Source organism: Hirundo rustica, chromosome 4 (assembly GCF_015227805.2).
Source record: "Hirundo rustica isolate bHirRus1 chromosome 4, bHirRus1.pri.v3, whole genome shotgun sequence".
NCBI lineage: Eukaryota > Metazoa > Chordata > Aves > Passeriformes > Hirundinidae > Hirundo > Hirundo rustica.
This window is the reverse complement of record NC_053453.1, coordinates 15,902,088-16,046,266: the sequence shown is the minus strand read 5'-3', so window position 1 is coordinate 16,046,266 and position 144,179 is coordinate 15,902,088.

Here is a 144,179-nt window from a genome sequence, read left to right as displayed (position 1 = left end):
AAAGTCCCAGTAGTACATGTAAGGTTTGTTAGGGAAGACAGTTTGGATCAATTCTGCTTCAAGTACAGAGGATCCCATCTGTGGGATTGTCTTTGCTCAAGGACCAGGCTGCACATGGTGGGTAATGCAGAAAGATGGAACCACACGATGTGTACCGCAGAGAGATCTGATTGTTGGGTGAGAACCGTGTGTAATTATCGCTGTGTGCTGAATGGTACTGCCACTGTATGTAGCTGTATATTGCATATTGTTTTTTATAGACATGTATGTGTGTGTAGAGCTGGAGTATATATTAGTTTTAGTAAACTGACGATATGGGGATAAGGGGTGGAATGTCCTAGGGTAACTTAATGATGCTTGTATCCCCAATCGTCTGTTCTGTTTGTGCTGTATATTGAGTCCTGTGCCTTTAAGACTGGTTCTAAGAGCAAGGAGAAGCGCGGAGTTTGTTTTGAGAAAACTGCCTGACTCCTCCACATTCTTCTGCGGACAGGTGTTCGGCGGAGGCTTGGAGAGACTGCAGGACAGAGATCTTTTTTTTTCTTTCAGTTAGTTTCAGCTAGCTAGGGCAGAGAAGTTCCCTGGACTGTTTTTTTTTCCTTTTTCTTGGAACTGTTTAAACCTGCTCTGGACTGAAAACCCAGGGAAGCACTGGGGGCTGCACCTGCGGCCCACCGGGGCCTGGACCTCGGCATTTTCCAGCAGCGCCGGAGGGACTGGGACTGAGGAGAGACTGAGAGAGAGCCGAGCTCCACCCACGGCAAGGACTTTCTCAATTTGCCATCTCACTTCAGAAGGAGAGGTTTTATTGTTTCATATTATTCATTCTTTATACTTGTATGAACTTCATTTGTTTAGTAAAATAGTTTTTTCCACTTTTCTCCAAAGAGGTGTTTTTTTCTTACCAGACCGGTTGGAGGGAGGGGCCACTTGGGCTTGCTTCCTTAGAGGGATCCTCTACAGGGGTCTTCTCCCAAATTTGTCCCAAACCAGGACAAGCGTGCACCATCTAAAACTATTTCAATCTATATCTTTTCTTCTCCTTACAAGAATGTTTTTTAGGTAGAAAAGAAGATTGACGGTATGAAAAATGCTTTCTTCTATACCATGTGGTAAACATATATCTTTTCAAATTATCTCCTTCCAAGAAATTTACCATCCAAGAATTATCAAAATATATTTATTGAGTAATAATTTCAAATGCTGAATAAATTAGAGAAAAATCATAGCCTGCTCACTGAAAATTCATACACTGAAGAGAATAAAATTAATCAAATATGTTACTAGCTGTGAATTAACTGCTTACATTAGCTCAAACCCTAAGTAATATCTAAGGTCTGTAAGCAGAGTACTGAACAGTGAAGCTGAAAAAAAATAAAATTTGCATCAAATAAATACTCAAACTCTTTCTCACTTGAAGCTGGAAATAAGTTCATCTTCCTGAGAGTTTCAAAGCAAATACTTTTGGGGGAGCCTAATCTTAGATTACTGAGCTCATCCTAACTCTATTCTATTTCAATATTATGCTCCCTCAAGATGCTATCCATTTGTTCTTGAATTAATCTTGTTTGGGACAGGTGGATCTGTTCCTCAATATACATCTTCCCTAGTTTAATTTCTGTCCCATTATCTTGAATTGTATGTAGTCAGTGGAAAAGAAAATCTGAACCTGCAATTATTAGCAGAGTTAAAGATTTAATGCACCTGAAATAAATCTAAACATCTCATTTTGCAGGCAGTACTAGTCCAGTTTGCTAGTCTGATTTTGAAACTTATTCTATCATTCTGTTAAATCTATTTTTTGTCTGGTTTGTAAAAATTATTTATTTTCTTTCTGAGCCAGACTAAATGCAGTTTTCTGAATCAGTATAATTCAAGTGTAGGAAGTCATAAGAGTTGAGAGGCAAAGTCCTAAGTCTCCTCTGGTACCAACTAATTGTCTAGGATATTTGTGACTGTAGTGATCCAAACCCAAAATGAACAGCTGATGAAATGTTCAATCAAGTCAAATAATTATTTTCATTTCTCAGGAATAATAAAATATTTTGTTATGTGCTTTTGTGATTCTGCCCCAAATTCAGTCTTGATTACTTTGTTTCCAATCAAAAGCAAACAAACAAACAAACCAACCCCACCAAACCACAATAACAAAAAAAAAAAAAAAAAAAAAAAAAAAAAAAAAAAAAAAACACGGAAAGAGACCTGTATTTCTGACTAGTGAAATTCAAACACAAACCCATGTCTTAAACTCACCCTAAACTCATGTTTCCTCTGTGCTGGGTCACATAAGATATATTAGTCCCATCTTCCTGAAGGTCTGGAACTGCCCAAGTTGTCATTAGTCTAAAGAGCAATGCCGATTCAGAAAAACATTGGCATGAAAAGGCATTGAACACTCACTGGTCGGAGTCCAGGAAAGGAATGGAAAAGGAGGAGATAGCACAGATTCTGATGCTTGAAGAGGCAACATTGAACTGAAGGCACAAAATTCTGCCAGGTTTTAAAAAGGAAGTTTGGTTATACAGAAGGTGTAAACTGAAAGTGTGAAATAGGATAAAGAAAGACTAAAAACTTGGATCTATTCTTGTATAGATTCTTACTCAGATCTAGTCTTTGGATAAGGCATACATGTATATATAGTTTTGGTCAAACACAGCCTTCAATAATGAAACTATTTCATCTGCTCATTTTACTCTGGCACTTTTTACCTCATGTCACAGTGTACTTACAACATTTCTAGCATATATTAAAATGCTATGTGCTATATGCTTCTTCCCTTACTTCCCAAAGAACAGCAAACCAACTCAAATATGGTCAATCAGCAATATACCAACATCATGGGGTATTTTTTGTAGTTCTTTATATTTTTTAATACAAGGTTTAAGATCATAATTTCAAATTAAATAAATGAAATAGTGTTCAAACCTCATTCAATTTCTATTCCTTTAAATATTATATGAGGACGTATTAGATTTTCCATTATCTAGAAGTGTTTTAAAGCAAACTAAATATCTGTAACAAAATTGATAGTAAGTTACAGTGGATAATTTCTAAATTAAAAAAAAATCTATTTTAAACTTTCATTTTAGGTCAAGTATGACATCCTTACTCTAATTTTCACTATGTCTTACCATATGCAAATTTTTTCACTATGTCTTACCATATGCAAATTTCTTTTGAAACCATTTGCGATTTCTGTTGGGAATACAGAAAGGAAATTACTTCAAGAACTCCTCTTCTTGCCAGATTTGTCTTTATTGCAAAAGAAAAGGGGGATTTCTCTTCATTGCCTGCAGTGTGATGTTGATTCCATTTGAACTGTGTGATTGAGCAGCTCCTTTGTAGTAAAGGGAAGTATTTCAGATAAGTAAGCAGTCTGCACACTCACTGCATTCTTGTCTTCAGGCAAATCCAACTTTTACTTCTAATGTAGAAACTCTCAACTTCAGTTGTCCCTGAGAGCAGGTATGTTCAAGTCTAGAATCACATTCAGACCACATTCCGAGATCTCCACTTTTGTCCTCTCAAGGCTGAGAGGTTTGTGTTTCCTAGATTTTACTTTTTTTCTCTGCAGAACATCTTGGAAATGTTTTGTATTTGCAGATCACAAAACTTTTTATCAGTTCTCTTGTTGATGCTATGTGCATTAACTTAGATGTTTTTCTAAGACAAAGAGTAATTCTTGTACTGGAGTACAGTCATTATTTGACTTGCAGAGGATATTTTGATATTCTTTTTATGCCAAACCCAAGAAGAAAACATAGCCCTAAGGCCAGCTGGTCCAGAAAACTTGGGTTGCAAGAGCAGAATATAAAATATTTTCTTCTCTCTACTCATCTCACTAAAATTTTGGTTTCTGATAGATAAAATATGTTTTGAAGGGGGGGAAAATGTTTATGCCAAATAAGGAGAAACAAAATATAGAGTGCTGTAGATGTGAGGAGAAAGCCAATTATTTAAGCTTTCATTGGTTGTAGAGTTTTTGGTGTGTGGGGTTTTTTTTTGGTTTTTTTTTTTTTTTTTTGTTTGTTTGGTTGGTTGGTTGGTTTTTTTTTTTAATCTGCTTGATTATTAGTCTGACAAAAATCCTAATGTTGTCACACTCACAGAAGTTCATGACTAGTCGAATCAACTGCCTTCTGGAGAAGTGAGATGTTGCTATGTTGTCTTTCAGATTGCTCATATCCTTACTATTTTGATACAAAAATCTAGCAATTCCTTGTCTGTGGTGGTGTGAGAATTGTTTTTATTAATTTATTAAGTTATTTTTGTAAGATTTTAAAGTTATTTTTATAATGGTTTAGTTCACTGTATACCCCTGTGTTCTGCATTGGTTTTCCCTTCTGCATCGGTTGTTTTGTCTATTGTAAAACCCGATGTTTTCTGTCATTCATCCCTTCCCTGCACCTGTCGCTGTCAATCCCCCCCCCTCCTCGTGGTCGCCTGCCTGCCACTCAGAGACCCTTCCCTGGCTTCTAGAATCCTCCGGGAAGGGTGCCAAGTGATAGGCTGGGGCCTGGGAGACCCCCTCCCCTCATTTTGTGATTGGTCCCCAGTTCCATGGTTCACACCCCCGGTTAACCCCCCCGATCCCTGTGACTGGCTGACCGGTTGTCGCCACCCCTGTTTCCACCCCACTTTAAAAGCTCATGCACGCCTGCCCCCGGGGTCTCTTCTGGGCGGTGGGTCAGAGAGTGCTGAGCCCCGTGCTGCCTCTCCCCCTGAATAAAATCCTGTTTAACTGAGCCCAGAGGAGTCCGCCTTTTGATTAGCTGCCGTGGGTTGCATTTGCCATCTGCTGGCCGTCGCTGAGAGGGGAACCAAGACCCCACGGGGAGGAGGTGGCTCGCCCGGCTTGCCACCCCGACCTCACACGTTGCCACGGTGCACGAGACTGAGCTAGCCCATTGTCGCGCTCATCAGCGCGAGGAACAGCACCGCGACAGCGGTTTGGCGCCCAGCTCGTGGGGCCCCCACCCTCAGGACACGAGGCGGACCCCGCGGCACGGACTGAGGCTGCAAGAGCCTGAAGAAAAGTCCCTGGATGCCCCGCTACCCTTGGTCGAGCGGCTTCGTAGATCACGCTCCCAAGGGACGAAGAGGACAGCCTGAAGCGCCCAGCAGGTCCTCTTCAGGCAGCTGATCTCGAGACCCCAGGCTTCATCGCATCCCAGGAGGGGGTAAGCCTTCTTCGTGAGGGGGCTTACTTTCGGAGGGTGCTCCCGGTGTGGAGACCCTAATTTCGGGAGGGATCCTCCAGGAGTGGGGGGGATCCCAGGCTGCGCAGCTCGGGGGGGTGGTGGTTAGCCTCATCCCCTGCGGATTACTCTCCTCGGGGTGCTCTTTTGTTCTTTTTCATTTTGTAAACTTTAAGTTTCGGGCAGTTGTCTTTTGGGTGGAAGTGTCCACAGGGGTTTTAGACACTGCGATTTTATTTTTCGGTGCGGACCCCCCGGGTTTGGGTTTCAGGTTTTGCCCGGTTTTAGGGGAGTGACCTCCGCGTTCGTTTTCTGTTAAGTTTGCTTTTGTCTGGGTGTCATCGGGTGGGCAGCAGGCAAGGGGGATTTGTTCGGGTTGAGGTGTCCCCGAGCCCCTGATTTTGGTTTCGGTTTTGGAGAGATGGGCGCAAAACTCTCCGCTGCCCAAAAAGGTGTGTATCATAGTTTTAAGTCGGTTGTGGAGCTCACCCAGTTAAAGGTTTCGAGGGGCGAGCTCAAGGGGTTTGTGAGGTGGCTTTTCCTGCACTTTCCTCATGTGTCCCCGGAGCAAGGGTACAGCCCCAAGTTTTGGACGGTTGTACAAAACAAAATTAATAATTTGGCACTCTCAGGGGACAAACAAGCCTCCAAATTCCTCAATTTGGCTTTGCAGCTTTCAGCTGCTGTTACACAAATGAATAGGAAAGTGCAGAAACAGCCACGTCCAAGACAACCTGCCCTTTGTTCTCCCTGTCCCTCTGTCCCCTCTCCTCGTCCCCAGAAGAGAATTCTGAAGGGAGCAGCAGGACCCCAACCTGCTGGCTCAGGCTCCCCCAGGAATTCTCAACCCCCCCCGCCCGGGCAGTCCTAGCCAGACTGCTTGGGGCTTCTTGGGCAGCCCTGGCCGGGCTGCTCAAGAATTCCACCCTTCCCCATCTTCCCCAGTTAATAAACCTCGTGTTAGATTTAGTCTAGCTGAGACTCCCCAACCACAAAATGGCTCCCCTACCCCTTATCCCCAAGATGGAGGAGACCGCATGGCAAGGTTCTCCCCATCCCTCTCTTCCTCTTCTCTAAATCCTTTTTTTCCCGCCCCAAACTCTTCCAACCCCTTCCTTTCCTATACTCCTCCCCTTCATAAAAGGGCTCCGCCCATGCCTCCTCCCTCACCGAAAACTCCACCCTCGGCTCCTCCCAGTTACTCCCCTCATGGGAACACCCACTTTACATCATCAGGTTCCCAAACCACGCCCCCTGCCGGAAGACCTGCCTCCTGGGCTTCCGGTTCCCACGCTCCCCCTTCCGGTTCCCACGGTCTGGACCCAGAGGGGGCGGGGCCAGGGCCTGAGCCTACAGGGATGCATCAGCCTTCCCCTGTTCCTTCGGTATCCCCAGTCGTTTATAAGGGCTCCCGAGGAGGGCAGCGGGTCCGAGCGATCCATCACCCGTTCCCCCAGTCCACCATCCAGGATCTGTGCAAGGCCCATCAAGATTATGGGTGGGACAGCCCCTATTTCAGGGGTTTGCTCCATTCAGATCTCGATGCCGCTGTTGTTATTCCTGCGGACCTGAAGCAGCTGTTCTCCTGCCTGCTTGACTCAACAGAGTTCAAACTGTGGGTGGCAGCATGGAGGCAGCAACTCAGGGAGGCCTTGCCCAGTCTCCTCCGAGACCCGGAGACTGCGGTGGACAACAACGGGAACCCCCTCACTTTAGAACACCTTATGGGTGAGGGGAGATGGGCCGACCCATCGGACCAAACCTCAGATATCCCCATCAAAGCCCTCCAGGTTGCCAGGGAGCATGCGGTCTCCGCATTTTTTGGAATGGTGCCAGACGGCCCGGTCGTACCCTATTACAAGATCATGCAGGGGGCCAAGGAAAGTTTCACCAAGTTCGTCGAGCGGCTCACCCGAGCAATCGAGGTGCAAGTAACGGAAGAGGCAGTAAGGGATGGGATCTTGAGGGAGATGGTGTTTGCAAATGCAAATAACATGTGCCGGAGTGCAATTTTGAGTCTCCCTCTGGACCCCCCTCTGACCCTTCCAGATATGCTCAGGGTGTGTCAGCTAAAGGTCCCCTACATGCAGGGAAACGATCGGGAAGGGAAATCAATAACACCGAGAATTTCAGCAGTGTCTGGCACCCAGGGACCAACACGCGGACCGTATGTGCCCCAGAAGAACCGGTGTCTAATCTGCCGGGAGCCTGGGCACTGGGCGAACACCTGCCCACTGCAGGATGCCGTTGAAGCTTTGAAAAAGAAAAGGGGGGAAGGCGGGGGGAGTGGGAACAGGGGAGGGTCGGGAGATAGCTCCCGACAGTTAAACTAAGGGGGGAGCGCAAGTCTGCCCGGCGCGAAGATAGAAATAGGGCGGACCGAGCAGCGGGGGAGGGGGAAGAAATATCTAGTGCCAATGATACGCTGCCTTTCACTGAGACAGACAATAATACCGGACGTGACATACCAGATTTGACATACAGTACTGACCATGACCTTTCAAAGCCAATTTTAGTAACATCATCAAGGCATGAACCTTATCGGCTGCGGCTCACCGAAGCACTCCATCTGAGGATGGCGGATTGGACCTTCCTTTCCATAAACATCAAAGAACAAGGAGCCTGGCCAGTCCAAGGAAAGGAGCTGGTCATCATTGGGGACTGTAAGTACACCCCGCAAGAGGTCGAGATTCTTCCAGGGGTTCTTGTCAACAACCCCGGAGATCTCGTCCTCTGGCTGCGCTGCACCCATCCACCCACATTTATTCCTAAGGGACAGGTGATCGCACAAATCATCCCTACCCGGGGACCAAACAACACCCCGGTGGCTTGCGCTGTGCAAGCCATCACTGAAGAAAGGCCCCGGGTAGACTGTGAGTTCAGGGTGGGCGGGGAAACAATTAACATCACTGGTCTTTTAGACACCGGGGCAGATGTGACTGTTGTGCCAGCCCAGGATTGGCCGTCACATTGGGCTCTGCAGGACGTGGCTGGACACGTTCAAGGTGTCGGAGGGTTGCAATTGGCGAGACAATCCAGGAGCATAGTGCAAATTAAGGGGCCAAAAGGACAATTGGCTAACATCCATCGTTTTGTTTTAGATTATAAGGAGCCTCTGCTTGGCAGAGATCTCATGTCTCAATGGGGGGTCAAAATTGACATACCCGACCCCTCAATGGAAATTTCCGCAGCGTCCATTGACGAGCGTCCCACCAAGAAACTTAATTGGCTGACGAACGAACCAGTTTGGGTGGAGCAATGGCTGCTTTCAAAACCTAAATTAAAAGCGCTCGAGGAGCTCGTGAAGGAGCAGTTGGCCAAGGGCCACATTGTAGAAACCGACAGCCCTTGGAATTCCCCAGTTTTTGTGATTCAAAAGCCGGGGAAGGACAAGTGGCGGCTCCTTCAAGACCTCCGCCAAATTAATAATGTTATCGAAGACATGGGGTCTCTCCAACCTGGGATGCCTTCCCCGACTATGCTCCCCCAAAATTGGCAATTGGCTGTTACAGATATAAAAGATTGCTTCTTTCAAATTCCTCTCCACCCTGATGATGCCCCACGTTTTGCTTTCTCGGTTCCCACCATCAACCGGGAAGCCCCAAGGAGACACTATCACTGGCGAGTTCTCCCGCAAGGGATGAAGAACTCACCTGTTATCTGCCAGTGGTATGTGGCCTTCTTGCTGTCCCCTGTCCGCGCAGCCGCGGGACAGGCCATCATCTACCACTACATGGATGATGTCCTGGTGTGCGCCCCGAATGATGACATGCTTTCCCATGTGCTTGGTCTGACAGTCGATGCACTGGTTGCTGCAGGGTTTGAGCTACAGGAAGAAAAGGTTCAGTGGATGCCGCCCTGGAAATACCTCGGGCTCGAGATCAGGAAGCGGACCATTGTGCCGCAAAAATTGGCGATTAAAACAAAAGTAAGTTCCCTTGCAGATGTCCACCAGCTGTGTGGGAGTTTGAATTGGGTAAGGCCCTGGCTAGGTCTCACCACCAACGACCTAGCCCCCCTTTTTAATTTATTGAAAGGGGGGGAGGAGCTAAGTTCTCCTAGGGCGCTTACCCCTGAGGCAGAAAAGGCTTTGGAAAAGGTGCAGGACGCTATGTCCAAAAGACAAGCTCACAGAATTGACCCAGAGCTTCCTTTCAAATTCATAATAATGGGAAAGTTGCCACACCTCCATGGGATGATCTTCCAATGGAAGAGCATCCCGAAGAAGGACCGTGAAGGGAATGATCCACTCTTGATCATAGAGTGGGTCTTCCTGAGTCATCATCGGTCCAAGAGGATGACCCGGCCACAGGAGTTGGTTGCTGAGCTGATCCGGAAGGCAAGGTTCCGGATCAGAGAGTTGGCCGGTTGTGACTTCGAATGTATTCACATCCCAATTGGCTCGAGATCGGGCCAAATTTCTAAAGCTATGTTGGAACACTTGCTTCAGGAAAATGAAGCACTCCAATTCGCCCTGGATTCCTTCACTGGGCAAATTTCTATTCATCAGCCTGCCCACAAAGTTTTCAATTCGGAAGTTAAATTTGTTCTATCTCTGAAAGAGGTTCGCAGTAGGAGGCCCCTCAAGGCTCTAACCGTTTTTACAGACGCGTCCGGAAGGTCCCACAAGTCAGTTTTGACTTGGAAGGACCCTCAAACTCAGCAGTGGGAGGCTGATATTGCCGAGGTGGAAGGATCACCTCAAGTCACTGAGTTGGCCGCTGTCGTTAGGGCATTTGAGCGGTTTCCCGAACCCTTTAATCTGGTCACAGACTCCGCCTATGTGGCGGGGGTGGTATCCAAAGCAGATCAGGTGATTTTACAGGAGGTGTCCAACATAGCACTTTATGACTTGCTCTCGAAATTAGTTAGATTGGTCTCCCACCGAGAGCAACCCTATTTTGTGATGCATACGAGATCACACACCGATTTGCCAGGGTTCATCGCAGAGGGGAACAGGAAGGCTGATGCCCTTGCTGCCCCTGCTGAGATGGCCCCCCTGCCAAACATCTTTATGCAGGCGAAACTCAGCGACCAACTCTTCCACCAAAACGCGCCTGGCCTTGTTCACCGTTTCCACCTTACGCAGGAACAGGCCAGAGCGATCGTGGCCGCGTGTCCATCATGCTCCCAGCAAGCTGTTCCAACTCTACATGCAGGGGTTAATCCACGAGGGCTGCGGAGCTGTGAGGTGTGGCAAACAGATGTCACACATTTCCCACAATTCGGACGACAAAAATACATACATGTGTCAGTGGATACCTTTTCTGGAGCCGTGTTCGCCTCTGCCCACACAGGGGAGAAGGCCGGGGATGCCATAAAACACCTCATCCACGCCTTCTCCTTCATGGGCATTCCGAGAGAACTGAAAACCGATAATGGCCCGGCGTATAAATCCAGGGAGCTTCGTAGCTTCCTGCAGCAATGGGGGGTGGAGCACAAGACCGGCATCCCCCACTCCCCCACAGGCCAAGCCATGGTTGAGAGGACCCATGGGACCATCAAGCGTGTGCTGCATCAACAACAGAGGGTCCTCAGGACAGAGTCACCATCGGTCAGGCTGGCCAGAGCTTTGTTTACAATCAACTTCCTGAATTGTTCTTACGAAGGTCTCAATCCACCCATTGTCCGACACTTCGGCGCGAGCTCGCTGTTTGGGGTCAAAGAACGACCGCAGGTCATGGTCAGAGATCCTGGGTCTGGAGGGACAGAAGGGCCACACGATCTGGTCACGTGGGGACGTGGGTACGCCTGCGTGTCCACCCCCACGGGACCAAAATGGATTCCAGCAAAGTGGGTGAGGCCCTATGTTCCCAAAAGCCCAGGTCTGGCACAATCAACAGTCCGCAAGTCACCGTAGCAGCTTGGAGGCAGAAAAGGAAAACATCAAACGAGGAGAGCTGAACATCAGCTCCGGGCGGAGCCATCCCTTTCCCTGCTGTTGTCAAATTTAAGTAATGTATTTGTTTAGTGTCTTTCAGTTTTTCATAACAGCAACCCGAGCCAGATTCCCCGCTCCGAGGAGGTTCCACCTAGCCCTCGGAGCCTTGGCAACGCTCAGCCTGAGTCTCCCAGTCGTCGGATGGCTGGTCCACCAACTGAACAACTACACCGCCATCCGACAAGTGACCAACATCAAAAGGGAGACCAAGGACTGGCTGGGAGGACTGTCTTCTAATTGGGGAATCTCCGGTTGGGCTTCATCTATGATAAAACTGGGTTGCTGTGTTTGTTTGTTTTATTACTTGTTATCCTTGCTTTCGGACTTTTAAAAAGGATGTTGTATAAGTTAGTTTCCACCTCACACTCCCCCACAGTTAACCATGTCACCATGCCATCAGAAGAGGACCATGAGGAGGAAGGACTGGAGTTGGAAGAGGTGCTGGAGGGGACCCCAGAAGACGAAGAAAGAAATCTGGATGAAGAAGAGCATGGACTGGGGTACCCAACGCAGCATCACTGACCTCCCTCCTCCGTTCCAGTCCCACTCCTCTTGAAAAAAAAAAAAAAGGGGGAGATGTGGTGGTGTGAGAATTGTTTTTATTAAGTTATTAAGTTATTTTTGTAAGATTTTAAAGTTATTTTTATAATGGTTTAGTTCACTGTATACCCCTGTGTTCTGCATTGGTTTTCCCTTCTGCATCGGTTGTTTTGTCTATTGTAAAACCCGACGTTTTCTGTCATTCATCCCTTCCCTGCACCTGTCGCTGTCAATCCCCCCCCCTCCTTGTGGTCGCCTGCCTGCCACTCAGAGACCCTTCCCTGGCTTCTAGAATCCTCCGGGAAGGGTGCCGAGTGATAGGCTGGGGCCTGGGAGACCCCCTCCCCTCATTTTGTGATTGGTCCCCAGTTCCATGGTTCACACCCCCGGTTAACCCCCCCGATCCCTGTGACTGGCTGACCGGTTGTCGCCACCCCTGTTTCCACCCCACTTTAAAAGCTCGTGCACGCCTGCCCCCAGGGTCTCTTCTGGGCAGTGGGTCAGAGAGTGCTGAGCCCCGTGCTGCCTCTCCCCCTGAATAAAATCCTGTTTAACTGAGCCCAGAGGAGTCCGCCTTTTGATTAGCTGCCGTGGGTTGCATTTGCCATCTGCTGGCCGTCGCTGAGAGGGGAACCAAGACCCACAGGGAGGAGGTGGCTCGCCCGGCTTGCCACCCCGACCTCATACGTTGCCGCGGTGCACGAGACTGAGCTAGCCCATGGCCGCGCTCATCAGCGCGAGGAACAGCACCACGACACTTGTCAGACTTTCAGCAGCATATTTTCACTTCATTCACCAGTCATGTGAATGGTGTTCCCCAGTGCACAGTATTGGGGCCAGTCCTGGTTAAACCTTTTAATGCTGATCTGAACAAGGGCAATCGAGAGCTGCCTCAGTCAGTTGGCAGATGATGCCAAGTTGGGCAGGGGGTGTTGTTTTGCTAGAGGGTAGGGAGGGTCTGCAAAAGATCTGGACAGACTGAATCAGTGGGCCAAGGACAAACATAGAAAGCTCAATAAGGCAAAGTCTGGTCACAGTAAATCGATGGAATGCTATAGGCTTAGGGCAGAGCAGCTGGAAAGCTGCCCAGTGAGAAAAGACCCAGGAGTCGTGACTGACAGCTGACTGAACAGGAGTCAAGGTGCACCCAGGTGGCCAAAAGAGCCATTAGCATCCTGGTCAGTATCAGCAATAGTGTGCCCAGCAGGACAAGGGCAGTGATTGTCCCCCTGTAATCAGCACTAGTGAGGCCACACCTGAAATCCTGTGTTCAGTTCTGGATCCCTCACTATAAGAAGGATACTGAGGTGCTGGAGTGAGTCCATAGAAGGGCAACAGAGCTGGTGAAGAGTCTTAAGCCCAAATCTTATAAGGAACAGCTGAAGGAGCTGGGATTGTTTAACCTGGAGGAAAAGAGGCTCAAGGGGCCCTTGTTGTTCACTACAGCTGCCTGAAAAGAGTTTATAGTGAGGTGGGGGTCAGATTCTTCTGCCAAGTAACAAGGAATAGGACAAAAGAGAATTACTTCAAGTTGCAAGAAAGGAGGTTTAGATTGGATATGAGGGAAAAAAGTGGAACTTTTTTCAAGGTTCAAGGAAGTAAGTGGTTGAGTCACCATTCCTAGAGGTATTCAAAAAACAGCCAGTAATATTGGCCCTTAGGAACATGGTTTAGACTTGGGAGTGCTAGGTTAACAGTTGGACTCAATATACTCCATGCAACTTGAAATTCAATGTGAGAAACACAAGAGCAAAAAATTAAGTGCATACTATATGTAAAATATTCCTTACCCCCTTAAAAAAATACATCTACTACAAGTAAAGTCACAACTTTCCACATCAAATTCATAAACTAAATGATAGCCACTCTAAACTATTTTTAGGACATATTTCTTACATAAGTAGAATGCTATACTGAGTTTCCTGACTGACCTTCTGGTGAACCCACCTTTATGCAGCTTTTAGGCAAGGAGAGTGGAGCTATCACATATGAGTGTGTCAAAGAGTCAGACTCAAAAAATTCTTATTTCTTTCAAAGCTCTTTTTCAGAATTAACACAAGCTGGAAAGAAACTTATGACTTCTCTTTTTAATCCGTCTGCATACCAATAGTATTTCCTCTTCACGAGTTCTCTCCATCTTTCCCCATCTCTTTCATATGGTAAACTGTCTTCTCATATATTTAGAAAACAAACAAAATGTTGCTTCATTTTAAGCAGAATTTAGATTATCTTGACCCCTATGTGACTTCATTATGCCTTAACGCATAGTTAACTACATGAATGATGGAGAAATATGATTTTCCAAAGCACTCCATAAGGACTCATTTCTTTAAGTGACTCATACACAATCCTGATTGACCTCATTGGAATGAGTCAAATGAAGAATAGAATTACACATCTTTTTAATATCTCAATCATGAACAACTTGAGACAACAGAAAATAGCTATTGCTTCTGATAGAATTGATATAAGAACCTCAGTGAAAATTGTGCTTTTTACCACAGAATTACCACAGACCTGGTGGAATAAAAAGCCAAATTTCAACCCATGAAGCTTTTTTATCTAGATAGTGTATCCAATAGAGAGGGTTAAAACACTGGTAGATTTTTAGCTATATGTGATTTCAGAAAGACTGCAGTCAGTTCTCATCGGTCAGTTTAATAATAAATGTCTTAACATTAAAATAACTTTTTCTTCAATGCAGCATTTACCAAAGAAATAATTGATGATTTCTAATCCTGTTGTTATACTTCTCTTGGTTTTCTTCTCAAAAACTCAACATAAATAATGAGATTCATATCTTATATTGGTCCTGATTAATTGTATACCAAACATTATAGATTAACCAACACCTCATTTCTTTTGTAGTATTGCTTCAGATTATGAAAGGAAATGCTGCATTTATTATGTATATCTTGGGAATAAAACTTGAAATGAAAGGTAAATTTATACACATACATGCAAAATTGAATCATGCTGAAATTTTATTGCAATTATAATTTGCAAATATAATTATATTGTAAAGACAGAGGCATATTTGGAGTATCTCAGTAAAATGGCAAAAAAATAAGTAAACATAAGGCACTAATAGTTGTATTCAAAACCAAGTCCAAGAAAAATATTTTATCCAGCTTTCGCTGAAAATATTTGCTTCCTTGTTATCCAATAAGTGCCTAATTGTCCAAAAAGCTTTATCTGGTCTACATTTTCAGACAGAGAGAAAGGAATGTCATTCACAAAACATGTTTATAGAAATCTTTTAAAATCTCTGTGTCCTCTTAGATTTCTGTGCTTTCTAATTAATATGACAGCAACAATTTAATAGAACCATGAGTAAAAGGAAAATAAAGAAAAAAAAACCCCACTATTTCTACCATTTCCTTTTTTAAATTATTTAAAATATGCTACTGCTCTTGGTTCCTTCAACATTAACTTTACACTCCAGTATTGCCCAATCATTTTAACTGCCAATTTAATTGATCATTTTTTCTGTACATATCCCTTCTAGTTAGACATAAGTTTGAACACAATAGCTTTCCTAAAAGCTGTCTGTCTTTTGACAGTTTGTCTTCCATGGTCCACTGATATTTTAACAACTGATCTTCAGAAATGTTTGCAATTCCTGTTACAGGTTCTCCTCTACACATAATTCTGTATTATTGGTGCAAAATGTAGAGTAAAAAGTAAATTTCCTTCTGCAAGAATCCTTGGTGTCTTTTGTTCTTGTTGTACGTGCCCCTATCTCATTAAACTTTAGCACCTGCACAACTGAAGTTTTTGGTTTGTTTTTTTTCTCCTTAGCTGTTTAGAGCCAAGGGTTTAAATCTATTCCTACTCTGTATTCCTTTTGTTTTTGTTCCTTATCCAATTGTTAGAAGTAATTAATGTACTGTAGTAGTTGCAGCACATACATTCCTTGTGTTTGCCATTATTGATTCCTGCATAAAGCTTATTCAGTACCTTCCTATGCTTTCAGTCCTATGCATTTGTTCTGTGACATTTCCCAGTGCTCCAGTATTACAAGTGATCCCAATAATTGAAATAAGCCTTTTAGCATTCTCCCAGGCAATTATCTTAAGATAGCTAACATAAGTGTTAAAAATCTATCCAAAACTCCAAGCATATTGATAATTTACCTTTTTTGTTTGTTTGTTTGGGGGTTTTTTTGTAGATGGTAGCTAAAAATTATTTTCTTTATCCTTGGGCCAGCTAAACTTTCTTAATTGAACAGAAATGAAATCAACAGAATCAAAGGATTCCATCTGGCTGTCTTTAATTTCATGTTTAACTCATAAGTACATGAAGAACAACCTCTAAGGAGTTTTGCTCATGTGAAAATTCCTTCATGTCTGTATGTCAGTGTAGTGAGTAGGAAGTGAATAAGGAAAAGAGGAAAGAAAAAAATAATTTAGGGTGGGATTAAAAGTGTAAACTTTAAAAGGATCCACAATAGGATTTTGTGGTTATTCAGATAATTTTCTTTCTGATAGAGAGATATCTGATTATCTAAGGAACAGAGTAGGTATGTACTTGTTCTTCCTGGTAGTGGCATATTTGTTTACACAGATCAGCATGTTTCAAAGGAAGTATGCTGCATTATTTATTCAAGATGCTAAATGCCTCATGACTTTCTGCCAGAACTTACTAAATTATAGTCTCAAAACCAGGATAATTTAAATTACAGCTCTTCCTCCTGATATGCATTTTGACATGTGTAATTCACAATGTATACCACAAACAGTCTTTATATATCTTGATCTAAAGTAGCAAAAAAACTCCCTTAATGAATAATTATAGAACAAAGAATCAAAGAAGCTGTAAAACAGAGATATTCCCTCTACAACCTGAGCAAAACTGGTTGCAAAATTCAATTTAAAGAGGACAGTGTGGTTGAAATCATCATTGTTCTACAGATATTACATGGGAAGGGGTAAGGTGGGAACCAACGAGTATATTGGGCAGTGGAATAAAATTTAAAAATTTGCAAAGGGTACATATATAAGAATGCTCAAATTATTTATTTTTTCAGTTCCCCTTGTTCCCACTACAGGCTGAATGAAAAAAAATGTGAAAACTATTTGTGTATGGGCAGCATAAGTAGACAGTGAGATGGATCAAAAACTGGCTGAACTGACAAACTCAAGGGATTATGAACAACACAAAGGGCAGCTGGAGACCAGTCACTCATGGTGTACCCAGGGGTTGATATCAGGACCAATACTGTTCTACATCCTCAGTTATGAGCTGCATGATTGGACAGACTGCACCCTCATCAAGTTTACAGATGATACCACATGAAGAATAGGGATTTTGGCTGATTCATCTGAAGTTCTTGCTACAATTCAAAGGAATCTGGACCAGCTGGAGAATTGGACAGACTAATTTTGAGAACTTCAGCAAAGCAATATGGCCAGTTCTGAACCTGGGGAGAAATAATCCCACATCAATACAGGGTGGAGGCTTATTGTTATCTAGGACTATTTACAGTGAGGGCTTTTTTATATTGTTAAATTTCTTCATAGTTTGTGAGGAATATCAAACTGAAGCAACACTAGTCATTACTCAAAAATTGCCATATTTTTAGATCTTAGGTATTTTTTTGTCTATGCAAATCTTGATTGTTCTATAGATTTTCTATCCCTCAAGATTTATGGAAGGCCATCTGTAGACAAAGCAATAATATACTCCTTTAATTCTGGAAATCAATTTACTCAGCTTTGTTCTGCATAGGAATATTATTGAGAATTTCTGTAATAGATAAGTGTTAGGTGCTTCAGTTAAACATGGCCTGGCAGCATGCACTCTTGAAACAGTGATTTATTTGCAAGAATCCCAGAATGAGTAGACATCCTGTATCTGGGTAACAAGGTAAATAACGTGACAAGGTATATTTAAAAACCTATAATATCAGCCAGGAGAAATATAAATAGGAGGGAAATTATACATTGTCTTTCAATGAAATTATGAGATGTGGGGTCACTGAGGAAAAAAAAATGAGATAAGGCAAGGAGATTTTTCTCATAATTCCCCATGAATAAATCAACGAGATGCAAGATCAAATAATTCTTCCATGACTGACACTGCACATTCACTTTTAATGCACATCAGTGTTTTTACAATTTTTAATTCATAGAATATGTTTTTAAAAATTTGAGGTATAACAGCAGATTTCAGGTGAAGAATTTCTCACTGACATAGATGCATTTGAAAGAAGTGTTTACTATTGTAAAAAACCTGCATGCTGGGATGTGTAGGAAGCTCCAATGAATCCATGCCCCAAGTGCTTAAAAGCCAAATGTCTTTAAAATGTTGAATTTGCTAGCAAAAGCTGTTAATAACCTACTTTACTTCAACTGTGTGCTTATCACAGTTGCTAAATTGGAATGAACTTATTCTTTACTGTGTCCGATCACAAGTTTTGTAATGTTTGTTTTTACAAATTTACATATTGTAAATTTTTTCTTTAATAAAAAACATTTTGGAGAATGCTTGTTTCACTATCTCTTTCCACCAAGGAAAACATGTCCCAGCCAAAAGGCAGTAAAAAAAATTAAGCAACCCATATAATTATAATTCCTGTAGCAGTTATTTTTTTTTAAGTTCTAATTTAATGCTTATCTTCTCTATCTAGATGCTCTTTCTGTATCTCTAGCTGCCCGTTCAGCAGCTGTTGGTAGTCTAACTGTCACTTCCTTTTCACTTTTTGATGAGAAACTAAATTCTGAATATTCACCAATTCCATCTAAATGTTTACATAATGGCTTGCTACCTAATTAAATTCCCCTCTCTTGGACTCTGCACTCTGACAGTCTCTCTTCATTTTTCCCCTGGTTGTCTCTTCTGCCATTCTCTGTCTTGGCTGTATGCCTAGAATAAATCTATATAGTTTGGTTCTATTTAAGCAGAAAATATATTCTGCTGAGGCATATTCTTTATAGCACAATAAAGAAGCACCAAGCAGCTTGAAAGAGATGTGAATAAGAACTGCCAAACTTGTGAGGATGGAAAAGAATAATCTGTCTTCTGACACATTCTTATTGAAGCTTTATTTTTTTTTTTTTTTTCCTATTAATTGTAACTTTCAGTACTGCTCACAGGTGACCCAGTATTTCCCACTAATCAATTAATAGACCATTCCCCTGTTGTCCAATGAACTTGGAAGTTTTCTCTTTCGGCTAGCAGGAAAATAAGTGATTTTGTTCAATCAAGAAAGGAAAAGACACAAGTTCTGCAAGCTCTCAGGAAGCCACCACAATAGGGGTTCAGTATTACCATAGTTCTGCTTAAGGCTCCCTGCTGCTGTTCCCTGTGGCTTTCCCTTCAGAAGCCATGCTTTGCAGATGGTTTTTAGTGGGAGTTGTTTCCTGTGATAGCTGGTTGGGCCTAAGTCTCTTGTAGGACTGAAAAGTACAGTACACGTTTCAATTAGAGTGCCATAGCACAAAACTTCCTCATTAACTTTAGATGATAAAATTATTTTTAGATGTACCATACACTTTTGAATACATTTTCAGAATTTTAATATTTAAAGAGCACTTCCACTGTGACACATTAATATACTTCAAATTAGAAACTCATACAAATTTCATTAGTTCTTGTCAAAATTTTATCAACAGTTATCTATTCTTTGCTGCATGAGAAAGAAAAACCTTGCACATAAACTTTTACACTCCTAATCTGTTAGTTTTACACAAACATGTTAATTTTCCCTTAAATGGCAATGGACTCACAGCAAAGTCCTGAATGGAATAGATTAGTGTAATCATAATTTAATTATTCTTGAAACAGAAATGTATTTAAGCACTAAAAATGTTCTCAGTGAACTGCAATAAATTATTATAACCTTAATTCCTTTTTTTTCCTGTGCTAGAGTGTATTAATCATTTGTCTTATGCAAGCATTTCTAAACACTGCGCTGTAGCTTTGCTCTTTTTCAAATCACTCGGACCCTCTCTGAAATGGCACAAGAAGCATGGCTTTTACACACACATAAAAAAAAGAATGAGATACGAGAAAATCTCCGTTTCTGGAGGAGATACTTCTCTAGTTCTGCAATAGGTATTAAGAGCTCCTGTTGTCCTATCTCCTTCTGGAGAAAGAAAAGATAGTATTACAGTTAACCATTAACAGTAGGACTATTGGAGTAAGAAGTATTCTGCAGTTCTCTTTCAGAGTCAAAACTGACAGTTTAGAGTACATGGCTGGCAGGGAAAAGAAAACTGGTGTACAGGAGATATTGGCTCCTTGGGGCTTCAAATATCAACAATGAGGTCTTAGATGCCAGGTCTCTAATTCTATCCTTCCCTTTTTTTACCATCTGTACTCTGGCTTTGCTAATGCAGAAGACAAGTGCTAGCCATAATTTTGACAGAAAAATGTGTATTCTGTGTGGAATCAAATGCAGAGAAAAATTGCATTTGATATTTAATCTAAAGACAATCGTATTCTTCTTTAACATGACTACCTAATTGCTCTGGTTTCATCTGGGGTAGAGTTAATTCCTCAACAGCTGGTACAGTGTTATGTTTTGGAGTCAGTATGAGACTAATGTTGATAACACCTTGTTCTTTTGGTTACTGTTGAGTAGTGCTAAACAGTACTAAAAGACGAACTCAAAGACTTTTCTATGCCCCATGCTCTGCTGTGAGGAGCTATACAAAAAGCTGGGAGGAAGCATGGCCAGAACAGCTGATCTGAACTGCACAAAGGGATATTCCATATCATAGAACATCATGTTGAGTTTATAAACAGGAAGAATTACCCTGAAGAGAAGCCAATTACATCTTGAGGACAGGCTTGGCATGGGGGTGAGAGATTGTACAGTTCATCCCTTGTTTTTCTTGTGTTTTTTCTAACTCTGATGCTATTATCAGTATTTTTATTATTACTGTTGTTGCTGTTGTGGTCTTTATTGATATTTTGTTGTTGTTAATATTATTATTGCTATTTGTATTCCACTATTAAACTGTTCTTACCTTAATCCAAGAGTTTTGTTTTCTTTTTTTTTTCCTAATCTTTTTCCCAGTCCCTGGGAGGGAAGGGAAAGCGAAGTGAATGAGCATCTATGTCGTACCTGGTTGTCAGCTGGGGTTAAACCATGGCACTAATATTATTATATTATCTTACATCTTACAGGAGTCTAATTGAACTGGCGAATTTTCTCAGTCTCTTTCATGAATACATGAACAAGTTCTGAAGAGTAGAAAATTATAGAAATGTCACAAAACTGAGCAAAAATAACAGCACATAATCTGGTTTATGTTGAATAATATAAAAAGTTCATCTTTTGCTCACCAGTATAGAAATAAAATAAAGGATCCTATTTGTCTAGATCATGTGACTTGAATGGAAATCTGTTCATCCCTTTAAGAGTTCTGTAGTTGGGGCCATGCATCAATCTGCTACAATGTATGACTTTGTCACTAGGAAGGTCTGTCCAGAAAGATGAGAAGGATGAGTCATTCTCTGTAAAAAGCAACAGATTAAGTGAAGTGACCTGTTCTTTGGAGTGGATAACAAGCCTCTGAGAGCTTGTGAGTGAGGATCAGGGGATATAGCAACAGGAGTGAGTGGTACACTTTGCTACAGGAAGATTTGCTATTACAGGCCATGGCTCTCACAAAGGGCTTTTTCATCCTGACATATGCTAGAAGCACAATACTGGAGAGCACAAGCAAGGCAGATGTCTGGAGAGCATAAAGGTTTATTTTTTGACAAAGGATAGTGATCTGTAAGCTGTCAGGGGAAGGCTATTGGACATTAAATATATGATTAAGGAAGGACCGAATCTTCCTTTTAAATGTTAGTATGGTGAACAGTAAATTTGACAGCAGTAAAAAATGCTCCCAAGATAGGAGAGTTTAACTTCTAAGAGAAGTGAGAAAGATGAATACGATATCACAAACATGGACTTCAGGAAAGAAGATTTCAGCTCAGGAAGGGGCTTCAAAGCATCTCATTGGAAACTTCTCTGAAGAAAAAAGAGTCTTGGAAGATCTGGTTGATAGTCAGCAAAAGCTCTTCAAAGCACAAGAATCACCCATTTTGATGTACAGAAAGTCAAGCAACCATGGAAGAAGACCAGTACTGCAGTACTGACGAATTGAACTGAAGTACAAAAACCCCAAAATATACAGAAGAAGGAAGCAGGTGTGTGCTTCTTAGGAAGAACCTATACATGCCAGGAAGGAGTTAAGAAAAACAAAGTTTAGATGAAGCTGAAACTAGACTGAGATGGAAAGCCAAAAAGGTATTTCTAAAAGTACTTTGAAAGCAAAAGGAAGCCTATGGAAAATGTGAAGCATTGAGCTTAGTGACAGAACACCTAGAAACTGGTCTGTGCCTCTGTTTTTAACAATTAAGGCCTGGCTTGGACATTTCAGAACCATAAGGGATCAGTCAGATTCAGTATCAGGGGTGCACCATCCATTGTAAAAAAAATGACAGGTGGAGAAATGAGTGGCCAAAATCCTTATGATCAACAAGGCAAGTATCAAGTCCTGCATTTGGGATGGAATAAACTTGAATAACAATATTTTCTAGTGACTTACTGGTTAGGGAAGGGCTTTCCAGAAAAGAATCAGGTTGACAAGAACTCAAACATGAGTCATCAGTATGATGTTGTAGTGAAGGTGATCAACCACCTATGGTACTATATTAGCATGAATATGAGCAATAGACTGAAGGATGTGATTTCCCTCTATTGAACACTACTGATCACATCAAGAGTACTGTATCTAGATTTGCTCCTCAGTACAAGAAATTTTGAAATACAGGTTTGAGTTCCATGGACAGCTATCAAGAAGGTTAAGAGGATGAGACACAATGTACAACCTCTGTGTGAACTGGATTTGTTCAGCCTTAAGAGCATATTATGGAGATGTTATTGCTACCTACACCTACGTTTTGTAAGGACATGAAGAAATCAAACTCTTCTTGGAGATGCAACAGAAGCCAGTAGACACAAATTGCAGCAAGGGAAATTACAAACATATATTAGGAACAATCTGCACAATGACAGTAGTTAAGCACTGGAACAGATTACAGCGAGAGGCTGTAACCTGCGTCTGGGTGAAAAATGATAAAATGTTATCCTCAGAGATGTCTATTTGAGAGTCTCTACAGAAAGACAGAGAAAGAAAAGTTTACTTAATCTTTCTCTCACCAAAGGGCTATTATGTAGCCTATGTGTGATTGTTAGCATTCAGCCTCAAGGATGCATCGCACAGGTCTTATCTGCTAATTATACTGAGAGAATTTCTGTAGTCTTCAAATGCTTCAGGGGGCTTACTATTCAACTCAAATTGGGTTTCTATCGTTAGCACCACAATACAGCAGGTCAGCTGTTATCACAGGTAGACAGCTATCAAACAGCTAGTGGACGAGCTACTGGCTTATCAGAAAAGATGGATTAATTTTGAAAACCATTTTGAGTACAACAAAAGTTTGCTGTCTCTAATTCTGCATTACACATATTTGCTTTTACAAAATGGTGGGTTATTTCAATATTCTGAATTTCTCAGAAAATTTAAGTTTGCCCCGTAGACACTGCAGGACAGTCTAGGATGATTGTTATCCACATTTCTACCTGTGGTAGTGCTACAAGGCAGCTTTGGGGTGTTTCACATGGTATCTTTGAGGGAAACTCAGATGTACCCAATGCTTCTTAAGTATATTTACTTTCCATCATGTGCTTCCAGATATCATATTTGCATTCATTAGGGTGATATGAGTTAGAAAAGGTGAGTGAGGTCCTTATTTGCATATTCTTATTGAAAGACATTTAGTCATCTCACCAGAATATTTGTGCAAGCTGCTGATGTGATAGAAATCCCAGATATACTTACAACATTCAGAGTGCTTTAGGGAGTTCTATTATAAATACGTCAAATCCTCCATCTTGACAGTAAGAAATAGAACTGATGGTGCACTGTGCATTCACAGTCCACCTTAGAGCACAATAATTTCCCTGTGCAAATGAGTCTGTAATTTCTCCTTAATTTCCTTCAACTGCTTGTAACACGCAGAGGAATGACACCATCAAGCAACAAGACATTCTAAATTAAGAAATGTAGCTGTAACCCCATTGTCACTAAGCAAATGTGAACCTTATTTTACGACAAGGACAGAAGAGCAGGTAGTATTGCTCAGACCAGTCTATGACAGTTTCACATTTTCTAGTTTTAGTCAGTAAAATATGCTTCGTCAAGCAACATAAATGTCTCAAATCCAATCCTGTTACTAAATTAGGTTGGTTTCCATTAAGGAATCAAAAAAGATTTAGCAAATTTAAAGAATCATCTGTTCCTAAAATTGTATACATGTATATATTAATGTAAAGATAGAGGGTTAAGGTAAATAATAGATAAATATGGTTACTGGACATTCTTTGTTATAAGTATCTATTTTCACCTTTGACAGACTTTAACCATTTGTTGTATTTCCTATCTGTTGAGTATCTTCTACTAGCAAATTGTCTTAGAAATTTTCATCCAATATTGTTTAATAGAACGAAAAAGATTATATGTTACTGTAGTCTCTTAGAAATAGATGTTTGAGTTGCTTGGGTTTTGTTTAGTAGTACGTCATGCATCTGATAATGTATTTTTCTGGATATATTTATAGAAACAAACCAGTTAATCCTCCCCAAATTTCTACTGGTTTGGGGTTTGCAGGTTTTTGTTGGTTTTTTTTGCTAGTTTGTTTCTTATTTGGTTAGTAGGTTAGGGTTTTGGGGCGGGGGGCGGGGGCTGGAGAGGTTGTTGGGATTTTTGTTTGTTTCTTTGTTTTTGTCTCTATTTAAAAAAAAAAAAAAAAACTGTTTAAGAATGAAAAAAGAAGCAAAGAAGATTAAGGGGGACAGGTAATAAAAATTCAGAGAATAAGCATGTGTCCTAACAAGCAGCTTGTGTCCTAGTAGGTAGATAGTACATGGACAAAATAGCAAACCAAGATGCTCCAACAGGAGTGAGAGAAGGCAGGATATTAAATCACCTTCAGTAAACAACAAAGAAAGGATATAGTAGCAGTTTTGAGTTTTGAAAATACATTTTTCTAGAAAAACTTCTTGGCTTCTCAGGTAAGATTGGTAAGAGGAAGCCAGTCTCTAAGATTGCCTGTAGCATTGTTCACCCATATGATAAGGACCACGGAAAATGGTGCTTAACATCTATGGAATTAAAAGAATGCAGTGCTTGTGAAGCATAGTGCCCAATAATTTGCATAGAATTTGAAAAAGTTATCTTAGAAATCCATAGATTCATAGCTTATCTGTGTGTATTTTAAATATGTTTTTCTTTTTCTTTTTTTTTTTTTTTTTTTTAAGATTTATAGACTCATCCGGCACTTCTAAAGCAGCCTCCATAATAACATAATAATGGCCTTACTTCTTTATAGCAAATTTCTATTATCAGGTTGTGTCTTAGTTTTATTACAGCTTCTAACCTGAGCAAGGAGCAGATCTGAACATGATCTCACACGCTATCAACCAAAAGTAAACAACTGTTTATCAGTCAAACAAAAAAATGCTACTTATATAAATATTCCTTTCAAAGTAGGAAGAGGACACTGGAATCAACTTTGAAAAGCAATTATCTAAATTTTTGCATACACTGAAGAAAATCCACTTTTTTTTCAGAAACTACACAATATTCCTAGTGCCAGGTAGCTCAAAATTACTGGGAAAAAAAGCTCCTTGCACTTAAACCATGTATTTCAAGTGCTATTGTTTTCACAAAAACTGAAATCAGGAAGTAACTTACTGTATCATTTTCCACAGCTTTATTGGACAGTATAGCAGCACTAACTACTCTGTTATTCCTGAGGTTTTAATTGAGTGACAATAACACCCCAAAGTATTAGACTTAGTCAATGCTCCGAGTGCTGATTTTGTTGAAAATGCATGTGAGACCACCTTTTCTTTCACTAGTTAATGTGGTCCTTCTGTGATGAATCTCTGTTAACACTGAGCTGCTTGTTTCCTAAGCAACAGTAACCAGGTAAATGCTTCAAAGCCTTCTCCCTACTTGCTTGATGATTTTACAGAGAAAACACAGGGTTTTATTGCAAGGAACAGGATGTTGTTGACTATACTGATTACTGAGTTGCAAAAGAGTTGAAAGTTTCACATTATAGATACTGAAAATATATGTTCTTCTGTTTTGGTTGGTGCCAGTATGTGCTGACTAATAAAAATAAAATATTCCAATACATAAAAATAAAAGTCTCAAGGCAAAATCACTACTGAATTTGGATTGGTATTGGTTTTGTTTTTGTTTTCCAATCTACTGAAACACTACAAGATACTCTGGAGAATTCGAACAATACTCTACATACTTGAAATATTATTACTAAAGAAGATCTGAAATTTCCAGTTCGATTCCGATCAGCATCATAAGACAATCAATAGTGGGTTCTTTATATTTATTGGACAAATCAGGGAGCTGAAAACAGATCTCATTACCAAAATTGCTGTTCTATTCCCTAGCCTATTACAGGAGTGACACATTTTAATTCTTTTCTTCACAGAGGGTTTTTTTGGGTTGTGGGTTTTTTTTTTTTGGGGGGGGGGGTGTTGTGTTGGTTTTTTGGTGGTTTTTTGGGTGTTTTTTTTTTGTTTGTTTTTTTTTGGGTGTTTTTTGTGTTGTTTTGGGGGTGGTTTTTTTTTTTTTTTTTTTTTTTTTTTTAGTGCAGTTAGAAAGACATGGATTTTCATTTATTTGGGGCAAATTTAGAGTTTTTCTGTAAAAAAATTTCTATGGTAAAACAAAGTCTTAATTTTTATTGAAGGGAAGCTCTTACTTTAACTAGAAATCAAATATTTCTCTGTGTTGTCTAATCTTTTTCCTCAGTTCTTAAAATCTTATTGTAATTTTTATCTTTAATTTTTCGCAATTTTATACCAAAAATAGGTTGTTTAGAATCAGGTGAAACATTTTGTAGAAATATTTTAAGACTAAAATAAGATGAAATTAAGACTAGGCTGTGTGCCTAGCTAAATTACCCCATGTTTCACATTCAATTTAAACATATTTCCTTCTGAGACAAAAATGAGAATTTTTTTCCTATTTAACAGCTAATATTTAAGGCATGTCATAATTTTTGGATTTTAACTATTGAGTACCTGTATAAGTTACTTTTATATTACTCCTTCCAGGCCGAAGCTAAGATCAGAAGATCTTTACTGCATCAGATTTTCAGAATAAAGAATATACATTCAAAAATCTTTCTTGAAGATCGGTTTTGTTTTTTCCAAACTGATCAAAAAGTATTTTCAGATTTGTGTGCCAGTTTACAAATTAGACTTATTTGTAAACAGATACGGATATTGTAATCAAATTTCTGACTCAAAATGGGTTTTTTTATTGACTTCAGTAGAAAGGAAAGGAAGAGCAGCTGTCAAAAGCATCTTAAATTCTAATTATAAATGTCTTCAAAATAAACATTAAGGTGATTTCACATATTCCTTCTTAAAAGCAAGATTCCACATGTTAGACTTTAACAGATTACAATTATTATTATTATTATTATTATTATTATTATCATTATTACATGTAAAAATAACTGCCTGTAGTAGTTTGGGAAGGAAGTGATTTTTTTCAAGAAAGTTATAGCAAAACAAATCAGTGACTAGGTATGAAAACTGATAGCTAATGTAGCCATTAGAAAGGTGATATGTCTCTGTGAACACACAAGGTTAAAAATCAGAGGAATCGCGGGAAGAGTCCCTTTTTCTTTCCTGCTTTGTAACAGGTAATAGGGCTGGTCCTGCTACATCACGGGTCTCCCCCAGTCCTGGCATGGCCGGGCCGGGCTCTTCTGCTGCTGCAGCCCTGGCAGGGCCGAGCTGGGCCCCTGGCCCAGCAGCTGCCGGCAGGGAAGGGGCACCCATGGCTGTTAACATCCAACAGACCCTAAGGGCTGCCCCACTGCCACCCGGGCTGAGGGGGATGTCCCCCACATCCCTGGGAGCAGCTCTGAGCCCGGGCTAGGCTGGGCCCAACCCATGAGGCCAAGGGGTGAGGTGGGGAAAAAGCCCAGCCACCTGAGCAAGCCTGGCCACCATTCCTGAGCCCTTGCTCCCCCATCTCCATAGCTTTGAATGGCTTTGAAATCCAACAGCCATGCAGCTAGAGCAGCCACTGCCCGGCAGAGTTCATGTGACTATCTACAGGCCCGGGTGAGACATTAACTCTTTTCTTGACAGATGAAACTTGCAAAACATTAAATCCTCTTTCTGAGGAAGAGAACAGCCAGAGGGAATCATGGAGAGAAACACCATGAAAATTAAGTCAGTGAAAATAGAGTAAAAGTCCTAAGCTGGAGGAAGATTAAGGAGTTGCCTAGTTTGGGCTGGACTTCTCTTATGAGGCCATGGAGAATGGACTCAAATATCCCTGTAACTTATAGAATACTTTTTAGGGGGATGCAAAGTTCTAGTAATAGCGGTGGACTGATATAGCTGTGATCTAATGGAGAATTTTGAACAGAGGAAGATAGAGATAAAAGAGATATGAAGCCCTTTGCCCCCAGGGAAGAAGGAAAAATAAGACCTCTGTTTTCTGAGATCAAAATGATTTTGGAGATGGATGAAGAGCATCCTTAAATGGTACCCTGAAATAAGCTGATATGGCCCATATGCAGTTGCAGGAAAAGGTGCTAATGGGACGGACTTCATAGTTTGCAGAGTTTCTGGTCAGCTGTAGATTCATGACATGGGAGCCACCAGAGAATGGTTTCTTGTGACAATGTCTCTATGGGAGTTCTAAGAGAGACTCCTTTCCCTAAGAACTGATGAAAGACTATTTTAAAGTGGTGAAACTGACTGAAAATCACAGGTTTTATATCTTTATGTTGTTAGTGGGAAAATGAACAGATGTGGGGGAGGAAAAGTGTTTTGAAGGTTTCATTTTGATTCTCATTCTTTTCTTTTAGTGTTTGTTAATAAATCTATCTTTATACCCTTTAAGATTTGAGCCTGCTTTGCTTTTCTCCTAAACTTATCTCACAGCAGAAAAAGTAAATGATTATAGTAGGCACTCAGACCTCTACACTAATTTTGGAAAACAGAAACTGGCAAACATGAAACCACTACACTGCCTCATGAAACTAGCTTGTATTAATTGTTGTGCAGTAAAAATTCAAAAGATAGACAGCAATACAAAAAGCCTATCCAGTCACTATACGGTGACTTTGGAACTGGAGTTGAAAGAGTCATAGGAATTTTCTCCTAAATGAAAGTTATGCAAATCTGCCATTGCTGAAGTTTTCTGTTTTATGAGAACTGTATGTGATTTTCTCAATTGAAGGGAGAAACAACCCACAATTCCTTCCAGTTTTAAGGACAATGTGGTGCATTCTTCAGAATAGCAATCAGGATAGAACAGTGAATGAGTGAAGAGGAAAAAAGTCGTTTATTAAAAAAAAAAAGAACTTGAGAAGAATCACAGACATATATTTCTGAAAATCAAATACTGACAGATGCAGGTGTCTTGACACTATTAATTTATGATTTTTTTTTGCTTTCTTACAAAACAGCCTAAGAGAATGTTCTGTGCAAGAATAACAAGGTTTAATTCTTTTCCTTGTCTTTCCAGCAAATTGGCTGAAATCTCCTGATTTCTCTCTCACAAAGCTATCACATTCATTACTTCTTTTCAGCTTTTAATGAATTGTCATAGTCACGGATATGGATGTAGAGGTTTGTACTAAATTTTGTGCAGACAGGAGTAATTTCACATGCTTCTGCAGTGTGATTTTTTTCCTTTTTTTGAGATTGAAAGTGTTTTTTTCAAGCAAGCAGAAGAATATTATCAAAACTGGAATTTATCAGGTCATCAAATTCTTGATATAGAATATCTGAAACACTACTTATTTATCATACTGTCTGCACAGATTACACAAGAATGAATACAAAGCTTTCCTCCACAAATTTGTATCCCCCTAAGTGATATTTAGGAGGTATTTAGAGGAAGAAAATGTGTAGTAATTTTCAAATTATTTATAAAGAAGAAAAAGAATAGGTACTAATCAGAATTTCCATGTCCTAAGTACATTGGAACAATGTCGTGGGCTTCCACCCTGGAAAATGGAGATTTTCAGCAGTGTAATGGATTTTCATCTTTCAAAAGAAGGAAGGCCTTATAAATTGCAGAAGCATCCCAGAGGTAAAACATAGAATTGCCTTTTAAACTAAAGTTCACCCTCATCAAGAACACCCTATGACAGTGGAAGGATCCATATCCTATCCAATAGAAAAGCAGTGTGGTTTGCACCTAAATATGGGAAACTTTGTTTCATGTTTGGCAATTATTGGTCAGGCAGAAAAATCTCTTCAGAACTGCACACAGGTGTCTGGTCAAACACTGGGCCCTTTGAGATGATAACAAACTTCTAGCAGAATTTATTAAGATCTGGATACATTGTCAGACAGTTAACGCAGTGTTGGGTACTTTACTCAAAAAGAAAAGCACATTATAGTCAGAATCTAATTAAATCTAGTTCTTTTATGAAATCACAATAAGATCTCAACTCTATAGAGGAGAGTGCTGTTCATTATTTGGATATTCAATACTGCAGCTGTTAAAAGGGTTAAAAAGAAAATCTTAGAATTTCACATCTGTAACAAAGACATGGCTTAATTCAAAGGCACTTACTTTAATATATGTAAATTAAGTTATAGTTAATGAATGGCTATTAATAAAGAAGTGTTTGGGGTTTGTCTTTTTTTGTTGGGTGGTTGTTTTGGGGGGGTTTGTTTGTTTGTTTGTTTGGCTGTTGTTGTTTTGTTTTGTTTTTTTTCCCTAAATGTAAAGTTGGAACCTATAATTTCTTGTGTGTAAGAACATGGTCTGATATCCTTATTGAGCATGAAAACCTGGTATTGGCTGTAATGGATCTTCATCTCCTTTGGTCAAGTGGATGATACAGCAGATTTCAAGTTCAAATAATCTTTTAGTCAAACACCATGTTATTGTGAGCTGGTAGTATTTTGATAGATGTCTCTGCTCCATTGGCATCCATTTAACATCTAATAGAAATGTTTCCATTTCAGTATCTAGTTCCAAGGACAAGGTAATGAAGAATGCTCTGGAAGCTGCCCTTTCTGCATAGATATTTTATATATGTTTTGACAGATGTCAATGTGATAATTTCTCCTATAATCTCCATGATTTATCTTGAATGCCATTGAGATTGTAGTCCCTCTGTAGAGGATATGACACTTGAAATGAAGAAATCATGAGGCAGTGAGAAAGGGTAAAGTGCATAGCTGAACTGGTAGTGTCTGCCAGCATCTAGGGGGTTATATCTCTCCCAGAACATTAGGTAGATTTTGGAATAAAAGCAGAGGTTTTGAAATAAAAGCATTATTACACTTCTGTGGGACCTGTACCCTTGGCTCTTGGAAAATATGCTCTAAATTGTGTGAATTTTAAACATCTAATATGTGTACAGAACCCTGTTGCATTAACTAGAAATAGTAAAGAAATGGCTAGCAATGACATAAGTGCTCCATGGGGAATTTAGCTTGAATATGGTAATATCACTATCGAAATTCCAACCAGCCAATTGGAAAATGGATTTTGAAAAACAGAATTCAGCCTTTGCTAATTGCAGCTTAAATCCTTAACGCTCCAGGAGAATTTATACTCCATTAAATTAAGTGCTCTACAGAAGCAGACTTCAGAAGCCTGATATTTAAGAAACATAAGCAAAGAGGAGACTGGACTTAAATACAGGAATTTCCAAAAGCTGTTCCAAAGAACAGCTGCAAAGCAAGTGCAATTGTTGGACTTCTTTGCCAACCCAGTTCTGGGTACATGAAGCCTCAGAACAGAACACCATACAAGCAGAGCATGAATACCTTTTCAAAATAATATGATACTTCTGTGTGACCTTGATATGCATGGGACCATGGATATATTGTTGATAGTTGGGGTGTTTTTGCACATGTTGCTCAGCAACAAAGTATTTCACACAAAAGAAAACATTATACTGTTAATAGCTATAATGAATAGATAGGAATGGAGGCATTCAGTTTTAGGATTATAGTTCCAGACTTTCCAGACTTACATAACATGGTATTGGTTTCCTTATTTGTCTTCATATAGATAAACCCAAGAAAGTTCATGTTTGTTTTCTGGTGTTTTCATTTTGAGTGTTGTTGTTCCAAATATTGTCTTAGTCTGAAGAGTACAAAATGGCAGGTTCCAAGGAAGATAATTTGGGGTTTGCACATATGTCCAATTCAATGCCCAATGTCTTGTTGAGTTCTCAGCTTCTGGCATCTGCTTCTTCACAGACTTTCTGTTCCAATTTTTTTAGTTACTATGCCATATTGGGGTGACCTTCTAGCTAGACCTACTTGCAAAACATAACTTTTGCAAGTTTAAAATTTCCACTTCCTATTTAATTTATTCTTTATTTAAACCTCATCAAACTTCCTAGTCTAAGAGACACCTAATTAAACTTCCCTGTGTGTTCATCCTGGCTGGCATATTTTAAATAGCACTGTTGTAGGAATTGAAGAAAAGTTAGTTTATTTTATATCAAAATTGTTTCATGCATTTCAGTATAATAAGTAGGGACAAGATCCTATATTCACTTGGATCAGTTTCATTTTTTTAAAAAATAATGGTTTGAGCTATTAAAGAAAGAAGTCCTTATGTGCTACATTTCTGGAAAATGGCTTGATTAAACAGACATTTGGGAGAAGTTTCATCTGACTTTGTATTGTACATCTACCAGGTAGGCACCAACACCTGAGCTATGTCTCTGAAGTCTTTTTATAGTCAACATAAAAAGGCAATTCTAAGCTGTTATTCCTTTTATCATGAGGAAGACATTTAAACTGGGTCATATTAATTACATTCTAAAAGTTCCCACTTCTCAACATTCATATTGAAGAGTCAGGACAACTGGCTCAGAGGTATATGTCTGTACTCCAGACTTCCAAAACTAGCCATCAGGAGACAAATTTGTGTTCAAAAAGTCAGAAGAGGAGCTAATTTAATTAAATACGTTGATTCTGTCTGTCCAGCGTGCAGATTTTGTGAGTGGTCTTTTGTCCTGGTCTGAGGCAACTCCTGTCCACATTAAAAGAGTGCTGAATCTGTAACTTTTATAATATGGACTTCTCTTCTTGCTCCTTAGGGAAGTGGGATCAAATTGGATGTTTACAAGAAAATTCCATTTTGTAATCCAATAGTCTTTCCTTTTTATACAGTTAAAATTTAAGATTCTTTAGCAGGAAAGTTAAACTGCAGAAAGAACAGTTAGTAGTGTTTATATTAAGTCTCCTAGTCCAGACTTCACTGTGAATAGGATCTAAAAAAACCCAAACCACAAACCCTTAAAAGATACAAAATGTCACATGAAGTGGAAATCTCAGTACCCTCCTATTTCTCGGGGTGGGAGGGTGAGAAGGTGGAGAGTGTAGGGGTGGTAGCATGGAATCAAATCCTTAGACTGGAAAAAAAACCCACCCAAAATCTTGCTTTGACTACATGGAAGACATTAGAGCCATGCTTTCTCTCTCTCTTCCATAACAAACTCACCCTAATATCTATATTACCATATGCCATTTAGATTTTAAGAGTGTCATGGGTTGGCACGGGTTTTTAGTTATGGAGAAATGTGGAATATATTTCTGGTCAGGACCTGGGAAGTGCTTTAGAAAGGACAGGGACCTATCAGAGGGCTAGTCTGTGATATTGGCATCTGTTCTGGCCACTGAGAATGTCAAATGCAACTTTGGGAAGTACCCGTATAAAACCCTGACTTCCTGCAGGTCAGCCTCTTTTCCCTTTGGCCAGAGAGAGAAAGGTAACATTGCACGGCAGCCAGGGGTTGGCTGGGCCCCGCTGGCCTGGCCGTGTGCCCGGGGCTGGGCTGAGCCGGGCCCAGAGGAGCGGCCCTGGCCGGGCCGTGCCTCCGGGCACCATCTGCTGCCAGCAAGGGGGGCTGGGCAGGCTCTGCCGGCCGGGCCCTGATACCAGCTACGGGCCTGGCTGGGCCGGGGCCTGCCCTGATTTAAACTGAGGGGTGGGCAAAAAAGACATTTATAATCCTGCCTGGTTTGGGGTCTTTTTGATTACAGACTGCCCAGGTCTGATCTCTGATCTTTTGGCGAGTTCTTTCCCCCCCACCACCTCACCAGCGCAGCCTTGAAAATCTATCACCCTGAGCTGCAACAAGAGAAGAACTCTGGGCAGATTTAACCCTTTCCTGGCAAAAATGAAGCTTCCAAGGTTTAACCCTTCCCTGAGTGTGGCGGTGCACAATTTTTCTAAAGGTTAATTTATGTAAGGTTCTGTAGTTTATTGTAATGGTTCGTTCCTTGTACCCCCCTATGTTCTGTATGGTTTCTACTTGTTTACTAGTTAAGGAGTCCTTGTTCATTTTATGTCAATCATTCCCCTGCTTATTTTAGCCCTGTCAATCCTCTCCCTCTCCCCTTGGGCGCCCCGTCACTCAGGCTGGGACCCTTCCCTGGTTTCTGGAAAGATCCAGGGAGGGCGTCGTGTGATAGGTGGGTGCCCAAGGAACTCCCCTCCCCCATCTTAGGATTGGTTACTGTTCACAAAGTTAACTCCCCCAGTTACGCCCTGATGTTTCCCTATTGGCAGACCTGTTGTCGCCTCCCCTAATCCCTCCCCTGGTTAAAAGTTACTGCACGGGTCTACTCTGGGCTCTTCTCGGGCAGAGGCTGACAGAGGCAGAGCTCCGTGCTAGTCTGTCCCCCCCAATAAATTCCATCGTTGTCACACTGCTCGAGTTAGAGTCGACTCCTTTCTTCGCCGCCGTAGTCCCGACACCAGCTAGTGCCCGTCGCTGTGTGGGGAACCAAGGCCCCACAGGGAGGAGGTGGCTCGCTGCACCTGCCACCCCGACCTCTAGAGCGCTCGCCGCAGTGCACCTGAGCTAGCCTGGGGCAGCGCTGGTCAGCGCCTTGAAGGACACTGCGACACCTGAGAGAGTAAAGAAAGGGACAAAGTGAACATAGAGAAGACACAGCATGAAGTCAAGGGAGTGAGAGGGAAAGGACTATTGGGACAAGGGATTGAGGAGTTTGCCATGGAAATGAACTCTATATTTAGATTATTCCTTTAAATTGTGGGAAAGTTATGCATTTGGGAAGATGATTGCTTAGATTTGTGTGTGTGGATTTGAGCAAAGGTGTTTGTGATGGACTAAGTGATATTAATCCCATAAAACACTTGAACAGAGATAGAGATGAGAAGCCCTCTGTGCCAGTGAAGAAGTGAGAAGATATCTCCATGCCTTGAGATGAAGAATCCTTTGCCTTTGGAGTTATTCATCTTTAAATGGTGACACCCCAGTATGCAAGATTATAAGACCCATGACCCATAAGCAGCTTGGGAAACTGCTAATGGGAGGGGTCACGAAAGCAGGTTTCCCTAGGTGTCTGGTTTTGTGACAGTTAAAACCCACAAGAGAAAAGTTCTAGGTTGTCAGGGGAATCCATGACTCTAAGAGAGACTCTTCTCCTAAAGAAATGATGAAAGACTATTTTCAAATGGTGAAACTGACTGAAAATAACAGGTTTTGTCTCTATGTTTTTTGTAGGAAAGTTAACAGTTTTTAGGGGGAGAGAAGAATGGGTTTTTTGAGTTTTATTCTGTTTTGTTTTAGGTTTTTTCCAACTTTCTTTTTCCATTCTTTTAGTGTGCTATTAAATATAAATAAACTATTTGTTTATTTTTAAGCTTGAGCATGCTTTGCTTTTCTCCTAATCTTCCTCCCCCCCCCCCAAAAAAAAAAGAGAATAAACACTAGGACCACTACACTGAATCTGGTAACCATATTTGGCGAATGTTAAACCACTACATTAAATTGGTGTTTCCACCCAGTTTTGAATTAAAACCATTACAAAGAGCCACAAGAGTAGAAGGAAAGAGTGCTTGTAAAACTTTAGAAGTGTCCTCTCTTATGACCCTGCTAGTCTCCTCACCCACCAAATTGGGGATAACATAACTAGGCTGGTATGCGTTAACTGATAAAAAGCATTACTTGATGAAAATTATGTAGGAATTTTCTAGTTGAGGAATAGGATGTGCATGGCAAGAGGGAGATCGAGATATCTACCCAGAAAAAATATTTTGCCTTTCAAAATGAGGTAGTTCAGACATAACCTTTTGGTGTTTTGTTTGGTTGGTTTTTCTATTCTCTATTTTCCTGTCCACCAGACAACACAAGTGCAAGGTCTAGATGGGACCATGTCTTTCAAATTAGGTGCCTAATCTGGCCAACAAAGGAAACCAGGATTTAAGGGTGTTTTGTGGTGTGCTCTAATGAACAGTGTCAGACAGAGGTTCTGGATTTCAAAATTTGGGTTGCAGAGAATGTGCTGTGTCTGTTCGCAGGCCCATTGCCAGGGAGTCATCAACCCATCAAGTTTATCTCCTTAGGCCAAGTGTGGAACACCAGCAAAATGCCAGACAGGGAATCCAAATTACAGCTTCCAAGGAGTAAGCATCTTGTCTGTCCCACTCCCAGGATAGCCTTAGCAGAGCCTCAGCCCCATTGTTCATGTATGAAACCCATCCCAATGAATCATTAGGCCCAGATCCTTGTAACATCTTTAAAACTAAAGGAGATTCCTACTGAGGGGTATGGGACACAGTATGGTGAAAGAATATTTTGGGATTACACAGAATTCATTAAGGTGTGTTTCAAGGAGGAAACAAAGGTGGGGAAAATGGAGGTATTTATGTGATTTGGAAAGAAACAAGTATAGGAAACAGAACATGTAAGGGAATAGAAGAGTCCATTTGCAAGTAAGGAGGAGCTGGTCAGTACACTTTCTGGCCATGGCCTGCCCCTGATCACTGCAGTCTGTCCTGTCTCCTTGTTTTCTAGGAAGAGGCTCTTCACACCATGACCACTTGTGTACATGGGTCTGTGGTGTCAGCTGGAGTGAATGTAGATGTGCAAGCAAGTGTGGGATCACTAGTGAAGATCAAGCTGAACAAGCTAGCAGGGAATGGCTAAAAGGGGGTGTGTGGATGTGCCAGCATCTGAGGAGTCCGGGATACAGAAATTGCAACTGGTCTGGGTAGATGAGACATGTAGCTGCCCTGAATCTTGCAAATCTTCTGTCTAGCAGACTTCCTGCTCAGCCAAAGCTGGAAGAAGGATGACCCATTGCTCTCTGTGTATCTGTTGTTTGTGTGAACAGATGTATAAATATGTGTATATATATTCTATATAGTGTAAACTGCCTGTCAGGAATAGGTGCTCGGCCTTCTTATTGGGAGAGACTGTGAGACTGAGTCAAGAGTTAAAGGTCTTTTCCAACCTAAATGATTCTATGAATTCATGTCTCAGAGATGGCTATAGAAGACCCTAGCTGTGCAAGAGGAGGTTCCCAACCACACCCTATCAGGTAATTCCAACTGCAATTATTTCTCTGAAACTAGAAATAGTGTGACTGGCTGTCACTGAAAGACCAGTATTGAATGGGCAATAGAATTTAAAGTTGGTAAGTAAGCGTAGCCACTTAACTGCACAAAGAAACCATCAGCAAAAGTCCAGTCATCAATCATTGAATGACCCTAGGAAAAGTTTTTCAAAACTGTTATATAATTTTAGCCATGTATAAGGTAGTTACAAACCTTTCTTATGGGAATACATCATATAGGTATTGATAAAGAAGTTGGTAATCTAAGTGAGAAGAGTGACATCTCTGCACTGGGTTAAAACAAAAGACAATGAGATCAGTTTTCATACTTTCGAGAGAAGTTAACTACAAAACACCTACAGAATTTCAATAGGTTTTGGCATTATAACCCCATTAAAGATATTTCAGACTATTTCAGAGTGATCCAGGATAACCTAACTCAGCAGCAGAAACTGGTTTTAGACATAGTATGTTTTTAATAGTTCTTTCATTGCATCAAAATAATTTTGAATATCCAAAATATCTAACAATGCAACATATTAACTGCATGTAAATTCTGTACTTTGTAACATCTGGATAATCAAAATAAAGGAGACATCATATTGACATGTCTTAACCAGTGCATTATGTTTTAGAGATTGGCTGGGAAATTCTTCTGGTTGGTATTTTTTTTCTTTCATTGTCTGATACACATTTTGATAGGTTTGATGTAACTTTCAAAGAGGACTGTGCTGGCTTGAAAGCAAAACCAGCGAGAAACTCCAAGTCAGAACAAAACAATTTAATAGGAGAGAGGAAAAAAAAAAAATACCCTGTGGTGGTGGTAGCAGTCCAGATGAAGTAGTCTCGTTGAAGCAGTGATCCCATAAAAAGGTCTGATAGCTCTTGTCCTCTGGGAATCCAGTGGGTAAGGCTGCCTGTGCTGTCCCAAATCCCAGATTCTATCCAGGTGGGAATGCTTGGCTCCTCCCCCTGGGCAGAGCATCTCACAATGGGCTGATATCATCTATGAGCCTTGCAATGGGTCCTTAATTGCCCATTAAACAGAGATAGCTCCTGGAGGGAGTTACCTGAGAGTCATGCAGCAGGACATTGATGAGCCATTAACAGAAGATAATCCGGAGGAAGGGGACAAGGGAAATACTGCCTAACCTGGTTTCAACAGCTCATGTAGATGGTGATAGAATACATACTTTGGGCACATCTTACATTGTAATGTAGGACAAGGACAAAAAGCCAAAATAAGAATTTTATTTTAAAAGATAAAATGTATTTTAATTTTTTTTCTTAAGAAGAACAAACTTTTTTTTGTTTCCTGCTTTGACAGGTTGTTAATCTCTTTGTATCACAGAAAGGACTGCCAGAGAGTGGATGGACTAAAAGCCAAAACTAAGTGATGCTTACACAGTACAAAAGAGATGGTTGGCAGGTCTTCAAAACTGATTATTTAAAATCTATTTTCCAGAAGATCTGATAAACTGAATTTCCACAACCTGAAATGGACTATTACATAAAGATATCCCCAGGCACTGCTTATAGTCAACAAATCAAAAGATCAGACCTTTTATCAAATTTGATCAACAAGCTGTAATCTCTTTAAAAATTTTCCAAAGATGTTTAAGCATTTTTGCAAGCCTTGTATAGTCTTACAGTACATGACCTTCTCTTTCTCTCCTTTTTCATTGTAAAGAACTTAATTCAATTTGTCTGTTTAAAAGAACAATCTTGTAATACAAAAGCAGCCCAGATTAGGAGTTCTCTGGGACTCCAGCATCTAGAATCATTATTTGTGCCATAAGAGACAGTGAAATGGTGAATGCAAAACAGAAATTGCCAGCAGTCAAATTACCTCTTGACTCTCCTTAGTACTGGGTTGTATACAGTATTTTTGCTCACCTGTCCCATGATCACATTGCCCATCTGTCACTCTAACTTGTGATTTCCATTTCAATTTTAAACAGAGGTGAATACATTCTATAAGGGGATAAGAGAGGCTAAATTTGAGAGGAAGGCAGGGAAAACTTCACCACTGTCAATCCCCACTGGAAGCAAGTGACTGAACAAGTGGAATCTGCCGTTGTCTGATCAGTCAGCATGCAGGAAGGTCGGACACAGCTATGGTGTGGCTCTGACTCCTTCCCAGGTGACAGACCAGAACACTGTGAAGGGCACTTTGGAGTGAGAAGTGAAACCTGAGTTTAAATGCCCAGGAGGCACTGGGGATGTAAAGGTGCTGCTTAGGGGCAGTGATGTGAAGCATCATGAAAATCTTCATCTGAGATAATTTGGGTCAATATTATGGGTTGGTCTAGGAGACCAAAAAAAAAAAAACCAAAAAAAAACCCAACAACAACAACAACAACAACAAAAAACACACCACACCTGAAGGGGTGAAGAGATCTGCTCATCCTGAAACTCTTTTTAAGACTATTATTTCCTTTTTTCCTTCATGTGTAGATTTGAAGAACTCTTTTAGGGCTATTTCTTCTTAAAAATACTGCTTTTTTCTATCTCCTGTAGACTTGCTTCTCCCTGCACTGGCATAACTGAGATAAACACTAAATATAGCATAATTAATGAGTTATGTCAAAGATAATTTTGGCATAGTGTAGGTCTATCAGGCAGTGCACTAAAAGCTGGTATAACTGAATGTCACACCACTATCCAGAAATACTGTCTTGTGTTTCAAAACCTGATACACTGGGGACCCTTACATCAAAGTGTCTCATGAGGTGTAAACACATACCATATTTTGAGTCACATTTTTTCTTTGGTTGCTGGTATTCTGATTCAATTCTTCATCATAGATATGCCACTGTAGAGCATGTAGACATGTATTTTTCCAACGTGATAAATAATAGGAGACTCATATTTGCGGAAAATAGCAGAATTAGAAAGTATTTCTGGTATACTACACAATAAATTTCTTTGATATAAAGGTGGGCAACTGCTTCTTTATAACCTCACTTGTCAGAAGATGCTGTACTCCTTTCCCTCTGCAATTTTAGTACTGCTGTTCAACGAATTCATAAAAAGGTAGTTTCATCATCTATAAGAAATTTATTCACCTGATTCCATTTCATAGTGCCATGGTTGTCATACATCAGAGTTAATATTAATTGACACAATTTTAGCAAGATTATAAAAGGTTAAAATAGGCATGCAATACACAAATATTTTCCCTGAGTAAATGCGTTTTTTGGCAAAGTAGGGAAACATCTCTCCTCTCCTCTCCTCTCCTCTCCTCTCCTCTCCTCTCCTCTCCTCTCCTCTCCTCTCCTCTCCTCTCCTCTCCTCTCCTCTCCTCTCCTCTCCTCTCCTCTCCTCTCCTCTCCTCTCCTCTCCTCTCCTCTCCTCTCCTCTCCTCTCCTCTCCTCTCCTCTCCCTCTCCCTCTCCCTCTCCCTCTCCCTCTCCCTCTCCCTCTCCCTCTCCCTCTTCCCCAGAGTTATTTTATAGTTTTATGTACACTGGAACACCTGAGATAAGGTCTGAAGTATCTGTCTTCCTGCTTTCCCTTCTACGTAACTAGTAACTAGCAGTCCTAGTGATTGTGATACTGCCTGGAAAGGTAGAATTCATGGGGTTAAACTATACCAGAGAAAATGAGTCACACATGAGTCTTGCTTCACGACTCTTTGGGGAGTGTGCATTAAACATCATGTTATTCTTTTCTTTAAAGGACAAGACTGACTCATAATTAGCTGTTTGAAAAACACAGTGTAGGCTTATCTTCAAATTTATTATTTCCCTCTCAGCAATGGAACCTTTTTGAGACTTTGAGGGAGATTTTCCTGTGTCAAATACTAACTCTACAGCCTGCAGTGTGCCTGTACAAGCTGTCATCCTGGTTCTCTTAAGACCTGATAGAGGTAGATTTTAAAGTGCTTTAAGAGTTTTCTGCAAAGAAATCTGGAAGCCTTGAAGAAACATAGAAGGGCTTCTTCTCTCCTAAATTTTATGGCTCTGAGTGACCTACAATTATATCTTCAACTTAACTGACAGAAAAATATAGACCAGGTAAAAATCCTTGATGTATCTCACCATTTTTTTTCTTTATATACTACATTATTCAACACAAATTTATTTTTTCTTTTATTGTATGTTACAGAGATTATTTTTCCTTCCAGGAAATTTAAAGAATTTATGATTACATAAGGCACGCAAATATGATCAAAAGCAGAGAATTAAATCCTTCAAATGCAGATCTCAGACAGACACTTATTTTGTGCTTCCTTTTCTATAGCAGTAATAACACTTAGAGCTTTTAACTCCCTGAGTAGCAGTGAAGAGACTGATAGTTCTTTTAAAGTTAACAGGGAGCTGTACTTCATATATGGAGAACTTGAAATGATTGAGTTGTGTTATCAAAATGGCTAAAAGTGGAGTTTTGTGGCTGGCTAGGCATCATAAAAATTTCTTATCAGAATAACGCTAGTGTTTGGAAAGGCCATTAGTTATCAGTGATTACCCTTTTGTTTACTCCCTCCCCTTTTTTTTTTAAGCAGGTGAATCTCAGAAAAATGTTAGTTCATAGTCATAAAATCATAGAAGAGTTAGAGTTGGAAGAGACCTTTAAAGGTCATTTAATTCAACTCCCCTGCAATGAGCAATGACATCTTCAACTAGATCAGATTTCCCAGAGCTCCATTCAACTTAACCTTTAATGTTTCCAGGGATGGGGCATTTACCATCTTGCTGGGCAACTTGTTCCAGTGTTTCACCACCCCCATTGTAAAAAATGTCTTCCTTATGTGTATGTCTGATCCTCCTTTAGTTTAAAACTTCTAAAAATATAAGGTTTTCCCCAGAGCCTTCCTTCCTTCAGGCTGAACAAATGCAGCTCCCTTGGCTGGCCTAGTAGAGAGGTCCTCCAGCCCTGCAATCTTTTTTGTGGCCCTACGCTGGACTTGAGCCAATAGTTTTTTCCTGTGCTGCGGACAGCGGACCTGGACACAGTACTCCAGATGGGATTTATCAAGAGCAAAGAAGGAGAGAATCACCTCCCCTAACCGGGAGGCCATGCTTCTGTAGGTGTGGTCCAGGATATGGTAAGTTTTCTGGTGCACACTATCGGTGTGTGTTGAACTTTCCATTCATTCACCAGCATCCTGAAGTCCTTCTCCTGCAGGCCCTCAATTCATTCATTCCTCAGCCTTTATTGATACTGAGGGATTGCCCTGACTCAGGTGCAGCACTTTGCCCTTCAGGTCCTTTTCATGTGCCCACTTGTTACACCAGTCCATGTCCCTCTGCATGGCATCCCATCCCTCATGTGTGTCAACTGCACTGCTCAGCTTGGAGTCATCTGCAACACTGCCCAGGGTGCACTTGGATCCCTCTATATCATTGATGAGGATACTAAACAGTACCAGTCCCAGTACAGACCTCTGAGAGACAGCATTGTCACTACCTCCATCTGGACATTGAGCCATTGACCACTACTCTTTAGATGAGAACATTCAACCAATTCCTCATCAGTGGAACAGTCCACCTATTAAATCCATATTTCTCCAATTTAGAGAGTAGGGTGTTGCTGGAGACCATGTCAAAGACCTTACAGAAGTCCAGATAGATGGCATTCATGGCTTGTTCACTCAGTAGTTCTACTGTCCAATTCAATATTGTTGCCATGCAAATGAACTGCCAAAATATAGCACAACAGCTTTAAAAACAGGTTCAAAGGCCACAAGAAAGATCAAGCAATTTAACTGGCATTTGTTGCATAATCCTATCAGCGGTAATAAAATTTGCAGCGCATAGCATTTCACTTTAAACCCTACTGATCTGCAGAGAATCCAATAACCTGCTGGAGTGCAAAAAACAAGCATTCTTAATGTCTGCTGCAGTGCATTTCCACACTCAAACAAACGTTTCCAAATAAGGAAAAGAGGTTCCAGTTACACCTGAAAGCACCAGAACTTTCTGTTCTTCCCTCATCACAATTGGCCCAGTGCTAGCCCAGAGGCACCTGTTGGTCTCAGTAGCTGCTCCTCAGAAGTACAGCTTTATAAAACACATTTAAAGAACTGTCTCGCAAAATTATTTTAAACCATTTCTCTGTGAGGGCTGGCCCCTCAGAGGTGATGGACCTTCATGGGGTTTAACACATCTGACCCCACAAAAGATTCTATCATATGTCTAATAAAAAAAACCAGAGAAATTATTTTATGGCCCATTTTAGAAAACTCTGGAAAAGCCTCTTTCTCTCTATTGATGGTAGAGGGAATTGACAGATATTTTTCCATGTAATTTATAGTTCTCTCCCAAACTGTAGAAGATCTCATGAACACAATGCAGAGACTTTTAGACTTCTCCTACCTTATTGGGAAACAGTTTGAAACAATAACTGGGGAAATATTAAGAGCTCAGGAAAAGTTCATGGATGTTCATCTCCATGTAAAGAAAATTGGAGCAGGTACAACTGAGAAAGGAGTATAAAGAACAGTTTAGCTGTCAGAGCAGACTGTAATAAAGTTATGGATAAATCCCTAATGGGTAGGAAGGACTTTATCAAAAAGAAAGGTGCTCCTACACACAAGGAAATCTGTCCATTTTCAAAAGTAAGGGTTTGTGCATTTGCAGATAACTACACAAGTATATTAGAGAGTTTTTTTGTCAGATCCAGAAACAGTTCAGAAAATGTTTAGTAGTTATTTTCATATCTTTAGAACATATCTGCATACACATTAAAATGTGTGCAAATTGTTCCATATCTCCCAGATAACCATGTGAGAAACTAGAGAGAGAGGTCTAGTATAGGATTAATCAGATCCTAATACACACTGATTCCCAGAATATATGAATAAACCTGTCATTGTTGTTGTGACATTTAGAAATGCTGCCAGACCATCCCAAACTCTATTCCCCTGAATTTTACAGGGAAATTCAACTCCTCCTTTATTTTAAATAAAAATTCACCTTACCTAAGCTTTTACTGGCTATTATACAGTCAGAGAAATGAAAACATCTTATTAGGGGAAAAGGGTATAAACTAGATATATATTTTTATCTAGGGAAGAATCACTAAAATGTTTGTAAAAATATTACTCGAGATTGTGGCTTTGAGCAAAGTATTTTATAATTTGGTCTACTGCTGCAGTACAGACTAGGTGTAAAGATAGTGTTTAAAAATCCTTTTCAAACAGGACAAGATAGCAAATAATGACTTCTTTTGGTTCTTTATAATCTACCCCAAATTTGTGGTGTTAGGAAAGAATTTTTATAGTTCAGCCATTCTGCACTTTAAAAGCCATAACAGGGAAGACATATCTCTGTCAAAATAAATCTCTTGAAGAACAGTATGAAATAATATATTCGCAAAAAGGAAAAGTGACTACATGAGGAATTCCATAAAGATGTGCTCTTCTGCTGTGTACAGATGGTCAGATGGAATTTAGTTTGAAATCCATCATATATGATCTGGTATGATTCAGCTTGTCAAATTAAATTCTTGACAGGCTCAGTCTTTAAAGAAGTACTAAAGCTTATATAACAGCAATAATTGGTCAGCACAGGTCTATTTTCAGAAGCATCTGATCCTAACCAACTTTGAAAATGGGAGCATTTTGGCAGAAAATGATTGATCTCAGAAACCAGACTTAAAGACATATGTCTCTTTGGATTTAAGCCTATGCAAAACAAATAAAAAACCAACCAACCAACAACAACAACAAAACCTCTGAGAAGCCAAACTCAAAATAATAAACCTAAAAAACTGACAGGACTTTAGAGGATTGAATTTTATTACTTAAATGAAATTGGAGTGGTTCCCTCCCCTCTCAGAGCACAATATTCAGAAGAATTTCTGAGATATTACCATTGCTTTCAGAGAATGGAGAGTAGGGCATTAAAAGATCCTGGAGCTGTGTTGTGACTGTAGAAACCGTAGTTTTACTAGAAAACAAAGGAAAGGGACATTGTAAGGACTTTTAAAAAGAGCAGCTTTACAAAGAACTTTTTAATACAAACAATAGTTGCTGGAAGGACTTTGTCAGAAGCCCTGGATGGAGAAGAGCATTCACTGTGGTGACCCATTAGACAGTCAAACAATGGACTATAGCTATGGAGGGACCCTGTGGTCCTTTCCAAAGGAAAAAAACCCCAACATATAATATTTGAAAGTAGCAGGAGAGTAAGAATGAAGCATGGATTTGTACAGCCATTGAACAAAGCTCACATGGACAATCTCTAGCCCACACAGCCTGCCTGTTCTAGACATGCTTTTTCCAGTTACAGACTAACAATATGTCCAAGTTGCCTTCTCCATAGCACAGGCATCTTCTATGCACCTGTGTTCATCTCTGTAATAGCAGAAAAAATTCTGGCACTACAATAGCCCCCCTTCTGTCTCATTTAATTCAAAAATATCCATTGGGTCTGCAGAGGCATAATTGACACAGCTTACATGAGATGTGTGCTATATATTTTTATTTGGATGTTTGCTAGTAAACTTGCTTAATTTAACATTAATATATCTTTATAAATGTAGAAAAATGCATTTATTGAAATAATATCCAAAATTCCTAAATTAATATACTTCTATACATATTTTGGGATTTTAGAAGTTTTTGAGAATGTCTACAAAGGGGCAGGATATATTAAATTTAGTACCTTATGCTTGCTAATTTTGGATAAATATTTTTTTCTTTAATTTTTTTAGATTATGATGTATATTAAATCCTGCATACTGGAAGAAAATATAAAAGTACTTGGAAAATGTACAGTACGGATAGGACATGACATTAAAACCCAAGACACTCAGAAATTTCCACATGGATTTTTATTCTTTATGTTCCTTCTTTACATGAGTACAGACCCCAGCAGGATATCAGGTCCACAGAATGCCTGCTAAAGTGGCAAAATATGGAGATGTTAGCATTATGATATAAGAGAGAGGTCAGACTTATAAATTAATTTGCTATCTGGCTTCTGGGGAATATGATAAATATCCCATGAGGATGCTTTTTCGATTTCATCTGTTAGTGTTTTCTTATTGGCTTCTTTTTAAAAAACTCTCTTTTTAGTTACAAAAATTACTAAATAACAGATACATTGGGATTTTTTTAGCACTAACATTGAGTATAGTTGAAATGTATGTTAAATGTATTTTTCAAAATATGTAAAAGTATTGTTTGTTTAGTCTAAATTATTCAAGTTATTTAATCAGAGCTTAAAAAAATTAGGCTTGTAGACAAATATCTCAACTGAGTTTTTGGTGATTTATTTTTCTTCACAATAAAAATAGGGCTTTCAGGGTCAATGTTTGCTAAATGTTTCCATAAGCAGAGAATGTTTTGCTCCCCTTCCTCACATGCTGTGGATTATAAGAATAAATAGATTTGGTAATTTTAATAAAGGCAGAAATTTAGTTGTTTCATGCATAGCCTAATCACTAGGATGCTCTTTGTTTGATTAAGATGTCAAGAAGGCTATTAGGAAGCAAAGACAAAAGCAAAAAAAATGGATTAGGATAAATAGCCCTCTACCAAGACTCCAGGAATAATCAACACCTATTCATTTATGTTCTCTACTTGTGATCCTCTGCTGAGTTCACCAGACCAGCTCATTAAAGGGTCAAGAGAAACTGTGCAGCTAAACTGGCTGTAAATTGCATAAGCATTTAAGCAAGGAGCCAGACTCAGGGCTCTCAGACCTCAGAGCCCAGTAGTGAGTGAAGCTGGGAAGGTTGCACAGGTCTCTGGAAAATGCTAACAGGATTTTAGATAATACTGTTGTGGGTATAGATCTTTGCTAAGAAAACTTTTGTTCATAGTTTTCACCGAAGAAGCTGTCTGGTAACTCTGTTTCCCCCCAACATACAATCTTGTAGGGATGATATTGTCTTACAGAGAATTAACTTGAGAAAACCTGATCAATGGACAGTTCATCCTATCCCAGTGGAGCCATAAAGATTTGAATTTTTCATAACCTTTCATGTACCAGGTAGTACACACAGAAAAATGAGGCCGGGCATAAATGTATTAGGTCTGTAACTGTGGCCTACTGGCTGCTGCTTGTAAACTTATCCATCCTTAATGAAGGAAAAAATGAAATTTTTAAAATTAATTTAATTGTCTAAATGCAAGTTCCATACTTGAGCTGACAAGAAAACTCAAAAATCCTGTATTCTTTGTGATATAATCTTTCCTATAGATGATACTGCTTTATGTGCTGATAGACCTTGTTCTGGCTGACTGAAACATCATATAGGGTAAGGTTGAGCATCAAGTGTAGTTGCCCAATTAAGTGTTCTGCTGCAGTCAAAAGGGATGCTGCAGATTTTTAGGAGGGGGGAAAAAAAAAAAAAAAAAAGTTTGTAGGAGTAAAAGCATTTGATGACCAAATTGTGGAAAATAAAACAAAAGAAAAAGAAGTGCTACTCCTTGTGAAAACTGAAAATATTTCTAATTGAAGTGAGACTTTCACATTTTTGCAGTCTTGAATATTAAAACATGGTTTGCAGAAGAGTCCTTGTAACCTTTTATATTATTTGCAAACTGAGCACAACATGTCAAAACTTGTGTGTCAAAACACTTCTAATCTAACACTTCAAAAGACTTCTAATCAATACAGTGGTGATTGACAGTTTCTCAAAAAGATGAAGTTTTCAGTCTTCTCATTGGTGTTCTGGTACTCAAATCCTTCAAAATGTATGGTGTCCAATTTAACTTGCAAAGTTAGCACAAAACATTGATAATGGAAAACACCCATGACTTCTTCAAGATTTTTTGAGCTAGGAAGTGGGAGTAGAAATCCCAAGCTATTATTGTATTTTACATCATTATGCTGGACTACTTGCTGTGGAGAATGAGCATCACTGGTGTGATTTGATACATCTTCAACTGATAGCTGATGCCACTTTATCAGAGATCCTTTGTAAGAACAGTTACATGTCTGAATTAGTACATATGTAGACTTCCAACAAGCTACAAGCATATATTATATGACCATGTAGAATGTGTCTATGTGGGTGGTAAAATTTATGCTATATGGGAGGCATACTCCTTGGAACTAAACACAAAGACACTTCAGAACTCTTTACTGTTTTATGAACAAGTCTTTCAAAACTAGGGAGTAAAAATTAACGTGATAGCTGGGTGGCATGTTAACATATTGTAGAGATGGAAGAGATAAGCTTTGTTGAAAAAAGAAAATAAAAAGATGAGCTTAGAAAGTACTCCCATTTATTATAAAAGTAATTTCGTAGGTGCCTGTTTCAGAAAGTTTCTTATACTGCACAGTTGTTGGCAGCAGACCAGATTATATATTTTTTTTGTCCTTGAATTTCACAGCATCACAAAGGTTGGAAAATGAAAAACTGTTTGGAAATTATGTGCATATCACTTAGTCATGTCATAAAATAACAGATTATTTCGTATATTGATACAGAAGAAAAGGTTTAGCTCCCTGTAATTCTCTGGAGAGAGACAGGAGGGCTATGATAAAGTGCTGTGCCGTTCATTTCAATCATACCCACAAGTTTAACTGTGCGTGATGCATTTTTGTCATGAATTTGTAATACCTGTTGTATCTACACACCATGAAAACCCTGCGCCATCAAAGGTTTTGTACATCTCTGAGCCTTCTGATCTACTGTAGAAATTTTGCAAAGCAATCCCTTCATCTGCTCTGATTGCATTTTTTGTGATTGTTTTTTTTTCTTTTTTTTCCCCCCTCTAAAAACATTTCCTAATAAAAATGGCATTTTGCTTTAAAATGTCCCAGCACATTTTCTAAGATGCCATACTGTTTTTTATTGTTTCACATACAAGAAAGGTGCTGGATAATATGGTGAGAGCTGAAAATTGGTGTTTATTATCAAACAGTTTTGATGTTGAAGTAAAAAGTTCCATGCTTGAGAAAACTCATTTTCTTTAATACTGGAATGAATGTGCCATTCTTACAGATAGAGGAAATGTTTTCTCTTACTCAAGAGTAGACCTTGTAATGCTAAAGGCCAAAAGCATGTTTTTTTAAGCATTTTATTAATCTTGCAAGGACAAGAATAAGGAGATTTTTCTTTTAAAACCGCCCCTTTCTGCACAAAAACTATGCTTAAAATCTTATTCCTATCTTTTTTTCCTCTTCATGGTTCTAATTTAATTATATTTTAGGACTGTTTTCTGTTTGACAAGTCTGTTGGTAGAGAATGAATTATCCACCCAGCCTTCTGGCTCCATTACATGAAAAGCCATACTTGTGGTGATTCCGTCCTGTGAGAAACCTCCATCACTAGTTTAACCTTTTCAGTTTATTCCTCACTCAAGGTTCAAGGCAGCAGCTAAAGGATTGAGGTAAATGGAGACAAATTCATGCTTGGGGCAGCAGACAAACCCCTTCTTTCCCAACTTGCTTTCTCAGGTACCCATGTACTCATGTACAGCAGATGTGAGGCTCTGGATGTGTAAGACCAGACAATGGGTGCTGCACAAGATGGTTCCTCTACACCAGAGGTGTTGCCAAGGTCAGAATGGCATTGCTTCCAAATCACAACTCCATCCACGATGAAAAAAAAGGCAAATTATAGTTGTATGTGACCCCTTTCTGAGAGGAGCCAATATGTCAGAGACACCCTTCTGTTATGGAATTCTGCATGCTCCCTATGCTGCAGAACATTCCTAGGGAACTTCCTAGTCTGGTAGACCCCTTGGGCTATTACCCATTGTTCCTCTTTGTCCTGGTTCAGGGCAAGTTTGGGAGGGAAACCTCCTAATGGGGTTCCTCCAGAAAAGAAGATTCAAGCAGCCCCTCCCCCAACTGGTCCGGGAAAAGATTTCCTTGAAGAAAAGTGGAAAAACCCTGTTTATTTAACAAGCAAAGTGTTCACAAGCATAAAAACAATGAATAATATTAAACAATAAAACCTCTCACTGTCCTGAAGAGATGTCAACTTCAGAAGGTCCTTGGGATATAGCTCAGCTCACTCAGTCTCTTATCAGTCCCTCCAGAATTGGAAAGTGCCACATCCTGGGCCCCGGTGGGGGTGAGGGTGAGCTCCCGGGGGTGAGCTCCCAGTGCTCTTCGGGGTTTTCAGTCCAGAGCAGGTTTAAGCAGTCCCAGGAAAAATAAAAGCCACAGTCTGGGAAACTTCTCTGCCTCAGCAAGCAAAAAAAAAAACTAACTGAAAGCAAAGGAGAGCTCTCTCCTGCTGTCCACTCTGGAGACACTGCAGTCCATGAGAAGGAATGTGGAGGAATGAGTGTAGTTTCTGAAAACAAACTCGATGCTTCTTTTTCTCCCCCTTTGCTCTCAGAACCACTCTAAAAGGCACAAAACTCAATATCCAGCATAAGCAGAACAGGCAATAGGGGATACAAACATCATAAAGTCACCCCAGGATACTCTTCTTCTGTGAGTGGCCATGCAGATGCAACATGTAGTCCAAGGGCAATCAAAGAGATTTCAAGGCCATGAGATGGTTGGTAAGGGCATAAATTTTTGCTTTTATTCTGCCAGTTGCAAGCAGCAACAATGGAAGAAATAGAATAAGACTCAGTCTATTAATGCACGACTCCAGGACTTGTATCACCACCACAGTTTTGGGGTTTTGGTAATGTGAGGGTCTACATGAAATGAAGCATATCTTACTCAGATGGTGAAGAGGGCCTTGGCTCACTGACAGACCTTTAAACTACACTTGAAAGGGGAGGGGAACCATAACAGTCTTGCCCGTGACAGGCTGTGGCATGACATGCCAAACTGAGAGGGATCTGGCTTTAGTGAGGATGTTCAGCAGACAGCAGGAGGATTCTCCCCCTGTATTTTTTTTCTGGTATGATCCCACCTGGTTTACAGTCTCCAGCTCTGGTGTCCTCAGCACAGTAAAAGCATGAACCTCTTAGAGCAAGTTGGGGAAGGGCACAAAAATGGTCAGAGGGCTGGAGAACCACTGCTATGAACACAGATTGAGAGAGCTATGTTGGTCCAGCCTGGTCTGTCCATTTAGTAACAGACTCACATTTTCCTTAGTTTTCCTTTTGTTATTGATGTATTTGAAGAAGGACTTCTTGTTGTTCTTGACATTCTTGGCTAGATTTAATTCCAGATGGGCTTTGGTCTTTCTTGTCTTATTTCTACTTACATGTGAAGATTACTGAAAATTCTGAATTTGAATGCAAAACGTTAGCATCTGATTAGTTGTTTACATATCCATTGAATGCATACTACTTTCAACAGAGATAGGTATTTGAAACCCAAAAATTTATCACATTGTGCTATTTTTCCAGTTATTTACAAAAATTAAAAATTAATTTAGAAATAGGTGATTAAGGTGCAGGCACATGACGTAATAACTTTAGATTAGTCTTTTGAACTAGCAATATTCTGCCATACCTACATGGTCCATAAACTTTTCCTTTTTGGGTAGTAGTATCATAGAGTCCATCTATATAGGAATAAATGGAAAGACAATCACCAAAACTCAGTGAGACTATCATACAAAACATCAATTAGCTGAAATTTAGTGTTCAGTTTTACAAACATGTAACGATAAAAAAGATGATCAGTACTTTAAAATGAGGCCTGAATGATCTTGATATTTTTGGATTAAATGGATTAATTTGTGTCGCAGTGTCCCTCACACCTAGCAGGCGTTGACCACAGGCTAGCTCAGTTCTGCAGTGCGGCAATTCGGATGGGTCAGGGTTACAGGCTGGGCGAGTAACCTCCTCCCGGTGGGTTTTTGGTTCCCCACATTGGCGGCTGGACCTGATGGCGTCACAACTAAGGCGGCGGAAAAAGGGTTGACTCTCTTTGAGCAGGGTAAAAGGTGGTTTATTAAAGGGGAGTCCGGCAAGGTGCTCCGCCTCAGACCTTTGCTGCCCAGAGAGAACCCAGATCAAAGCCTTGCGGCCACTTATAGATGGGGGAGGATCCAGGGGTGGTGACAACAGGTCAGCCAATCAGGGAACACGGGGGTGTAACAGGGGGTGTCAACCTCTGAACAAAGAACGAATCACAAGAGGGGAGAAGGGGATTCCCTGGGCACCAACCTATCACTCGACACCTCTCCTGGATCTTTCCAGAATCCAGGGAAGGGTCCCGAAGTGACAGACAGGGCAACCAAGAGGAGAGAGAGGAGATTGACAGGGACAGGTGGAAGAAGGGGATGATTGACACAAAACAGCTGGTTATATAACAAACTCATAGGGGGGAAACCATTACAGAAAACGGGGGCCACAGTTGAGCAGCCTTGTTACAGCTTCTATTTAAGTAGGTCAAAACTTATTAAAAAAAAAATCTAGATTTAGGAACATTGGTAAGAAATGGGACTTTCAGGAATGCTAAGCCTCTGACACAATAAGTTGCCAAAATCAGCAATTAAAAAAGTCAAGTTATGCTGTCTACATGTGTACTTAACAATAGACTCATTTCTCTTTAGACAGCATTTTAGACTCCTATATTTGTAAAACTTGGTCTTAATGATTCTATTGAAATGTTATTACTGCATTACAGACTAGATCATGTCCACCTTGAAAGAATCATTGAAAAGTTATGGAAAACATAATTACCACAGAAACCAGTATGATGACTTCAAGTGAATAATTATAAAGAGCAGATAAACTCCTGAGAAACCAAGATCCTATTTTCATGTAAATGTTACTGCTCATAATGAGTGAAGGGAAAATGACCTGGAAAAACTGTGGAAAGACAAAATTATTTTTAATAGCTGGTCTCTCAGAGTATGCTGTGACCTGTCTTATGATCTTTAGCTCCTTTGTTCTTTTTCTGCAGCTTCTATAAAAGAAAAAAACCCAGTATTTATTTTGGGAAACTGAAACCAGTAGCTCTTCTTCTGCTGCTGCTTCTTTTTTTTTTTTTTCTTTTTCTTTTTTCTTTTTTTTTTTTCTCTTTCTTCTTTTCTTTTTCTCTTTTTCTTTTTCTTTTTCTTTTTCTTTTTCTTTTTCTTTTTCTTTTTCTTTTTCTTTTTCTTTTTGTTTTTATTTTTTTTTTTGTTTTTCTTTTTCTTTTTCTTTTTCTTTTTTCCCTCCTGTCACAGGTAGCAAGGACAGCCCTCATGTACAGATCAGGGATTTTATTTATTCAACAAGTTATATCATCTGTCAAGAGTTGGAAGAGAATTCTTCCTCACTGAATACTGGTTTTGTTCCTAGAGTGTCACACCAGTGATTCAAACGTGGCCACCAGGTCAATGAAAGCAAATGCACTCACCTGGAAAAGACAGCTGAGTTGTTGGAATAAAGAAAATCTACTGATTGTTCAGAATTCAGGGCCCAGACTAGATTTGCAAGAGAAAAGCTGAGTGCTTTCTAATGCTATGCTGCACTGAACAAGGGGAAAGGTTTTGAATTACTTCCATGCAGTCTCAGTCTGAGCTGAGAGAAACAAAGATTGGTAGGTCACACCAAGCCATATGGCTTCCATGGCATTAGCACAGGGTGTATTGTTTCATCTCATGAGTTTTGTCTCTGATACCTCTGGAATTCCTGAGGTAATACTTTATTAGGGAAACACTTGTCTCAGTAGAAAATCCTTTGATATTTATTCTTGATACTTTTTTCCCCCAGTGTTGGTAGAACTCAGCTACCATTAGTGAGGAAGAAGAGAGAGCTCCTATACCCAGAAAATTTTTTGTTACTTATACCAACTTCAGGTAATATAAATATAGAGAACAGTGAGAAAAAAAAAAATGTTTCTAGAAGCTCTGTGTTTTTGATGAAAGAATTGAGCTGGATATGCTTATTTAGGCTTTTTAACTGAATGGATTCTTTTTTTGTTTGAGTGACATTCTTGAGCAAATTTGACTTACATTTAAAATAATTTTGTTCTGACAACTTAAATCCACCAATAAATATATTCAAAACTTTCAGTTTTCACTTAATTTATGTATTTTATATAAAGAGGAATATTTAGGTGAAATGAAAGAATAGTAATATTTGCTCTAGTAGAATTTTTTATGTACTTTGGGTTTAGTGAGCTTCTACCTATACAATACAAATCTAATTTACAACTGGCTGAGGCAAAATGCCCCAATATCAGAGGTCAAAATTCTGTTTGGCTCTTTTCTTTTTTTTTGTTTGGGGTTTTCTTTCATTTTTTACTGTTTGTTTTGTTTCAAATGTTAAACTCTGATTTATGGAGACAGTGTGGTGAATAACTGAATTACTCTGAGAAACTACCCTATTTTACATTCCTTAAGACTATCAAAAAGTACATTTCAAAAAGTAAATTCAAAAATATTTTACTTTCCAAACTGAGGGACTGGTTGACAGCCTGTTCTGCTGAGCTTAAATTCTTTTAAACAGATCACAAATGAGGATATATTTATTGCAATAGAAAATGCTGAAGAAATGAAAAAAAGAAACAAGAGGGAAAACGATGCTTTGCTTAAAGTCTGTAATACCAGTCATGGTTACCCATCTTCTTTTCATTGATCTTAACATGATTTCCAATTATCCGAAGTATATAGCAGAGGCAAATCAAAACCAAAAAGTAAACAATGCAAACATACAGACTACCGGAAAAAAAAAAAAAAAAAAAAAAAAAAAAAAAGAGGCCTCTAGAATTTCAGGAATTTGAAGCAATTATCTCAGTAATATTTTGCTGTTACCTAACTACATAAAATCAGTGAGCAAATTACTTTGATTTGCAGCTGCTGTCTGTATCAGACAAAACCTACTTTCAACATCATACTTTAGCAAAAAAGAAAACACTGCTTTTGGGGAGGTTGTTTTGTTTTGGTTTTGGTTTTGGTTTTGTGTGGGTTTTTGTTTGTTTGTTTAATTTAAATAAGCAAATACTCTTAGGTTTGAAGCAGGCACTGACAACGTTACTCCAAGATGTTTAATTCCAATGAACTGAGTGTTTTAGCATTAAGAAAGCACACTCCTTATTTCATAGACATTAACTACTACAAAAATACAATTAATATTGTCAGAAAAGCAGCTTTGGGTTATTTTCCTGACTAGACTGTGGTCCTCAAGCTCATGGCTGAACCACAGGTTACCGCAGACAGCTCTGGTCAAATAATTTTTAATCAACTTTAAATTTCCCCAACTGTGTTTTTCTCTACCACTGTTCTCATCCCAGTAAACCTTTCCGTTTACCACCACCACCACCGTGGTCCCAGTTTTGTTTGCTACATGCATATTTATTCTGTTATTTCTGATATTCTGACACCCATTCTGTTATTTCTAACACCATGTCTGGCATTTCTGGTATGGTTGCATAGGTCCTCCTGGCCTTACATGGCATTATTGCTGTGGTTACATTGGAGTTAGTGTTTTGAAAGGCCAAACTACACAAAACATCCCCAACACTACTTTCATTATTCTCTGATAGAGTTGTATAAAGAGTGTGGCTAGAGTAAATAGTTTGCACAACCAAGTGAGTAAAGGCAGTGTCTAATTTTTATGAGCAAATTATACGTTTGAGGGATTCCACAAGAGGGGCTAGAGACGTCTGTGTAGTTTTCTACAGATACTGAAAATAGTAAACTCCAAATAAAACATAGGTAATACTCAATCATAATTTGTTTCAAAACATCTTTTTCCATGTTTTTTTTCTTAATATTTATTCTATGCTGCACATTTTGCAGAGATCCAACCTAAAGGGGGAATCCTGCTAGGCGAAAGTAATCTGCAGCGCATCATATGCCTATTTATTGAGACAAATCCAAAACAAAACCAAAAATCAAAATAAACAAAAAACCAAACCAAACCAAACAGACAAACAAACAAAAAAATCACGGAATATTCTGAGATGGAAGGGACCCACAAAGAGCATCTGTTGGAGTCCCGGGCATTCCTTTGGCGGCTCTGGAGGGTCAGAGACCTGGACAGGGGGGTCTGGGACCCTGGAACAGAGCCCAGAGGGACACTGGCTTTGATCTCAGTCCATGGGAAAGGCTTCCTGCACTGCGGGAGGGATTGCAGGCCACAAAAGTGTGAAAGATAGTAGTTTAGCTTATCACAGGGTGAGAAAACAGTAGATTTGGGTTTTTAGCATTGAAGTGAATGGGGGAAAGATGGAGGATTTGGGGCATTGTCTCCTGCTTCTTCTTTCTTCTTCCCTCACTCCATTTTCTGCAGTGACGGTGGCACAAAATAGTTTAAAGAGATTGGGTCAAAGTAGAGATGACCTTTTCAGTATAAGTGATCGGTATTGGCAAGTAATGATATATAAAGAATATGTAGCAATTAGTATAAAAGATAACGACTGCCCAGCTCGGGGGGAGTCACCAGATGCCCGAGCAGCTGCACAGACCTTTGTTGAGCACTGAGAAAATTGTAAGATAAGAAATAATAAACAAAGCATGCAACCTTGAAAAATCAGGACCTGAAGACTCTGTCTCTTTCTTGAGTCTGACTCAGAGATTTGCAGAGGGCAAAAGACTCTAAAACCACCTGAATCTCGGGGAAAAAACCCGACGAGCATCAAGTCCAACCCTTAAATAAATGGCTACCTTGTTATTATAAGTTTCATTGTAAAACTCTTTCAACAGTTAAGCCTTTCAAGTGACCTGGTAGGATCAATCTGCTCCAGAACAAAACTCTGTTAATAATAGTTTAGTTTCATCAGCACTTTCTGCAGTAAAGTTACTTTTATTTCAGTCTTTCCTGCCTCATAATCTGTATAACTTTCAGTGTTTAACTTAAAAATGAACCTAAAATAGTTTAGTATCTTATCCATAGTTTAAAAAGCAGCCAAAAGAATTAATGTGCACTGCTTTACTGAATTAAAAGAATAAAAAATATAGCATTTTTGAGTTAGCATGTTCCAGCATACTTATTTTCAGACTGAAATTCAAAGAAGAACCAAACCAGAAACCAAACCTTTGATCCATAGATATCCTTGTTAGACAATAAAACCCACAGGAGAGAAAAATCCTAGAACCCATTGTGACAATGATAGAGAAGGTAGATTACACAGATGCTAAGATCTGGTGAAAATACCTTTGGATACCCTACATCAAACTACCAAAGGTGTTTCATGACGCTCACTTCTTTTAGTCAAAAACTAAAACTTCTAGCCACTGCATACAATCATTCCTACAAGCACCAGCCAGTATTTTAGGGTGTTCCCTTTCCCTATATATCTGTATTTTTTTAGCATACTCTCTTGCTGTCTTTAACAATCACATCCTGAACACTGTTGCCTGGCTGTGCCACCCTGGATATTAAAAGGGCAGGTGCTTTAGTATGCACCTCCTAAATAATTTTTGTCTTCAACTTTTGCAATAAAGTGATGTTTCTATAATTAAGCAATGATTTGGGAGGGTATAATACAAATGAATAATCAGAAAAAAAAAAGTAGAAGAATTTTATTAATTTTCTTCATTTTTGGATGAGGTGGTGGACCCTCAACCTGGGCAGTTACAGCCAGATGGAGTTTTGCAGTTTTCTAATATATTTCACAAAACTTTGCTGAGAATGATAGTTTGTACTTGGATGAGCAATATCTTCCAGAAATACATCCAGACTTCGCATGAAGGCTTTAAAATATCACATTATATGTGGCCGTCTCTCCTAGTCTCTAGATAAACTGATAAAGAGAAGGGTACCTCGACAGTAATGAACACTGAGTACTCCTATTCTAATATTGCTCAAATTAACTTTGGATGTGGCTGTTTTCTTGTCCCCAGCAAGTCTCAGATTTTCAATAAATTGAATAAATCTACTGGCTAGTTGTAGAAGTATTTTTTTTTAAGAATCACCTGTAGACTTTAGAGACTGCTCTCAAACTTAGTATAATTGTCAGCAGAGTTCCTTATTGAGTTATGTTTAAAGCATTTCTGGAAATACATCAGAGGCCAAAAACCTCTCAGAAAAAAAAGAAAAAAATAAAGTGGGAAAAGAAATTCTGGGCAAAAAATTGGAGATAATGGAAGTTGCTGTTTATAAGGTCCATTATTTAAAAAGAAAATAAAAAGAAAAAAAGTTGGCTGCAAAAGATAGTATAACATAACATATTAATAAACATTAATAAAAAACATATTTGATTAATGAAAATTCAATTCATTCTACAGATCAAAGTTTCAAGCATTGTTTATCACATATGTACTAACAAAGGCATTTCATGTGTTTAGATAAGACCTAAATAAATATTTGAGCCTTTCAGTTCTTCATATTATAGGGAAATTAAGCAAGTTTCCTAGTTTATCATGTTCAGTTTTCCATTGAATTTAATGTAGTTACACTAATTTGAAAAGCATTCTAGTACCACACAATATTGTATAAAATACCTAATAGAAAATATTTTCAAACAGGAATATCATTTATGACTACTAAAGCACAGCATTTAAAGTTTCAAATTTGTATAAGTGAATTAATTTGCTCAAAAATTTCTCTGAACATCTGAACATATCAGTGATTTATTTTGCCCTTGGAAGGACAAAATTGTGATTTGATTGAAATTATGTCTCTTTCTTTAAAGAAAGAAAATTGTCATGGAGCAGAATATGAATCATGTTTTACCCAAGAATCGTTAACTTCATTGGTATTTTGCCTATCACCAATCTTTGAGACTTCAAAGGGATGACAAATTATAATCCACTGATTCCAGTTGTTGTCATTTGTAGCTGACACATTGTGAAGGTAGAATTAATAATTTGATTGATTAAGATTTGTTTTAACAATGGGATTTCAAACTGGGTTATCTCTGTTTTCCTTGGAATAATTTTGGTTTACCTTATAAACTGTTTTTCATGCCAGCAGAAATATGAAATGTGAAACTGAACATAGTATCAGTGTGGGATAGAATAATAATTGAGGCTTTCTTTAAAGAGTTTTTACTTCCCAGAAGTTCAGTTCTTTCTTTTTGTCTTTCTTTCCTTCAATGCCTTGTGTGTCAAATATTTCCAGCAGCTATTCCATAGCCATGTCATATAAAGTCGGTCTTAGGGAAAGCAGAGACACTTACGTTTTTGTCCAAAAACATAGGAGTAATTGACTTCTAAAAGCTTTCCTCTCTCAAGACCTTATCTTGTGGATGCTTTAAAATTATTATTATAAATAATAATTTCACTGCCTAGGCTGAGGTCAAATGAAAATCATGCTAGCATTCCCTTAGTGTTCTGAAGAATTCTGAATATTATTTTTAAGAAGCTTTTAAATGAAAGAGTTTCCTGCTATATGCTTCACTACTGTAAATGGTGATTTGGCATTGAATGTCTGTGATACAAGTTCAGACACAATCAAGAAATTAACTCCAGACCATTAACTCTGAAGAATTTGAGAAGTTCTTCCACAATAATTGGCTTCAATGTGTTTGAGGAAAAATAGGCAATCTAAATGGAACTTGGGGAAATGTAGCTACAGATACAGTAGTACCAAATATTGTGTGGAGATTACACATAGAAGTAACAGCCAGACTTTCCCCATAAGATTTGTCCATTGGTCTGTAAGAATCACAGGCAATTCATTAACATAATTTCAGAATTAGAAACAGCTCACCAATTTCTTATTCAGAAAATGCTGCACAGACAGAGGGATTTCTAGGGCTACTGGGTTTTTTTCCTAGCAATTTGATTACCCAAACCAGCAAATCAGAGCATTATATAGATGAAAAATTACCCAACCTCTACCTTATAAAAACAAAAAATAAAAACTTAAGTAGGAAAAAATAGGAAAAAACCCAACCAATCAACTAACCAGAAAACCCAATTCCCAAAACACCAAAAGAAATTATAAACATTTTCTTAGTGAAGATATTCAGTTTTGGATTATTTGCTTATTATCATTCAGTTGCTATGCTGGAGAATTAGAACTTGAAGTTTTATTCTAAACATGTAAAAAAGAAGGAGATTACTTGGTCTAGTTGAAAATCAGCTGATATCATATGCCAAAGCTTACCCAGTAATATAACACGGGTGAACTGGATTTGGAAAGAGCCCACAGGCCTCTGGCAGTAGGCCAGGACTTGAATGTAAAGTGCAAATTGTTCTGTTGTGGGAGGGTAGGAGGGGAAGAATAGAGTGCTTTGCTTGGTTGCATATAATACCAATTAATTAATGTAAATTCTATACATCTGTACTTGATATTCTGGTTACAAATAAAAACTTTGTTTAAAAGAGATGGAATTGCCATTTGGATTCAAATAACTTTTAAGAGTTTCATTTAAGTCAATGTTAATTAATAAGAGTTATTTATCCAATACTGAGAATTAATAAAAATATGTACTTTGGTGAAGAGACAATAGAGTAAAACAGAGGATCTGAAACCAAAATTATGAAAATGTCTTTATTAAAATAACTATATAATCATGGAGTCATTAACTGATAGAATCTGTTGGAACAGACCTGTAAAGGCCACCTAGTCCAACCTTCTGGAATAAGCCATGACATCTTCAGCTAAATCAGATTCTCAGAGCCCCATCAAACTTAACCCTGAATGTTTCCAGGGATGGGATATTTACCACCTCTCTGGGCAACCTGTTCAGGTGTTTCACCAGCACCATTATAAAAAATATCTTCCTTATATCTCGTCTGAATCTATGCTCCTTTAGTTTAAAACCATCACCCCTTGTGGTGTTGAAAGCAGGCCCTACTAAGAGGTCTGTCCCCGTCTCTTTTACAAGCTCCCTTTAGGTACTGAAAGGCTTCTCTTAAGGTCTCCCTGGAGCCTTCTCCTAGGGAGGGCTTGGTAACAGAGGACACAGGAAGGCAGGGCTACCAAATGCCTTCTTTCCATTGGTCATCACTGACAAGATCAGCCTTCATGAATCTTTGATCAACAAGGCCAAGTGCAAGTCCTGCACCTCAGAACAATCCCAAGCACAAATACAGACCAGGCCAAGAACTGATTGAAAGCAGCCCTGAGGAGCGGGACTTGGAGGTGTTGGTTGACAAGAAGGTCAACATGACTCAGTAATGTGCACCCATACCCCAGAAAAATGCCATGTTTTTCTTGTCCAAGCTGCACAAATCAAGTGAACAAGGATACTTGCTGTAATGTGCTTTTTCTCTGAGAGCTTCTGCCCTCACCTAGATGAGATGAGATATTGAAAGAGAGCCGCCACAGGTTATGATAAGCCATATTCAATGTGGTTGAATATTATGATAAACCGTATTCAATGCTGGTTGCATTGTCCACATTATTTGCAGTCAATCTAGGCAAAATCTATTATGGCGCAAAGAAACGTCTGGTCTGCACAGGTAGAGCAATGAGAGAGCAGAAATTGCAGCAATCAGCCTCTTTGTCCAGTGTTAACAGTAAACCACCAGAGCTGCATCTAGTTTCACTGGTAAATATGCACCCTGGCCATCAAGTTCTCATCTATGAAACTGTAGATATATAAAGAAAATATTGTTAAAAAACAAGTTTCCTGTAAAAGGCAAAATCACTCTAGGATAGGGAAGGCATGGGGAAGATACAGAGAGCAGGTTGTGTATTTCCCCATATGGAGTCAGGAAACCACTAAAGTCTATAAATAGATGCAGCAGTTATTTTGACTCAAGAGGTATGGTGTTTTTTCCTGACTGAACTCAGATTTCATTCAGACTAATCCTCAAATTTATCAAGGTCCCTCTGAACTGAAGGCTTAGACACCCTCTACATTTGAGTGTAGACACCCTCTACATGAATCTGCAAATTTTCACACAAAGTATTCTGTGTGATCATCCAGACCACCTTTAAAGATGGTCTTTTATTTCTTTCATTTTAAAGATGTTGAGTATTGTGGTTCTTGGCTCTAATTCTTCAAGTACTATACTCTTTCCAGGTCACCAGATGAACACCTAGCCTTTGAAAACCAGCTGCTTGAGCCTGGCAATGAAGCCAGCTTTCAACTTACAAACCAGTTGGCTCATCCAGTGCATGTAACCAGCTTTCAAATAATGCCATGGAGGGAGATGGTGTGAAAGCCCTTGGGGACTACCACTTATCCTTCATCCACCCAGCAAGTCAACCATCCTTGATGGTTACTCCTGATTATCTTCTTATGCTTCATTTGCTTGGAAATGTATTCAAAGAGGAGGGGCTGCTTTGTCTTTCCAGGGAGTGAAATAAAATATATTAACTTGTAGTTCCTTATCATCCATTTCTACAGTAGATACACAGCAGTATTTCCAACTGCCAGACCTCTTCTAAATATCAGAGTGCTCTGTACACAGTAAACTTTCTCACAATAACATTGTCTATCTCTTTCAACAGCCTCTGGTGAATCCCATCTGGTAACTGGGATCTAAATATGTCCAGCGTGTTTGCAGGTATAGAGGAGTGCTAGAACTGTAGCCAGGTTGGCGCTGCAAGTCATGATGAGGCATGGATACAAGGCTAGACTAAAATTATTGGGGTTTTTACTTACATAAAAAGGTGTGTAGAGGTAAAAGGGTGGTCTTGCACTACTTAAAGACAGTATAAGAAAAATTACTGCAGAATGTTGTGCCTTTTACAGGCTCAGCATTTTAATTATTCATCTGTATTGAATGTACAGTGTAAATGATCAAAGGTGTACTGAGCATTTTTTGAATGCAATATGATTTTCAGCCTTTCAGCAACTTACACACGATAATTTTGAACCCTTCAGGTGAGTACCTGTAGTTTTCTTGTACTTTCTTGTAATTTCTTGTACTTTCTTGTAATGTCTTGTAATCCCTTGAAGCCTGCATTTGTCTGTTCATCTTTTGCTGCTGACCACTTGCTCTTTTATCAAAGCTTATCCTTTGGGCCAGAGTTGTAGCTAATAAAAATGAAGTCTCCAATTTGTGCAAATTGAAGATCATACAGGTATTTTCTGACTAGAGATGCAATCCATCTGTGATCAGTAACACTAAAATCATTTAACACTCAGTGCAGATCACAGATCACAAAATCTCTTATTACATTTTTAAGTTCAAAGTATTTTAATTATCCATAGATTCTTCACAATTACTTTGTTTTTTGACAAGCTTTTTGTCTCTAAAGGCATACAGTCTTCCACACTACTCATCTTCCTATGGGTTAAAGTTCCAGCCTTCATTTTCTGGGTACTTTACTCACCTCACTACATTAAGAAATTGTTTTTGTGAATGAAGCCTATCCTTTTGTAAGAACAAACACTTCTATTGCATTTCAGTAGGTCTATCTTTAGTCAACCCAAAACATGAAAGAAAAAAAAAAAACCAAACCAAAAACCCCCAAATCCCCTCACAACAGGAAGATGAAAATCAGTAAAATTGAAGCGAACAAAAAGATGGTTTGGCTTCTTTTTCAAAAAGTGTTTCTATTTGTTTGAAATCAGTGCTATATAAGCCATTTTCTTGGTCTGAAGAAAGACCCAGAGCCCACTGAAGAAAGACCTAGAGCCCATTGCATTCACAGTCACATTTTTTGCTGGTGCTTGCATTCTTTGCTGTGTAACGACGGGTAACGAAAAGGAGCTGGACTATGAGTTACTGTGAACATCCACACACCCCAACACTGGAAGACGGTTAAGAGAAGATGGCATCCTGAAGCTCAGGGAAAAGTACAGGGAGTAACCACGGCTGTTGGAAAGAAAATACAAAGGGGATCTGTGCTAGTCAGAGCAGTATGGGGAAGTGTATGTCTGGCTGAGTCCAATATAGAGTAAAAAACCAGAGCAACAAACAAAATTAACTTTGAAGAGTGCAAGAGTCTTCAGTTTGCTCAACCCACATATTCTTTCCCCATGACTGTGGATGTTCAGTATCATGATAGTTGGCACATAGAAATCAATAATAGTAATCATCTTTGTGTTCTGATTCAGCTGTGTATTGCAATTGCTGTATAGTGCTTGTGATGTGATTTCAGTACATTGATGATTTCTGCCATGAGAAGAATGAAAAAGGATACAGCACAGGGCTAAGACACAGAGAAAAGTCTGGTTTTAATAACTATTTATTATCCAGTTATCTTTTACATCATTGTCCCGGTCACTGAAATCCTAGGGAGGCACAGCAGTCCAAGTTTCCATGATTTCTGTGATGTCATAATTTCAATTTTTTACCAAGAATTCAGCATCATGCGCCAACATGTTTCTTTACCCTAGAAGTCCTAATCTTACAGATCAACTACCTTTCATATTTATGCTAATATACAGTTAGATAAGCTACCCTTGCAGGAACATATTCAGTATATTGAAATTCCTGAAGAATAAATTGGTCACTGAACATTTCTTAGTGTTTGGCAAAAGTCTGAGTTTTTAAAGGTCAGGAAGGTTAACATTTGTAGTGACCTTTATAAACACAGTCCAGATGAAACATTATGCACTGCTGCCAAACATATAAAACCACTGCAGCTCTAGCTCATATTTCAATTATCTTAAAAGATGCCTCTTAATTACCATGAAACTATATGACTGTTAAAATATAGTTTGTTCCTTTCAGATTAATAAAACCTATCTGGTCTTGTGGTTCAATGTACATTGGAGTTATCACTTATCTGCTTTCCCTTGCAAATAATGAGTTATTAACTTCCTCTTCTTTTCTCAAATCTATAGACCTTTGTGAGGTACTTAGAAATCTTTACAGCAAAAAATGAAAACATTCCTAAATTTGAAGTGCCTCTATAGTCAAGCATCCTTTAGCAGTGGCACATTTAATTGTTAAATTGTTCATTAGGTCTTGAAAGCTTAATTTCTGCATTAAATAGAGAAAGAATCCAGCATCCTGGAGGCTTGTCTGAATATCCAATTACATCAACAAGCTGTAAAATCTGTTCTCTTTTTAAATCATTCATGGGTTGATTTCTGAAAGTATATAATTTTTTAAAAAATTTTAAGGTTGAGGTTGATAATTCTACAAACACATTTTGTTTGCCAATGTAAAATCCTACTGAAGGGAAAATGTATTGTAGAATATGTATGTCTTGAAAACAAGTGGGGAAACTACTTCATCAATTTATAGCAGTGTAGAAAGTGGTATAAAAATTAACCAGAAGAGTTCAAAACTCTAAAATTCAAACTATCTTATGTGAATCAGTCATGAATAATTACCAGCCTTTGTAAAATACAGCTCCCATGAATATCTAAGTGTAAATTTTAACTTTGAATTGAAATTTACGTACATATTGGTATGTTCATATTAAATTCATAGAGATGTCAGAACAAACAGATAATTATGATCAGCCAAAATTTTCAGTACTGAATAATAGAAGTAGTTCCCAACATGAGAGAGAGAGCTTTCACCTCTCTTGCTCATCGCTTGCCATTTGCGTACGCCTGATATTATCGCATCAGTCTGCAGTGGAACCAAACGTAAGGTGACACAATGCAGTGGAAGAATCATGTTGAACAGGAATAAAATAAAGCTATATTTTTTTTTTCCTAAAATAAAAGGAAGCCCCATAAATTGTGACAATAACTGACTATAAACTGACAATGCATAGTAGATAATTGTTCATAACTGGTCTATTCTCTTTACTGTCACCTTCATATAGTGGCATATTTTCATAAGACTTATGCTTGGGTATTTGGTTATCTGAATTCTTATAATTTTCAGTTAAGTAGAACTCTGTTCTTGAAAAATCCCCAGTGTTCACAGAATGTACACCTAAATAAGAAAATGATCTTGCGTAAAATTTATATTTAAAGCACAAAGTGTGTCTGGAAAATAATTTTCTCCCTAACCACATAATAATCAGAAACAAAAACAAAAATGAGAATTTTTAAATGAAAAATGAAGTCCAGATACTTGTACCATGCCATGGTTTCCATTCAACACCTTAGACTGTCTACATTCACCAAAAGAACAATAGCAGCAATGATACATCTGATACCTCTTACAAATGAGACATTTGTCTGGTCTTTTCCATATGAATAACACTTTTCTGCTGTATTGTATCACTTCCACATGTTATCTGCAGATCAAAACAATTAAATCACAGGAACAGCCAACTCCAAGAATATAATTACAGACCCTTTAAACTTCAATTTTATCAGTTAACACTTACAGGAGAACACTCATAGGGGCTCAGACCAGAGATTTTTAAAGTTTAGCTTGAATGAATCCTACATCTGAATATGGTGAATCCTTTGGAAAAGCTCTGAATTAATGATTCATCCCAACCAGCTGAGGTGTTGGAGGCTATGGTTTTATACTGTAAAGAAGTGGACAGCAGTATCGAACAAAGATATTTCCAACCTGTCTCTTTCCAGCACTGTGCTGTAACTAACTTCTTTTCCTCTCACCTGTTTGGGCACTAGTCTTTCATGGGATGAATTGTGAACAAAACTGTGGAATTGCTGCAACTTTCAAGGGAAAAAAAAAAAAAAAAAAAAAAAAAATAAGGCTCTCTTAGGGGATGGATCATTAACTTGATTTCATTTTTAACCCTAAACTAAATGTGTCTGTGTAGGGCTCAGCTGATAATTTGCCTCACTATGGGGGCAGAAATAATTAGCAAAATATTGGGAGAGAAGGTAGGCATAACATAACACCTTTGAGGGTGTTATATTCACCAATTATTTTTGTAAAGGTATGACCTAGAGAAATTTCAGGCTTGCAAAATTCAGTACAAAACTTTGCTTTTTCTTTCTTGTACAGGAACATCTAAAGGCACTTCAGCCAACTCAAAAGCCTAGATTAGACTGAAGGGATCTGGACCCTGAAGTCTAAGACACAGCAGATGTATATGTTGAACCATCTCTGCGATGGTCTCCCAAACTGCTGCTGTCAATGCTTTAGGGACACTCTGCATCTTTTATCAAGATGAGCCACAGATGGAAATTTCTTTTATTAGTTTTGCATAAGAGCCTTTTGCATAAGAGCCTTTTGACATATTTCATCTGGAACTTCATATCTTAAATAAACTGTGTGAAAAAAAAATATTCTTTCATTTACTGTAGACCACCACATGACAACTTGGTTGGATACTTTTCAGTTTGTATGTCGTGAAAAGTAGTGAACTCAGTGTCTGCTACCCACAGTTCTTTTCCAGCTGAAGAGCTGGTAATCTCTTCTTCAGCCCACCATCCTCTTCTGTCTCTTTTCTAATTCCACTATATATCTTTTGAGACTGGACAACTAGAATTTTACACTGAAATGCATGCAGTACATGAATACACCATCTATTTACATGGTAACCTAGTCACATTTTCTGGTTTGCTTCCTATTCTGTTCCTAACAATTCCCAGCTTTTTGTTTGCCACTGTGGCTGCTAAATGGCATTCAGAAGCCATCCTTTAAGAATTACTCACCTCAGCATTGCTTTTCTGACTGACTGTGTTTTTTTTTTCTCTTCTGTATTGGGTGGGTTTAGGGTTAGGGTGGTTTTTTTCTCTTCTGTATAATACTTTATGTTAGCTGATAGAAATTCACTTTTCTTCTAGATTTGTTTGACCAGATAGTGCCACGAAATTCTTTTTTCGTTCTTCACAGTTTGCTTTAAGTTAATGGTCTTCATTATTTATAATTTGCAAATTTTACTACTTCAATAATCACCACCTTTTCCTTGATATTTTATGACTATATTGAAGACTTTACGTATCACATTCATGTCCCTGAAGATAAGGATTTCCCTGTTATCTTCAACTGAAAAATTGCCGCTTTTTAATATTTTTTCTCGATTTTAATGAATCATTAATGCATAAAAGGATATATCTCTTATCCCACAAGTTTTCTATCACTCTTAATGTGGCAAGCAACCTTATCAAAAGCTTTCTGAAAATCACACTATCATGTATCACATTTATTCACAGGTTTTGACTCTGAGACTACTAAAGAATTTGTGAAGCATAATATTGCTTGAAGAATAAAAAAAAGAGTTGAATCTTTATTCCATTTTATTATATAATATATTTTGTGATACAAGTATATTATATGCTGTTTCTCCTACCTATTCAATCTTTCAGCCAACTGTAAGCAGTTTACCTTGCTAGTTGTTTCTTTTACTTTTCTTTTTTTTTTTTTCTTTTTTTTTTTTTTAGTTTATAAAATATATATAAAAGGTTTGGGGTTTTGTCCTCTAATAACCTTGAACTCAGTTAACTGTGCTTTCTATTAGAATGGTCTTTATTGTTTCAGATCCTCTGTGCTATTTAATACTTTTTAATCTTAATAAATTAGGATTTGCTTGTCATTTTCCTTGACTTGAAACCTCAAGAACTTAGGATACAACATATAAGCTTTGCTGTACAACCCTTGCTTCATGGTTTTTTCAGATTAAAAAGTGGTAATTCATGTATTCTTTTAAAAATCTGCAATTATGAAGCAAGTTTTAACCTCAGTACTTCCCCAGGTGATTGCTTATCATTTTGTATTATACAGTAATTTTTTTTTATTTGCTTGCCTTCTGTATTCTGCTGCATACAGAGACAAACCTAGTCCTGGTGTGTCACTAGTGAAAGAAACAGATATACACAAGGGATAAATTCAGCCGATTATTTATCTTCATTTGAGAGATTCTTTTTTATTTAACTAGTTGTCATTGATTTTTCCATTTAATAGTATCCTCAGTTTAATCTTTCACCCTTTCAAGGTGAAGGGCCTTTGTCTGAAAGCTTCCCCAGCTGAGTTTAAAATGACTACTACTGACAGTAAATGAGATTTTTCAGTGACTCCGTAGGCAAGCCCAGCACTCCAAAACTTGGGTAATGAGTTAAATTCCCTGACAAAATAGATACATCAAAAATAATATCCTTGAGGTTATTTGTGTTTTGTGACTTATCATTCTTCTTACACTGTACACTGAATGTTTTGGCATTTTATCTTTTTGCCATCATCCCTTCAAAAAGTTCAAATTTCAATTTATTGGTTTTTTCAGATTTTCCAGATTTTAATTTGAACAGGTAAAGAAATTTCTTTTCTCTGGAAAGGCTCAACAGAAAACTACTTGTTGAATAAAAATGTAAGATTCTACGGGCCCAAATCTTGAAAGTTGGCCTGTACCTGCTCAGTTTTATGTACTGCATAATACGATGGCTAGGCACTACATTTATTAATACTTGCAGTATTCCCAAAGTAACTTATACTAAATGGCTGTATTACATTTTTACATTAATTTTTACATTAATTTCAGTTTATTTAGCTTGAAAATCAGTTAAAGTCATCTATTTCAGATTGGAATTTCTCTATTAATATTAATTAAGAAGTCCATAAAGACATTTTTATGAGTCATCATAAATGGAAGTCAAATCTTCAACTCACAGATATACTTTTCCTGTATAGAGTTAATTAATCTTCTTTCAATAATCAGAAAAATGGAATTGGATATAAGAAAACTAAAAAAGCACACTTTTTTTAGACACCATTGTCCTGTGTTCTTGTAACCCTTAAACAGGGAACATTCACATATGAAGGGTAATAAGAATTATGAGTCCTTCTAGTTATCATTTGGCATTACACCAGGTATTACACAATCTTACCGGTAAGACCACAGTAAACCCAGTTATGAGCAATGCAGTTAGAAGTCAGGACAAAGCACATTTTTAATCTTATAATGAACTATGATGGAGAAAATGCCTGATTTTTCATGGAGTATTTTCCTTTACCTATCTCGTTGGTAGCAGACCAAACTCAACACATGGGATCCAGTGAACCAAAAATAAAAGTTTGCCATGTATGCCTACCATAACTCATGTTTGATATGTGTATCCCTGACAGTCAACCATTGAAGAGACAGTGCAATTCATTCATTAACCTTTCAAAATGGAAAAGGTCACTTTTATTTTCATCCCATATTGAAAAAAATTATTTGCATGGAGATTTAGCCTGAATTTTGCCCAGCTGGCAGGACCCAATATCAATGTATGAACAGTAGAAACTAGTTCCTTAGACAAGAAATATTTCCTTTTTGAAGCTCAAGGATCTGTGGTCTCATTATGAATTGTGGGAAGAGGATAGGGAACAGGCTTTTCACACAGTCCCTAACACAGGACTGCAGTTAAAAGTTAATTCATCTCAAAACAAACAAATAAAACCCCCAAACACGTAATCAAGCAATAAAGAAAATCTGATGAAAATAAATTTCATGCCTAAATAAAAAGCTCTCCTGTTGTCTACAATATATACTTTCTCAGAAAAGAATTAAGGAAGATATATATCTTAAAGGAATGATTTTGTAACTTGGGAACATTTTTAGTAAAATCATAAACTGAAAAAGTAAAATAAAAGAATCTAATGGCCTTAAAGCAATTTGTTCTGTCATATGGATTTTTCCCAGTAATTTACATTAGGGGAAAATATAAATAATAGAGATGAAAAATTTCACTACCTTTTTTTATTTATGGAGTTCCTTAATTTTTAAATTGAACATTTTCAAACCCTTCAGATTGCAGAAAACCACGACAAAACAAGACTCACAGATCCCTAGATCGTGGCAGACATAACATTTAGTTCAAGCTACAATACTGTACCTTGAATTTCAAGAATGACAGTGATGTAGAATTACTCAGAAGCAAAGTTTCTAGGACATTGTGAACGCTAATAGTCCCCTCAGTCCTCTTGAGTTTCCTTCATTTTTTTAGACATATTTTATTACCTAACTAAATATTTTTAGAAATATTTTATTACCTTTTATTACCTAACTAAACTATAACCTGAACTATTTTGTTCAGACAAAACTGTGTGAACATTACCTTCACTGAAAAGTCAATCAGCAGGTTTCAGATTGCTGTTAGTGAGTATTTTTTTGTTGTTAAATCTCACCTTTCTGATACCATCATCTTTTCGATTCTTTGGTATAAATACCCCACAGATGGCTGGTTTGGGGCTTCCAACTCCTTTGTCAGCTTGGATTTTTTTCTCACAGCTATGTTTTTCCTAAGTAGGTAGATATTTGCCTTGCACTGGTTTTGGCTGCAGTAATGAGTTTTCTTCACAGTGACTGGTATGAGGCTGTGTTTTGGATTTGTGCTGAACACAGGATAGATGACAGAGATGTTTTTTTACTGCTGAACAAGGCTTATGCAGAGCCAAGACCTGTTCTGATTTTCGTACAGCCACACTGGCAAGGGAGTTGGGAGTATATGTCAGGTTAGGAGGAGACACAGCCAGGACAGTGACCCAAACTGACCAAAGGGATATTCCAGACCATGTGATATCATGCTTAGTGTATAAAATGGGAGGAAGAAAAAGGAAGAGGGGGACATTTGAAATGTGTTTGTCTTCTCAAGTCACTATTAAATGTGAGGAGGCCCTGTTCTCCTGGGGGCAGCTGGACACCTACATTCCCATGGGAAGCAGATTAATTCCTCGTTTTGTTTTATTTGCATGCACGGCTTTTGCTTTCCCTATTAGACTGTCTTTGTCTAAACTGATAATTTTTTTTTATGCTGCAGATTTTCTCCCTGATCCTGTTGGTGAGGAGTAAGCAAGCAGTAGTGTGGGCCCTGGGGGCTGGCTGGGGTTAAACCACAACACTTGTGTAGAATTTTTTACATAATAAAAAATCCAGATTCCAGTAATATTTATAAAATCAACATCTAAAATATTGCTTGAACTGCTGATGGTTCTGCCTACCAAAATTTTATAATTTTTCCACCTTTTTCATTAATGTGATGAGGGAAGCATGACAGATATGCTCCAAAACATAAATCTTATTTTTTACATGACTTTGAATCTTGATTTCTAAGTTTCCACTAACTTAGAGAAATGCATTTGTTTAGTCATCCCCTCAATGAAAAATAATCCTCACACTGGATTTACCCGGTAATGTCAGGCTCTAATTTGAAAAAAAAAAAAAAAAAAAGAGAGAGAGAGAGAGAAAAAAAACCCACACCAAACCTTTGTGAGTATTAGTAAATGGTGGAATGCAGTTCAAACAGTCAAACAGCAAATATTGCTACGGAGACCAAATTTGAGAACTTTGGTCCTAGGCTGCAAGAAGACAACAGAAAAATTGAAAATCTTTGAGACAGTGGTGAATGGATATAACATACTCTGAAGTGAATATTGGAAACTGAAAGTGAGAAATCAAAGAGATAACTGAAAATATAAAAAATTTTAAATAGCTTCAGAATAAGGAAATGGCATTGTTAAATTGTGTTGTTTGAAGAGAAACAAACAAAAAATAAGCCTATGTTTCCAACAAGTGGTATAAAGAAGGTATAGAAGAATTGGGTTAAGATTTTATTTTGGTGTAAAAAAGAAAAGCTTTGTGTGGTAAGAGAAGACCTTGCTCAGGAACAGCCTAGCTTACAATGATCCAATGCACTTTCAGTTTTGGTCTAAATCAAATCTCTTAAATATTTGAATCAGTTTTTAAAAATAGGAAACTACTGCAGAGTTCATTTTATGATGATTACTTCTGTCATTCTCTTCTGCAGATTTATTTGTTTCTTATCTATTTAGCTAGTGATCAATACATTTCTCAGCAGCTATAAATAATAAATATAGTACATTGTTTTATGCATGTTTCTGTGGATCATTTTTAATTATTCCTTTAGTGAGCTGAAATGAATAAAATGCAAGATTTATGCCATTGTTCAATGAAAATGAGATTTGTATCTTCATATTTATCTGCATGTGCATCTGCATATTTAAAGGTCACTTTTTAGTACTCTGATGTTTTATTAAAATCTTGTCAATGTTCATAAACCCTCATTCAATAATTGACATATGGCATAGCTATCTGAGTATTTCTCATTCTTTAGATTATTTTGTCAATTACTTTTCCTCTGCAGACCACAGTACCAACTTACTATTGCTTAAATTTATAACAGAAATATTAGCCTTGACTCTGATTACTTAATAGAATTGCTCACCCAAGGTTTGAATAAATCTTATTGTCTCTATCCTTCTGTCCAAGAAGCTGGAGTTTAGATTCTTACCAGCATTGCAAATCACCTACAATATAGGTTTTCCTTGACTTCTACAGTTGTAAATTTGTCTGTTTCTACTGAGGACACTGCTCGTTCATTTCCTTCATCCAGGAGATCCCTCTCCTTGCATAAACTTGTCTTACAAACAGGAACTGCTTATCTTTTTTTCTAAGGGTTTTCACTAGCCCTTGAAAGTAGAGCTAGTGTACAATGAAATATAATTTCATCTTTAATCTCAGATTTTGACAGAGATGATGTCTCCTTCATAGATACTTTCAAACATACACACGCATCCAAGCTTTCTCCCACACTTCTCCTTATGTTTACAGTACACTGCTCCTCACATCTACCTTAGTACTTTCTCTAAAAAATCCTGACAATTATCTTTATTTGAGCTAAGAAAACTCCCTTTCAAGCTAATCACTATTTTTATAGTATTTTAATTCTTTAAATATTTTGTCATTTGTTTCCCTCTATTTTTACACTCAAATTATGTATTCATTTGAAAGATATGGGCCATTTTACTGATTAAATTGTTGCCTGCCAGCCAATTGAGATATTAAGTCAAGGTAGATGATTTCCCTAAAAAACTAAATTAAAAACAAACAAACCAAAACCCACAAAACCAAACCAAAAAAAGAAAACAAACAACCCCCTCCCCACAAACTTAAATTCAATAACTTCTAAAAGGATTTAAAATTATAATCCAAACCTGAAATTCTTATTATTTAGATTAACCCTACAATGATAACTAAAGACATGAGATTTAATAAATGTAACCAATGAAAAGCATTGACAGATAATAAACAGATAAACCTGCTGCTCAAAGTATGTTTATTCTGAATCTTCAAAAAAATCATTGGCTAATTTGTGATGCAGGATTTTTTCCTTAGCCAACACATTATCTCAGCAGATAATTTAAAAAGTAAACTAATTAACCTTTCTAAAACATCTTTCTAATTAATCATGTCTTTCATAGTTCCATTAGATACGGGGCCAACTTAGTCCAAGCACTCATATTTAATTTCTCGCGTATTGATTTATAAAGGCTAGTTTATTGCCTCTTCCTCATTAGTAGTTACATGCAGAACTCCTGCAGGAGGTTATACATCTTTTGTAATTAAATCATGTTAGGATATCAAAATATAATGCAGATGTTTAACAGTAAGTTTTGATTTGTTGGAAGAGCTAGTAAAATTTTAAAACGTCAGTAAAGTGAAACACTTTAGCTGATCTAGCTGTTTTCTTCCTTTATACTTTCCCACTTCATATCTCTCAGTTATTCCAGAACTGGTGATGAATTTTGCTTCAAAGGAAAACTTACTGTTTTATGCAATGTGTTATATTAAATTTTAGCTCTATAGTCACTGTTATTTAGTATCTTGAAACAGTTCACAATATTTCAGAGTGTTTAAAAGAAGAACTTTGGGCTCTGAACATATTTTTTTCTGATGTTAAAGCATTCCAAAGCAGTCAAATTAAATAGAGAACAAAAGCTTTTATCTGTTCCAGCTCCATATTTTCTTCAGACAGAGTAGAAAAGGAAGAATTTTCATCATAGCCTCATGAAAACTGTTCTCAAGAGATAATGAATCAAAAAGAATTATTTTTTAATTTCATTTTATTGTGAACAGTAAACTATATTACAGCATCTGTAGGACATTCTTATAAAATTGGTTAGATCATTTAGCCAAATGAATTTGAGAAGGTCAGAATGACCTAAGCTCAAGGAGACAAAGCACTGATGACTTCTCTTTCAGTCTAAATTTCATTTAGTGTTTGTGGCTTAACTGTTTTACTGAAAAACAAACAAACAACAAACAAAACAACAAAAATATACAACTCATTTAGCAAATTAATACTGCTTATGCTGCTAAATGATTATATATATATGTGTGTGTATATATACATATATATATATATAGTCATTTGTTTCCCTCTATTTTTACACTCAAATTATGTATTCATTTGAAAGATGATATGGGCCATCTTGCTGGTTAAATTTTTGCCAGCCAATTGAGATATTAGTCAAGGCAGACGATTTCCCTAAAAAACTAAATTAAAACCAACCAACCAAACAAAACCCAACAAAACCAAAACAAAACAAAAAAGAACAAACAAAAAGACGTATATGTCTATGTATATATATTGCAGACTGAAAAAAAATTGATCTTTTCTGAGTGTCAGTACCCTAAACTGAAATTTCAAGAAAAGAATTACATCAAAGTCTGCGGACCTTGACCAAATCATCAGGCAGATATTTAAAAACATTTAAGTCAACAGAAGCAGAAAACAGAAAAGGCAAAAGCTGCAAAAGAGATGAAAGAGGAGGCAAGCTTTGTAATCATCTTGTTCCCTCATGTCAGTTCAATACTCTCTTCCATTTTTGTCTAGGATTTTCTGATGGCTGAATTCAGGTGGAATTTATTGTTTCTGAGAAGAAACAATAAATTCCAGGAAAGAAATGAGGAAGGTCCATCCTTGCTTCTACTTATAGTACATTATAAAAGAATCTTTTCACAGAGTGCATGAAGAAAAAAAGTTAAAAAAGACACTTTCTGGAAAAATTAAGTACTACTCTCAATAGAGAAGGATAAAGAAAGGAAACATTTAAACAAATTTTACAGATGGAAATCCATGGGACCTAATGGAATTCATCCATAAGAGCAAATGGAGTTGACAAAAATCATTGCAAAGCCACTCTTCTCTCTTGGTAATGTTGAAAAACTCCCCAAGGACTGGAAGAAAGCAAGAAGGAGGAATACCTGTTGACTTTGATCACTGAGAAAGTGAAGGAGCATATAACCCTGCAAACCACTTATAGGACTGGAAATGACTGGAAATTGTCAGCAGGGTTTTCTGAATGGGAAATCCTGCCTGACAAACCTGATAGCCTCCTGTGATGAAATGAAGTGCCTTGGTTGACAAGGGAAGAGCAGTCTATGTAGATTGCTTTGACCTCAGCAAGGTTTTGAAATCATCCTCCTCAGCGTCCTCACTAAAAAAACCTAGGAAATAATGAGTGGAAGAGAGAATAGCAAGGCCCTGAAGAGCATGCTCAAAGTGACCCTGCTCTGACCAGGGGGGTTTGCTTAGATGATCTCCTGAAGTTCTTGACAACCTCAGTGATTCTGTGACTGTGGGATAGCAAAAAACAGGGTCACAGAGTTATCAGGCAGGAAAATGACATTCACTGTAGCAGAGCAATAAGATGCTAGCATTAAGACTAGTTTTAACAAATCATTGTCATTAGTGTTCTTTCAAGAAGTCTGTGTCAGGAAGTGATAAGTAGATGAGTATGCCTTTGGGCCTGGAATGGCCATGGCACAGTGATACCACTGAATGATGTATTCACAGGATGTCTAATCTGTTCATCTGAGTGTTTTATTGTTGTGAAAACAACATATTTTTCCAGAGAAAATCTCAAAAAGTTTTACATGTGTGAATGACTGATTTCTGTTACTGTCCTTAATAGGCTGTTTCCAAGGTTCCCACAGAAAGTCATGCTCAAGTATTTACCTTGTTCTTCTTACATTATTCATATGGTTACCTAGCTGCTGTTGACCTTGCCCTCCTCCAGGTGTCTGTGCAGTTTGCAGCTCCATGATCTCTTATGAAACTCCACCTTTATCACCTGTGAAACCCATCCAGGCCTTGTGATGGGATCTATAACTTGGCTATGTTATTTTTTTATGACCAGAGGCTTCTCATGTCATACCTCACAGGACTTTACTCAAAATGAGGCCAGGGCTAAGTTATATTTCGTTCAGCCTAAACAGTCTGAACACACTCAAGTAAAAAACAAACAAACAAAAAACCCCAAACAAACAAACAAAAAAAACCCACCAACCACCAAAATTCAGACTCAATTTTTATAAAATATTTTGGCAAATGAAGTATTTAAGTGTGCAAAGTTAGGACCAGAAACACTAAGCCTTTCTCACTGTGCAGCAGAACAAAAGGTAGGTGCAGGGGAAAACCATGCATGGTCAGTGTAAGCCTGTTCATTTCCCTCTAGCCTGTCCATTGAGACATCAAGAAACGTCATCAGCTAGAAACAATAGCTGCACTGCAAAACCTTTCTCTGAAGAGCTTTCCCAGGGCAATGACATCAAAGCGGCCCACATCCTGCATGGTATGGAAACATTCACTGTTTTACAACACATGCGTAAAATAATCAGAGGACAATAACCATGGGGCCAAATTCTGAGTTCTTTTACTTCTTAGACCTTTTCTTTACATTGATCTGTGTGTGTTATTTACGACACAGTGTGTGTGTCACCTCCAAACTTGATCTGAAGTGTCTGATCCCATAGGAAATAACATTAAAGGATTCAATTACAGGAAATATACTCTATCACAGTTACCATATGTTGTTTACCAGAGTCAAAGTTAAGTGATCAAGGGAATTCTTGAGTATGTCTAAACATGTGAGTAAGATTTATAGTGCTGCAGTGCATATTTATTCAAGGTCTCTGTGATACATTATGTATTTAACCAGATTATGATTGCCTTCAGTGTATAGCTACTAGATCAGAAAACCTGCTACATGATTCATCCCCTTATCTGGTTAAGACTGAGATCATGGTGTTCAGTACTCCAGTAGCAGTAAAGGGATGGCAAGTGAGGAAGCAAAGCCTGAAAAATTAGGTGCTGTCATCGAATGAAAGAGTGATAAGATAAAACGAAGGAGAGCACTGGAACTAAAAAATACAGCATGCCTTCTTGGTATGGATTGATTGAAAATATGTAATTTCCTGAGGTACTAATAGGTAAAAAGATGTGTTTTTCCAACTACTGAATCTATTACTAAACTCGATTGTTTAAGGAAGATTTAAGATAAGGAAACATTTATTAAAATGAAGATTAACTGTCTGAGCTTCACATTGAATCTCTCTCTCTGTCCTTACAGAGAGCTGAACTATTCATGTGCTGATTTTAACAAACCATACAGATTCACCTATCCTGAGCGGAGGTCATCTAACCCAATACACATCTTCAAAGGGTACATCTACATCCATGCTAATCCTCTAGGCCCCCTTTTTTGTCAATAGTGCGAAAAGGAGGTACTTCTAAGGCACTATTGATTTCACCTAAGATTGATGTTTAAAATAGGTCAGTTGAATTGTACCCTGAAATTGCTTTTTTTTTCTTCTGTGACTCAAAAGAAAACAATTATCTCAAGTTTGTCTAGTGAAGATGTCTATATTACAGATGTCTAAAGACTGATTAAAGGACTCACGTAATTTTTTATCACTAAATACCCTAACAAAAAGTACTTTGTTAGCCCTTCTTATCAAGATCATTTTCTTCAGGTGCTTTTTTTTTAGCCATGTTTAAGGATACTCTGCAAGAAGAATACATGCATTTTGAAAATGCAATGCATCTCTATTAGCTAGTTCACACAAAAGATAGTCAGAATGGAAGGAGTGGCTAGTATAAGCAGTAGTATGCTCCTTGTTCCAAAAAACGATCTTAAAGGTCTTTGCTAGTTAGTTAGGCTTTGGTCAGGAATTAAAATGGTCATCCTCCATTGCAGATGCTCAAGTTACTGAGTTGCAGTTTGTTATATAGCTCTCCAGATTTCCTTTCCTTTCTAATTTTGTACCATGGTGGTGTTTTTCTTCTTTAGTCCTTGAAAAACTAATTATCCCTACTCCCATGCTCTCTTTCTATCTTTACCTTTCTTCCCTTGTGTGATGCCACTGCATAAACATTCTCATTAGTCTTTTCCACAACTTAGCAATTTCTTCAGAGGTGTAAACTGAGGATACTGAGTTGGGCCATGTCAAAGCATGGAGCCCTGGACCATAAAAAGTGGGATTTGACACATGGGAGGGGTATAAGGTGTTTACAGGATGCTATTAGTAGAAAAATGTGAATTGTTCACTGACATTTGAAGGCAACATTCATCCACACACCTACAAAGATATCAAATTATGGTTAAAAACTGTCATTATAACTGCTGTAATTATACCTGTATGAATAAGTTATATGACCCACAGATTAGTTCTGCAGAAGGGTAGAAGTTTGGGGTCATTCATATATGTGGGACTGCTGAGAGTTTGACATACTACTGTGTTTAAGGACAGTGACAACGAAAGTGTCAGTGTAAAGAATACTTTCATATTACACTGAATTATTTACCAACTTTTTTTTTGAAAAATAAAATTTGCTATCTCAATTCCCATTTTACTGACACATGCAATTATACAGATTTATATAGGTAAGTTGTATTTTTTCATTAAGTAATTCAGATATGGACATGCCTAGCAGAAGTTACTCATAAATTGCTGTTAGTTAAAATGGGAGCAACATTAACAGAATGATTTAAGGGAATATGGCTATTTTCAGGATTAGATCTTTAAAGTTTACTCATTAAAATCTTTGGAATGATGAGCAGTTTCTTGAAACACATGATAATGCAATGTTCAAGGATAGTTTTAAATTTAAAGCAAAACTTTAAAAAGTAGTATGTTACCCTGGTTTTTCTCAGCCTTTTGATTTTCTTAAATGGAGTCAGATCTTTTTAGTTATTGTACAATATTAAGAGCAGTTTTTTACCTTTCCCACAGATGTAACATAAACAAATCCTTTGTTTTTCATTCTCTGTCTTTTGTTTGCATATTTCTAACCTGAAAACAATTGTAACTGACAATTGGTCTGGCCACTGAGGCTGAGGGGTGGAAACCCCAAAAAGCCAATCTTCTGCTAGACCCACAAATGTATAAAAAGTAAGAAATAAACAAAGGGGCTCTCTTCTCTCCGCTCTCTCAGCGGGGAGCTGGAATCGGAAGGACCTCTGCCTTGCGAAAATCTCTTGTCTGTGTGTGACTGCTTTGTGTGTCTCGGTGACAGTAGTAGATATTACAAATTCTTTTTTTTAAGGTACCCTTTGCATCAGAGAGTAAATTCAAATTAAACTAACCCAGACTGCTTTCCCTGTTTGGCTTTTGTGACTGATCTTAGAGCCTCCTGTGATCTGAGCTTGAAGTAGCTATGATATGAAGTCATATTAGGATCTTCTGAGTATTTTGCTAATACCAAACTGATTTTTGGCATACATTCTCTTTTTTCTTTCTTTATAATTAAGCGTAGTGTTGAACTGTGAATTTTAACCAGACACAGTATGAAATAAGAATTGCTAAGGAATTGCATTTCTGCATTCATCAATTTAGTATATGCTCAGTTTTCATCTATAGGTAATAGAGAGAACCTCCAGCCAAAAACAAAAGATTATTAAAGAGATAGACAGGAATATTTTGACTTTCAACTCAAAATGTCAAAATGTCAAAAAGTCTTCCTGGTCTGGTTGGTGCTCTTTAGCCTTTCTTTGTACCAGGTAGTGCGTATGTCTCTGTGTAGTATATATGCCATGCAAACTGCATATTTTGTCACCATTTTATATTGATAGTCAGAAAGATTTTGGAGTTTGTACCATAATGCTGTAATATGAAAGAATATTTCTGTGCTCTTGATGTAGAAAAGCTGAGTTTTATCTCACTTGATTTTGGGCACCCAAGAGTCACACAGGTTCTGCTAATTTTGTGTGAGGTAATGAAGATAGAAAAGCTTAGATTTTGGAGGGGATTTATTTTACCAAGCTTTAGGTGTTTGTAATTTTGATGTCTTTATATGAGTTAGGTCCTTAGGTTTCCATTACAGTCAGGTTCATTCTAGTTGGAAGTCAATTGAGTTAATTCCAAACTTTAGATAAGCCTCCACTCTGAGCATTTATTTTAACATTGGTGCAAAATACCAGTATTTCACCTAAAATTATTTTGTTCCAATACCCCTGTTTGACAGATTATTGCCAATTCAGAACCACACTTAAATTTCTATTGAGTTTTTCACAGAGACATAGAAGTGATAGTTGTTTTTCCCTAGTGATTTCTTTACCTGTGTTTTTGGCTGCTTCTAGGTAACGTGTGGTGCTGCACTTGCTGTAGGTAAGTGGGTGTCAGAGATTGGAAAAATTGATTTCTCAAGACATTTTGTGATGCAGGTGTGTGTGGGAGTGGGCAGGTCAGCCCTTGCCCTGGCACCCACCCATCACCCATCTTAGAGTCTGTATCCCAACCTGGCAGAGCTGCCAATCCCTGGCACACCAGGGGCAGTGCCCCACTCTCGCCTAACCCAGGAGGTGCATGGCCTTTTAGTGGCAGATATTCCAGGTACACAGTGCTGTACCTATGGACATCTATGTTTATCCAAATTTGAATTCCACCCATGATTGTCATGACACTGGAATAACTTAGAAGATTTTGTCATTAAGGGAAAGTTTTTGCTTAAATATTAGGAATGCGCTAAGCCTTAGCTGGCAATTTTCAAACAGACTTTCTCACTTCAGTGTGAAAGATCTTAAAGAACTCAAATTTCTGAGTACTAATCAGTTGCAGCTACAGTGAATTATCATATCATTTAGAAGACAGACATATATTAGGACAAGAGACAAAAGCAAGGAATTCAAAAAATTTTCATCTTTATGACTCCTGAGTCTTACCAGCACCAGATTCATTACAGGAGAAAAAATAGAGTGACATTTGACTAAATCCAAGATCAGTTCATGCTGCATAAGAAGTTATGGTCAAACCATTCAAAGAAGGAATTCTAAATGTACCATATGAGCCACTAAAAAGCCAACATTTATGGAGCACTATCTTTAAAAAAATCTTTTCAGTACATACAAATAGTATAACAATTTTTTCTTTTCTATCTCAGACAGACTCTTTTGCAAGTTTCAGAGATGACACTGAAAATGGTCTTGGGAAGACTGGTGAGTAGCTTTGCAATACAAAAAGCAAAAATAGTTTCATTATTCAGAACTGATGTGACTCTTTTCTTAGTCTATATCTAGCAGGACAATTTTGGTGCTTATTTGATTTTGCAATGGGAAATGCAACTAGGTCACGGGATATAAAATTTCACTTACTCCTATCTTAAACAAGTAATATGTGTTCGATGGAAGTACATCTTCCAGAGAGAAATCTAGTTTTGACCTGAAGACACCAAGATATGAAACTTGTGCTTGTTCCTCTGTGATGTATTCTAACAAGTAACTGTTGTGAGTGCTCCTTGAATTTTTTTTTCCTAGTTAATGTTATGTTCTTGTCTATGTATCTTGTCTAGATAAAAACCTCTTGTAGTACATGGCTACTCTTTCTTCTGAAAATGCTTATGCACCTAATTGAGTTGCCAGGTCTGGCTGTTTTATTATAAGATATTCTCTTGTAATAATAAAATTCTCTTTCAATAATGACTTTTTTTTTTTCTTTTTAAGAATGGCAAAAGCACAGCTGTATACAATTCCAATAGTAGTGTCACATGCTAAATACAAACATCACCTTACTTTTCTCATTTATCCCTCTGTTAATGGTACTTTTTGCAAAATCATTGTATATAATTACTCTGTTTTTATCTCTTTTCTTGCTAAATCCTCTCTGGACTCTGATACATATGATATAGTTTTCATCCTGTATGTCTGGTATTCATTCCTGGTCTAGACTTATTCCCTTTAGCCCACATCAAAATGAATTTGTTGGCAAGGACCCAGAATGCTGCTGTGTCTAACTATCCTATGTTAAAAATATCTATAATTCTGTGTGCCCTCCAAGCTCTTGCCCACCCAAGACCACTCACAGGGAGAGAGGGTAGAGTATGAAACAGAGAAAGCCTTGATGCACAGTTCAGTAAAATCTTTCGTTTCTTATCCACATTGATTCAGTTACAAATACAAAGCACAGAACCATATGAGCTGCTATGAAGAAAATTACACCAACCCAAGAAAACCCACTACAACCAGTTACTCCCAAAATATTTACAAAATCAGGCCAATAATGAGACACTAACTTTGAGCTTGGAAATCCCCAGTATGGCACACATAGTCTGCCAGTAGATTTTGCTCCCTGCATTTTTGCTCAATTATAGAAAAGATGTCCTTCCCACAGCCACCTTCTTTTTCAGAAAAAATGTGTCTTATTTGTTTATTATGTATATATCTCACAAGAAAGAAAAAGCTTGAAAGCTGAAAATCATAGTTCTGTATGACCCACTGTGACATAAAGATTTTATGCAATGACATATTATAGCTCAACAAGAATAAGGGAGTGAGATATGCTACATTTCTAGTTGTCTTTGACTTCAAAACAGCATTATTGAAAGCCCAGGAAGTGGAATTCTTGCACAATATAATTTTTTCCCAAATTTATAGGTAACAAAAGCACAGCTGTTGATATTCTGAGGGTTTTGAAATTAATTAATTAATTAATTGGGATTTTAATACAGGAGTTTAAATTACCTGGATCTGCCCCCGTCTCTGCTGCCACAGTGAAAGTACAGTTATTTGTAGGCCATAATTATCACAGTGTATTATCATTTGGATTGAGAGAACAGATTATTTCTCTTGTTGAGGATTTAGAAGCTATCAGTATAACAGAGACAACAGTTTCTGACTGCTAGAGAAGAAACACACAATTCTTCAAATGAAGACAATTTGCAGAGGAATATACATTCATATTTACAGCACTGGTTGCTTTCTTATTATTTTCATTCTTTATTCAATGAGTTCTTAATGATCTCCACAATTAAATGTCTTTTAGGTCACACAGAAAGCCAGAGATAGGTACTGAGTGGTGTTTTATCGAAATTTAAAAGCTTTCTAATTATATCATTAGGAAGTAGAGGAATCTTTAATCTTAACCTATCCATTTTAGTATACTGTATATAAGGCACTCTCATGAGAGCACCTGAGTAATTTATTAAATTTATTGTAATAATTCTCATGACACTTGAAGGAGGTAAAATTGAGACAAAAGGAGCTAAAGGTAAAAGCCATAAAGAATTATGTGCTCTGTTCTTAAAGATTGCCTCCTTTTCTCTCTGTAGGAATTAAATCTGCATTTCCTAATTATCAAAAATGTACTTGAATAAACAGTTGTATTGGTTTCACGTTCACTAAATTTTGGTCTTGGTACTTACTCTTTCTGTGGGAGAGAGACTAGGAGAAAAACAAAGGAGGCTTAACCTTAAAATTAACAAATAGGTTTATTACTATGCACTAAAAGAACATAAAATTAAGAAAGTTGGAAAAAAACCCTAAAACAGAATGAAACTTCAAAAACACTCTTCCCTCCCCTTACAAACTGTTCACTTTTTTACAAAACAACATAAAAAGACAAAACTTGTAATTTTCAGTCAGTTTCACTATCTGACAATAGTCTTTCACTAATTCTTTAGGGGAAGAGTACCTTTTAGAATCATGGATCCCACTGACAACTTAGAACAGTTCTCTTGCGGGTTTTAAATTGTCACAAAAATAACCGCCGCGAGAAACCTGCCTTTGTGACCCTCCCAGGAGCAGTTTCCCAAGCTGCTTATGGGTCATGAGTCTCAGACTTTTGTATACTGGGGTGTCACCTTTTAAAGATGAGTAACTCTAAAGCAAAGGATTATTCACCTTAAGGTACAGAGATATCTTCTCACTTCTTCACTGGCACAGGGGGCTTCTCATCTTTATCACTGTTCAAGCATCTTATAGGATATTACTTAGTTCATCACAAACACCTTTGCTTAAATCCACACACAAATTAAAACAATCATCTCCCCAAATGCATATTTTTCCCATGATTTAAAGGAATGACTTAAATATAGAGTTCATTTCTATGGCCCAAATAAGAATAGAACAACCAACTCTTCAACCCTCTGTCCTAATAGTCTTTTCACTCTTGCTCTACTGACTTCATGCTGTTGGTCTTTATGTTCACTCTGTCTTTCCTGACTCTCTCAGAGAAGAGCTAAGCTCTGGAAGCTTCATGTTGCTAGGAAAGAGTTAAATCTGCTCAGAGTCTTTGTCTCTCTCTCTGTAGCTCATAGTGTTAGATGTTCAAGGCTGAGCTGATGAGGGAGGAAGAACTCACGCAGAAACATTAGAGATTGGAGCACTCAGGCAGTCTAGAATCACAAAAAACCCAGGCAGGATCATAAATGCCTTCTCAGCCACCCATCAGTGTAAATCGGGGTGGCCTCAGCCTAAAAGGTGCCCATAGCTCTTATCAGGGGCCCAGCAGAGATTTCTCCCTGCTCCAGAGAAGTCTGAAGAAAGTAGCTGTTAAAAACCAGCAACCTCTCCTTCCCCGCCCCCTTCACCCAGGAGCCGATGGAATCCAGCCAGGCCTCAGGCCAGATCCCCCCAAAAGGGGGGAGCAGCAGGCCCAACTCGATGTTACCTGTCTCTCTCAGGCCAAAGGAAAGAAGAAAAAGGACCCACGTACAGGAAATCAAGGGGTTTTATATGGCACTTCCTAAAGTCGCAGCCAACAATTTCAGTGGTTAGAATAGATGTCAATATTCTAACTCTCTGATAAGTCTCTGTCTCTTCTAAAGCAATTCCCAGGTCCTGACCTGGAGAATCATTCTACATTCTTCTATAGCTAAAAAACCAAACTGTACTAACCCATGACAACAGTCATTAGCTTATACATGAAAGACTTGTGGAAGTATGTTTGTTTCTTATGTGGAAGAGTGAAGGCATGTGGATTGCCTGAATCCATAGGTAGACATAGGAACTTATGGTATTTATTTAGGTTAGGATATACGCTTTTGATCTGTTTTTGGAGGACTGCTCCCATGCTTTGTAGTAAAATAGAGCTCAATGGGATTTCTTCCTCTGTGCTCACTGTCCTAACACTTTTCAGGAGCAAAATATTTAAATTTTTAATTAACTGAAGGCATAATAGTACTAGCGATGACATGTCTGAGAGATTTCAAAAGTAATGTGAGAAGAAAAACATCTTTTTCAAGATGCTCAGAAATTGCCTGGTTTATAGGAGGATGCTTTCTGTATCTCAGAAAGAGTGGATAACTGAAAACCAAAAAGGTTTTAAAATCTTGAACTAAGTTATGATGCATATTGTTTAATGCATCATGCAATTAGCATCCTAGTGTGTACATTCTGAAGGTAAATCAAAAAATAGTGGACATCATAGAATAGTTTGGGTCAGAAGGGGCCATAAAGAGCATGCAGTTCCAAACCCCCTGCCATGGGCAGCAACGCCTTCCACTAGACCAGGTTGCTCAGAGCCCCATCCAACCTGGCCTTGAACACTTCCAGGGATGGGGCATCCTAACTGCTCTCAGCAACCTGTTCCAGTGCCACACAACTCTTACAATAAAGAATTTCTTCCTAACATCTAATTGAAACCTCCCCTCTTTCAACTTTCTCTTTCCTCTATTTAATTCAATAGTCACAGCTGTTTCAAAATTTGTTTGGAAAATTCCACTTTTGTTTATTCCTCATGTATTACTTAGAAGTAATTGCAAGTTTATTGGGAGAAAAGAGTCTTAATGAACATTATATACATGATATGTTTAAAAGTAAAAATTTCTCATACTTTTATGTCAAGTACAATTCTGGAAAATTTCTGAAAAACAGAAATCACTCTTGCAGAAATTTGAGCTCAACCACTACATTTCTTTTCATACATCAAAGAACTTTATGGAAAATGAGGTCTGAGAGCTCTAATTCTGCGGCGGTGCGCAGTTTGTTTTATTTGTTTTACGTAAATTCATACAGATTTCTGTATTGGTTTGTTCCATGTACCCCCCTATTTCTTCATTGGTTCAAACTTGTTTACCACTAAGTGGCCCCTGTTCGTTTTGTGTCAATCATCCCTTCCCCCTGTACCCAGGTTGTCAATCCTCTCTCTCTCCCCTTGGGCGCCCTGTCTATCACTCCAGGACCCTTCCCTGGCTTCTGGAAAGCTCCAGGGAGGGTGTCGAGTGATAGGCTGGGGCCCTGGAAATCCCCTCCTGTCGTTTTGTGGTTGGTCCCCTGTTCTGTGGTTTACACCCCCGGTCACACCCCCAAGTTCTGTAATTGGCTGACCGGTTGTCGCCACGCCTGTTTCCACCCCCCCTTATAAGCTCCTGCACACCTGCTCTCAGGGCTCTTCTGGGCAGCAGGACAGAGAGTGCAGAGCTCCGTGCTCCCTCTCCCCTCAATAAAACCTTGTTGTATCCTGCTCAGGAGAGTCGCCTTTCATTCAGCTGCCGTGGTCGTCTTTTCCATCTGTTGCCTGTTGCTGGTGTGGGGGAAACAAGGCCCCACAGGGAGGAGGTGGCTTGCTTAGCCTGCCACCCCGGCCTACCTACGTTGGAGCGGTGCACGGAACTGAGCTAGCCCGTGGCCGCGCTCACCTGCACGAAAGACAGCACCGCGACATAATTCCATTATTAGATTTATTAAAATCAGTAGTAATTATTAAAAAATTATCACTAAAGCAACACTTAGTATGAACAGTTGACACAGCAAACACCTACCAGCTTTCTAAGTACAGCTCATAAGAATTAGGTCGCACCAATTATGCAGGCTATCTGAACCTGAATTTTATGGCATCCTGTTCCGTTTTATTAAAATTTTATTCTTTTTTCTTTACAGAAGGGAAATGTAACTGTCATTCCTTTGCATGCCTCCTTGCAATATCAAGACACAGGAACTTAATTTATACCCAGAGCAGCAAAAATTGAGGAAATCTATACATTTAACTAGATAAGACACCAATCACTTCTGACCTTCTCTTTGAATGATCAACTCATGCATTTTGAGTGCATTTCTGCTCCATCTAGCAATAGCTCCTGTACAAACTTTTCATAGATTAGTTATCTCAGACCTAAACACCCATTCAGAACTAAGTAGATATTTTTGACATCTCCCAGGTCCATAAATTCGTGATGCCAGAGATCCCAAAGAGCAGAGTGAATCTGAGTCTCATTTAACTTCCCTTCTAAAGCAACATTAAAATTCTAACTTTTGGCCAAATACGTTAAAATACTCTGAACCTTAAAACACTATGAGCCATCTGTTTTTTTCAGGAAGGAATTGCTCATTAAAACAGAAGGGAAGCAAACTGGATTAAGAAAAATTAGCAGAAGGTGGTGGAGCAATTGTTTAGAGGAACAATTTCAACATACTGATAGAGAGAGCATTACCTATTTGCCCTGCACTAAGAAGACTTCAGAGGATATATAGTAGTTCTGAATTAGTACTAAAAATTAGGATAAAATACATGGATGAGAAACTTACCTTGCTCTCAACATAAGAGCTTGTCTTCCACAATGTCCTGCAATTCATAGATAAAGGCACTTCAAAACCTTATTTTTTCCTGTGTCCACAGGTTGACTTTGAAGCTTGGAATTTGTAAGAGAAATACACTTCTTTTTAGCCTAGATTTTTCTAATCAAACAGGGTGATACTTCTTTTGCCATTTTTACCGGTTTCCAGACAAATGAGATAACCTAGTTTCCAAGAGCAACATTTCATACTCTTCTATCCATAAGGGGAACTGAAATTACTTTTGGGAAGAATTATGATCCTTCCATTTTCTCACAAAGACTTGACATTTAGTAGCTAGATATTCAAAATACTACTTTCACTATGAAGAATGTGTAAAACATTCAAAAGTAGCTGTTTCACAGTAAGAACTTCTCAGAATGTTTCTTTGTATCAAGGGGCACTCTAACTTGTAAGCTTTGATAAAGAATGACAAGTCAGGGGGGAAATGAAATTTACCTTTATAACTCAGGTTTTTCACACTGGAATACTCTTTTTATTCAGACTTGAACTCTGATTTGACTCAGCTTCTGCAGCCTGTGCACAGCACTTATCCTTGTCTGCACAGATTAAAGGAGTACTCTACTCATTATGTTCTTTTACTAATGCCCCAGATTTCTAGGTGAGTAGAGCTCAAGAAAGAAGAAAACAAATTAAAAAGGGAGAGAGGGAGTAGAAGTAACCCTCTCAAGACAGCTGCTAAAGTTAAGCAAGCAGTTTCAGTTATTTTCTCCTTCAAAAATGCTTCTTCAGACTCCATATGAAAAATTTGGAAAGGAGTTCCCCTGAAGAAAGAAATGTAAAAATTTGAATTAAGCAAGAAGATCATAGAATCGCAGAAGGGTTTGGATTGGAAGGGACCATAAAGATCATCTCATTTCAACCACCCTTACACCAGATCACGTCCAATCATACCTTGAGTTCTAAGTGGTAGTCCAAAAAATTTAGCTGATGAAAACAAATAACAAATTATGGGGGTATATATTTAATTATGTTTTAGATGTGGAAGAATATGCTCTTCCCAAACTGTCTTAACTGAAGACTAATACACATAAATTCAATTTACTTAAAAAGTACTTCAGATGAAATAATTCTAAAACCTGTATTATAACATGGTGAATTTGGATCCTGAGAAGATACTTGGAGATAAATTGGGTCCCAGGAAAAACATCTGCTGGACTGTAGGCCCTGTAAATCAGGTAAAACTGCAACAAGTTGAGAAGTGGCATTTCAGATATTACATGTAGAACTACGTTGGAAACAATCTGTAATATTAAAACTGATTGTTTTTCCAAACACGCATTAAGAAGTGGTGAATATTACAATAAAGTAATGCTAATTTAAATAATGTATTGTCTTATGAGTAGGAAAATATTATTCTTTTCTAACATATATAATCAACAGACTCATCTTTCTTTATGTTAGGGTTAGGGTTATTTCTATTAATGTCTTCTTTAATCATGTTAAACTTTTAAAATTACAAAAATAAATCTTCATCCATTGGAATCTTTATTTTCATACAAGCCAATATTTATAGTTAACAAGAAAAAAAAAATAGAATTTTGAACATCTGTGTACTTCTGAAATTGTATTTAATTTAACTGAAGGCAGATTTCTCTATGTATACAGAGAGCAAAATGCTTGAGCCATGATCCTTCATGGAGTTTTATGGAGAATTTTTAACTGAATTTGTTGGTTTTTGGTGGGTTTTGTTTGTTTGCTTGTTTTTGTTTTGTGTTGTTATTGTGGTGGTGGTGTTGTTGTTGTTTGTGGGGTTCTTTTTGGTTTGTTGTTGTTGTTGTTGTTGTTCAGATGGAATGTAAACCAAACAATGATATCTCTTTCATATAAGAAATGTAAAAAAATTTAGGTAGCTTGAAATAAGAACACATGTGAGACAGTTGGTCTTAAAAGAGATCAGATTTGTAAATTGCTTCTGAGATACATTTGAAATGGGGCTTTGAACTCATCCTGGAGGCTGATACTCTGATTTAGGATAGACTTATTGTTCAGGTTTTGTAAGTCACTTTTCTATTTTGATATCAGTTAAATATGTATAATTGTGGTTTCCAGTTTAGCTAATCTCTTTTAAGTCTTAGTGCATATATACAGAATGCCTGCACAGTTTTAGATGAGGAACAGGAAAGGATCACATCCCTCTGTCTGCCTCAAAGATAGAACTCAAATTTTCTCAATCATAAACATAAGTTATTTCTAGATAAACATATGGATATTTAACACTATAAACTAAACAATCTCTTTGATTCAAGATTACTAATATATTAAAAATATATTGTGCTTTTCAGATAGTGTATAATGAAATATTTCTTCAAATATGCAAATCATTTCTCTCAGGAGATTCACTTATCTTTTAGGAAATACAAACATTGTATGAAACCTACAGGTTTAGGGATGGCACTTGTAGCTTTCAAAACTTATTATATAACTCAAAAATCCCTTTGACAATTTGAATAAGTATCATATCCTTTTCCCTTTTGTAAAAAGAAGCACAGAGAGTTTCTTTTATCGAGGGAAAGTTAAAGAAAATCTGAGTGCATATTAATAAAATATAGATACAAACTGAAAAAAAAATAAATAATGAAGCATTCATGTGGGGGTTTTTTTTGTTTGATTTCATCACTATGGAAATGACATTGCAATTTATACTATGTAAAACTTTAAACAACTATGGCTGCTTCTGCTTACATATTCATCTTAGTCTTATCATGCCATTGGTGTCACATAATTAATTCATGCATTTAGTGCAGATGATATGCAGCCTAGTGTCTTGAATGAGTTCACTGGATTTATTTTTCTACAAAGTCTTAGACTGGATTAATGCAATACCCTTTTATCTTTAAAATTTAAAATAGCTATGGCAGATGTATATTTGCAAAATATTTGTGAGACACTCACTTTAAATAGTGGTTATAAAAGCAAAATTAAGAAACGTTTCTTTCAGCAGCTTCAACAAAGATCCTGATCACAGGGGATCAGGAAGGTTAAAAGAGAAAATGCCACAGTCTCTTCAGTGGATTCAAAGTAACATTTTATTTATCTTTACTCTGTTCCTGTGGAGGGACTTAAAAAAAAAAAAAAAAAAAAAAAAAAAAAAAAAAAAAAAAAAAAAAAAATCGAGTCCTTGTAATAATTTCTAATGTCCTTCCTGGACAGTCCATATCTTCCCTAGAAACATAAATGTTTCCTGACAAGAGGCAGTATACCTTCAAGCCTCCTAGCCATTCCTTGTATGACAGGTGTTCCATGAAGAGACCTTCATGGGCTTTCACTGGACTCACTTGAATCCATGCATCCATGTCTCTCTTGTACTCAGAGCCCAAACTGGATGTACCACCCCAAATGTTTCTCACCAGGACTGAGCCGAGGGGAGTGATCATCTCCCCCAACCTGCTGGCAACCTATGGTAGCCTAACAGACAGCAGCTAATCTTTGCAACAGTGGCATATTGCTGACTTCTTGTCAACTTGTTTTCCACCCAAATCCCTTGTCCTTTCCTGCAGATGTATTTTCCAGCCAGGCTTCCTCAGCCTGCTCATGTTAGTGGGTTCATTACTTTTGATATGCAGGACCTCATAATTCCTTTTGTTGAACTCCTTGATTTTCCTACCAGTCTATTTCTTCAAGTTGTTGGGGTCTTGAATTGTAGGACTGGACTATCAGCCACTGTTGTAATGCATTGATTGTGTTCTTTATATCTGTCTCTGTCCGACTGGTGCCCATCCCCCTCGGGCCGGGTCTGCTTTCCCCCCTCCTTCTGAACCTGATTGGGTGATGCCTCTGGGTCTCGCCCATGGGCCCCGCCCCCTGGGGGAAAAAGCCACGGTGGGGGAGGGGCCGGGGACACTCGGGACCGGCGAGCGATCGGGACAGTTCAGCAAATGAAGCAGGACAAGTGAATAAAGCTGTAAAATCCCAAAGGAGCCGGGAATAGACTCTCTTATTTTGCCATCGGTGGCCATCAGTTCTCTGGCTACAAGCCACTTCTAAAGAAGCAGTTCAGTTTGCTGAGTTTGTCTTGTATTTTTTTAGGATATATGAAGGTTAAGAAAGCAAATTTTAAGTCAATGAAAACTTCTCTGATTTGGAATCACTGTTCATTTCCTTTGAGTATTTTCCAGTTGCCATTAAGAGGCAATTTTGCAAAAGGCAAAAACAAAGACAGATAGATAGAGAGATACATACGTGCATACTTAGATAGATATTATTACTGGATCTCACAGATGTTCAAGGTCCCTGTCAAAAATGCATACATAATATGATGTTACATATTCATGTGATTATGCCACAGTGTTAAATCTGTAAGTAGCACTTTGCCTTCTGCAAGCCTGTCCCAGTATGAATATGATCGTGTATGTGTAGTGTTCAATATGTTTTAGAAGAAGGCAGACTTTGCATCATCTGGTTAACTCAGGTAACTGGATATTTTAGATGATCACATAAAAGTGTTATGCTTTCTGGAACATTTTAGTTTTACTTCAGAATTGCTTATTTGCATGAGTTGTTGTTAGCTTTCTGAAATAAACATTGTCTCACCTAAAATAATGGGAATTTATGCTAGGATAACAGGGAACACTTTCAATCTCCCATGTCTGCTTGCATACCATGGCTAATACTCAAATAACGTTTTCCGAAGACTGTTCTGGTTTCCATGAGAAGTAAATTCATACATGAAGAAATAGAAATTTCTAAAGATCACTGCTCCCAATACAGAAGTGATGGTGAATACAAGGAGTGTTCATAACTTCCCTCACATATTCAGATCTTAGTTTTCTTTCTGGCTGCTAGTATTTATTACTTTTTGTTGTTGTTGTTGTTGTTATAAGAACTCAGGTATGAGGGCTCAGTAAATTTAATTGTAAATCCTGGCTCACATTTCTCATTATTTCCCACCTGAGGATATAGTCTAGTACAAGATAAGAAATAGACAGCATATCTAGAAATCTTTCAGATAAAAACTGACATCCACATTTTAGGTATCAGATAATGGATGTTTCTAACTGATGCTTGTAAACAAGTTTTGAGGCTGCTCTGTAATTACTGGGGAACTCTACTATACACTCTCTGTCTCTAAATCTTAATCTAAACTTACTAACAGTATTCACAATAACAAAATTTTCTCAAGCTCTAATGCAAACTTGCCAAATGCTTTGTTTTATATATGTGACCAATATTGTAAGGGATCACTATAAAAGCACCCTCAGGTGAAAGTGACAATGATAAAAAATAAGTTAGCAGAGAGACTGAGGAGACTATATTTATGATTTAAAAACTTGAATTCTGAATTACTGAATTACTGAAATTCTGAAAAATTCATGTGGTAGCAGATAACCTGCCTGGAATCTTCCATGCTGTGATGTAAAAGTACTGAAATCCAATTCTGGGCATGCAAAAATGATTCAAAAGCATGTTCAGTCTCTGACAGAAGTGTCTGTTAATATAGAAAGCATAAGAAATATTTGCAAAAGCAACAAGGGCCTTTGTTAGTTTGCACACTACAGATTTAGTCTTCATAATTAGGTGAATTTCACATTGAAGATGGCATCTTTCTCTAATGCTTTACATGGGAAAAAGCCCATTTGTGACAAATATTAGAACTAAAACCAAAAAAGGTAAGCCAGCACTGCAACTTTTTTCCCCCATCTGAATGTAGAAGAGGAAGGAAAAGAATGAAACCTGTTGAAATGAAGAACTGCTCTAGCAAAAGATCTTGGAACAATGCACACAGGAATTGTATGCCTATATGCAATAATTGGTATGAAATATTTTTATGAAATACAACTTGCAGGAAGAAACACATACTGCAGTTTTATTCTCATTATTTTTAAATTCAGGTAATAAAAAACCATAAATTTGAAGTACAGAACTGTAAGCAAAAAAACAGTCTTTAGCAGATATTGTGGTGGTGTGAGAGTTGTTTTATTAAGTTATTAAGTTATTTTTGTAAGATTTTTGAGTTATTTTTATAATGGTTGAGTCCACTGTATACCCCTGTGTTCTGTATTGGTTTTCCCCTTATGAGTTAGGTTATTTAGTCCACTGTATAACCAGACGTTTTCTGTCATTCATTCCTTCCCTGCACCTGTCACTGTCAATCCCCCCTCTCCTCGTGGTCGCCCTGTCTGTCACTTCAAGACCCTTCCCTGGATTCTGGAAAGATCCAGGAGAGGTGTCGAGTGATAGGCTGGTGTCCGGGGAATCCCCTCCTACCCTCCTGTGATTTGTTAAAGGTTCAAAGGTTGACACCCCTGTTACCAGCCCCGTGTTCCCTGGTTGGCTGACCCATTGTCAGCCCTCCCCCATTTATAAGTGGCTGTCAAGCTTTGATCTGGGCTCTTCTGGGCAGCAGGTAGTGGGGTGCAGAGCTCCGTGCTCCCCCCCCCTTCAATAAACCCTCATTAATACCCTGCTCAGAGGAGTCTGCCTTTCATTCAGCTGCCGCGGTTGCTTGCTACATCTACGTGCCCGTCGCTGGTGGTGGGATCCAAGTTCCCACAGGGAGGAGGCGGCTCACTCTGCCTGCCGCTCCGACCTTACCACGTTGCCGCAGTGAGACCCACTGAGCTAGCCTGTGGCTGCGCTGGTCAGCGCGATTTGGACACTGCGACAAGATATGACACACTGATTTGAGTTTTAACAGATTATAGACATTTTACTGGTAGGAAATTAGAAATATTGCAAAATGTTATGACTTTAAATATACAAAATCCAGAGTATTTGTGATGTAATATTTTGAAGAAGCCCATAATGATATTATGAGACTGATGTCTAAAAGGTTGAAAAGTCAAATTCAAGTTCCTCTTTGATTCTGGCCAATTATGGCATATCATATTTGATAGACTCTTGCAAAGTAGAACTCCTGTCAGAGTCTCATAATTAGATTCTCTAAATGAAGAACTTCAGAAAAAAAAAAGTAAAAGGTCATATAACTGAATGTATTTATAACCACAAGATAAGCAAATTGTATTTAAAACCATAAGGCAGCAAAATTCGATAGGCAGGATATCATGGTTTAACCCCAGCTGATAAATAAGGACCCCACAGAAAACTGTGTTGTTTGTTTGCTATTTTGTCAGGAAAAACATCTGACTTTTGCTTTCGTATCTTCCATTCAAGTATCATGGCTACACTGGAGACAAGCAGCAGTCAGAGAAGTCAGGGCAGTGCCTGACTGCAGGCAAAGGAACATTTAAGCTTTGTTGGGAAAACTACACCAGGGCAACTTTGCCAGCTGCCTCTTTCGATGTACTCATAATGAGTTACCATTGAGGGTATTTCTCAAGCATAGGATTCTGGTTCCAATGAACTGGATATAGGTTCATTTACACTATAGACAGCTATTAATCTGCTGAAGCTTGACAAAAATATATTCAGTAGCAAGGGGTAACTTACATTCCACTAATACATATTCCTAATCTATGTTTTTATCACCCAGGAATCCTATGATAAACAATGCTTCTTGTACAATGGAACTGGCATGAGATTGCATTAATTTTTCTTGATTGCATTCCAACAAGACAGATAAAACTTCAAGGGGTGAGGGACAGGTTTTAAAAAATTAAGGGTCTGCTTTTTTGTGATGCCTAAACATATCATGTGAAAGGAAGCTATTCGCTCTGAAACCATATGACTATCATGATGTCTTAAAACACAATATTCAGGAAAAGGCATTTCTGTGTGGGCTGCTCCTCTTATACTCTTCTACAAATTCATCCTCTTTTTTCTTTTCCTTTCTACAGCAAATATAAACATCTGGAACTTTAAAGACCAATTTACTTAGGTAAAAAAAAGACATTGAAGTGCCTTTTTTTTCAGGGGTTGGGAAATTATTATCTGTACCCAGCCAATACTATCACATTACTATTCTTTGCAGATTATATTAATCTGTATAGTACCCCTAATATTTTTTGTATGGTAAAAAATATTTTAGTGAATAAAGTAAGAGGAGTCATAGTCCTCTACCTTAATGTTAAAATTTATTTTTTCTTCTTTCCTTTCCCCCACAAGTTAAAACCAACATCTCTGTTCAAGGAGACTTGCTACTTCTACTTCACAGGTGTCAGCAGTGGCACATAGGTACAATATGAACAGCTGTCCTAGGGTAAATTTATGATGCCTGTATCCCCAATCGTCTGTTCTGTTTGTGCTGTATATTGAGTCCTGTGCCTTTAAGACTGGTTCTAAGAGCAAGGAAAAGCGCGGAGTTTGTTTTGAGAAAACTGCCTGACTCCTCCACATTCTTCTGCGGACAGTGTGTTCGGCGGAGGCTTGGAGAGACTGCAGGACAGAGATCTTTTTTTTGCTTTTAGTTAGTTTCAGCTAGCTAGGGCAGAGAAGTTCCCTGGACTGGTTTTTTTCCCTTTTTCTTGGAACTGTTTAAACCTGCTCTGGACTGAAAACCCAGGGGAGCACTGGGGGCTGCACCTGCAGCCCACCGGGGCCTGGACCTCGGCATTTTTCCAGCAGCGCCGGAGGGACCGGGACTGAGGAGACGCTGAGAGAGAGAGCCGAGCTACACCCACGGCAAGGACTTTCTCAATTTGCCATCTCACTTCAGAAGGAGAGGTTTCATTGTTTCATATTATTCATTCTTTATACTTGTATGCACTTCATTTGTTTAGTAAAATAGTTTTTTCCACTTTTCTCCAAAGAGGGTTTTGGGTTTTTTTCCGGACCGGTTGGAGGGAGGGGCCACGTGGGTTTCCTTCCTTGGAGGGATCCTATACAGGGGTTTTCTCCCAAATTTGTCCCAAACCAGGACATACTTCTAACTGGTGCCCACTGCGGGGCACGAGAGAGTGGAAAAAACTTGTATTGATTATTATTAACTGCATTTTTTGGTTGTCCTTTGGGTGGGGATTAAACAATCAGTAGCCATGTTGCTTCTTGAATTCCTAATGTCTCTTAGAATGGAGTCTTTTCTGCATTTCTGTTCCCTAGGCTTTTTTGAGGTCTTAATACCTTTCTGGCCCCTAGGTTTGTTTTCTTACCCAGAAATAGCTCCAATATTGTCCCTGACATACAGCTTTTACATTAGGGATGCACAAATTAGAATAGCTATTTTGCTGGGTTCGGTGATTATGGTTTACAAGAAGCTTATAAAGATACTGGAGTTTGTTCTGGGTATGTTCAGTTTATGGTTTTTTCGTCCTACCCTGCGTCCTAGTTCCAGCAGCATGTTTTGGGGATTTATCAACAATTGCACCCAGTTTGTTAGAGGAGGAGTAGGGGATGAGGCTCTTCAGCCTCTTCTTTCCTTCTTCTCTTTTGAGTCAGTTACATCATTTTTGGAGAAGGTTCAGCGTCTCCTGAACGTTAAAGACCCTACCTCCCTGGTATTTCACCTGGTGACTTTCCTCTATATAGTTTATAGCTTTTCTAGAATAAGTCACACACTGCTAAACCCTGTAGGGCAGCAGACAGAGGCAAGGGAGCAGGGAGATAAATCAGTCATTCAGGCTGCAGCTAAACCAGACAGTGAGGCTAAGACACCAGCAGTTGCTGCAGTAAAGAAGGGAAAGAAGCACACGGACAAAACCGATCGACCAGTAGATGATGATTCAGGTGAAGGATCCTCAATGCCTCCTGACACCCAGTCAGGAGTCAAACCACCTGACACACAATCAGAAGCTGAAGCAACTGATGATACACAGTCAGAAACCGAACCAACTGATAGAAAATCGGAAGCCCAACCAGCTGCTACAAGATCAGGAGCCCGACCAACTGCTACAAGATCAGGAGCCCGACCAACTGCTGCAAGAGCAGGAGATACTATTGAGTCCTTTTCCCTGAAGGACCTTCGTGGCCTAAGAAAGGATTATACTCGACGACCTGATGAATCTATAATTAGTTGGTTGGTCCGCCTCTGGGATGCTGCAGGCGAGGCTACAATACTGGATGGCACTGAAGCGAGACATCTTGGGTCCCTATCACATGATCCAGTTATTGACCAAGAAATGATGAGGGAGGCTAGTCCTTGCAGTCTCTGGGAACGGGTCCTGGGAAGTGTGGCACAAAGATATCTGTGTGCCGACGATCTCTATATGCAGCAAACCCAGTGGAAAACCATTGAACAAGGGATCCAGCGCTTGAGGGAAATGGCAGTGGCGGAGATTGTCTTTTCAGATGACCTAAACACTAGGAACCCCGACTTGGTACCATGTACACCTGTGATGTGGCGAAAACTTGTACGACTTGGGCCACAAGAATACTCCTCTGCTTTAGCAATAATGAAGCGGGATGAGACAGAGGAGACCGTACTTGATATGGCAAAGAAGCTCCGAACATATGCAGATGCCGTGCATGGTCCAACACATGCAAGAATTGCAGCTCTGGAAACACAGGTGCGGGGATTAGCAGACAAGATAGAGGAGAATCACAAAGAACTCAAGCAGGACATTCTCCAGATCTCTGCAGTACAAGTTAGGGGCTCTGGCACCACATGCAAACGTTCCCTAGATAGAGAGGGAAAAGGCATCCCACGGGCTAAGCTGTGGTCCTTCCTGCGTGATTGTGGAGAAAACATGAAAAGATGGGATGGAGAATCTACTGATGCTATGACGCAACGGCTGCATGAATTGTTGGATGGCAAGACTGTGAGAGGAAATTCTAGCAAGAAGGAAGCAGCTCCGGTTACCCAGGGAAATAAGGATAATCAGGCTTAGAGGGGCCCTGCCTCTAGCCAGGTAGAGGCTAGGGAAAACCGTGTTTTTTGGACTGTGTGGATTCGTTGGCCTGGCACATCAGAACCACAAAAATATGAGGCCTTAGTTGACACTGGTGCACAGTGCACATTACTCCCATCAAGACATGTGGGGGAAGAATCTGTTTCCATTGCTGGGGTGACAGGGGGTTCACAAGATTTTACTTTGGTGGAAGCTGATGTGAGTCTGACTGGAAATGAGTGGAAGAGACACCCTATTGTGACTGGCCCAGAAGCTCCATGCATTTTGGGCATAGACTTCCTCCGAAATGGGTATTTCAAAGACCCAAAGGGATTTAGGTGGGCATTCGGGATAGCAGCTGTAGAGACAGAGGGTGTTAAGCAGTTGAATACCTTGCCTGGACTATCAGAGAACCCATCTGCTGTAGGTCTTCTGAAGGTGGAAGAGCAACAAGTGCCAATTGCCACTTCAATAGTGCATCGCCGACAGTACAGAACAACTCGAGATGCTGTGATCCCCATCCACAAGATGATCCGTGAGCTGGAGACACAAGGGGTGGTCAGCAAAACCCACTCACCCTTCAATAGCCCCATCTGGCCTGTGCGCAAGTCTGACGGAGGATGGAGATTGACTGTGGACTACCGTGCCTTGAACGAAGTGACTCCACCATTGAGCGCTGCTGTGCCGGACATGCTGGAACTCCAGTACGAGCTGGAGTCCAAGGCAGCAAAGTGGTACGCCACAATTGACATTGCTAATGCATTTTTCTCCATCCCTCTGGCTGCAGAATGCAGGCCTCAGTTTGCTTTCACCTGGAGGGGCGTGCAGTACACCTGGAACCGACTGCCCCAGGGGTGGAAACACAGCCCCACCATCTGCCATGGACTGATCCAGGCTGCACTGGAAAAGGGTGAGGCTCCGGAACATTTACAGTACATCGATGACATCATTGTGTGGGGAAACACAGCAATGGAAGTGTTTGAGAAGGGAGAGAAGATCATCCAGATTCTCCTGAAGGCTGGCTTTGCTATCAAGAAGAGCAAAGTTAAGGGACCTGCTCGAGAGATCCAGTTTCTGGGAGTAAAGTGGCACGATGGAAGGTGTCAGATTCCCACTGAAGTCATCAACAAGATCACAGCAATGTGTCCACCAACCAACAAAAGGGAAACACAAGCTTTCCTAGGCGCCATAGGTTTCTGGAGGATGCACATTCCTGAGTACAGCCAGATTGTGAGCCCTCTCTACCTGGTCACCCGCAAGAAGAACGATTTCCACTGGGGCCCTGAACAGCAACAAGCCTTTGCCCAGATCAAGCAGGAGATCGCTCATGCAGTAGCCCTTGGCCCAGTGAGGACGGGACCAGATGTGAAGAACGTGCTCTACTCAGCAGCCGGGAACAATGGCCTGTCCTGGAGCCTTTGGCAGAAGGTGCCTGGGGAGACTCGGGGCCGACCACTGGGATTCTGGAGCCGAAGCTACAGAGGGTCCGAAGCCAACTACACTCCAACAGAAAAGGAAATCTTGGCCGCCTATGAAGGAGTTCAAGCCGCCTCAGAAGTAGTAGGCACTGAAACACAACTCCTGCTGGCACCCCGACTACCAGTGCTGGGATGGATGTTCAAAGCAGAAGTTCCCTCTACCCACCATGCCACCAATGCCACATGGAGCAAATGGATTGCCCTCATCACTCAGCGCGCCCGCATTGGAAACCCAAATCGCCCTGGGATTTTGGAAATAATTACAAACTGGCCGGAAGGTGAAAACTTTGGTCTCATGGATGAAGAGGAGCAGGAACAAGTGACACGTGCTGAAGAAGCTCCACCATACAACCAACTGCCAGCAGAAGAAACACGCTATGCGCTTTTCACTGACGGTTCCTGCCGCGTCGTAGGGATGAACCGGAAGTGGAAAGCAGCTGTATGGAGTCCCACAAGACAGGTTGCACAAGCCACTGAAGGAGAAGGTGGGTCAAGCCAACTCGCTGAGCTCAAAGCTGTTCAACTGGCTCTGGACATTGCTGAAAGAGAGAAATGGCCAAAGCTCTACCTCTACACTGATTCGTGGATGGTAGCCAATGCTCTGTGGGGATGGCTGGAGAAGTGGAAAAAGGCCAACTGGCAGCGTAGGGGAAAACCAATCTGGGCTGCAGATGAGTGGAAGGACATTGCCACTCGGGTAGAGAAGCTACCTGTCAAAGTCCGTCATGTAGATGCCCATGTCCCCAAGAGTCGGGCTAATGAGGAGCACCAAAACAACGAGCAGGTAGATCAAGCTGCAAAGATAGAGGTGTCAAAGATAGACTTAGACTGGCAACACAAAGGAGAGTTGTTTCTAGCTCGATGGGCCCATGATGCCTCAGGCCATCAGGGCAGAGATGCCACCTATAAGTGGGCCCGAGACCGAGGGGTGGATCTAACTATGGACAGTATTTCTCAGGTTATCCATGACTGTGAGACGTGTGCTGCCATCAAGCAGGCCAAGCGGGTGAAGCCGCTATGGTATGGCGGGCGATGGTCCAAGTATAAGTACGGGGAAGCCTGGCAGATTGACTACATCACCCTTCCCCAAACCCGCCAAGGCAAGCGCTACGTGCTCACAATGGTAGAGGCCACCACAGAATGGCTGGAGACCTACCCTGTGCCTCACGCTACGGCCCGTAACACCATTCTAGGCCTTGAAAAACAAGTTCTTTGGAGGCATGGTACCCCTGAGAGGATTGAGTCAGACAATGGAACTCATTTCAAGAACAGCCTCATCAACAACTGGGCTAGGGAACATGGCATTGAGTGGGTGTACCATATCCCCTATCATGCACCAGCTTCAGGGAAAATAGAAAGATATAATGGACTGCTAAAAACCACCCTGAAAGCACTGGGTGGGGGATCATTCAAAAACTGGGAGCAGCATCTAGCAAAGGCCACCTGGTTAGTTAACACCCGAGGTTCCACCAACAGAGCAGGCCCTGCCCAATCTGAGTCCCTACATACAGTAGATGGAGAGAAAGTCCCAGTAGTACATGTAAGAGGTTTGTTAGGGAAGACAGTTTGGATCAATTCTGCTTCAAGTACAGAGGATCCCATCCGTGGGATTGTCTTTGCTCAGGGACCAGGCTGCACATGGTGGGTAATGCAGAAAGATGGAACCACACGATGTGTACCCCAGGGAGATTTGATTGTTGGGTGAGAACTGTGTGTAATTATCACTGTGTGCTGAATGGTACTGCCACTGTATGTAGCTGTATATTGCATATTGTTTTTATATAGATGTATGTGTGTGTAGAGCTGGAATATATATTAGTTTTAGTAAATTGACGATATGGGGATACAAGGGGTGGAATGTCCTAGGGTAACTTTATGATGCCTGTATCCCCAATCGTCTGTTCTGTTTGTGCTGTATATTGAGTCCTGTGCCTTTAAGACTGGTTCTAAGAGCAAGGAGAAGCGCGGAGTTTGTTTTGAGAAAACTGCCTGACTCCTCCACATTCTTCTGCGGACAGCGTGTTCGGCGGAGGCTTGGAGAGACTGCAGGACAGAGATCTTTTTTTTGCTTTTAGTTAGTTTCAGCTAGCTAGGGCAGAGAAGTTCCCTGGACTGTTTTTTTTTCCCTTTTTCTTGGAACTGTTTAAACCTGCTCTGGACTGAAAACCCAGGGGAGCACTGGGGGCTGCACCTGCAGCCCACCGGGGCCTGGACCTCGGCATTTTTCCAGCAGCGCCGGAGGGACCGGGACTGAGGAGACGCTGAGAGAGAGAGCCGAGCTACACCCACGGCAATGACTTTCTCAATTTGCCATCTCACTTCAGAAGGAGAGGTTTCATTGTTTCATATTATTCATTCTTTATACTTGTATGCACTTCATTTGTTTAGTAAAATAGTTTTTTCCACTTTTCTCCAAAGAGGGTTTTGGTTTTTTTTCCGGACCGGTTGGAGGGAGGGGCCACGTGGGTTTCCTTCCTTGGAGGGATCCTATACAGGGATTTTCTCCCAAATTTGTCCCAAACCAGGACAACAGCAAACAGAGTTGTTGTATTGGATTATGTAACCTAAAAATGTGTATTCTATTTCATCTGTTGAAAGCTGGTTTTTGGGAGAAGTGTTTTCCTCCTTACTCCATGGGGGAGGGGGGAGGATGCCTTCTGATAATGGCCAGCCATTCAAACCAGATGGGGCAGTGTTTCTTATCTCTTTCATCACCCCTCCATCCTCCAGGGGGACATCTTCTGATAATAGGCCATTAGGGCCCACCAATGACATGACACATTCCATCATCCCATTGTGAGATGCTCCACCCAGTGGGGGAGGAGCCAACTGTTCCTAGCTAGATAAACACTGGGACTGAAGGACACAAAGTATCCTGTTTTTCCACTGGATTCCCAGAGGAACACTGGACCCATCTCGTCACCACTGGACTTTCTACAGGACCATCTCCACTCCACAGAACCACATCTGTTACTCCAGGAGGATTTATTTGGACTGGTTCCAACACCCTGACCAACAGGGTGCCAGGTCGTATCCCTGACTCTGTCAGGGCTTTTTCCAGGATCTTTGTTTGCTTCCTTGCTTGTTTTTTTGTACCACTACATTTGTATTTTCCTTTTTTTCAATATTCCTAGTAAAGAACTGTTACTCCTATTCCCATATCTTTGCCTGAGAGCCCCTAATTGCAAAATTATAATAACTTGGAGAGAAGGGGGTTTACATTCTCTATTCCAAAGGAGGCTCTACTTTCCCTGGCAGACAACTGTCTTTCAAAACCAAGACAGTTGTGTACTGGAAGTTGTCACGGTGCTGTTCCTCGCGCTGATGAGCGCGGCCATGGGCTAGCTCAGTCTCGTGCACCGCGGCAACGTGTGAGGTCGGGGTGGCAAGCCGAGCGAGCCACCTCCTCCCTGTGGGGTCTTGGTTCCCCTCTCAGCGACGGCCAGCAGATGGCAAATGCAACCCACGGCAGCCAATCAAAAGGCGGACTCCTCTGGGCTCAGTTAAACAGGATTTTATTCAGGGGGAGAGGCAGCACGGGGCTCAGCACTCTCTGACCCACTGCCCAGAAGAGACCCCGGGGGCAGGCGTGCATGAGCTTTTAAAGTGGGGTGGAAACAGGGGTGGCGACAACCGGTCAGCCAGTCACAGGGATCGGGGGGGTTAACCGGGGGTGTGAACCATGGAACTGGGGACCAATCACAAAATGAGGGGAGGGGGTCTCCCAGGCCCCAGCCTATCACTCGGCACCCTTCCCGGAGGATTCTAGAAGCCAGGGAAGGGTCTCTGAGTGGCAGGCAGGCGACCACGAGGAGGGGGCGGGGATTGACAGCGACAGGTGCAGGGAAGGGATGAATGACAGAAAACGTCGGGTTTTACAATAGACAAAACAACCGATGCAGAAGGGAAAACCAATGCAGAACACAGGGGTATACAGTGAACTACACCATTATAAAAATAACTTTAAAATATTACAAAAATAACTTAATAACTTAATAAAACAATTCTCACACCACCACAGGAAGTTAAAACTTTCAAGTAAGCAAAATAATGGTGACAAAATCAGAGTGACAAAACCGGAGTGAATAAGAAAAACAGAGTGAATATAATCAAGATTATATTGTGAGCTATAATACAACCCACAAAGAAACAAATCTATTTTTAGGGGTTTTAAAATTATGTAATGTATATATTTCTGCACAAAATATTAACTGAGTGATTCATTAATTTCCTACATAAATCAATTACAAGTGACCACAAAATGGCTCACTCTGTTTGGTGTGCAAATTCTTTCACAAGAATCAATGTTTTGTTTACTTTCTTTTCAGGGTGAAAAGAAGAAAAACAATTAGTCCAGCATAATGGAATGGATAAACACTGAAACACAAAGGCTGCCCCAAGTTTCAAAACTGCAACAGGAAGGATTTATGTGTGAACAAGGCCAAGAGGTTTAAAAAGGTGTTCCACTTGGTATTATTTAGAAAACAAGAAGTTAGCATATATTTTTTTAGGCAATTACATAAATCCATAAAGGACCAAAGTAATCTTCTGGGTTCTATGTGGAAATAAAAAACAAATTTCACAGTACTAGATACTGAATAAACCTTTATCAAATTATTTCCTCCTCTATTTATGTCTGGCCTTCAGATGTGTGATCAACTGCACCCCATTTTTATAACAGATGAAATAGTATCTTGTCAAACTTCTCAGAAGGAGAGAAAATTGTCAAGTGTACATACACTTGGTGAAAATTATGAGAGAGTTGAGGGTGGTAAAGTGAGAAAGAAGTTAAGCTTGTGAGTTTGGCAAATGACAGAAAACCATTGGCATCACAAATGGAAAATAAGGTAAGAAAAATTTATTCTCCATTTCTGGTTCTTCACAGTAAATTTACTTTTTCTTTCTGTTTAAGATTGTCTCAAAAGAAGCCAATGCTATTAATTCAGGTTGGGATTTTACAGAGTCTGTGTTGGCTTATCTGTGCTTTCATTAGGAGCAGTGAAAAATTTACTCTTCACCTCAATCAGCCTTAAAACATTCCTAACAGCTCTTGAAAGTCTCCTGGTAGGTTGCCTTAAGGATTTCCTACAAATGAAACCAAATCTGAAGGTTTTAGAGTAGAATACCTAGCTTATTGTAATAGGCCCCCAATTAAGTCCACTTGTCAAGTGAGTAGTATCACCTCAAGATATAACAGTACTGGACAAAAAGAAATACATTATGCACCAATACCATGCTTTTTGAGCTATAATATACATATTAAAAATTGTATACATGGTTTTGTGGTGGTGATCTGCTTGTTGGAAGGGTGGGTTTGGGGTTTTTATTGTTGTTTTGGTTTGGGGTTTTTGTGTTTTGTGGAGTTTTGGGGGTTTTTTTCAGTTTTTGTTCCCTTTTATTTTATCAAAGAAAAGAAAGATTCATTCAGTTGTTGGTTTATTACAAATTGGGATTCTATTTGTGCTTTTCACCATCTAAATTTCAATGGATATATATGAAGGTGGTCATGTGATGTAATTAATGTGCAATCATCTTTTCAGTCATCCAACACGTGAAAGAGTCAGTCATCCAACACACAGCAAAAAGGGACTAAGAAGGGTAAACATTCAAGCAAATAAATTGTTTTGTGAATGCAGTTTCAATCTCCTTGGACCAACAGAAGAATGTCTGACCTACAGAATATACTCTTATATCGCAGGAAGAAATCCTGGTTTCTAATATGTTGAAGGCAGTCAGCTGGCAAGGACAGGGAAAACTTGGGAAGATGTTCACTTGTGCTCTGTATGCCTAAAAGGCTTTTATTTTTATTAATACTGTTCTGATAGGAAATGTATCTGTTCCAGGAAAAACATGAAGGTGTATCCAGTTAGGTGTCCTCACCACTGATGTCTCTGCTGTCAATAGGATTCTTGCATACTGGGCTACAAAGTGGCTTTCAGTGAAGATGTCTCATGACCTTCTGGCTGCACTACCCTTGGATGATTACACTGTGCACCCAGAGGGCAGAAGGCAGGCAACATCCCTGAAGCAGAAGTTTTTCCCTTCATAAGATTGCTCCTCGAAGTCTAGGCAGACTGAACTCCAAGAGAATGGAGACATTCATATTTCCCCTTGTTCCCTGTACTCATAAGCATATGGAATTTGGGCCTTGAGAAGTACTTAACCTGTTGTTAGGTTAACAACTAACAACCCAGGTTGTTAACCAAGTCCTAAGCACTTGAAATTTTGGTGACAGGCATCTAAGGCAGACAGACCTCTTTCTACCCAAAGATCACCACATTAATTTTCCAAACACAGAGTTCCTCTGCAAACTTTGAAAGAGCTGGCACAACTGGAGAAAGCATCTTCATGGATTTAAATAACTGTTCCTTAATAACTACCTTTTATTTATTATACAGCCCATTTCTAAAATATTTATACTATCTATTTTGCCATTAACATAGAAGGTGTAATGAAAGTGATACTAGCAATTAACAGCTTAAATATCTTTAAATCCAAAGCAACTGTTTCAGAATGAAGAAATAATTGCCAACTAGGTGAATGCTTAAGAGTTGTGTTAAATACCATGTAGATAAGACTACAGAAAATGTTTCAAGCAAAAGCTAAAGTTGAAGAAGAACTAACCCTCCTGAAACATACTTTATAGGGTGGAAAAATTACATAAGCTATGTAATTCTATGAGCAAGTTTTCTCCTGTGTATTTTTTCCCCAGGCTGCACAACTACATCAAATTTTGGTAATGAATGTAGTGTTTATAAGTTGTGTTGATCTGATGCAACTTGAGGCTAAGCCCAGCATTTATTCACACAGAAGACTGTAGCCATGCTCAAAAGTTCTCTTCAGCCTGTACAGCTCATTACTCTCCTTATTAATTTATGTTCTGAAAATAATTAATGGTCTCTCACTTCTAATTTCTGTTCAAAAACTTCTGTCTCACTAAAACATCTTTGAGTGAGAAGGCATCCTGTCTCAATAACACAAACTCTCTTGGAGAATCCTTTTCTCATATAATAGGTACAGAAGAAAATATCCCAGTTAGGGATGCCTTTAGGCTAGTGTGCTCCTACATCTGTATGTTTCCTGAGAAGAGTAAAACCTAATCTTTGACATATGTCATATGTTTCAAATCAAGTGAAAACATTATCAAAAAAGTCTTATTTGCGCATTCAATCCAGGGAGAAAAGTTCAATATACCAACTGAGAAAATGTCTGCAACCCTGAGTCTTGTACTTTTGTATGCAGCAATGCCTTCTTCTTCTTGTGCAGTTCTAGAGAACATATTATTTTGATTAGTCCTTCTGTAATTTCTTTCCTTGCAGCTCTTAAGCCATGAAAGAAAAATTATTACGTCTCTGGCTAGTACCTAGGAATGTAATAAAAACAGCCATTTATGTATTTGGAGCATCACAAAAGAACACTGAACAAGTTTATTGTCATGTTTCAGTTGAGTCTGACATATTTAGGTCCAAAGTTTTTGAAACTAATAATATTATTTAGTTAATAAGCATATAATTTTGTTAATTCCTAGGATAGGTACAAATTGTATGCTTCTGCACCAATGTGTTTGCTCAAATTCCACTAACAATGCATGGTGAGTTTCCTTGACTAACCTGGCATGACTCTGTCAGTGCTCTTATGCTTAAAATGTAGATGGTAGTGGAAAAAAGCAATGCACTTGAATAAAATGTCAACAGTCACTGGAGAGAAGAAGATACCTTTGAAAATCTATAGAAAAAAAGGTTGTGCTTGTGTATTGTTGAACACTTAGGCAAAAAGATTGTCCCTGTAAAGGTCTTCAAAGGCATTTGTTTCTTCTGGTTATTCAGGGAATTAAAGATGATCTTTTCAACTATAAACTAAAATTTATCCATATTACATGCCTAAGTTAAAGCTCCTCAAGTTTAAAATCTGAACATCAATAAGGTATGTTCAATTAATGTCTTTATTATAAACTGAAATCATTAGATGAGAAACAGAACACATTTTCTTCTTTCTACTATTATTTTTGCCATAGCAAGCCTTCTCCTGCTTGCTTTGCATCTTATTTTTGTACTGAGAATATGTTTTATCAGTATTCAGCATAGCTCTTCAAGTTACTTTATTTTGGCATATAGTACAGAGCTTGTACCTGCTATTCCCATTTGTGTTATAGTTGAAGTAGAAGCACACTTCCATCTTAGCTCCAACTGTCACATATACACTACTGTTCATTCCTTCAGCTACAGGGTAAGGATATTTTTGTAAATAGCCCTCAGTTTGATACAGCTACTGGGACTTAAAATGACTTCTTCCAATTATCTCCTATAAAGAATATTTGACTGGAAACAATTTGTCAAGTTCAATTCAGGCTCTTGTAGAGGTAAAAAGTCCTTTCTTCTTATTTTTAAAGTATTAGCTGACAGAAAGTAATACAATATACATATACTTCAAAAAAATAAGCAGCATTACCAAGGCACTCAAGAACAATAGTCTAAATAATTGTGTTCTTTTGATTTCCCTGGTTTTTTTAATACATGCACATCTCAAAAAGTTTAAAAGAATTTCATGTAGTTTTAAAAGAATTTCATGTAGTTTAAAACTTTCAACTAAATTTCATACTGCCTTTTTTACCAATGTAAAACAGATTTGTGGTTTACTTCTGTCTGGAAAATAAGTAGGAATAATCAACCTTTAAGCAAGACTTTTTTGTATCCTATAACACATGCCTTCAAGTACTCAATTTTTTTTAATCTCTTCTCTCTCACGGAGTGACAGGCACAGGACAAGCATGTATCCTGGAACTGAGTAAAAAGTTATGGAATAGTCTGAAAAAACCCACAAAATTATGGCTTAAAGACAAATCTAACTCTTCTCATTTAATTTTAGAGCCCTGAAGTAAAGTTTTAGAGCAAAGCAAAACAAGCAGGCCTAGAGGCATGTACTTAATGTCTCCTCACCAGTGTCAGGGGGTTCGTTGTTCAACTATTGTGACTATAGACGAGCAATTATCTTGTCAGCTCACTCTCCTGCCACTGATCCAGTCGCTAGTAGTAGACGGTAAAGATTCAGGCACAAGAAATTATTTAAACCAGTACATTTTATAGTGATTTTATAGTGGTTAAAACAGTACTTGATCATAGTAGTTCATTTTCCCAATTCAATTGATGGTACATTTATTCCCTAATATATAAGTTGTCATATTATTTTATAGCAAAAGATTTAAAGCAATTTGCCATTTGCTTTTTATACACAGACTACTATTTTCTCCATATTGACTGTTTCTCCTTTTATTTGCTAGAGTTTTGAAATAAGCATTTCTTGTTCTTATCTTCCTTTTTGTCTGAGGACCTGACCCTTATCTCCAGTCACACGGTCACCAGCTGATCTCTGAATCTCTTCTGTAGTGAGTGAGGTCCTACATTTTGGCCCGAGTTTAGTTTCCAAACAGGCTGCAAGTATAGTCCGTGTAATGTACACTGTAACAATCTCTGACATTACAAAAGCATGGACCGCAGTTGCAGCACTCACAGCCGGAAGAAATCTTCATTTTTCAAAGGGAAGACTGAGTCCTTCTCATTGATCTCTCCCTGGTACCCTGAGTTTCCCACTCCTTTGTCTGCACCTTCTTCCTGAGAAGAAACAGGAGGAAAAAGCAGCTATAGAGCCTAATGATGGGATAAGTCTTACCCACAGATAAAACAGCTGTGTCCAGGAGACTTTTTCATCATTATATTAGACTTTAATCAAGTAAGTGACTCCTAAGAATAAACACCCAGAGGAAAGAAAAAAAGAAATAACCCAGCTCAGTCTTCCCTTTCTGATGTAAATGACAAAATTAATATCAGAAAACAATTTCTAAATAAATACTGGCAAAATGATTGTTTAAAATATAGCATAAACTTTCTCATTCTAGTAACCTACATCTTTTGTAATTCACACTAAAATTTGGCAATTACTTGCACATCTCAACAAAGTTTAAACATGACAATCTTTTAGTGAGAGCTTAAATTATTAAATTATCATTTGAAAAGAAACAAAAGCATCACAGTCTGTTTCATGCTATGAAATATAAAAAATAGTAGAAATCTAATTGTCAAAATAAAAAAATCACTTGTGTTTTCATGAGTTATTCTCAGCATTTCAGATGTTTTTGTTTGCTTGCTAATTAAACAAACTTCAATACTTTACAGTTATCCAAACACTAATTATCATTACTTGAAAAAAGATATAATTATTGCTAAAAATAGTGTATTATTTAACAGACTACAAAATCTAGCATATGCTCTGCTTATGGTGTCATTTGAATAAGATTCTAGGTATATAACAAAATTAGGCAGAATCTGATTTAGAAATCTGTATTCTCTCAAGCAGGTGTTACTGATGTGACCCTTTTTTGGATGCTGCTTACAAGTCTCAAATTTGTCAACAGTCCTTAAAGGCCACCTAAGGAACAAACAGGGCACATGACAGAAAGAAAAAAAATTTAAAGTAGTTTTTAATATCACACATGAAAAGTGCATAGCAATTCTGTTGTTTGGCACTGATTTTTGATTAGCAACCTGCACAGTGAATCACTCTATTGTTCACAACTTTGCAGTGATCTGACTTCTTCCAGGCTACTCATTTAAAACAATACAAGACTTCATAAAATCACAGAATTATTTGGGTTGGAAAGGACCTTATATCTAGTTTCAAACCCTCTGCCATGGGCAAGGACTATTCTCACTAGACCAGGTTGCTCAGAACTCCATCCAACTTGGCCTTGAACACTACCAGGAATGGGGCATCCACAGCTTCTCTGGGCAAACTGTTCCAATGTTACACCACCCTTTCAGTAAATATTTTTTCCTAATATCTAATCTAAACCTGCCCTTTTTCCATTTGAAGCCATTCCCTCTTGTACTATCATTGCATGCTATGTTAGATACCTTCACCCTTGGATACAGATAAGCACTTGTCTTGAAAAAGAAGGCACTGGCTTTCAGAACAGCTACAATACTGAACTTTCTCTTTCAATTCAGAAGGTCAAACCAACACCAATTCAGCCTAAATTTTCTATGGCAATTGATTCTATTTAAAACTGATACAGTGGGAAGAGTAGAGAACACTTAAAGCATAAGGTACCAGTATTTCCTTATTACCTCCACAGATATTTTCCTTAAGGATTTCTTAAAACAGATTTTAAATTCTTATTGAATATAATTTAATGGATTTTATTTTCTTGTGTTTTTCTGTTGTACTTTTCCTACTGTTTTACACAGTAGTTAGCCACTGATGTTAGGTTTTTTCATTTCCTGGTACTGTTATTTCTTAGAAGGAATTGTTTTTCAGTTCCAGCAGCTTAAGATGCTTTCTTCTTCATCATCTTCGAAATATATGAAGAAAAAATGGAGTTTAAAATATTTGAGGTAATTGTAATTGAAAGCACTGTGGCCCTTTAATGGAATATCTATTATTTAGCTGAAATACATTATTGGAATTATACAGCTTCCGGTTTTGGCTCCCAGTAGAAGAACAATATAAATAAAGTTGAGTGCATTCAGCACAAAGCAACCACGATAGTCAAGGCCTGGAGTACTTCCCCTGGGAAGAAAGTGTGGGAGAGCCAGTCTTCATCAGTCGGGAGAGAAGACATTTTTGGGCAGATGTTAACAGCAGCCCTGGCAATTCTGAAGAGATTATAAAGCAGATGGAGCCAGGCTCTTCACAGTGGTGTACTGTGAGCAGAGAAAATTGTATAGGCTGAAACAAGAGGACCCACACAGGTACAGGAGAAACCTTTCCATCATGAGGACAGCAAATCTTTGGAAGAAGGAAGACACTTCCAGGAAGAGTCTGCAATCTTTGTCCTTGGAGGTTGTCAAGTTTTGATGGGATACAAATCTGAGAAACTATTTCTAACCCTGCTTTGGAGTGGAGGTTGGACTAGGGACCTGCACTACAACTTGTATTCTCTGAATGACAAAAGATATGAAGCACATAGCCTTTCCTAATTTGAAGGAAGGCAGAACTTGTTTTGATTTAAATATGGGGATTTTTGTACTGTAATATTTGCACATGGGGTGGTTTAAATCATATTTGTTTTAACAATACAGCCAGGCCAGGAGGAAAAAAATAACAACATTTAGACATATTTAGCAATAGTAATTTAAACCCAGCTGGTTAATACTTGCCAACACTTTGAGAAGAAAAACTGGTAGTTAATATTCCAAGACAAAAAAAAAAACCTATAAAAAATTCTGTATACATGACTCTAATGTAACCTCAGGATCTTCTCTTGCATTTGTTATTAAAATATGTTCTACTGGAAAAACTAAAAATTGCTAATGGCTGACTGAGTTTAGGTCCGAGACATTTAATTTCATTTGTTTTGTATCCTTATCTGATAATTACAATTTATCTGCTACTCTGATAAGGCTAAGATCTTGGGAAGGATCAAGAAAAGATCAGGAATAAGTTGAATGTTGTCTAGGATAAATGATTATGTCTAGGATAAATTTATGGTCAGTATTATTAAATTTTCATACACCATACTTGAAACACCATACTTCTTTTGTTTAAGAAAAGCAATGCCAAGGGACTGGCCGATCTGGTTAGGAAACCTTTAACATGAGGGTGATGGGGTAAAGGAGCTGGCAATTCACAAGCAAGTGAAAAAATAGAGAACCAGGTTTTCAAGCAAGAGAAGAAAGGTGATGTGGGCATGAAATGCCTTACAGCCAACAAAACAGGAAGGAGTCCCGTGAATAAAGACATGCTAAGAGAACAGCATAAGGGAAGTATTATATCTTAGTATTTTCCTGGAAATTCATCACCACTCAGTGCTTCTCTGACATGCCTGTACACTAACACACAGAGAATGGGATACATAGGTCCATATACTACTAGAGGTTCACATGAAGGTTCAGGGCAGATATAGTTAGGATTACAGAGATGTGTTGGGATAGCTCCCACACCTGGAGTACTGCAGTGGAGGGTTACAGGTGTGTATTTGGATAAGGATTTGGGTATGGATATAGGGGAGGTGTTCTGTTAGATATGATATTTACATACAAAAAGTATTTTTTGTGGAACGTAAAGGTTTGAAGGCAGCTTTGGCTGCTGTGGTCGTGAGATCGTGGAATCCAAGATCCTGAGAAAAAGGAACACGGCAAACAGTAGAATCACAATTCAGGACAACAGGGCAGCAGAACTTTGACTTGGTCAAGGCTCTTCTTGCAGGAATCCATGGCAGATCATCCTGGAGACAGGAGGGATCACCTCATCCTTTTCAGTATCACATTCTTCAAGCTCAAGAATGGCTCATCCATATGAGCAGAAAATAAAGCCAAGAAGATGGGAGGCCTGCAGATAAACAAGGATTACCTGACAAAACTCAAGTTTGAGAAGGACAAGAAAGTGACTGGAAGCTGAGCAACAGCATAGACTTTCCAAAAGCAAAATACTGCTTTACCAAGTTGATAGCATTTTATAATGAAATGACTGACTCAGTGGATAAGGAGATATTTATCTTGACTTTAACAATGCTTTCATCACTGTCTACTCTAATATCCCCATTGACAAACTGATGAAATACAGGCTAGACAAGTGGACAGTGAGGCAAATTGAAAACTGGCTGCACTGCTGGGCTCGAAGGGTTGTAGTTAGCAGCACGAACTTTGTCTGAAAACCAGCCACCATTGGTGTACCCTAGAAGCAAGTACTTTTAATGTCTCCATCAATGATCAGGATAAAGGGACAGTTTACACTATCAGGAGCTTTGCAAACAAAACTGGAAGGAGGGGCAGATAGACTAGATAGATGTGCCATCCAGAGGAACCTTAACAGGTTGGAGAAATGAAAAAACAGGAACCTTGCAAAGCTCAAGCAAAGTGGAATTTCAAGTTCTTAAAGATAGCTTCCTTTTCTCTCTGTAGAAATTAAATTGCATTTATTAATTCTCAAAAATGTACTTGAATTAACAGCCTAGAGGTTATACATTAAAAAGGTGCAGAAGAAATATATTTCTTTCTTATGTGGAAAAGACACACAGATTTCCTGTACATAGAAGGAGTAACCCCATGCACCAATTCATATTTGGAATTCCAGAGGCTGGAAAGCAGCTCTGTGGAGAGAGCCTGGGAGTCCTGGCAGACAACAAGACGGCCACAAGCCAGGAATGCACCCTTGTGGCAAAGAAGACCATCAGAAATCACTGACTGGACTGAAAACATTTAACAATGTTAGTTACAAACAATGAATGCATCTAACACTTCTAACTAGCTATTAAAGATCTGAGTTAGAACTATTCAACAGTAATTTCATAATGATCACTAAGGCATATCCATTTCATGGAGCCATTTAAAGATAACATCAAATAGCAAAAGTTTTAATAAAATGGAAAAAAAAATCAGAACACAGCATCTTTTTGTAAAACCCAATATATGCAAAACAAATAATACTTCAAGAAGAAAAATACTATAAATATCTAAGAGATAATCTAATCTTCTTCTTTAAATCCCACTAAATTAATATTTTCTAAAATTTGTTACCACTTTGACATTCTAATCCTTGTCAATTATTTATCCAATCTGCTGTTTGCATGCACTTGTCACCTTTTATCTAGAATTATCATCAGCTAAAAATAGTTCCTATTGCCTAGGGACAGTCCACTAACTCCCACAGAAAGCTTTGGTGAGTCTGTGCACTCTTCTGTATTATTTTCATATACCAGTCCTGTTGTTCTTGGTGGAAAGCTGCTCTCTTGTTCATGTGAGAGTATGGAAGGCCTAAAAAAATTGGAAATTGCTAATTATTTGTAGGTGGATTCTACATGTTTGTGTATTGCACTACAAACCAACCCCTATTAATGTCTATCTGGGTGTCTTGTGTGGGTGAGAGAATAAGGTATAAAGTAGACACTTATGATAGCCATTGAATTTGCCCATAATTCTGTAAATTAAAAGGGAGGTACTAATGAATATATTTTGTAACTTTTTACCATCTCTAATAAATCAGGAAAATTACTTTCACTATCCCTATGATGATGTTTTGTGAAAGACAAAGCATGGAATTTAGAAAACCTACTTGAAAAGACAAAAAATAGAGACCGTGAGGAAACACAAAGAGAAAACAAATACATTATTTAAATATTTAGATTTAAAATCCAAATTTAATGTTCATAGAAGGGCAAGTGTATCCAGAGAAGGGCAAAAGAGCTGGTGAAGGATCTGAAGAACAAGACTTATGAGGAGCAGCTGAGGGAACTGGGAGTATTTAGCCTGGAGAAAAGGAGGCTTAAGGGTGACCTTATTGTTCTCTACAATTGCCTGAAAGAAGGTTGTTATGAGATGGGGGTTGGTTAGTTCTCCCAAGTAAGAAGTGACAGCACAAGAGGAGATGGCCTTAAGTTGAATCAAGAGATATTTAAACTGGATATTAGGAAAGAATTTCCTCTTTATAAGGGTTGTCAAACACTGAAACAGTCTGCCCAAGTAAGTGATTGATTCACCATTCCATGGAGATATTTAAAAGATATGTAGAAGTGGCACTGGACATGTTTTTAGTGCTGGACTAGGCAGTGCTGGGTTAATGGTTGAACTCAAAAATCTTTTCCAACCTAAATGATTCCACGGTTTTAAAATTTATATTAAATATTAAAAAAATAAAGTCATTGATATGTCATACACTTTTCAATGTTGCATTCCATTCTTGGTACCCAAAGATCCAGTAGTTCTTTTTAATGCGAATAACAAGAAACATTAAGGTAATTCTGGCAATCCAAAGTGTTTATTCCAAACATTGTACTGCTGTTTAAGAAAATTGCTATTTTTTTTTTCCCTTTTCTTTCTTTTTTTTTTTTTTTTTTTGTTTTGTTTTGTTTTGTTTTAAGTTTTCTTATTTGAGCTCTAATTTCAGAGCAGAGACTGAGTTACTTACTATTAGAATGAAGACCAAGCATTTTGTTTCTTATCTGATTTGTCTTCCACTATATGGTGTTCTTGGTGCAATAGAAAGTACTTAATTTCCATGACTATTAATTTGTCATGTTCTTCTGAAGAAATGAGTAAAGTTTCCAGCACTTGTCTTGTAACACTTGTTCTAAGTGTTCAATTATGCAGATTTTATCTGATAAGACTGCATAAAATTGTTTTAGCAGTCTGAAGTGTTAGAACCACTGATTGCCATTTTTAAATTGAGGTATTTGTTTCTAAAAATATTTTACAAAAGAGAAAGGAGGTTAGATAATTATCTCTAGGCCATTTTTTTGCCAAACCAACAACCACAGATTATCATGAAACCTGCAACTCTTGTTTTCTTTGAACAGTTGAGTGTTTTACCTGTTATATGGTGGGTATAAAATTGTATTAGCCACATTTTAAACAAATATTAATGATTATTTTATAAAGTTTGATAAACAATGAATGCATCTCCTCAGTATGTTACTGTTATGAGCAATGTGTTCTAATATACAAGTAAGAATATAAAGGTTAAAATATCCTTTCCACCTATTTAACAGCATAGTTGAATACAAAGTAACATATTCAGTATTTGTTACTGGTTTATTATTATTTGTTTATAAATATTTACTTATTTAAGTTGAAAAAGAAGCACAGACCATAATTCTTCTGCATGCATAATGATACTCAAATTTTTTTTTCTTTTAGAAATACTTTTTTTTCTGAACTTGCTTTCTATGAAAAACAGAAACACCCTCCATTCTTCACCAAAACCCTTTCCATTTAGTTCTTTCACTGCTCAGAACTAGACAGAAAACTTAAATTTTTAAATATATTTTTGAAAGATTAATAATTTTCACATTCTTTCTATTGAATTCTAACCGCATTAAGACTCCTAAGAGTCCTATCAGTGTTTCTTTTTAATATTTTTGGTTTTTTATAGCTGTAACAAGTTTGATGCAAATCTTGTTCTTCAAGAACAAGATCTTCAGTGAAGATTTTTGCAGAGTTATGTCATGATCAACACAAATTAAATACCTTTAAATGCATTTTAATTTTTAAATTAATACTTTGGGGTAGTTGAAAAGTCTTTTCCTTATGAAGAGTCAAACACACATGCAATGAAGATAGAAAAAGAAATTAAATTAAAACCTCAGAATTTATGATTTTCAACGTAACAGTGAAAAACATTGTCTTGGTTTGGAAAGACAGGTATCCACCAGGGAAAGCTGGAGCTTCCCTTGGAATGCAGAATGTAAACCCCTTCCCTCCAAACTATGATAATGTTGCAATTAGGGGCTTTCAGGCAAAGATCTGGGAATAAAAAATAACAGTTCTTTACTAGGAATATTAAAAATACAAATGTAGTAGTACAAAAAAACCAAGCAAACAAAACAAACCACCAACAACAAAAAATCCTAGAAACCTTGACAGAGTCAGAATACCATCTGACACTGTCAGTCAGGGTGTTAGAAGCAGTCCAAATAAGTCCTCATGGAGTTACAGATGTTTTTCTGTTGGAGTAGACATGATCCTGTAGAAGGGTCCAGTGGTGAAAAGATGGGTCAGGTCTTCCTCTGGGAATTCAGTGGAAAACAGGCTGCCCTGCAGTTCTGAATCACAGGTTTTATCCAGGTAAGAATGCTTGGCTCCTCCCCCTGGGTGGAGCATCTCACAATGGGATGATGTAATTTTATCAATCCTGTATTAACAGAAAATATCTCCCTGGAGGGAGGATGGGTCATGGAAGAGATAAGGAACGTATGCAGATGCCATGCATGGTCTAACACATGCAAGAATTGCATGTTTTAACAGCTGGGCCATTAACAGAAGGCACCCGCTCCCTTCCCCACCCCCTCCCGGAGTTATGAGGAATGGGTTATACAAGAGATAAAGGAAAACAACTCCCAACAAGTTTCAACAGATGGCAAATAGAATACACATTTTTGGTTACATATTGCAGCCCAAGACAAACATCCTTGATGTAATTGACACTAGATTTAATTGGGGTACCCAGGAAAGAAGAGATAATAACTTCAACATCTAAATAAAAACTAATTATTTTAATTTCTCACAGAAACTTTTATTAAAATTTAAATCAAAACTCCCTAATTATGAATTTTGTAGAGACTGAAAAAGAAAATTACAAAATCTGTGTCAAGTCTGGACTAGTTACTCCTAACTGCTTTCATTGCAGTTGGAGAAAATAACATCCTGACTAACTAATTGATTGACTGAATTTGCCTGTGTTTGAGAGCCCTTATTTATTATTCTGAATCCAGATCTGCCTTCCTTTGCTGTTTCTTCATTATTGCAAGGATGAAAAAGCGAAATAAGTTTCTTAAATATCTATTTTTGAAAGTGCATTAAAAGCTTATTGAAATAATGAATAAATGTTACCAGAAAGCAATGATTCTTACACAAAACTTTCAATGAAAATATTATTTTGAACCGGACTAATGAAAAAGCAGTAGTTTAACAAGCTGTGAAGGTATGTTAAAAACACCAAACAAACATGGAATTCCTACAGCTTTTTATCCTCCCTTTGTGATGAAGGCCAAATACACAAATAGTTAAATAATCTTTTGAAAAGTTTCACAGACACTGACTACTGAGTTTCAAGCAGCAGTCAGTTTCCTGGAAGCTATATATAAAAACAAAAGGTCATTTTAAGGTACACGCCCATGTTATCTGCATCTCATATCACTTATATTTTCAGAGCTGAGAATTTTGAAATCTCCCCCTTGTTGTTTTCATATCTCCACACAAATGTTTTAGCTCTCCTGGTTGGGGTACCTATGCCCCAGATGCTGCTGGAACACTTATTCATGCACCTCACAGCAACTGGCAAGCAGCTGAGCACAAACAGCACATATCACTCAGAGCTCACCTGGTCTGGCAGCTTGTAGATAAGCACTTCTGAATCCTCTAAAAACCTACAGGAAAATGTTGTTTATCTTTTCCATATGAGTAAAGAATACCTACAAATGCTTCTTTATAGATGTAATATTACACAAAATTGCCAAGCTGTAATATCAGTCTTGCTGCTTGGCATTTTTGTTTTATTGGGGTTTTTTGTTTGTTTGTTTTTACCTTGCTCCAATTCTATTTATTTGTTTAAATTAAGAGTTGACTTGTTGTTGAATTATGGCATAATATTTTACACTTTCTGAATTTAACAACACTCAGGCTCCACTGTTGTACCTACTCATGCACAAGGTGTGAATTACAGCTTCATTACTCACACTCTGTCATCTCTCATTGTTTAAGCATTATGTTGAGGTCAAACAGAAAGATGAATTTGTTTTAAGTTTTTTTTCCTGTCAGTTAAAACTCACTTTGAATGTTTCACAGTAATAGCTTGTCATCTATTTAAGAACAAGCAATTCCTAATATACTTTAGAAGTGCCCAACTTTTGGCACAGAAGTCCCAGATCATAGAATCATAAAATAATTTGGGTTGGAAGGGACCTTAAAGATCATCTAGTTCCAATCCCGTTGCCATGGGCAGGGGCACCTTCCTCTAGATCAAAGACTGCATTCATCCTCACTGAGTGTAGTGGTTTTATGTTCACTAAATTTAGTGCTTATTCTTTTTTCTGTGGGAGAGAGATTAGGAGAAAAAGCAAAGCAGGCTTAAGCTTGAAAATGAATAAAATAGTTTTATTAACACACACTAAAAGAATAAAAAAACAAGATGGGAAAAAGAAAACCTAAATTAAAACAGAATGAAACTTCAAAACACTCTTCCCTCCCTTTACAAACTATTAACTTTGTTATAAAACAGCACAGAAAGACACAACTTGTGATTTTCAGTCAGTTTCACTACTTAAACATAATCATTCATTACTTTAGGAGAAGAGTCTCTCTAGGGTTTTTATGGAGACATTAGCCACAAGACAAAATAGTCTAGTGGCTCCCAATGTCACACATCTGCAACTGCCAAGAGTTTTTGCAGACTGTGATGTTCCATCAGTAAGGCTTCTTAGTGTATCTGGGGCACTGTTTATGAATACTTCTTCTAATCTAAAATCATCTTTGTCTCAAAGGCTGAGACTTCCTTCTAACCCAGGAGCGGGGTCTTTAAAGTTCTCAATTAAATCTAAATCACATCAGACTTTAATTTTGATTAGAATTAGCATTCTCCCTAAAAGCATTAAGATGCTACAAAGAATAGTCCATTTCTCCATACTTTACCCCAGAGAAATCCGGTTAAAAATGTCCACTTCTTCAATCCCATTCCTATGCTATTATCAGTTCTTTCACTTCTAATCTACTGACTTCATGCAGTGTCTGTTCTACGTACCCTCTGTTTTCTTCCTTCTCTTTCTCAAGAAAGGCCTGTGATTTAGAAGCTCCATGTTGCTAGGAAAGGGTTAAATCCACTTAGGCCTGGAGGCACTATGTGCGCTCTGCTTCAGGCTGCAAGGCCGTAAAGATGAAATGCTGTGCCAACAGGGGAAGCCAGTGGAGGTCTTTCTTTTCCACCCCTTGGTCTCATCTAGGGCAGCCTGACTCGGAGTTGTTATGAAGCTGCAGGCTGTCTTTCTCTGCTGCCAGTGGCTATTAAGCCAGGCCATGGCTTGGCCTCCTCTGCTGCGGCCCCGAGCACGTGGCCAGCACTGCCGAGCTGCAGCCTCCCTCTCCCCGGCTGGCAGGCGGGGAAAAGGGGCTCAGCCAGCCTGGGCCACATCTCGTGCAGGCAGCGGCTCCCAGAGGCCTGGCCGGGCCCGACCCAGCCGCTTAGAGGGCAGCGGGGCCTGAGCCACGCTCTCCTCTGCCGCCTACCATGTTACCTCATGGCTATCTTAGCAAGAAAGAGAGCGCTCTGCTGGAGATGAGAGTTTTAAATGTCCTTTCCAAAGTCGCATTGGCATCCTTATTGGTTAAATTAGCTGCCAATATCTTGGCTAGCTTTCTGATAGGTGTCTGTCCTACCCCCACCCCCCCCACCCCCCCTCAAAACCAACTCTAAGATCCACATTTCTCTGTAACTAGAGAATAAAACTGTGCCAACTTATGATACTGAGTGTGGTCCATTCACTGACATTCCAGCAGCCCAGACAGGTTTTTGTCCTTGGTAACCTATCTGAATAACTAACACTAAGAGAATAATACCATAACTCCCTGAGTGAGGAATGATCATGGGCTATAACTCTCTCTTCCGAAAGAAGCCCAAGTAACTTAGAGAAAATGTTTGAAAGCCTCTTTGTAGTTAGATGTTTATATATTGGGAAAAAACTTAAATTGTTACTGATTTTTTTCCACAAACACTATGTGGAAAAATTTCCACAAATACTATGTGGTATATTACTATTTTTTTTTCTTTGCTGGTGTTGTTTTTCAGCATTGCTGCTCTGAATGTGAAAATTATGTGTTTGTTTTCTACAATCATTGCAATCTATTTGTCCCTTAATATATTTTCAAAAACTGATACATCCTCCTTGGCTAAAAAGAAGAAATTATCATCCATTCTGTTGGAACTGTTATAATACACAAGTGAGAAACCTAGAAAGTTTACACAGGAAGAAATTAAAATCTTTAAAGTGTGCATGATTTTAAAAACTTCATATCAAGATTGGAAGAAGGAATGTTTCCAATTGTGCCAAGGACTTAGTGTCTTCACTCTTTAATTAAAATACAAGGTTTCTAATCATTAAAGAGATAAACTCTATTAAAATATTGCATCATTTCCTTCACAAATATATATCAAGATAATTTTACATGCCTTGAAAAATAATAAAAATTTCTTTGTTTTCTTTGTTTTATTTCTTTCTTTAATTCTACTTTGGAATACTTTCTCACTGTTATGAAAATAGATTACAAAAACATTAGTTTCACTTTAAGTTTGACTATTTTGTAGGAAGGGGTATTTTATTTAACTTTTGGTTTTTTTTTAAGAAGCTTGATACAACTATGAAATTAGAGACAATGAAAAGACTATCTTCTTCAAATGCTCTAGATTTCAAAATCAGGCAACAAGTTACACATGAAAAAGTAGGGGTGTTGTTTGTTGGTGGTGGTGATGGGGAGGTTGGTTTTTTTTTGGTTTTTTTTTTCTGGGATGTACCTGAACTGATACCAACAGATGATTTTAGATCCACTATGTGGCTAGATGGCTCATCTCATATTTGAAAACCAATCATGCTCATTGGGTCACTGTAACTTCCTCCTATGTTTGAGATCCTTATACAGCCATACTTTTTTAAAAGTCCAAAATCTGTGCTCTACTTCTGTCTTTCTTCCATCCCTCAAGATCTTGATTTCCAGTGTTTTGTGGTCACTACTGCCCAGACTGCCACTGTGTCATACCCCAACACGTTCTTCCTCGAACAGTAGCACCCAACTATTGCAGCGGGTTAATTTGGTTTATATTGTATTTCATTTTTATATTGGGTTCTGTAATGTTTCTTCTGTTCCCTGGAAACTGTTTGTGGTTTGTCCCTGCTCCGCCCAGCCCATTCTCCCACACTGGGATGTAACCCAACTCTATTCCACTCCCACCTTGTCCCTGATTGGGTAGTGGCTTGTCCCTGCCTCTAGCCCCTGCCTCCTGGGTAAAAGCCCTGGGAAGAGGAGGGGCGGTCTTTTTTCCACGGGGACGGGGATGGGGACGGAGCTCCAGACTCAAGAGGGGCAGGACCCAAATAATCCCCCCAGAAAAGCCATAATCCCCCCAGAAAAAGAGCAGATTCTTTCCTTTTGTCATTGATGGACGCCTGTTCTCTCTAAAGAACCACAACACTCAACAGTACAGATGGACTAATGATGGGACTTCTTGGATATCAGTAACCTCAATTTTGCATCATAGGGTTTATGTCCAGTGCGTGATTTCCATGTACGTCTTGTTTAAACTGAGTTCAATCTTACCATATGTTAGGGGTTAAGTTTGGGTTTGGGTTTTTTTTTCCTTTCCCTATAGAATTTTTCCCCCCCATAAGTTGCTAAGAGACTAAATACTGATGCTTAAAGGGTACTTGACCCACACAAAGGAAATAGCGAGGGCGGTAGATCACTTAGTTTGGGGGGGAGAGAAAGGCTCAGGGGCTCCAGGAGCTGAGGGTGGTCTCTTCCACTCTCGGTTTTGGAGAGGACGGTCGGGCGATGGCTGGCTGCGTGGGGAGTCCACTGTTAATGGAGGGTCCGGTCCTGGGAATTCTACCACCATCCATCATCTGCTGGAGTGCCCAGGAATTCAGAGCTCCTTGCCTGCCCTGTCGCAGCTTCTTCAGCACTGCTCACTTTGCTGGGACATGCCCTGCCCCCCACCTTTGCCTGCCAGGACACCCCCCCTGCCTGCTGGGGACCCTCGCTGTTCCATCCACCAGCCCAGGAGTTTCCACTGTTCCAGCTTGGAGCTCTCGGGGTCCGAAGGGATCAGACTGCTCCGGCTTTGTGAAACAAAGCCCCTCAAGGTTCCTGGTTCTGTTTATTATTAATGCTGTAGTTGTTGTTTATTTGCCTTATTATACTTACTAGTAAAGAACTGTTATTCCTTTCCCCATAGCTCTGACTGAAAAGCCTCTTTAATCTTCTAAATTAAAATAACTAGGAGGGAAGGGATTGGAATTCCCCATTCCTAGAGAGGCCCCGCCTCTCCCTAGCAGATACCTGTCTTTTCAAACCAAGACACCACATCTTGCCTGCTATGAGGACAGTAAAATGGGAGACAGTATTCCAGCAGCAATTTTGCCTGTGGAACGTAAAGATGCCAATTTGCCTTTTTTTTTTCTTCCTTTGTATTATTCACTGTATGTATGCCTATACAAAGACTTCCTTTGGACCTTTCAGTGCAGTACTGTGCTAAAAGGTCCTGCTGATTAGCTACAATGACCCCTAAATCCTTCTATGAATCACTAGTTTCCAAGACAAAATATCATTATTGATTAATAATCATGCTGCATCTTTCCCTGTGCTTAGTTTCACCGTAACTGAAATACTGGAGCTTCTGTTTGGCTGAAATTGCAGAGAGAAAGTTTTTTAAGTACCTTAAATCCACCTCTGATTTTATTCGACCTAATTATATAAGTCTCTGATTTACAGTTACCCAGCCACATTTTCAGCTGTGTAAATCAAGGTGACTTGCTGTTTATCTCAAGTAATGATCTGTTCCACACATTGCAGTTGCTTAAATGAAGCGTAGAGAAGACATCTATATGATATGCATTATTGACTACTTTACACATAATAAATTAAGATTAATATTAAACATTATATTACATAAAGAGTGAGCTCACAACCACTTGCAAAAAATGAGGACTCAGATGTCCTACCTGCATAGAAATTAAAATGATTTTTTGAATCAAAACATTGAATACTCTGAGATGACATTGGCATAAGACCATTGTTCCTCAGAGGCTTTCCTTCTTTATTTCAGTGAACCTGCTTTCTTTGTACTCCTATAAATAAATATACATGTTTGATAAACTTTTACCTTTCCTAGAATTTTCCTGTGAATCTTTCATTCTCAGTCAGAAGGCAGCAGAAATGCATTTTCCTCAATAGCCAGGACAAATGCAACCATGCAACAGTAACCATTTAATGACTATATGAATACAATAGCCCTTAAAACTCATTCTTAAAAGAAAATGTAAAAAAATTATAAAGCTTGAGTTGGAAGGGATGTTAAATATCATCTAGTTTCAAGGCACTACCATTAGCAACACCTTCCACAGTTTGTTCAAAGCCCCATCCCACATGGCCTTGCACACTTCCAGGGATGAAGAATCCACAGCTTCTCTGGGTAACTGGTTCCAGTGTTGCACAGTAAAGAATTTCTTCCTTATATCTCACCTAAATCTACCCTCTCTCAGACTGAAGCCATTTCCTCTTGTCCTATCACTACAAGTCCTTTTACAAAGTCCCTCTCTGGGTTTCCTGTAGGGCCACTTCAGGTACTGGAAGGTGCTGTAAAATATGCCCAGAGCCTTCTCCAGGCTGAACATCACTGACTCTCTCAGCCTGTCTTTATAGACATTGCCGTGTATTTTTATGTATAATGATTTGTTCTGTTCCCCCCTGTATAGTTGGTTTAGTCCTAAGTTGTATCCTCCCACCTAGTGGTCTATCTCATCCCAGCTCTCCTCCTTGATCCCGATTGCTCCCTGACCCTCCTCCTACTAAGCTGTCAATCCCATCTGGTGCTAGCCCCCTGCCTTGGAAATCCCCTGTTACTCGAAGCCCCATTGTGTGAACTGGCCCCCTCCCCCTGTGCATCCTCATTGGTTTGTGTATTGTTAACCCCACCTTGTGCTCCTCCCCGGTCCCTTCCCTATTCGTTCAAAGTTTGTACCCTACCCTAGATCCTCCCCTGTATAAACATCCCTGCACACCAGGGCTCAGTGTCCTTTGTCCCTGGACCTTCCGTGGAATAAGCCTCTTTGGAACCTATACAAAAGACCTTTCCCTCATACTTGTCCCTGCCTTTCGTGTATGATAATCCGTGCCATAGAGCAAATGCTCTAAGCCGTATTCCTCATTGCTTTCAGGGAACAGCCCAATCTTGGCATGTAGCCGGGAGCTAACAGGCGAACTTCAGCACCGCATCAATAGGAGAAGTGCTCCAGCCCTCTGATCATGTTCATGTTCCTCCTCAGGACTCCAGCAGATCCAAGTACTTCTTATGTTGTGGACACCAGAGCTGGACATGGTACTCCAGATGGGGTCTCATGAGAGATGAGCAGAGGGGGAGAATCAGCTCTTTTTACTTTCCTGTCACATTTCTTTTGAAGCACAGAGGATACAGTTGGCTTTCTGGGCTGTGAGTACACATTGCTAGGTTATTTTGAACTTTTAAGATGACACTCAATCTGGTGGACAAGAGGAAACAGAGAGGTTATTATGAAACAGATACAGGCTGAATTTATTTTTTCCTTTGCAAAAATGAATGAGAGTTTCCTTGTTCCACTATGAAGAGAACAAAAGGAAGCAGGTTGGCAGGAAGTCTTTAGCATAGTCAGAGCACTGCTATATTACTAAAGGAGTAAGTGTATGAAATGAGAGGTGGAAGAAATGTTGAAGAAATGTTGACGAACAAACACATCTTTGTACAGTTCATCCTCTGTGTTTGTGATTGGAGTGTGCCGTCAGATCCTGAGCAAATACCATATGGAGGATGCAGGCATGATTTACTATCATAGCTTGTTTTTTTATTAAAAAATATATCTTTGGAGGCACTGAGAGAAGAAGTAAAGAAATCCTACCTCCTGCTGTGTCTTACCCAGTAGTCTCCCTTTTTTTTTTTTTCCTTCTGCTGTGCAGCAGCTCAGATTTGATCCTTTATAATATATGTAATATTCATGAGCTAACAAAGTGTTTCTGATTTTCTGCTCTTCCCCCAATGCCTGATAAATGACATCACCTTTATTCCCCTCTCTCAGAGAATATGCTGTTGTTGACCTAAATCCTCATGTTTTTATGAACCTGATTAGACCTTTACAAATAACTTGGGAGAACCCACGGCACTAAAGCCAATGGTTCTGCTTGCAAAGAGGTTGCTGTGTAGTCTACTGTCTACTTTCCGTCCTGCATGTATGCAGACTTTCACTGAATTAAGACTGTACAAGACGCCATTAAACATTGCCTTATACAGGTCAAAAGCCTTTATAATATTTAAACAACTTTATATAGCAATACTATATTCAGACAATCACCATACAACTCCAACTGCCATTTTTATCCTTCCAGACTTGTCGGGTTCGTTCCCTGAGATTCAGGTGGTTTTAGAGTCCTTTGCCCTCTGCACAGCTCTGTGCCAAACCGAAGGAAGAGACGGAGTCTTCAGGTTTAGATTTTTCAAGGTTGCATGCTTCGTTTATTGTTTCTTATCTTACAATTTTCTCAGTGCCCAACAAGATGTTTGCCAAGGCTTGGACTTCTGATGACTCCCCCCGAACTGGGGCTGTCCTTATCTTTTATACTAATTGCTACATATTCTTTATTTACTATTTCTTACCAATGTCTATCACTAATACTAAAAAGGTCATCTCTACTCTGACCCAATCCTCATTAACTACTTTGTGCCCACGTCACTGCTGAAATGTAGTGAGGCAAGAAGGATGAAGAAGAAGGAGACAACGCCCCAAATTCTCCATCTTGCCCCCATTCACTTCAATGCTAGAAATATAAATTTACTGTTTTTTCACCCTGTGATATACTAAACTACAATCTTCCACACTCTTGTGGCCTGCAATGCTTCCTGCAGTGCAGGAAGTCTTTCCCATGGACTGAGATCAAAGCCAGTGTCTCTCTGAGCTCTGGGCTGGGGTCCCAGATCCCCCTGCCCAGATTTCTGACCCTCCAGGGCAGACAAAGGAATGCCCTGGACTCCAACAAGACTTTTCCATTAATTTTCTTGAATATAAACCACTTCACTTTTCCTTTCTTACTTCTGCCAAAAATTGTTTGAAATGCAATTTTTCTGTGCTTCCAAAGTAGTTGTTTTGCCATGTAGATCTATATACATCACACAAAATTGAGAAGTTGCTCCTGTTCAAGGAGAAAAGCTTTTGCTCACTGACCGGCAAATGCTATAGAAAAATCTATTTTAAATTGAATGTTGATCCAAATAAGAAAGGACTGTACCACATTACCTGAAAAAAGAAGCACTCATCTTCCAATTATTCTTTGCTAAAGTCAATCATCTTGCTTTCTGTTATGGTGCAGCAAACACAAAAAGCAGTTGACTATCTTGTTGCCATGGAATTAGGGCAAAATTATTGCAACAGTTATATTGTTAAATCCTGACCTTTCTGTTAAAGGGCAGGCCCATTTTCTCACTATATGTATAATGCTAGGAATAAGAGGACCCAATTTCTTATTAGGTCTCCTGTTATGAACACAAATAATTATAAAAAATGAATGAATGGACACACCACTTTCACAATAAAAATAATTGCTTCCTCCTGTAAGACTGTTCAAGGCATGTTGCGATAATGTGCCATGGGGGCCACTTTTTTGCTTTTCCAAGCAGGAACAAAATGTATTGTCACATCTTTTGATGATTACAGCACACAGCGAAGGTAAGTGATGGGCACAGAGCATAAAATACATCCTGTATCGATACACTGTACTGCTTAAGACCTCATTTCACAAGTGGAGCTTTTTTTTCTTATGTCTTTTTTTGTGAAGAAAGATATGACATTGATAAATGTTTTCCTGTCTTCATCACAGCATTGGTGGAACAGAATACAAGACAGTGTCATATGCTTGATTAATTCAAAAAAGGACATTTTAAAGGGCTTATGGTCATTTTATCACATGCCAAAAAATCTTGGTAAAAAGAAGTGAATTTTTGCAAATTCATTTGTAGTTCACAGCAGAGGCCTCTGCTCCTCCCTTTGCATGAGTCATGGGTGACTGAAAGGACAACCTGTATAGGTGTAGAAACCAACAGATCTTGCTGTACTGGCACCTGGATAGAGAGTCCTGCTTGATCTAGTCTAAAGCAAGTAACGTGAATCAAACATCAGATCAAAATGGCAGAATCTTATATTTGATAGTGTCGGTGGGAAGGGCAATTGAAACATAAAGATTAACAGAAGCTAAAAGCATTGAAAAGAATAATAAAAAAAGTCCTACACATCAAATGTATTTGCTGAAGCTTATCCAGCTCTGCTAAGCTTTCCTTTGTTTTCTTTGACAAAATTGCCCTGACTATCCAACCAAGAAACAATCCTGAATTTGAAGTATGCAATCATGCACACTTTCCTGTTTATTGACAGTCTTAGAGATGTTTATGTACACAGTCTTAGGAAAAATAAATATTTCCAGGTGTATTTAGTGAATATGTGTTTGTATATTTTAAGTCAGTAACTGCTTCAGAGACACCAGCTGGGAGAAATAGTCTTTACTACAGTCAGTGGAATCAGGACTTCAGAATGAGGGAATGAAAGCTAAAGCTGTAACTGCTGGGGGATAGATGTAGCCTGCATTTAATCATCTATTTTTATTTCCTACACACAACTTTTTTCTGTCATCTTTATTGTCATGTGCAACCTCAAGCTTCTAGACAGATTCATTTTAATTAAGATATCAAGACATATGGATATGTTCTAAACCACAAAGGCAAGCAAGTTGATTTGAAAGATGTAATACTTTATTTGGGAATGCATGTAGCAGTTCTGTTTTTGAAAGTTGTACCTAGTGATGACAAACACATTCCTTAAGATTTACAGACCTGTTCATTTTGAAAGCTGTTCAATTACAAGAAAACTTGCAAGACTATACAAAGAACAGTTCCTAATGATGTCCTTCTTGGTGCTTTTTTGTCTTTCATTTGTAGTGGGTAACTAGCTTAAATGGAAGTTTAACAGATATGTTACACACCATAAATGAAAAATTAATTCAGTGCTAAATCTTATGGAATCCCAAGTCTGATGAATTACAAGATAGATAGTAGTGTTAAAGACATAAATATGTACCCTCATAAATTTATGGAGAGGAATAACTTATTTTCAGTAATTGTCATTCTTTTTCCCATGCAATAATTCATAACCATAAGCAGTTATAAATATTGACCAGGTTTTTTTCAAATCTGCTTCAACAGTTTAGATGCTTCCATTAGACATGTCTGGGACAAGACGTGATTTTTATGGCATAATTTTTTGGCACTTCATAGAAAATTCGCTCTTATAAGTAGCTTTGAGCTGACATATTCATAGGGTATTTTCTAAATCCTTGGAAACTGAATAATCATAGAACAGAACCAGGTTATAGGTTGGAAAAGACCTGTAAGATCACTGAGTCCAGCTGTTAACCCAGTGCTGCCAAGTCCACCACTAAATCAGGTACCCAAGAGCAACATCTACATGTCTTCTAAATACCTCTGAGGCTGGTGACTCAGCAATGTCCCTGGGTATTTATTTCCTCCCACCCTGATGCCTTCTTCACAGAATCACTGCATTTAACTGAGCTTGCTAACAGTACAGTACATATTGGATGTTATAAGAATTTTATGTAGAATTCTTCTAGGTAAAGGGTATAAACACCATTCTACTTATGTGACAAGTGTGAAAGAAAAATGTATTTCTGAATGCTTCAAAAGCAAACAGTAGATATATTCTGGTTTTGGCAATACTTCTATAACTCAGGGAACCAGAACTATATAAGTATTATCTGGGCTGTGAGAATTCCACAGAATTTTGGAAAACTTGCTTTTGCTTTTTATTTCTGTCCATTGTTGAGTGTTAAGAAATTCCTAACACAGAATGTAGCAAATATTTTAAACTTCAGTCCTTTTCAACTCTTCAGTAGTTCTGCCTTCTTGTTTCAGAAAATGAATATACACAATGTTTTCATTTGTCTGTTTGACAAATACTCCTGAATGCTCAATAACTTATCTGAAATTAACCTGTCAGAGTAATCATGACACAAATATAATGATGAAACATTACTCTGCTTTAAAGATGAATTTCTGTAACAGTAATAACTGGCCCCTGGGGCGTTACTGATTGATGAAGCAATACTTCAATAGAAATTGAACTAATTTATGTGCAGGTCTACAAGAAAATGATGTATATATTAACCTAGAATACAATAAAAATATATATGCATGTATATATCTGGTTTCTGCATTGTACATTATTTCTTTGCAATTTTTCACATTAAGATAAGAAGAACTTATTTAGCCTTGAAAATATCTGGCAGCTAGTTATTAATCTAAAATTATTTTTTTATATATACCAAAAATTTTTACATAATGAAGAAGTATAAAACATACTGCCAAATCCAAACCCAGAACTGTGCTTTCTTTAATTGATTGTTAACAACCTGTAAATGTAAGCCCAATATTCTTTCCCTGATTGAGAAAGTACAGGAATTGTAATAATTATTGTGCATAATAGCAGTTGTATGCCTTTACTTTGTATGCCTTCTTTACTTCTTGTGATACAGTGCAAATTTGGCACCATATTAGAAGAAATGCAACAAGGACACAAGGTCTTAAAATAACTCAGTGAAGCTGAATTTTCAAAAGATGCTCCTTCCAAAAACTAGAAGTGAGAATATAAAGATCTGTAAATCATTCAGTATAATGGTATCTAGTAAATTTCTTTGTGGTTTTCTTTTTTCGTTTGGTTTGGTTTTGAGGGATTGCATCATTGTTGGTTTTACAATTCCTTGTGATACAAGCCTGTCTGCCAGGGTAGGAATCTATAAATTGCTAATTTGATAGAAATACAAGAAAGAGTTGAGGTAAGTCATGTCTTGGTCTCAATAACTATTTTGATCATGTTTCAACTGGTACAAGGAGGTCTGAAATGGCTTTGTCTGTTACAAAAGCTTGTGCTGTAAGACCTATGTATCTTGCTGTGATACTTTCATTCACCATTTTGCTCTTTACACACTGGTTTTCATCATATGGCCTAGATAAATGATTGACTTAAGATGCTGTTGTGTGACAATGCACCTGTTCTATGAGAATAATACAGAATGAGGGTTTTAATGTCATTGCCCTGTCTTGGAAACATACAGCCTCCGTTTCTTTTGTTAATGAGCTGTAAACTGACAACTATTTCCTTAAACTACTTAAATCTGTACACAGGCACATTTATTTCACTACCACTTCCCTCCCCCATACCCCCCCCCCCCCCAATTGTTTACAAGTGGTTTATTGCATACATATACATATAGATATATGTGTAGATATAGATATATAGAAATATAGATATATAATATATTCATGGAATTCAAAAGGAAAGCTCTTCCTATGGGTAGGATGTTCATGTAGGTGAGCTATTACCACAGTTATCTACATGTGAAACTCAAATATAAAATGGATATGTTTCTAATTCCAATTTACAAAAGACAAACAGCTTCTTTAGGGGGTAGGTTTTATTTAAGTAGGTTCATATTTTTTGTGGTATTGCAGAGAAAATTGAAAGACCCCTTAGCAGGATTTATTGAACAAAGTTCAATAAGGATCATCCAATCAGTGGATAAAACATCTCTCCATCTACTTGAATTTATCCAGGAGTTCATCTCAGTTGCTCCTATATAATATATAAATTAGTGGGAACACTCTGTACAGAATCACCTGACAGTTTTCTATTTTTCTCTAATGCTTTTGAAAGAAGCTATAATTTTCTGAGGAGAGGAAGAAGCATTATTAATTTTTCTGTAATTGCTATCTTTAGAATCACAAATGACCTTTTTTCCCTTTGATCAAAAGAACTTGAAATACTCTGAAACTTCAAACAAAAATTCTCTTCATTTCAGACTGTGTACTTTTTGAGTAATTTTGTCCATCAAGGATGGACATCAAGGAAAAATCTGATGATTTTTGGGGGGATGAGATGGGCTTGTTTTTTTTGTTTGATTTTGGGCATAAAATCGTCTTTGTTTTTATATCATAACCATTTCACAGAATTTAGGGACAAAATAATTAAGGGCAAAGGTTGCCCTTTCTTATTTCAAGAAATAAGCCACTGGGCATGTAGCTCAGTCAAATACTCCTAGTGCAAATTGTTCACATATACACATGTACAATACCAGAAAAGCTACATGTCAGTTTTAGTAGAAAAAACTAATACTGTATAATCCATCACTATTTTTCAAACATTTCCATTCACTTCTGCAGTGAACTCTGGCTTACAGACATAGTTGATAACTCAATTTGCACAAAACATGAAAAAGGTTTCTTCAAGTTTCTTCAATGAGATTTTAAAACTCATAGGTTTAAAACTGTCCTCAGTATTCTCTTTATTTTACTGCCAAATTTATAACCCTCATAAATGCCATTGTTAACCCCTGTCAGCAACAAAGCCTCACACAGCCGCTCATTTACTGCCCGGCAGTGTAGTGGGGGAGGCAATTGGAAGGGCAAAGGTGAGAAAAGTTGTGGGTTGAGATACAAACTGTTTAACAGGTAAAGCAAAGCTGTGCATGCAACCAAAGAAAAACCAAAGGGACGAATTCCCATGAAGGGTAGGCAGGTGTTCAGACATCCCCAGGAAAGCAGGGCTCCATCATGCAAGATGGCTGCTTAGGAGCATCCTCCACTTCCCTTTCCTTCCCCCAGCTCTGAGCACGACACCACACAGACGGGAATATCATCTGGGTCAGCTGCCTGGCTCTTTCGCCTCCCAAATCCTTGTGCATCCGCAGCCTCCTTGTTGGTGGGTTAGGGCAAGCAGCATAAAAGGCCTTGATTCTCTGTAAGCACTGCTCAGAATTTGCTAAAACATCCCTGTATTATCATTTCCAGCACAAATCCAAAACATACCCTCATACTATCAACTGTAGAGAAATTAGCTCTACACCAGCCCAAATCACCACAACATGTTAAAAATTACTAGGAAAATTTGTGTCTGTCTTTAATATTTTATGTCAACTCTCTTGAAGGACATTCTTCTGAACAGATAAACACAGATGCTTACTAAAATCTTTCTGTTTCTCTGACTTGGGAAATAGATTGTCTTACACAAAACCATTTGTTACACAAATGTTTCTGTGAAACAGACACTTGCATATTTTCTGTTTCCCTAATGGTTTCCCTAAACTATTGCTGGATTAGACTCTTTCCACTTCACATAGTTTTTCCATGTGCCATTTATCAGAGCTCTATGTCAGCTGAGGGACAATGGAGAGGCACAGGGGAAGGACACTGCCTCTTCAAGGATCTTCTTTCAGTCTAGAGCTCTGCCTGGGACGAAAATGGATAAAATCTCTTCCTGCCTCTTTATATGTAGTTTGGATGTGCCTTCTTCGACAGGATGTAAAGCCTCTGTAGAGTCTGGGACTTCCCTTGAGGGCAATGTGAGGATGAGTGGATGAAAATCTTGTGTTCCCTGTGTTCTTCTTGCTGCTTCTGTGCAGCATTACAATGGTTCATCTTGTCCTCAATCTGGTAGTCTTGGGGTACTTTTTCTCATGGTCTTTAGAAAAGCACTATAACTCTTTACAGAGTGAGAAGTTTAAACTATGCCACCTTTTGGTGAATTAAATAATGAGCAAACACCTAAATTAAGATAAAATATTGTCTCCAACATAGAAAAATTAAATATAATTTTGTTCAAGCTGGAACTTGCACTATCTTGCTCAATGTGTTTCCTGTGATGGGCTGACTTTGCCTGAAAAGTGGCTTCTTTCACACAACTGAAGAGTGTTTTGGCAGCTCTGTGATCTGGATATTGCCTGCTCCAATCTGTTTGCCAGATCACACTAAGAAATTTGAAACAGAAACTTAAATTAGTATCACAGAACATATATTAAAAAAGGACATTACACATCTTCCTATTCCAGCCTGCATGGGAAACTGAAATAACATGAAGATTTTTTTTTTTTTTTTTGTTATGCTCAAGGTTTTAAGGTACTCTTCTCTGTAAATAGAATGTAGAATGGAAAAAGGGACTTGTTCTGAAGAAAATCTTGACAAGTGCCCAGGCAAAAAAAAATATTAAAACTTCTTCATTCAAAAATGCATTTGAAAAGTATAAATGTGTAAAAATTGCCCAATGCTGCATTAAAAAAAAAAAAAAAAAAAAAAAAAAAAAAAGCATGCAGATATGTATGCTTTAGGGCATAAGTCAAACACTAGGCTGCTCAAGGTCAGGAATATATTTTCCCTCTGGTCAGTTGAGCATTACAAAATTTTCTTTACCTTTCTCAGAAATATTGGATGTTACTCTTTTTTCAGTATAGCAAACTGGACCAACTGAACTGTTGGTTTAAGCTAAAAAGGCACTTCTGCAAATTCTGCAGGACTAGCAATTTTTGCCTTACATCAGAGGTATGACTTTCTCAAACAAGGAGCACAATAAAAGCAGAAATACATCCTGGCATTTGCCTGCATAGCAGATTGCTGTGACCTATATTTGTCTTCTGGAACCAATTCTCACTAGCCTGTAATGATCAAATTGATGGTTTAAAGGTGTGGATCACTGGAAGTAATAAAACATGATGTTTCCCTTGTATTTCAGCTTTGAAATGGTTGAGAATTTATGGCATTTAACCACCAAATATACATCATAATAATTTTCTGAATTTAATGACTTGTGGTTATGTAATCCCTCAAATATGCCAGTAGCAATCTTTTAAAAACTGACTGATTTTGACCCGTGGCTTTCCCTATGGTTTCTTCTGTATAAAACAGCACTTTAAAATGTTCTTCGACTTGATCTTTATGGTATACATTTTATTTTCATTTCCAATTGCCATTTCTTTTAAAATGGCAGGCACTTATTTAGTACCTAACAGGATTGCTTCTTGGGCACAAGTGACACTACTGTGGGTGTGCTGCTGCACTGACATCTCTTATACTCAGTGTGGTTCCTAAGCCAAGCAGCGTAGCCACAAGAGACAGGTGGCCTAATTAATATTCAAGTAGCTGTGTATCTGTCCTTTATTTCACTTTGTGACTACACATCTCATGTACTTCTCTTCCTCTTCAAATAGACCCCAAAACACCATCACAAAAGAGTTTGACACGGTCATTTCTGAATGAACAGTTAGGAGAACTGTGCAAACTGCACCAACTCAATATTTTGTGTGTCCAGAAATACACAAGCCCTTGGCCACACTCTCAAGCAAAGTGGATCATGGTAAACTGTAACCCAGATTTGACTGGTAAGTAAATTCTTCTCTTACACATCTCAGATGTCTCAGATTCCCAGGAGAAATTCTTCATTTTGTACTGTCTCTTTTATCCTGTCTCTTGGCAAACAATTGCAATACAAACATGCAGTACCTAGCTGTGAAGTCATAGGAACATTCCTGACAGGTCTGAAAATAGCAGCAGTCTCCTCGTGGAACTGATTTTAGTATGAGTACTCAGCTGTCTTTTGCAGAATCAATTAATGCAGTTGTAAAACAGAAGAAGAAGGTCCAGAAGGAGAAAACAGACCAGAGTCCCCCAGACTATAGAATCAGAACTGGTTTTTTCATATGTCTAGGCTTTAACTATGTCCCCAGAGTTTTATTTATTCTTATTGTCAACAGAGGGGTTAATTTCCAGTGTGACTGGGTACTGTGCTCTGTGGCTCCTGACAGTGTCCTGCACAAAGATGCATGAACAGCTAGGAAGTCACATGGTGGGATGTGGTGCCTGAGGGTGAGAAGCACTGCTCACCAGCTTTCCAGGGCTGATAAGGGTTGGTCTTTCTATGATATTATGTATAGGCAAAGGTAAAGCAAGGGAACCCTGTTATCAGAGAATTAAATGTGACTTGAGACAGAGACATTAACTGAAGAATGGGCATTATTCTTTACTTGTGAGAGCAGAAGTGTAATGGACCACAAAAACAAAAGCTGAAGGAGTACATCCATTCAAAATATTTGATCTGTGCCAAATACAACTGATATGGCACAGTGATTATCTGTGTGAAAGAGCCTAGAATATTAGGATATTTTTTTATATTCGGGAAAGGGTTTTTCCCAGTTCTTAGTAGACATAATTTTTTGCATTTTTGAGCAATTATGGGGAACAGCACTCCTCATTTTTAGCTGCATTAATTTTTAAAATCTCTATCTGTCTTTGATATAAAACTTATTTTATCTTAGCAGTACCAGCTGGCATACAGAAATTCTTCATGTATTACATAATGCACATATCATGGAGTGGATTTGTTCATTTTGTTACATAAAAGAAGATCCTGTCGCATGCAGTAAAAACCTGGAAGTAGGATTGTTTATGCTGCACCTAGAGTGTCTACTATATCTTTCAAGGTTTTCCTATTGCAGTCTTATTTGGGGGAGGGTAGGTGTTTAATAGTCGAACATTGTCTAGAAATCATGCCCTTCTGATGACCAGATGTATTGAATATGGTCAGCAGATGCTAAAGCCCCCAAGTTAGGCAGTGGGTCTGGCTGCATATGTAATTCCTGACAATTTAACAGTGAATTATTTATTTTAAATGGAACCTAACCTTCTGGTTCTGCAAATTATAAACCTACTAAATTAGATCTGGCATATTTTCCCATTCTCTCTCAAACCCTTACAAATATTCATGTTGCCTGATGCTGTTACAAGTCAATATCACTCTAGGAACTGTGTTTATTTTTATTAGATTAATTTCATTCCATATGTTCCCTTGCAGTTTTTTCCACCTGTTGGGAGCCATAGTACACACTTCTAATTCTGACTAGGAAAGATCTTTCCATGAGAATCAGCCCTAGCTATTTTCACCCTCTCAATCTGAGCTGAATATTTAATTAAATTAATTTCTGCATTAGCAACTACAGCTTTACACTTAGTGTGAAAAGGAAAGACAAAAGAGCCTGTTGAATCCTCCAGCATCAGCTGTTATCTAAGACAAGCTCTTACTCGCTGGAAACTCCCATGCCACTATGACCCAATCCCTTTCTTTTTTTTCACACTAAGTGTAAAGTCCCTATCTTTCGTGAAGAGAAAGACAGCAAATGAGCCATAAAACTCTCTTATTTAAAATCCTTCAGTTTGATCAAATAGAAATGTGATGCTGTATAACAGGTGCTGAAGAGGGGGAACACCCATAAATTATACTTTGAATAGGAGACTGGCCTGTTATCTGTTTTGCATTTTAGGGTGAAGGACCTATGCATTTCAGAGGGAAGGAACTATAAAATTTCAATATTCGAGTCACAAATATTTTATTCAAAAATTGTAGATTTATGAAAATAAGCTAAAATTGACATTTTTGGCTCATCTGAGGCAGCAGGTCATGTAATTATGGAGACTTGAGTGAAGATTAAAAGACAACATAATAATTACTTCTGTGGTTTTAAATTTACCTACACCTGGAGGAGAATTCAGTAGTGGTAACATAACAGCTCTTCACAGCAAGAAATGCATTACCACAATGCAGTTCATACATAATAATATTTTGTAGCAAAAACAATAATATTTTTAACATCAGGAAGTGGCAAGTTACGCATGATACTTACTACCTCTTGCAGAACCTACTTTAAACCGAAATGATTAACAATGTCATCAACAATACCTTGCACAGTAGTACCATACTGTGGCAGCTTTAATACCGTGCTTCAAACTGGGGAAGTGTTTGGGAAAATGTAAATTATCATCTAATTTTTATTCCAGCTCTCTCTGTTTTTCCCTCCTGCCTGTCAAAAAATATAAAGCACCAAACTGAAAAAGCAAATGGATGGTAATATTGATTCTGTTCATAATGCAAAGCAGTAGTGAAATCTGTGTTAATTTGTGCTTGTGGTAATATTGATGAATGGTTTGGGATACCTTTGTGCTAGAGGCAATTATCTTCCTCCTGCTTTCAATCTGAAGCACCTTCATTGCAAAGATAGGGTAGACATCAGAAAGTGGGCCCTAGGGAAAAGGCAACAAGACTCCTTGAATCTATTGAGAAAGGGTCAGCTGGAATTTGTATGTTTGTATGTCTTCAATTTGTCATATACATTATTACTATAATTTCTGACTCACTTTAGAGACTTTTTATATAATTTGGCTATTACTGTAATGGGCTATTGTTTTGTTCCAAGTTTTTAAACATATTTTTAAATACCTCAAATTTTGGAAAATGGTGCACAGACGTGCACACAAACATAGATGTTTGTCAACTACCTATGAAGCTTCAGAACCTCAAGGGACATGGTTTGGGAGACCTCTTGATTTTGGCCAAGAAAGGTACAAGTTCTTTTGCTGAATCTCAATCCTAAGTCCCAGTGGAACCCAGCAGCCAAACAGCTCCTTTTATAGAATGTTTCAGTAAGGGTGTGTGGAAGGAAAGAGTCTGCTCTTTTAAAGTACTAGATCAAGGACATTTTCCAAGGCAGCAAGAGAGAAGTAAAATAGAAAGCCATAAACAAGGACATAGAGGGCCACAACTCATATTAATTGACGGGCTATCAAGAAATTAAGGGTGCAAGTTCCAGGAAGCTCAGCCTGAACTTTGTAACTGGTAGGACTGTAAATCAGGAAGATCCCAGACTGGGAGGGCTGTGCTAATCTATATAGAGCTGTAAAAAACTATAAGGAATGCACAGGGAGAAGAGGGAGCCGGGCGTAACAAATAGTGGGGTAGAAACATAAAGGTACAAAAGGTACAGTTCTGTGAAAAACAGACCCAGTTAGTGCTCATCTGATTGTGTCCTGCACCTGATCACTGTCGTCTCTCCCATCTTCTTTTTAAACCTTTTTTCTGTAATATCTGTCAGCCTAATCCCACTCTATCCTCTGTGTGTGCATGTTGCAAAGACTCAGTACCAGCTACCAGTGGAACCTGTAAGTGTGCAAGTGAAAATTGCTTCCAGGTCCTGGAGCCAGACCAGGATGTGGGTGTCCCTGACCTGTGGTATCAGTTTTGGGAGCAAGTGGGGTCTCAGTGTCAATGAGTGGGTTCTTTAACCTCCACCTGTGGGTGGAGAACAATGCAGCTCCCAAAACCAGCTACTGGGGGGACATGTATGAGCAGATGAGGGGATCAGTGCCAGTGGCTGTAAAAAGACCTGAGGATACAATCTCTGTTCTAGGTGCCAGCTGCTGAGGAAAATGACTGCCTTCCCCAGACCAGGTGAGGGATGGGTTGTGTCTATGAATGCATATTAGCTGGGAAACCACAGGCTAGACCAGCTGACGAGCAGTGGGACCTTGGGTTGATGCTCCAGCCCTTTTTTTTTATTTAGACCCAAAATGTTCATCCTACAATTTCTCCTCTGAACACACCACAAAATAGTTCTTATGCTTTAACTGTTGCCTGGACTACAGAAACTGTCCTCACAGACTGCTTGCTCTATTCTGTTTACCTCTCCCTTAAAGGAATGGAAATAATTTCATATCATTATGATATGAATGAGCACACATCAACTCATTTTTCTTTAATTGCGGCCTGTCTTTGAGTGAACAGATTGTTTGTGACTCACAGAAGACTTGTGCTTTATGTTTCAGAAGCTCAGAATTCTCCCACTCCCCCAGTGAAGACCACTGACCTACACATCAGTTTCTTTGCCTTCCAACTAGAGTATGGAAAATGCCAAGTTTCTCAGTGTTTATACAGCTTCCAGCAAACTAAGTCCTGTTCATTAAATATTCTTCTGGTGATTAGACAGTAATATTAATAAAAACAAAGACAAATTCTAACATAATTTTTAGGTTTTCTTTGGTTAAACTTGATACCTATTCCATTTTTATCAACATTCACCAGATCCTGCAAAAAGAATATTCAAGTATATTTTAAAAATCTAAGCACTAAATGATGCATTGCACTGGTATACCAATACTTTTTCTGATACTTTTTAAAGTATATATGGAATATTACATATACTACATTGTACTTACTCTTTCATCTTCACACATTTTCCATGTTTTAAAAGTTATCTGGTGGCAAACAGACTGAAATAATTTTAGATGTTTCCCACTTCTCTTACATAAGATCTAAGCATAATATTCTATATAGTCAGTTTAACTTATTCTACATTATCTCAACCAATAGAACATTAAAAGCAATGTGTTTGTTGGGATAAAAAACTGGAAAAAAGAGTTCTGATAATTTTAATTTTTTTATATCTACAGAGATCACCATTCCACAGTCTGTTCTTTAAAAATGGAAAGCACTTAATTCCCTGGAATGTCATCAAAGGCTTTTTCTGACCTCCAATCTCAATTCTTTCATATTTTCAAGTTTTAATTCATTGTAGTCAGACCGCAGAAATCCTCTTGTCTCTCTTCAGTATAATTGCATCATTTAAGTAGGATATTTAATCCTCTTTATCATCACAGTTACCATTTAATTTAATAGACATGAGAATTATCAGTTCTATTATTACTATTATTATTGTGGTTCTCAAATGTCCCATTTCAGATCTAATATATATGTGAATATGTTAATGTCCACAAATGTTTACAATATGAAGCAACAACCAGACATTTGATACAATTGGACAGATATACTAAGAAATCACTCCTTTCCTCATTACAAAATTTTAGTATAAGGTACCACTCTGGTATCCCCACCATCCTTCAGCTTAGAGGGCTGGTTCAAAATAGCTCAGGAAAGTATTGAAAATTATTGATTCAGGAACACCAGCAGATCTTTACAAAGAGGAAAAGTCAAAAGTTTTATATCATGCAAAATGTCTGATATTCAGCAGTTCACAGTGAGTTTTAGGATGGAAACCCCATAATAAGTATTAGGTAAGTTGATATAGGTGTAAATAAAACAAAATCTTTCTTTCACCTTCATCAAAATCTAAGAGAAGTTTCAACTACCTTTGTAATGTAAAATGATTATTTTTTATACATCCTTCAACTTCCTGAAAGGACAATTTACATAATGGCATAAAAAATATTATTACCATTGCTGGGTAGAACTTGTGGACAAATACAAGTAAGTGTTGGATAATCTTGTACAATTTTGGAGTAAAATTCAACTGCTAAGCTTTTTCCATCCATTAGATGTCTTTTAAATGGATTTTTGCATAAGATTAAGGAACTTACAACTTGTAAGAGTTTATGAAAAATACCCTCTGTAACTATTGTACTTTAGTGTAAATCCGTGATGAATTCTATTTTGAGCATCAAACGCAGAAATTCTTGCTGTACGTTGGGACTGCGGGGGAAACAAGCACAACACCAAGCTGGAAAGAATCTTTACAGAAAAAACCTGCAGGTCTTGGCGGACACCTGGTTGAACATAAGCCAGCAACCTGCTCTTGCTGCAAAGAGTTAAATGGTCCACATTTGGCAAAGTGTTACTGTCTGGCTCAGGGGTGTGATCCTTCCCTTTGCCTCAGCACTGGTAAGGCCACACCAGGAGCGGTGTGTTCAGTTCTGGACATGGATGTACTGGACAGCATCAAATGAAGGGCCACAAAGGTATTGAAGGAACATCCCTATGAGAAGAAGCTGGGAGAACAGGAACTGTTCAGTCTGGTAAAGAGAAGAAGGCTCAGGGTGATCACACCAAGGTATTTAAACACCTGATGGAGGGTGCAGAGATGGTAGAGCCAAGCTCTCCTCTGGGGTGCCCAGTGACAGGACCGGAGGCAATGGAAACAAACTGAAGGTTCCCTCTGAACACCAGGAAACAGCTTCTCACTGAGAGAATGACTGAACACTGGCATAGGCTCCCCAGGAAGGTTGCAGGGTCTCCATCCTTAGAGATATTAAAAAAGCCATCTGACCATGCATCTGGAGAAGGTGCTTTAGGTGGCCCTGGTTGGACCAGATGATCTTCAGAGGCCCCATTCCAGCCTCAACCATTCTGCGGTTCATTGGTGGTTTTGGTAAAGAATAAGATTTTTTTCCCATTATAGTGAACACAGAGATCTTAATTTATGCTCTGTCTGTAAATATACTTTTGTTGAAAAAATGGCAAATATGCTTTCAAACTTCCAAATGTCCATCTACTTGCTAAAATGGAAAACTTCTCCCTATTATATAATTGTATGATACTGATGTGGGTTTGAATTTGGGAGATCTGCATTTTTTCATTGTAGTGTACCTGTGATTTATGATCTGCATTGTACAAGTACAATTATGATTTTGCACTTGACCCATCCTACAGAAATTTAAAAATAAATATGAAAACCTTATTCTTTGAAGGAATCTTTTCAAAAGCTGAGGGTGATTTTTAAAAATATTTAGTTCTCTGATATATCTATGGCCTTGTACTGTGCTTTGACTATAGGCAGCAAGACTTCACTTTTATGATTTTCAGATAAAATATTTATCTGAAAATATTTAACTGAAACAAATCAGAAATTGAAATGCTTCCACAAAGACAGGCCATTCTGTCTCTCACAGGGTCTATAACTAGGTCATGCCTACGACTTAGACTTACCAAAGCCCTCTTTCCATCTGGCTGCTTCATTTTAAGTGAGATGGAGAATTATCTACTTGGTAACTGCAGAAGGTTAAAGATAAATATACAGAGCAGCAGAACGTTGTGTAAATATCTACCTATGCAATTACTGTAGATTTTAAAACAGATTTTCTGTGTAACTCAGATGCTTAGCTACATGAAAGTAGTTAAAACAGCAAAGAAAAAGAGTTGACACTGACAATCCACTCATCTAGCTTGTGCTACTACATGTAAAGAAGTGCTTCTTCAATAAAAGCAAACACAAGGATCTGAACATCTAGTAAAGAGACTGTAGAAGTACTGTATAACCTTGGCGTCTTTTTTACTCTTGTAACATAATAGTTAGCAATTTAAATATGTACCAAGGCATTGGCCTGACGCCCTTCTACTCTAAAAATTGATCCATTTGTTTAACAGCACAATGCATACAATGATATGGTGAAGTTTGTAGTTATATGACATAAGCCTGGTACAGTTTATTTGAAAGAGTCCTGATTAGTATGCAGCTGATTCAGTTTCAAAATGTTGTACCTGTTTCCTGTAATGCAAAACCACACTACTTAAAATCTGCCTTCCAGAACCAGGATTACTAAAATACTCATAATCTTTCACTTAGTATTCCTCCATATGGCAATTTTCCATACAATGTGTAGCACCAGGCATTTTTTATGGATGATAAAACTGCTGAGAACATTTTGGAAATTCAGTGAAAGCATAACATATTCACTTGTTTGAGTACAAGACAAAATAATTCAAAATTTTATGGCCTCTGTGGAATACATGTTCCTTACAAACCAAAGATAAATTTTCCTAGAAAAAAATTAGGAAAACCTCAGGCTTGATCAAGATTTTCTAAATAAAATATGAGATATGTTGAATACAGAACATGAAAGACATGAAATCCCATTTTACACATAATGTCACAACTTATTAACCCCTGATCACTCTTCAGAATTTCTTGGGTGTGGTGGATTTTTGCCCCCTCAAAATCCTGTTATATGAGCCTATTTACTTTGCCAATACATAATATCAAATGTCTATTTGGAATCAGATTTTTTTTTTTCTGAAATGTGAATTTTCAAAAATTCCATAAGTGAAACAAATCAGAAGGCTCTCTGGTTCATGTCTCAGAAGTGAGTAGGTATGCAAGCACATGCCTGTGATCACAGAAGGCCAAGACCAAGGTTTTATTATGCTGTCTTTCAAAAATTATGGCAGCGTAGGATTTGTTTTATTAGGTTTCGGTTGATTTATACAATGAATTAACAGTTTTTTACAATGGTATTTGTATAATGGTTTCATCCTATATACCCCAGTTTTCCCTGTTGGTTTTTCCCTGGAGTTGTTGTTATGTAAGAGTTCGTTTTCTGTCAATCATTCCTACCCCTCACCTGTCCCTGTCCATCATCCCTTCCTCCCCCTCTGGTGCCTGTCTGTCACTTTGAGGCCCTGCCCTGGAGTCTGGAATGTTCCAGGGTGGGCGTCGAGAGGCTA